Source organism: Melospiza georgiana, chromosome 5 (genome assembly GCF_028018845.1).
Source record: "Melospiza georgiana isolate bMelGeo1 chromosome 5, bMelGeo1.pri, whole genome shotgun sequence".
In the NCBI taxonomy this organism is placed as follows: Eukaryota; Metazoa; Chordata; class Aves; order Passeriformes; family Passerellidae; genus Melospiza; species Melospiza georgiana.
The window spans coordinates 58,077,216-58,221,394 of NC_080434.1; the positions used below are offsets into that span (position 1 = coordinate 58,077,216).

At 39.2% G+C, this 144,179-nt stretch overlaps 1 protein-coding gene across 3 annotated transcripts; it reads right to left on the minus strand.

Annotated features, from left to right (window-relative positions):
- Positions 1 to 30,930: 30,930 nt before the first annotated feature.
- Positions 30,931 to 109,403, minus strand: SLC2A9 (solute carrier family 2 member 9). Of its 3 annotated transcripts, XM_058024855.1 has the most exons (13): positions 107,368 to 107,440; positions 106,314 to 106,318; positions 103,865 to 103,963; positions 98,880 to 99,040; positions 94,996 to 95,120; positions 93,269 to 93,414; positions 78,476 to 78,608; positions 70,203 to 70,390; positions 66,762 to 66,872; positions 58,516 to 58,617; positions 55,880 to 55,955; positions 39,716 to 39,843; positions 30,931 to 31,188 (listed from the first exon to the last, which is right to left on the minus strand). In XM_058024855.1, exons 1-13 carry the CDS (start codon positions 107,438 to 107,440, stop codon positions 30,931 to 30,933), a joined length of 1,605 nt encoding a protein of 534 aa, XP_057880838.1. The 3 variants fall into 3 exon arrangements, with proteins under 3 accessions (XP_057880838.1, XP_057880837.1, XP_057880836.1); XM_058024854.1 differs by lacking the exons at positions 106,314 to 106,318; positions 107,368 to 107,440 and adding an exon at positions 109,341 to 109,403; XM_058024853.1 differs by lacking the exon at positions 106,314 to 106,318 and having other exon boundaries at positions 107,363 to 107,440.
- Between the last annotated feature and the right edge of the window lie 34,776 nt (positions 109,404 to 144,179).

Genomic DNA, 144,179 nt, shown 5'->3' on the forward strand with positions numbered 1-144,179 from the left:
CAATTCGTCCCCTTTGGTGAGCAGAAGCTCCTGGCATGGAGCTTGCTGCTCAGGTACCTTACTGTCACCAGATCTGGAACTACCTCAAGCTACACTTAAATTGCACTATTTCTCTGCCCAAAGGGAATCTTATAGCTCTTGTTGTTAGTTGTGTTTTTTCCCCAAGCAACCCCTCCTTTCTCAACACAAGATTATTCACCAAAACCATAATTTAGAGGACAAGAGTAAATGGATTTTTTTAAAAGCTCTTGGGGATTTTGCTTGAGAATACAAAGTGAGAACAGGTCAGTATTAGACAGAGAGGTAGTGGAGTTTTTTTCTAGAAAAGATTTAATTTTTTGGCTTTTCTAGAAATAAAGGCTGAATATTTTCATTGTGAAGAGTGTATGCATTTCATTTTTATATACTTGCATGTGTAGGTTCTTTTATATATATTTAAAAAACCCAATTCAACCATATTTATAAGGTAATTAAATATATTTTCCTCTTTATAAATGTAAAATGTACAAATTCATCCAGAAGAAGCAAGTCAGATCTTAGAATTTTATTATCTTTCATTACAAGAATAAAATACTAGTACACAGTCTTCCCAGATTAAACATCTCAGTGAAAATTTCTTTCAACTAATTTATATTCAAAGTTGTATAAAGTTTTGCTAATCAATCTTTATCTATAAGCATTCTGAGCCAACAAGAAAAGAAGTACCACCTCGAGGTCTCTCAACACTGGATATTAAACAAGGCTTTTGTCTTTCTGGATCGGTAAAACAAAGATGCAAACTCCTTCACAGCGTGCAAAGAATTTCTGCTTCATCAGAAGAGAAAATGTTTTGCCTAATTTCCAAACATCCAACTGAGGTAAGACTGTGTCTGAATGTTAAATGGCTTCTTAGGTAGAAACATTTTCTGAATTAAACAATTACTTTGGTAAGTTAAATAATGCCATTCTCTTAAAAAACAGTGTTTGCAGATAGGGTTTCATAGGTAAAATGAGATATTGAGATATGAGATATTGCCTTCCAGAAACTTTCTGAAGGTGCCTAATTGAAGTCTCAGGTAGAATGGCCCTCAGTATGTCAGTGCTATCACTTCTTTAATCTGTGCAATTAAGGTGCATAAGGAACATAGTTAAATTGTGGTGCTATATGTTAAATGCATATATTCATTGTGCACAGCTGATCTGTGGTGACTTGTAACACAATGATACAGAGGTGACTCTTAGTGACTCAAGCCTAAATCTGCCAACGTGTCAGTACAAGGGATGTGGGGGCTCTCCTTTCTGCTAAATGAAAGTATTAGCAACATTTTTTCTATATAGAGGTACAAAGTTCTGCTATTTTTGCCTATTGAATAAAGATAGTTTTGTACAGTGATAGGACAGCTGGAATGGGCCTAGGACAGAGAGCTTAACTTCATACATAAATATTTATATATCATGTAGCATCTAATAGGAAGATTTTAGTATATAAGGTAGCAATGCTCGTGCTGTTTTACATCTTTGCAGAATGTGTCTTCTTTTTTTTTTTTTTTTTTAATCTTTTAGCAGCTTCTTTCAGGATATCCAGGTGATGGTAACAATCTGCAGAGCAAACTCCAAAAAGTAAATGTTTTGCTTATGTAATGTTTGAAAGAGAGGTGATGATACCTTTACTTGAATAGGTTCCCATGTTAGCACAAAGACCTGCACCTCAAACCTGCACTCCTCCTGCATCTGTGCACCCCACAGTAGTGCCTCAGGTTTGAGAAGAGGAGATAATGCCCCTGCTCACCCTTCTGCTCAGCAGCTCTTTGGGGGTTGCAGAAGCTTGGTCTGTTTTCAGCAGGATCCCTTAACCACCAGAGTGTGATACACATTGCAAATAACTCTCCTTACTGGATGTTTCTCAGTTAAGCTAAATGTCAGGTTCTGAGTGTGCTCAGTAAATCAAGTGGGAGCAGTGCAGGAACACCTGGTCTGCAGGTGCCAGAGCTGGTGGGAAGATGTCTCAGCAAAAATGAAGAGCACTGGGGTGTATGTGATGGCACAGCTTAAGGCATATGGAGGCAATATTGCCTTAAAAATCATCTGGGTGTGGAAACAAAATTTTTTCAAGACTGTTGTCCTGCCCTTAGGCACCTAAATTCCATGTAAATGAAAATGTAAGAACTTTAATGCCTTCTAGATGACAGAGGTATTTGCCCAAGAATACCTGTAGATGTTGCAGATGAGTCTGGATCCCATCCGGTTAAGATTTTAAATGCAGCATAAGTGTGTATGTACAAAGGGAATGATGTTGTAAATTCAGATTGAGTAGGATCATTCCTTCTCACTTGTGAGCATCACCTGGTTCAGCACCTGCTTTAAATTCTCTCACAGTAAGCTGAAGCAAACCACTGCCTCCCACATACTGCTGCACTGAATCATGTACAGGGGTTATTAAAACGCCCTGGAGCAGGATTTTGCAGCACTGGGATGCAAAGGATGCAGCAAAGGATGTAAAATGAGGACCATTCTATATGATGTGCTCCCCAACTTGAGCTGGCCAAAGAACAGCTTGTGTTACATCAGTGCCTCTTTGCACAGCATTCAGGCTGCCTTGGGGAACCTAAGAGATGCCTTTAACTTCACATTTCTGGGCTGAGAGGTTTATTTTGTGACTCAAAGAGGCACAGCTGACTTCCAGTTGCTTTTTTGAAAGATAGTATGCTTCAGTGCCTTGTGTATAAAAGCAAATGGAATGAACACAGCGATGGCAGCAATACAAACTTTATAACTTTAATCTACTAGGACAGATCATTCAGTGGTGAAGCTGATTTAAAAGGGGTGGCTGCCATTCTAAATTTGTCTCTCCCTCTCCTTCTCCCTCTCCCTCTCCTCTCTTTACAAGCATATTAGCTGAAGCACTAGAGGCAGTTCTTTGGTACGGGAAGAAATATTTTTTCTACTTTATCTGATATGATTAATTGTTCTGAAAGTGTCAAATAATCTCCTTAGGGGCTGCTAATCAGTAGCTGGAAGAAACATACCTTCTAGATCTTTCCTCTAGTCAAGACGTCATCATTCTTCTTTCTGTGCTCCCTTCTTCTTTCCAAGATGACTTCTTTTTGGGAACTCTACTTTTTTGTACCACCTCTGCTTTCCAGAGCCCCAAGCACCACAGAAGCACATTGCATGAGCAGCCAATTGGTGACTCGTTTACACTTCTTTATTTCTGGAGGATTTGGAATGTAGCCCATTAGTTCAGTCCAGGTTTTACCAAAATTTATCTGTCTGTATTGTTTTCAGTAGCAGGCTTCTGCTTGAGAGTCAAAAGTTTGGATTCAGATACTAGCTCTCCATATCAGTTTTCTGCAGCCTATTGATGTTCAAACTGAATTTTCTTCTTTCAACTTCAACAGCTAGAAAGGATTCTCTGCTAGGAACTATTCTTCGCAAATTCATTTTCCTTGTGAAGAAACCCCAGATTCAGAGGAGACTTAATTCTGCATGTCTCATTCTGTGTCCAAGTCAGTAGCTTCCAGGTCACATGAGAACACCTCTGTGCATTCTTTCTGGCTGGCAAGCAGTGACAATCTTCAAGGTCCATCAGGGTTGTTTTGTTTAGTATTATATCCCTTTAGGAATCTGTTCTCCTTTGAGAAAAGAGGAGCACACTTTCTGAGCCCTTGGAGGTCTCATGTGTTCCTTCTCTCAGGTTATGAAGTTCCTGCTGCTCTCATCTATTCAGTGAAGTGACTCTGACTCTCTTGGAGGTGATGGGACCTGCACTGTGGACTCCAATTGTATCCATCAAGGCTCTGAACAGTGGAAATGTCATCTCATGTGCCCCTTTTTGCCTTCTCTACAGGATGAGCAGCATAGTGTGGCCAGTCGCCGTCTTTGTAAATTAGAATACATGCACAAAAAGATAATACAGGGAAGGAGGATGAAATATAAAACAAAGTTAATAGCTACACAAAGACTTAACAATTTGTGGTCCCAGCACCCCATGCTGGCTCTTCATGAGTTGGCCACACCTGTGTATCTCCTTCCTTCAAGGACAGGCTTGGGGCCAGCTCACACCCAGACTAACTTTGGCAGCAATTCTCTGTCCAGCTCTCCTCTCCCAGTGGGCAGAGCTCAGGAGGCCCTGGTGTAAATAATGTCTTTTGCAAGCTTAGCCCAGCTATGGTTCCCACCTGTTCAGAGGCCCAGCCCAGATCTAAAGTCCTTGATATAAATAGTTGTCTGGTATTCCCATGCCATAACTTCCACTCATTTTTGATTTTCCAAAACTGAGAGTTAAATGGAAATTGTAATGCTTTTTTACCCTCTTGACTTCTGTGCTGTGCAGTCTATGTTGTGCACACCAGTGGCTTAATTTCCTCCCTACTGGTAAGTCTCTGAACTTGATTAGAAGGAAAGATGAGATGTCCAGGCTGACAAACCTACGCTTAAAAAGTTAAAGGGGAAAAAAAATCCCAACAAAAAATATTCTAGGCTTAGCAAGCAGTAATTGGATTGCTTTCTGGCTTCATTTCAGCCTCAGCTGCTTCCTCCCACTCCCACCTCTTAGCCAATAATTCATACAGCAACACAAAATATCTAAGAAGGTGGATTATACAAAATATCTCTGTATTTGGCCTCTGGTTGAAATCCGGACATGGTTAGTGATTGCAGGATCAATGAAGTCCATTGAGTGACCTATATAAGATAAATCATTGTACTCCCACAGCATGAAGTTCTTCCTGTAGGGAGACGTGGAGGAAAAGCTCCAAAAAGGGACTTAAATGTCACTTGTCAAACTTTTAATAAGCCCTAACGTGGGTGTGGTGAAGTGTTAGTTTTAACTTCTTCCCAAGTTTAGTAAGTTTATGTCCTGTCTGCCAGTCTGGTATTGAAGGCATTGGAGAATGAGCCAATAATCCTTTCCTGGACTGGGGATGGAGGTTGCTGATGTCTTCAGGAAGATCTTGCACTGAAATCCCAGACAAAAGGAACTTTTGTTACCCTTGGTAAGTTGTGTGCATGGTTTGTCTAACACCTTCAAATAGTGTGACTCAAAATGAAGACATTTCCTTTTCTATATCTGCTCCTTGTTAAATTCTGCTTAAGACACTGGTGTCTGAGGCATGAAGTTTTATACTCCATCCATGATTTTTATTGCCATTATTTTAAATCCCTAAAAAGCTCTGATATGTTCTCTCTAACCAATATAATAACAGTCGAATTTCTGGGAACAAAAACCCTACTTCAAAAGGTCTAAAGTAGTATGCCTCTATATCTAGTGAAGCAACTTGTGTGTGCTTAAAAGTCTCTTGTCACAGAGGATACATGATATCATCACCTGCTACAAATAGTGCTGTGCTTGTAGCCCTGATGAGCAGTGATTCCTCTACACTTTTAACTATTGGTGAAGATTTTGTAAATACACATCTTGGTCTTAAAAGTTCACTAGTTTCCCTTTCAAATCTGAGGATATCAAACTGAAGAATTAGTTGCTGTCATCAGCTTTTGATTTACTGCCTTTCTGTTTCATCTTATGCTTCCCTATTTCTTATGTCACATGGCAAAAAGACCAAACCCTCCCAGTCTAGTGTATTGTGAGCTTCTGTGCTTGTTAAATGAATGGTTCCAAATTTTCAGTTACATTTTACCATGGAGTTGTTGATGACTCTCATAGTTCTTGTGCAGAAGCTGTGCCCTGCTACAGTTCTGCCTCCCTAGTTTATGTAAAGTATTTGTGCACACTGCAGGCCTAATTTGGAGGTGAATTATGGCACTTTTACACCATCTTAATGTGTAATGTGTAATCTCAGTAAAAAGACAGCTGTAAATTTGCAATAGATTACTAGGAATTGTTAGTTGATAATAAAGCTGCAGGAAGAGAAGTAAAACAAAAAAAAAGAGAAGCAGGGAATGTGGTTCAGAGTCTGACTCACTGATGCAACTCAGAGGCATTGAACAGAGAATTGTCTTCTTTTTCCATGTATTTTCAATCTTAGGGAAGTTTGGAGATGAACTACCTTGTCCTGTGCAGATCTGGGAAAACAAAACACTGAAGTTATTTTTTAAATTGTCCATCTAGGGGGTGAAAGGCTGGATAAAAGAAAACAGCAAGTTGTATTTAACATCCCAGACATCATTAACTATTTGAGTCAGTGCTGTGCAGATAACATGCCATTAAAAAACCTTCTGCCAGTGTTCTTCCCCTGCTTGGAGGATTATAGCTGCAGGGTTTAGAGGGAAAAGAAGAAGTGTTAGGCTGAGGAAGGAAATGAAATGTTTTCAATGGCAGAACTGTGTCCATGCTGCCACAAGGCCATGCAGGAGCCCCGTGTGGCACTGCTGGGTGTGTCAGTGGCAGCAGCCACATGTGTGTGGCTCCCTGCAAAGGCCACCTGTTGTTTGCCTTCCCACAGCTGAAATGTGGAAGACTGTTTATTTCAGTGTTAAAATTTGGAGGTAACTACAACAACAAAAGAGTAAGTGCAGCATCCTGCTCTAGTAGGAGTAACTGACTAGTTTTGTAACTGAGTGGGTTTTTAATTTCCATATCCTTCTTAGGACAGATCTGGTTCTAAAGCTAGTGACAGATGACAAAAGTGAACATGTCATGTATGCACAGATTTGGAGGTGCAGCTGACAGCTGAGATCTGATGAGTCTAGAAGGTCTCTTCCCCATTCCCAACCCAAATCATGATAACTCGGACTCCAAACAAGATATTGAAATGTGAGGATTCAAGTAAAAATATTTGACTCAGGTGCATCTAAAGTAATTTTTATTTTTCCAGTTGATTGCTAGATTGTCAGGAAATTCCATCAGCAGTATTATGTTTCCCCTAGCTCTGCTCCTCCCTCACAAAAACCCACAAGTTAAAGACAAGGCTGCTCGGTTGCAGCTGGGTAGGGTGGTCCCAAGCCCAGGGTTCTGTATGAAATGAGTGGGGCTTGCAGAACCCCCCATGCCCCCATCCTCAGGCACAGGCAGCTGTCCCTGGGGTGGGCAGGGCAGAGTCTCTTACCCTGAGCTTCTGGGACCTGTTCCATGCTGGTACTTTGTGGGCCCTGTCACTTTCCTGCTTGTACCACAGTGTATCTAATCTTAGCCCATCATCCTGCCAGAACTGGAAACTTGCCTTAAAAAAAAGAAAAAAGAGACTGAGAAAGGGAAGAACTGATGAGTGGTGTCTTTTGCAGGTGGGAAGAGCAAGATGAAGGAAGGCTGATTTAAAAAATTTGCTGTTTGCATGGATGATCTGATGAAATGCAAGTTTTTGAATATGCCCCAAATTTTTAGGTCATTATTATGCCTTTAGTGATGGAGACATTTGTCTGAGTATTACCTTCAATCATGCATTGAGAGATACTTAATGCCAGTGGAATTATCATTATGCTGCAAAAAGAAATCTTCTCTATTTCTTTCGCCAATTTGACTCACCATTCTGTTAAGCTACATTTGTTCTTATTTAGGAGCTATTTTTCAGGTACCCATTTCAAGTCCAAGTAAAAAATTATTTTCAAAATTTTCTTTCAAATTCAGATAAAAACGACACAGGCTGACAAAAGAAGACGCATTTCCAGGTAAAGCTTGTCTTTCTAATTTTACTAATCCCCTGATGATACCGTTGTTTTCCCCTTAGCTGTTGGTCACTCTGTAACCATCATTGTGAGTGAGTTTACTGAACAGTAGAGTAGGTAAAGCACTTGTTTTATTTAGTGCAGTACCAGGGGCAGAGGAGACTGGGTGAGTGAGAGCAGGCTTTGACATCTCGTGCAATCATGCAGCTTCACTGTGAAGTGCAAATAAAGAGTGGACTACACACCTCACACAGCTATATTATCTATATCTATATCTATATCTATATCTATATCTATATCTATATCTATATCTATATCTATATAATCTATCTCTATCTCTATCTATCTATCTGGTAAATCTCACACTGGTTCTAAAAAAAAAAAAAAAGCAGCAGCCGGGAGAGAAAAACTCATCATTTTTTTTATTCACATCTACTTTTTCAGGTTTCTACAGATAAAAAAAGTCATGTTCCGTGGCAGGATCTTCTGAAAAACTGAAGTGACTGCAGGATGCCACCCTAAAGTTGAGGCTTGTGAATAATCCCAAACATTGGTCATTTTACACGGGTGCCTTCACACTGACCTTGGTCCTGGGGCTGCAGGTACAGCTGCACCTTGGGACAACAAACAAAGGACTGGCTGAGGCTTGGGGGATCAGGGTGGTTCCTTTTCTCTTCAGTGTAATTAGGGATGTGTCCATGGCCAGTGAGGAGGTGAAGGAGGGAGGAAGAGGAGGGAGCAGAGCATGGCCCTCAGCTGAAGGATTTGCTGTTGGATTGGCATTGCCAGGGGGCTCACTTGCAGGCAAGGAAGAGTATGGAGGAAGACAGGGGGTAAGGCACATTGGAGCAAAGAAACTAAGAAGGAAACTAATCAAGTGAGTAATTGAAAAGTACTGTAATTTTCTTTTGAAGAGAATAAAAGTAAACTCGCCCTCTGTGCAATTAGCAAGGAAACACGTTAACAGTTATCACAGCTGTGTGGGAAAGGGAGGTGAACTAGAAAGGTAAAGAGACTAGTGATGAAATTTGATAATTTTTTTCACCATCCTAGCTTCCTCTAGACTAGAAGGGGATATTTCTGTCTCGTGATTGTCAGGTTTGAGTCATGATCTGAACTGACGAGCTGGCAACGCGGCAGTTCCTAGATAGGGCTAGAAAAACACATTTTTCCCCTTTAGTTTGGGGAGATAAAGATCAAGAAGACACCTGGGGCATGTCCCCAGAAGCCTAAGCAATGTTGTGGAAATGTTTGGCAGCTTTCTCCTGCAAAGCTGAAGTTTGAACATCCTGTCTTGCACAAAAGTAAAGCGATAAATCCAGGTCTTTGTGCTGTGCTTTAACCAGGTTTCTGTACGCCAGGTGAGAGACAGAGAAGGGAATGAGCTCACAGGAGCTCTTTGACATGTTCCCAGCACATCTCAGTCTCTGGATCCCAAAGCCTGAAAGCTCATCACCCATCCTACAGGTCAGAATTGAGGTCCAGGCTTCATTCCAAGAACATGGATTTAGCACCAGCTCTGGACAACTCTCTTCCACATCCTGTGGGCTCTTTGTGGGAGTCCTCCCACAATATGGAAGCCAGATACCTGTGGGAACCCAGGAGATTCCTCTGGCTGCCCTGGAGGGCTCAAGACCCTGCCTTTGATTTAACCCTTGTAAAAAACAATTACCAACCTTTATATGAAGGATAGTTTAAGTAGAATGATAGTGAATTTATCATGGGGTGAAAAAGTAGATTTTGGGGTTTTGGAATGGGGGTTCAGGGGGCAAGATGGAGGGAACTGGGTGTGTGCAGCCTTTCTCCTTCTTCTTCTTGGCCTCCATCTTCTGCTCTGATGGTGGCACTTTTGGATTGGTTTAGGGTAGAAGCTCAATGTCTAACATAGGTGATAGGTAGATGATGGGTATTGGAAAGTAATTGTAAATATTGTACATATAGTTTTTAGTATAAAAAGATGACAGCTCCCCAGAGACAGGTAGTGTGCCTCTGAGTGTCTTGCTGAGTGGACCTCGGCAGGGCAGGAGAAAGAATTTTATAGATAAGAGACAATAAACAACCTTGAGACCAAGAAATGAAGAGCTCTGACTCCTTCTTTGACCACCAGGCTGGGAAAAGAGATTTTCTAATGCTTTTCAGGGCCACTCTGACCAGCTAGAGACCCCGAGAGACACCTGTTGGTTTGTATTTCAGACTGGAGTCCAGGCTGTGTTCCCTCACCTGAAGGGACAAAGTCCTTCCATGGCCTTAGACCATAAGAGCTCAGGTGTATCTTCCCTGCCTGGATAATTTATACTCAGGTGCTGGCCATTAGGAAATCTTTCTATGATGCAAATTTTGTGTTTGGGATTTTTGATGTTCAGAATGAAGCAAGCCATGGCTAAGAAGTATGGAATTGTTGCTGAATTTATTCTTGATATCTGGTCTAGACCTACTCTCTTTTAGTTTGAAACCATTAAAATGCCCCTGCAGTATGTGCTGCTCTGCCAAGGAGGGAGAAAACATAAGCTCACGACTCACCTTACCAGGTAGGCCTGCTCCATAACAGGCAATTGACAGAAGACATATACCTCATAAATGGGTTTTGTTTCTCCATTGTTTTACAAAATGTCACTTGGCTGTGTACAACTGCATGAATTTTCAGCTTGGACTTGTGGAGATGGTAAAAGAAGAGCTCACTAGACTCCTGGTTGTGCACGTTTTGCTGGCCTTCCCTATATCACAGGGTTTTTTATGTATTTGGGAAAAGATTGCATCTGTGTATCTAGTTGTCATCATGTCATTCACTCACTTGCTCTGGAGCTGTTCTCATCCATGCCAAGCTTTCTTTAGTGAAGCTGTCTGCATGTTCCTTGTCCTTGGTCTCTTGCTCACTGCTGTGTCTGCAGGAGGAGGGGCTGTCCCTCAGCCTGACTTCCCCAGCTTGGGCAGGCACCTTAACCTGCAGGGAGCCTTCATGGGATGGTTCCTCTAATTTAGGATAAAATAAAAATATGCTAGTTCACAATGCTTCCACCTCATCAGCACGAAGCATCAACTATGGCAACAGCACTGCATTGCTAATGAACTTTGGGGAAGATGTTTTTTTTTGAGCTATTTACTTTGAAAGACACAGTGGCTCTTTGAAAGCTGCTGACATTTTGAAATGTTAACGATGGCTGCAATGGAAGATAGATTAGTAAGCGAAGGCAAAAATGCCCAGAGGGCTGGTAAACTATATTTATTACATAGTTCTAGTAACAAATTTTTACCTGTTAGCTTGTTTTAGGATGTTACAGATAACTTCCTATATTCTTCCACATTTTGTTCTTTTGGGTTTCTTGTGCAAGACAAAGTGCATTCCCACTGTACACAGACAAACTGATTGGTGCTGTGTTGCATTTCTCTTTTAAAGCTGTCTTGTTTCTGCCCAAAATGTGTTTTACTTTATTACACCTGAGCAGTAATGTAACCTCCCCCAGGAGTGCAAACATACCTTTCTAGAAAAGTTGATTTTTCTTTACCAGGGTGTTGAAATCAAAGCAGTAAATGTTCTTGGAAAGGTTATCATTCCATGCCATGGCTTTCAGAAATATATGAATGTAATAATTTGATTAAGGGCTTGAGAAGAAACCGCATCTTACAAGATGTAGAAAACTTCACTGTCACCAGACAGTACCTTCAGCTGGTGATAGTTTGCTTTTAAGTCTGTTTCCTCAGAATACCTTCTCCAGGAATGAAACTGGTTGCTGTGCATTGCTCTCAGCAAGACAGATGCCCATCTGAGAGATGAGTCATCTCATTTTGCTTTCAGGATTTTGATTTATGCACCATTGGAGATACTGTGGAGAATGGCAACAGCTTTACTCCCAGGGAGCAGACTGCATTGTGTACCATCCCTCTTTTATTTTGTTAAAAACAAAATCCTCATCTGTTTTTTTAGATTAATATGAAAATGATTCTGCTCTTTTTCTTCTGTGAATGCAAATGCCTTCCTTGTCAGTTCTTTGTTTTGCTCTCCATTGTGTTTTCCACTGGCCTGACCTGTGCTTTGCTGCTCCTGGGCTAAGCAGAGATGCAGTTCAAAGTCTGGTGAAGAGCTCTTTCCACTCATGCTTGTCAAATTCAAAGTAATTTTTGGAATGTTGAACTTGAGAACTTTGGCATTTTCTTTCTTGGTTTTTTTTTTTTTTTTTTTTGCTAGTTCAAAATGAGTCATCTCCTGCCACTAAACATCACAAAGAATTAAGGCAGTTGTCTTTTAGGGAGCTTCAGTACAGTAGGAAAAATGCAGAGAGCAGAAGGGCAGCTCTCCCCACCCTCTAACTGCAGTTCTGTGCTTGGACAACTGGCTTTACCCTGAGTCTGGTCACTGGGGCATCATCTGCTATTTCTGAAGGTACTTGGAATTGTCTAAGAAAAGCAATTTTCTTGTCAGCGAGCTTTGTGTCCTACAGGAATCTGGAGCCAGTGGAAAATTTTTAGGGACCAGCAAATAGGAAAACATTGGTGAGTGTGAACCTGGAAATTATTTTCTGTTTTCCTGCTCCATATTTAAAAAAACCCAACAAAAACCCCCAGAAAATTTTACATAACACTTTTCTGAGAGATGTGATGGTGTTACACACAAATATGTTCTCCAAACAGTAGGGAAATTTGACCTATTATCTAGATGCATGAACTCATCACACTGATCTCCTGTAAGGAATGACAGAGAAATGAGAAACTGTTTGTCAGGAATGGTTCTTGTCTTGTCCCAACTCCCAGACTCTGCCTGGGAAATTTTTGGGAGGCTGCTGGTTAGCATGGGCCAAAACTGAGCCAGCATGTCTGTAGTGATTCTGTGCTAGACAGCTGCAGATTTGGAGTGTGTCTGGGCATGTTCCCTTCCCACTTACAGGCCTGGGCTCAGCTGTCAGAGAACATAAGGAATATTATTTTTGGCCATCTCACTGAGATGAGTGCCATTCCTCTGTGCACCTGACCCCCGTGTGATGTGCATGGAGGCTGTGCAGCCAGGAGAGCCCCTGCTATGGACCAGGAGCATGGGCAGCAGGGGCAGAGGGTGCCACCAGCAGCTTTCCTGTCAGACTCTGTGGAGCAGCAGTCAGTGTGTAGCGAGCCATGGCAGGAGGGTTCCACTGGAGACCAGGCAGCTGGTGTGAACACCACCTATTAGAATTTCAGCTGAACCACAAATCCTGGCTCTGCAAGGAGGGTGTCACAGACATCTTTTGTCAAAAATCCTTTCTTTAGGATTTTTCCCCTTTCTGAGAAGCTGTGGCCTCAGCAACAAATGTAAACAATGGTTATCTGCTGCTGTGGAATGCAACAGGTGCATCCGTGATTGGTCTTGGGTGGATGTTTGGATTTACTGACCACTCACGGCAGAGCTGTTGTTGATTTCTGCCTGGACACAGAACTTTGTGGATTTATTCCTTTTCTATTCTTAGTGTAGCTAGCTTCTGAGAACTTTTCTCTCTATTTCTTTTTAGTATAGTTATAATGTAACATATAGCATAAAATAATAAATCAAGCCTTCTGAACATGAGGTCAACATTCTCGTCTCTCTCTCACCCTGAAAAACCCTTGCAAGCCCGGTAACAGGAGGGTGCAAGTTGGAGAGTTAAATGGGACTTGTGTGCAGACCTTTGTGAAAGTCAGGCTTTGGACTAGAGCCTAATAAATACTGACTTGTTTAGGAACAAATTTAGGGGCTAATATGTTTACCAGCAAGAGGGGCAAGGTGATGGTGTCCTCTAGAGTTTAAATATAACCTGCTACTCTACTGGAGTGAAAAGAGAGATATGCATTAAGGGAGACATTTATCTCCTTTTCTGGCACAACAGATTCATGTCCTCTCTGAAGTGATCTGAAAAGTAGCTTCCAATACACAATAAATTTTGCCTTTGTTTATTATTTTAGTAATGGACTGGGCCAAACCACAGCATTTACCATCTTTTACACTGTTTTTGTTTTGAAGCATGTGGGAAATTTACTAAGATAGAATTTAATCCTAAAGGACAGGAAAATTATTCCAGAAATTACTTGTGTTATATTGTATAGTAACAGTGTGTGCTTTGGGAGTTAAATTCAAGCCTTTGTAGGTAATAAATTGTGGACCATAGTGCACATTGATTACATTGTATGATACTTTGAGAAGTTATAGAAAAATATGTTTTTTTCCTGGCAGCTGTAATGTGACAATGAAATCAGTTCCAGATACCTGGCTATTATGTCTGAATTGGAAAAGCCAGGATGTCAGTTTATTCCAGGTGGTTCAAAGCCTGTATGTGCATTAATCCAATGCATATCTTAATTTAAAAAAATTCTCTAGCTCTGAAATATTTGAATGTTGGCTTTCCAGGAACAGCATGTAGGACCAGAGACCCAGAGTTTTGGGCAATGCTGTGTGGATGTCAGGACTTAGATTCACTTACTCCCAGGAACACCTTAAAATGGATTACAGATACAGTGATAGGACAAGGGGAATGATTTTAAACTGAAGGAGGTCATGTTTATATTAGATATTAGGAAGAAATTTACCTGAGGGTGGTGGTGGAGGGTACCCAGAAAATCTGTGGATTCCCCACCTCTGGGAGTGTTCAAGTCCAGGTTCGATGAGGTTTTGAGAAACCTGGAATAGTGAAAAGTGTCCCTGCACATGGCAGGGAGTTGGATATTGATTATCTTGAAGGTACTTTCCAACTCACACCATTCTATGTTTCTATGATTTTTTTCCAACTTTGGAGAGATGATTAGAAAAATCTTACAAGACTTATTCTGGTGGTGATGTTAGAAGAGGGAGGAAAAGGGACCAAACAACACAGGTTCATGAGGCCTGATCCCAAAAATTTCAACCCTATTAATAAAGATGTGTCCACATATTCAAACTTACATCACTCAAATATTTACTTATTTCATTCTTGCTTATTTATTGGTGCTCACTGAAAATCATGATAGCAGAAAAGGTATTTGATAGTTGTGCAAACAATACTAATTATTCCTTTGCCAAACTGTTTTAGAAGCACATTTAGATAAATGCCATAAGTAGATGGGGATGGTTTTTCCTGAAAACCAGAAATCTTGTGCACTGAATTCTTTGATCATCTGTGCTTGCAATGGAAGTAATTACCATTACACTTCAGTGTCTGCTTTCAACAGAATCAGCAGAACTTGATTAAGACTAAGAATCAACCAAAAGATCCAGGAAGAAAAAATGGCAACTATATAAATCTATACTTATTTGAAGAAAGAGTACATGGAAAAAAACCCCATAGAATCATAGAATGGCTTTGATTGGAAGGAACCTTAAAAATCATCTGGTTCCAACCCCACTCCCATGGGCAGGGACACCTTCCACCAGACCGGGTTGCTCAGGAGCACGGGAGGAGAGGCTGCGGTTGGGGTTCTCTCTCCCAGCCCATCTCCCTGGGGCTGGGCTGAGCTGTCAGGCCATGGGTAAATCAGGAGGGAATAGGGGTGCCTACAGGTCTGCTCAAGCACGGGCATGGCTGTAACCCATGCAAGACCAGGGGCTCATTAATCAGCTGCTCTGTGCAGCTCTGATCTTTTGACACCTGTTTCCTATGGATCACTGAAGAAGGGTTGCACTCTTTGGCTTTGTGGTGGGCTACACTTATCCCACTGAGTGTATCCCTTTGTGTGGCAGTTTTAGAAGAAAAAGGCTCACTTTCAGCTGTTGTGGCTCATTTCCTTGGCTGCCCTATAGCCCAGGGAGGGAAGGACTCCCTAGGACACAATCAGAGGCAGGCAGCCCCAGGACTGAGCGCAGCCTCTGTGGATGTGTCTCAGTGCCTTGGAAAGCCTCTAAGTCTTTCCCCCCCATGAAAATCCTTTGTCATTAGCAAAGTTTCAATTTTTCACATTTACCTTAGCATGAAATTTTCATTTCTTCTTGGGGGTGTAAAAGACCAGGACTTTATCACCGTTAGAGTGATGATATACTCTCAGGGCCAATATATGCAAACTTACACAGGCACAATAGCAGTTATGCTCTCACCACAATTTAGAGGATCATTTTTACTTCAGGAAAATACTATTTTAATTTTTTTTTCTTTTTGTTTTTAAATTATTGATCTAAAATTTCATTATGTAACTGTGGAAACAAAGCCCTGCATCCAGCCCTGGTTACAGCTGGGACAATACTTTTGGTGGGAAGCAATGTAATGCTGTCATTCACTTATCACCATGGCATCCAGGTAGTACTTATTTTTCTTAATCTTTTTGCAAACTGCACACATTTATCAGCTCTCCAGCCTGATATTCCTGGCACAAAGTGATTAAACATGTGACTCCAGCAACTCTGGTATCTCTGAAACCTAGGCAATGTCAAGGCGGACAGGGAAAGAATAATTTAGATAATTCTCAGGTTCATTTCTCTCCCTGTCTGTCATATCTTTCTATTTAAAAGTAATTTGTGTAACCTGTAAAATTGGAAGGTGATTATTAGATTACTGAGCAGCTGGGCAGAAATTTGAATGAGGCAGATATGATAACTGCAGGAACTACAAAAAGCTGGCACATGATTTTACTCCCTAAAGACCAACACAAACTATAACATTTAAAAACTATTTTGAATAATTTAGAAGAGACAGATTTCAAACCTATTTTGCTTGCAGACCTTTTCCCATAGCTCAGGTGCTGACAGAGTAGCCCTTTTTAAAGATGCTCATGGCCCAACTTGCCATACTAATTTCATGTCAAAATCTAGCCACCTCTGTTATTGCTCATATGCTTTTCAAGGTCTCTTGAAAAGCCTGTCCTTTATCACTAGTATTTTATAAAGAAAAAATCCAACTAATTAAATATTGCCAGTCACTAGTGTTCTTCTATGAACAATGGATGAACTGAGCACAAGAAGCGTCAGTCCAACAGTGGGATTTGGCCTTGGGTGGGAGGGAACAATTTTAATACTAGCCCTTGTTTTTCTTATACTGTTGGAAGAATGCTTTTAGACTTTGTGAGTGTAAAACTCAGGCCACTGCCCTGATTTTAGGTGTCTGTCTTTGTGCAATCAAAGCTGTTTCAGTTGGGTTTTTTTCCTGTAGTTTAGTCATTCAGGTGTTTTAGATAAGTTGTAACTGCTAAGAATGAGACATCAAGTGTGGATTTGCTACCGTTGCACTGCAAAATGCCTTTTATAGCAGTAATAGTGGAAAGACATGACAGAGAGAGAAGCCAGGCCCCTTCTACCCCAAGGGCCACTGGCACTGGAGGGGATTCTTGCTTTCAATGTAATTTACAATTCAACATATAATATATATACATATAATATATAACATATCATAATATATCTGCATCAGGGACTTGTAGAGCCTGAGAGATGATTATGGTGGAATTAACATGACAAAAAGTAAGCTGGGGATGATAGAGGTTTGGAGGTCCTGTAGCGGTGCTGTGCTCCCAGTTAAGAGTGGGGCCAGAGCCAGCCGAGTCCTCTCTGCCCCAAGCACTCCTGCCCCTGCAGTCTGCGCTGCTTTTGCTTTTATTCTGCTGCTCAGAGGCACTCTGGCTGTGGTAGGCATGGCCAGCTTCCCTGCCTCCTTTCAGGCTCATCCGACAGTCTTTACAAGGGGAAAACCCATCAGATGTCCCTGTGCCTCCAGATGCCCTCTGTGATGGGACACAATGACCCTGGGCAGCCGGGGGGAGATGCAGCAGCTCCTCAGGGTCCCGGGGCTCTGCTCTCAGGGGAGGAGCAGCAGCATCTGCAGGTGGGTTCCTGAGTGTTCCCAGCCTCCCTGCAGGCACATTTCACCCTTTACTGCTGCAGCAGCTCTTGCAGCAGCAGAACTTCAGTTCTTGGTGTGTGGTGTTGTTAGCCATCGCCACAGAGCCACCTGAGGAGGTGCTGGGGGAGTCATGGGGCACAGCTCACCCCGAGGCTGACATGGTGACCATGATCACATTGAAAGGTGATCCTTAAGATGTACTTCATGGGGTGTGTCTCTTCCAAGAGAGCTATTTAAGGTAAAGCATTATGTAACAACTGGAAATTGATAGTCAGCTATTCAAAGTTAATTACCTCTTCTGATGAAAGGACTAAGGTTCAGCAACTGTGCCATGTGTGTTTATTGTGGAGCAGATGTTGGGAAATTGGAGTATATATTGAAGACACTCCATTTTCTGTTTATTTTCAACATGTATGAGTGCATATTCTTGTGACTCGTTTGGGAAGATAAATTTGTGCCTCCCAAGTTCCAATGCCCAGCAAGGCGCCTGGGAAGTTTTCAATGGGTTTTGGTAGAGCTTTTTCATTTAACATTGCCTTAATTGAGAGCACATTTACACCACCCACTGGTTCCATCCAGATGACACAAACTGGAATCTCCTGCTCCAGAACATCAACACAAATCACTGCTTCCACTAAAGTTGAGCCAAGAGAATAAAACTATTTAGCAGCAACTTTATTTTTTTGCCACATGGCTTTAAAACACAGTGTAACTGAGTGTTGTGGCATTTCTATATTGTGATGCTCAGATGTGATCACTAGAGACTATCACATGTAGCATTTTGAATTTTAGATGTTAATTAAAACTTTTCCCCATTCCTATTGATTTCCTTTTTTGCTCTTTTTCCATCAGCCAGGGGGAGCGTAGTTAAACCCTGGCTCTGTGCATAATGTATGGATGAGAGAAGGCAGCCCCATTTTGCAGAGCTATTATCTAGAAGTGATACACTCAGTATGACTATGGCTTTTTCTCTGCTGCACTGTAAAAAAATTCAGGGTGAAATAAGTTCTGAGCAAATAAAAACCCTCTCATCTGTACAGCATGGTTCTGCTGGAGACGGAAATATATGGATTAATGGGAGAGAGGCCTTTCTGGGTGAAGTCACTCAAAGATTCAACAATTCTTTCTTGTTTTCTGTCAGCTAAGAAAATTGCACTGAAAGGCTTTGATTATGGTGTGGAAAAAGAGAAAAGGATGAAGAGAGCTGGAGCACAGATTATTCCACAAGGAGTTAGAAACACCTGTGTCTGCAAATTTCTCACTCCCAGCCAGGGCTGGGGGATTCAGGGCACCTATAGAGTAAGAGAAATTGTCATTGCATTTCTGCTCACTATGTGATTTCTGGCTGTTCATAGTCTTTTTGTGATAAAGATTTTATCTTGCCTTGTATCAGGTTGCCAATGATTTAATCCAGAAGTTTGAACCTGTGAGAACCAGAAAACTGCTGCAAAAGGCCATGGGAGAACCATGGACATAACCTAATGCCTTGTTAGAGAGGGATTAATTGGAACGAAGTCACCTTTGAGCAATTTGTTCCTTAGCACCACCAGACAAAAACCTTCCCCAGCTCCCACAGACATCTACTCTACCATCATGCTGACCTTGCTGGTATAAAAAAAAAAGAAATTGCAACTGAAACCCACTGGTTCTTGAGGAATCCAGCAAGAGCACAGTTTATATCTTCCATTTCTGCAGCAAGCTCTTCTGTATGTGGCTTTTCTCTGTGTTGTAGATTTCTTTATGCTGAGCCCTGGTTCTTTCATTCTTCAGAGGCTGATGTCTGTCAGCACCACAAAACCTTCTTTCTCAAAATCTCTGAGGTGAAACTCAGCCTCTTCCCTGGGCAGCCCCTTCCAAGGGGTTGTCAGGGAGGTGGCAGTCATCAGCCCTGGGGGTATTTAAAAGACATGTAGATGTTCCAGGTTTAGTGTTGAACCTGACACTGCTGGGTCAAGAGTGGGACTTGGTGGTCTTGGAGGTGTTTTCCAGTGTAAATGATTCCAGAACTGTTGGATTCTGTGGATTGGTTTCATTTCCCATCAGTGCGGATTTGTGACCTGCAGGGCTGAACTGCAGCTTTGGTTTGTGAACTGCAGCTCCTTATGAGCCCTGGGCTCTGCATAAATCACAATTCTCATCAAAAGCCTGCAGGATCACAGACCTGGAAAATGCTGTTTGCACTAGTAGAGGATAAGCTGGTAGAAGGCAGAAAATGGAATTGATGGGTAGTATGAGAAGTGGGCTGGCACTTTGTGTGGAGTGAAGGTGCTGTGGGAATTGTGCTTAAAAGAAGAAGCTGAGACTAGAAAAAAGGGTGTTCTCAATGTCTTGGTGTCATTTTGAGTCAACATGTAGGCTGAATAATGTGATTTTCCCCCTCTGTAACCTTAGCAGTGCCCTGAAAACACTCATCAGAAGCCAGGATTTTGACCTGGTCAGGCAGGGTGAGGGCACCCACTGAGCAGCTCTAAAGTTGTTTGGCAAACTCAAACAAGGCGAACAGTTCCAGTTTGTGCAAAAACAGTGGATTTTGCTTGGGAGGCTAAATTAAAAAATGTTTTACTGTACCTGAGCCATCTTGTCATGTATAAACCCAGGCTTTAGCTGTCAAGCCCCAAAAAACTCTGAACTACACATGTTATTTTCTACATACATTTTGCTGGAGTACATAAAAAGATGCAGGCTTCAATAGATTAATATAACTCCCCATTCTACTGCCAACATAAACTAAGCAATATAGAAAGGACTCCACTATTTCAGTATTAACAAGATCATAAAAATTCATGAGGCATTCAAAGCTGCTAGTTAAGCTGTGTGAGAATTTCTGAATATGCTCTGTGTAGGACTTGACTGAAAATAACTCACAAAAACTTAGTTTCATTGGCTTTTTAAGCTGCTCTAAGTTCTGCAAGAACTATGATTTGCCTGTTGTTATTTGTTATTGTTATTTGCCCCTGGATTTGCACAGACAGCTCTCACAGAATTACACAGATATTATAAATTTTGCATCAATAACTGGTCGTGAATGTAGAAAAAGCCAAAGCAGCAGGGACCTGGAATCCCTCTTCACTAATTGTGAACCATGTACATTCACTAATTGTACCCAGTTGTATTTCTGTTTGAAGGACTAGAACTATTCCAGTGATGATTTCTAGAACTTCTCCTTTCTAACTAAAGAGAGCAAATCACTAAACTCTTGACAGATACATAAATAATTTATAAATCTGTGAACTGGTCTGGAGAAGTGCTTCAGTTTGAGCAATTTAGTAAAGACATACATGATGCAAGGAGATACAGCTCACTGAACTACTGCCATTAGAAATAGAAAAAAATGTTTAATATTTTACAGCACATAAAGCTGTATTTTATATGTATTTTTGTGTGTGTGTATATGTATAAAATAATCTAAATATAAATAATTCTGCATGAAAATACATATATAATTATTTCCCTATGCTGCATATGATTTCCATTATTCTGGGAATGGATTTACTAACTGAATACAATTATTAAAATGAAAGGATATTTTTTTATACATTCCCTTGAATGTTTTGAATAAAAAGATCTCTGCACATGTAATTTTGGGAATGAATCACATAGCTGCACTGTTGACCCATAAACAAGACTCCCCTTGGGTCTGAGGTGCTTGTTTCTCTGTGCATAACTATTATTTGATTTTATTGCAGAAGAAACATTTGGAAAGAGCAATTATCTGAACATCATTATTTTATAAGATCAACTACCAACATGACAGAAGAGATATTTAAAGTCTGTGAGCATTCTTCATACTCTGCTGAATGTATACAAGGATAACTGACTAATATCTGGCTGTCTACTCTTAGTTTTTCCTTCTGTTTTGCTCTGGGATGCATCTGATGCAGAGTCATTATTCACCACAGTGACAGAACTCTAGTTGCTCCACCAAATCACAGTGAGGTCTAACCAAACTGGCCCATGACTGCAGTGCCATTGGCACTGGGCTACCATACCTGAAGAAAACCCAACTTTTGCGCGTTATGCATGATTTTTTTCCAAGCAGGGATTTTTCCTTGGGCTAGAAATGTTTGCAGGCACTTTTGCTGTGTGCTCGATCTAATGTGCCAAGGATGCAGCTTAGGTTGAGGGGTCAGCTGGCAGAGCCTGGCTGGGCAGAGCCTGCCCTTTAGCTGCTATTTCTGCTTCTCACAAGCCCTTCAGAATTTGCTTTTTGCCTGAGAAGCTGTTGGAAAGATAAGCAGAATGCAGCCATGGGGAGGGGTGCTGCTCCCTCAGGTGTGTGGTAGGAGCCTCCCATCCCCAGGGCTGCCCTGCAGGTGAGCTGGCTCCTTCCAGGACAGCAGCAGCCAGAGCTTCAGCACCTTTGTGAGCTTGTATGACATTTGCTATTCTTCCTTTTTCTGTGATAGCCCCTTCACTATTGTCCAGCTGACAAAAACATAGATTTTGAAGGGGGCTGTGAAAATGTTATTTGATGATTTATTAAATAAATACTGTGCAAGATTTTTTTGTTTTGTTTTCTTTTGCAAGAGAATCTGATCCCTCATGTTTCTAAATCTCGGGAAGAGGCAAGGGTGGGATTTTTTGCCTTGAAAAACACATATACAAATAAAGAGAACACCAAAAATTACAGAATAAAGCAACTATTGAGTTTCATAAATATGAAGCATAAAATGTCATAGAAGCAGATTAGGCATTTACCATGTATCATCTCAATAAATGGTAAGATTTTTGTCCTTTAAGTAACTGTGAAAGGACTAAACCAAGCACTGGTGCCAGGCTGAGGGAGGGGGTGGATCTGTGACCTGCTGTGACCTGCTGCCAGCAGTGACACTGTGTAGGAGCCTGGCCAAACCCAGCCAGCTGTAAGGAGGGCAGAGCCTGAGCTGGTCGAGTTGTGCATGTAGGTCAGATGAAATATTACAGATAAACACCCAGGGCAAATCTGGCCATTGTAATAATTCCTACTGAGCATATTCTCAATGCAGAAAGAAACTTGTAGAGATGATTTTGATTTCACTCTTAGGAGGCAGCAGTCATACCCTGCTTAGCTCCACAATAAATCTTTAGGACCACAGACTGGAGAGATTGGTAATAAATGCTGTTTACTGAACAAGGACTCAGTCCTGCTAGTTTTTAACCTTATGACTCAGACTCAGCTCTCATTTGTGTTGCTTATCAATCATTTTCTCACCACCAAAAGTATTTATGTGAATATTCAGTGCTGTGTAAAGGTTTCTGAAATCCTGGCCTGTGATGACAGGGAAGGGTAAAATGCCAAGCATTGCCTACCTCAGATCCCACCTGCAATAATTAAAGGTAAAACCTCTCTAAGAGCTACAGTGTAGGGCTCCAGAGGCAGTGGCTTTAATATTTTACTATTTTGGCATTTTTCGTTTGATTCTGAAGTCTGAGCGGCCTAAAAGACATTGCATTATCTACTGGAGCTGGAAAAGTTTTCTACTTTTCACCTAGTGAAGCTCTTCATGGTATAACTGATCAAAAGTGGCCATCATAAATGCCCATGATCTAATACTGTGTACAGAAGAAAGCATTGTCAATGTCTTTCATTTGAAAGATAAAAGAAATGTCTTTGCCTTCAAAATCTGATTTTTAAGTAGTATTGAGTAACTTAATGACAGTGAAAGCATGTATGATGTGTTACAATATTCTGTCACTTCTAAATTTAAACCAAAAATTGTCTTAGAGCTGAGAACAATTTTGAATTCCAGAGTGATCATCTCTTCAGCACCACCCACATCCTGAGTGCCAACGTCACCTACTCCATTTGGACTCCATCTCTTCAAGGCAGTACTTTGGAGTACAAAGCTGACCCTATTTAGTAAATAGTTTGAGAATATTTAGAAAACCTACTGATTAAATTTTTACAATTTTAAGTAATCAGAGCCAGCTGTCCTGGTTCATAGTGAACACACAAGCTTGCCAGACATGCTCATTCTCCTCCTACTCTTGCTGAATTGTTAGAATATTTTTTTTTGTCTTACTAACATTCATTTCTCATGCTGATTAGCCAAGGCTGTGAACAATGAGAAGAGGTTGAAACTTCTACCAAGTAACAGCTGTGAAAAATCTGAGTTAATAAAATGTAGCAAAGCTTTTAAAAGAGTTGAAAACGTTCAGAGCACAATCTCCCAATGGTTATCACTAGGCATAATTCAAATTTAATATGAAAGCTTCCTTATGTGGAAACAACTTGAGGCTTGGGTTTTGGGTGTTTTTGAAACAATGTGAGACTTATATGCTAATTTGCTTAAATTTATTTTGAAGCATCAAAGGAAAACATCAAAACTCTTTTCATCCAGCTAGAGAACAATTTACATTGAAGATCCTCAAGAAGCAGCATGTATTAGCATAGTGCTCAGGCTGGCCCAAGCTAAATATACTCTTCTGTGATCTAGAGATGCATTTTGTACACCACAATCTCTCAGCCTTTCAGTGGGGAGGCCCCATTGCCACCCCTCCCTTTTTTCCCTCCTCTATCCCCACCTTCCTCAAGTCTTATTTATTTATTTTTTGGGTAGTGCTGGGGTTTCCCCACTTCTATGGTCAGTGAACACTGCTCCCTGCAACCTGTAAGAATTGTGACAGCATGCCTGAATGGTGGTCCAGAAAAGCATCAGCTTGTGTCCATAATTTATCTGTGCATCTGAAAAGAAGATGGAATTGTGATCTAATGGCCAATTATAGGCAATTCGGCTCCCTAGAGAAATTTCTTAGCTGTTATTAGCTACAGCTGTTCTTTATTCCTAGTGCCTAACCTAAATATGAAAGTTATCATTAATTTAAATATCTACTCCTATAAAAATTCATTAATTCTAATTTGTGCTAATGAATTCTACAGCTTTGGTTATGCATTTCTGAACTTTTCTATTACCTTTAAATTAATTTTTAATTGCTCATTGAATAGGTGTCATGTACCAAAAAATAAGCCATCTGTCTTGCATCCTGTTTTTCTTGGCCATGTTTATTCTTAACTGATATTCCATTAGAAAACTTAATTTGTAATATTAGATTTTTCTTGTGATGTCCACTGTTGTCCCTTTGGCCTTTTGTTTTCTTGGATTACTATTGCAAAGTGAGCAGTGCTTTTACTGTGATCTCAGAGTGATACCACAGATGCCCATCTACATGTTTCATACTGATTAAATCCACAGCAGCAATGCCTAAGCCACTTGGATGATTTCTCAGACACAGATTTCATCTGTCAGCAGCTGCCCAGTCACAAACTCCTGAGTTTCTTCCACCTTCCTTGTGGTTGCATTGCTCATGGCCTATTTAAAGTCCATAAAAGAAGTTTAAAAGTGCAGCTGTACCTGTCTGCAGGAGAGCCATGGTTGCACCCCTTTCATCCCACTGAGAGGTGAGCCCTCCTTTCTGCCTCTTTATGTATTTTTTGGGTGGTGCTGGGGTTTCCCCACTTCTGTGATAGTCTGAGTCAGGAAATAATGCTCACTGCAACCTGTAAGAATTGTGACAGCATGCCTGCCTGAATGGTGGTCCAGAGAAGCATCAGCTTTTCTAATTCTTTCAGTTGATGAAAATGCTGTTTCTAAAGATGTGCTGGCACACCTAGAGGCAAAGCACAGCCCATGTCAGGGGAAGGTGGGGATAGAGGAGAGAAAAGAAGGGAGGGGTGGCAGTGAGGCCTCCCCACTGAAAGGCTGAGATTCTGGTGTACAAAATGCATCACCAGATCCTGGAAAAGTATATTTAGCCTAAGGGCTATTCTAATATGTGCTGCTTCTTGAGGGTCTTCAGTCTAGCTGGATGAAAAGAGTTTTGATGTTTTCCTTTGATGCCTCAAAATAAATTTAAGCGAATTAGCATCATAGTCTCTCCCTAGCAGTCTAGAAAAGTGAAAAATGACAAGTCCAAGGCTGGCCAAAAAGAGACAGCCTTGCTAGGCAACTTTTCCAAACCTTAGATGATACAAACTTTAGCTAAGTTTGTTAATGCAAGTGTCTGAATCCCAGAGTGTCTCACCTGTCCAGTTCACAACTTGATATAGTATCCAAATGGTCTAATTTATTTTATGTACAAGAATTAAAGCTGCTGAACTTTTTCCATGGGATAACATAAAAGTCTCTCTATATATACACATATACATGGACAGTAGAGTTTAATACAAAGACATGAAATTATATGAAATTTGGATTTAAGGGATTAAATCTTGAATTCATCTTTGAAAATGCCAGCCTGTAGAGAAAATTGTATTTATCACTTTTGTAATCTTTGGCATATTTGCTTTTCCTAAGTAACTATTGCTTTCTGATTTTCAAGCATGAACTGTAAAAGTTTTTATATAATTTGGTGGAACAAGTCAGAAACAAAAGGTGGAACAAATGTAGAGATGAGCATTTCATTTAGCTTGACTGACTTTTTTAACAGAGAGGACCAAGAGAAAATGAAGCAAAAATCAATGTCTCTGCATAGTACCTTACACAGCAGCAGACAAATTACCTCCTGCATTTGCAAGATCATGCTCTTAATGGATTGTGTTTCAAGGGTCTGACAGGGTCATATTTGTCTTTATACGTTTTGGGAATAATCTTAAGACAACCAACAACTCCAGCAGCCTCATTTTTGGTACTCTGCTTTGGTGTATGAGCCAGACTGAAAGTGATCTCTTAAAAAAACCTCAACCAACCAACCAACCAACCAACCAACCAACCAACCAACCAACCAACCAACCAAGTCTCTGCTCCCAAATTCAGAAAAAACGCCTCAGATTGGTGCTTTTGCAGCCTCTGAATTATGCCATTATTTTCCTAGACTGAGAAAACAAGCCACTGGTTTGCTATCTAAAGCAGATAAAAGCATGCCAAACTTAGCATTCCTGTACATATAGTGTGTCTTTCTTGGCTGCACTTGTGGAATTGAAACTGGAGAAGTTTGCTGTTGACTTCACCATTCACTGTGTAAATGTCTCCTAAAAGCTTTTCTTGTGTACTTTTTTTTAAAAACCAAAATCCAAGTTTAAAAGAGTTTAACTGTAGTGAAGCTTTAGCAGGAACATCTCAAAAACCAGCTCAATTATCCACTGCCCATGTTTGTCTTGGGTCATGGCAAAAGCAAGGTTAATGCAACTTAGCCTGCAAGGAGGAGGCTCCAGTGACTCAGGTTATTCATGATTGCTTACTGGGCTGTGATAATTTGATTAGGAGTCCAAGCTCAAGAAACTCACCTTTCCATAGGTCTCACTTTCAAATAAAATTACTTGTAAAGAGAATTAAGTATGGAGTCAAACCCGAATGTTTTAACTGCACAAATGTTCACCTTAACCAACCTACTTCAGTTTGGGCCTGTGTGTTTCAGGTTTTTAGATTTTATCTGAACTCTGTTTACTAGAATTAGACTGAAAGGAAAAGTCCACAGGCATTTCCTAAGAATGCTGTACTTGGATTTGTTCTTCCTGCTGTGTGAAGTGATGTGAGCTCCAGTAGTTTATATGGTGAAGTCTTTAAGGAAAAGCACATAAAAATAGTCAAATGAAAGAAAGCAAATTTCAAAGAGTTGATTTTGAAGTGGATATTTTTTTCACTTTTTTTTTTACTTTTTAAGATTTTACTCTGAAGATAAAAATTATCCCATATGGATTATTACTCACATCTTCCCTCACTAGAAAGCAGATCCTTGTGGAGCAAAAATTGGCTTCAAAATCTGAAGTATGAAATTCAACTTTTTATACATCTTTCAGATTTCAGTTTTTGCATATCCTTGTAGCAGAAATAGTCACTTGATTGAATTTCTCATCAAAAACTAGAGCTGTAGCAACTCAAATCCATCCATTGCTAATGACAACTTTCTGCAAAAAGCCTCACCAGTTTCAACAATTCTTATAAGCAGTTATTACTACCACTAGCCAGTTTTAATAATTTTCCTCACGCCGTTGTCTGCTTTTTTATTTCTGAAGCCCAGTATAAACATATGAAAGAATGAAGTGTGGAATCTGATTTGAGAATCAAAATATAAATAATACTTCAAAATAAAATATGCCACAAAAAATGCTTCAGGGACCATTTTCTTCCCATAATTCCCAACCAGCCAAATGTGGAGTTCACAATGACTTGGCTCATCCAGATATAGGACTGAACAGTCTTGTGCTGGGACATACAAAACCCCAGGAAATTGAAACATGTGCACATGGGGAGGTTCAGATTTACCCAGAACAAAATCCACATAATTTCAATTTTATTCCAAAGGTTTATTTTGCAATCACTGTTCATGGACATAGTGGATCACACAGACTTGGGTACCCATACAAACACCACCTCACAGTACCTCACCCCAATGTCAGACAGGAAAAGGGAATGTGGCACCACACAACACTTGCTGACAAACACACAGGCTATCGACAGTTAGATACATTCAACAAGAAAAAATAAACTGTAAGTTGCTGATATTTTCCATGTAGTCCTCTCCTTGCTGGAAAAATTATAGCAGCGTAACAATGGAAAAAACCTGTATGGAACAACTTCAAGAACAACACACTCGTTAGGGTCAGAGATGAGAAAGTTAATGAAGTACTGGCACAACTCCCACAGCCCAAGGCAGAGGACACTTCCCTGGCTAGTGAACAGAGCACTAGCTTGGCCTGGAATTGCTTTGACCATTGGATGGCAAGAAAAATCAGGTGAGATGAGGAACCCCCGTCCCACACCGTGCTCAGTCTGTAGCAGCTCTTTGCAGCCACACAGAAAGTGTGTGCCCATCTCAGGCAGGACAGGAGAGGGCAAATGGGATTGCAGAAATGAAAACATGACCCCTTGGTGCTAATGCTGTACAGGGCCCCCGAGCTGTGATAGGAAATTCTATCAGACATCTCTACCCATGCATTCAGAGCTGGGCTCCAAATGCAACTGTAGGCAAATGTAAGATGATTTTATCTTGTTGCAGAAGTCCTGATTTCTGATACAACTGCTGTATCAGGTCAGCATGATACTTAATTGAAGTTATCCAGTGGTAACATTTTCAACAGTGTCTATAATGTATGCTGATGAACAGCACTAAGTGCTAAATTCTGCTCATTCTAATAATATTGGTTTCCAATTTTCCACCATGGCTCAAAGCACATCTCATCATACCATGTTAGTAGCCCTAACTACAAAGTGAAGTAATTCCCAGTCTGAAGGAGAAGGTCTGAATTTGCCAGTCTTGCCCTGAAGGCAAAAAAGGAAGAAATTTTTCATAACATTTTCTTGAGGGCTGGCATTCACACTCAGTGTTTACATAACCACCACCTTGCAAGCCTCATGTAACCCTTGGAATAGGGAACTAAAGGCACTGAAAGGTAGTACTTTCATTTGCTGTATATATAATTTTACAAGTAGTTATTACAACAATATTTTTGTTCAGTTTTCTCCACAGTATTTGATTAACTTCCATTTATGACTATCTGTTGGAATAATCCCACTTTTCTCTCTTTCTTAATAGTAGCACCAAACCCATAAATTTTTTATTTTTCATTCTCAATTATCTTTCTCACATATATTTAATTTTCTTACTGCTGTACTTCTATCCCAGTGGAAAAAAACTCCATAAAGTCTGGCATAAAAGCACCCATCAATTTTTTGTCAATTACCTAGTAATGAAATTGCCCTATTAGGTCAGCTTACAATGTCTGTGGTAAATATGCCATATACAAATAAATCACAGTATAAAACTATATGCATAAATTAGTAGTAACAGCTGAACGTTAGGATCTCTGATTATAATTTACAGTGTAATTTACAGTGTAGAACAAAACAAAAATGAGCTTATTACTTGGAGAAATACAAACAACCCCCCCCTCCCCCTGCAGATACCAGAAAATAATCATCCACTGTGTGTGTATATACATGAATAAAAATCACAGAATCATAGAATAGCCTGGGTTGGAAGGCACCTTAAAGATCATCTTGTTCCAATCCCCCACCATGGGCAAGGACACCTTCCACTAGACCATATTGCTCAAAGCCCCATCCAATCTGGACTTGAACAATTCCAGGGATGGGGCAGCCACAGTTTCTTTGGGCAACCTGCTCCAGTACCTCATCACCCTCACAGAAAAGAATTTCCTCCTAATATCCAATCTCTATCTACCCTCTTTCACCTTAAAGGCACTAATATCAAGCCACTGAATATTAATATGCATCTATGCTTGGAATGTATATTCATGTATGCATACATATATGAATATATATGCAAATTTTCTTGCAAAAATGCTCCAAATTAATGAATTTCTAGATTAGTAAATACAACTTGTGGAAGCAGTTGACTCTACCTACATGCTGCACTTTCTTCTTGTGTCTTACTCCTAACTGAGAGCAGCTCAAAGACTTACTGACTTTCCATATAAAACAGCTATTTAATTTAAAAATTCTTTTTACATCAACATCCAGGTACCTAGAGGGATCAAGAAAAACTGTTATCAAAATTACAAACTGTAAACATGATGTTCATTAGGAAAAAAAATCCCATTAATTGGTGACTGAACCACTGAGAGCCTGCTGAGTCTTTCTCTCATGAAATCAAGCAGTTTTACAAAGCTTTAGATAGCTTAGAAACTTGGTAATAAGAGCTAGGCCTGGTGCTTCAGAATCTAATGCCCAAATAAAAATTAGTGTTTAAGAAATAGGGGTCTAAATTCCTATGCAGACATCTAGTATTACCCTTAGACCTGACAATTTAGTTCTTAATAGAACTAAATTGTCAGGTCTCAGGGAAATTTGGGCTCCTAAGACTTGTTTTAAAAGGAATTTGAAAAAAAAAGCAATAAACAAACAACAAAAAAAAAATTAAAAAACCCTAACCCTGGAACACTTCATGTTTGAATTTTTGTTTCAATACTATGCCCTACACATACCATAAGAGTTCTCTCACTTCCCCATGAGGTTTAGTTTTCCTTTCATATTAAACCTTTTAAGTTTAAAAATTAAAATTATGTAAATATATATATTCAGAGAAATGCAGTGCCAGCAAACCTAGGAACTAGAGACAACTCTTGTTGAGCATGATTTTTACAAACTCTATTACTAGTGAATCAGAATTTGCAAGTGAGACAAGGAAACTCATCAGGACCCAGAGCTGCCCATTTGTGGGAAGGTGGGAGATGTTCAAGCAATGCAGGTGAAAGTCAAAATAGCTAGAAAAGGAATGGGAGGTCAGGGAAGTGCCATGTCAGATCTCGTGGGGAGCTTGAATGACATCTTGGGAATCATGGAGGAATTCATTCTGGTGCCATTCCAGGTTTGCTTCTCAGCAGTCCCCACTGGGATCTCTTCCCTTGCCTCTGCCTCCTCCTCTTGCAGAGAGCATGCCCACCTCCCTGTGAGCACACAGGGGTGCTCAGCCAGCTGCTGCTCAACACCTGGCTCCCCACTGCCACTTCACATCTCCAAGTCTACATTCCCCATCCCACTCACCACTCACCTGCTTCACAGGTGCCAAGGAAACTCCATCTCATTTAATTTATCAATTGCCTCTCCTCCACCCCTCATTGTCTCAACTGTTACCCCAGCTGCTAATGAGTTCACCCATACTCACTTAGAACATTTTCAATGGAGAAGCATTTCATGATCTTCGTAAAATATACAAGTTGTGCACTGCTATAAATAAAAAGAGCACTCTCTCCCCCATCCCCTGAAAGAACATGCTGGGTTTACACAATCCCTTTTATGGTTTCCCCGTTGTCCACTGGAGATGTGAAGTTTGATTCTTGTTCTTCACTTGGTTTCCTCTCCCCTGGGTAGTGGTTCATCTCTTGCATTTCTAAAGTTACTTTATTCCTTTTGGCAAATGCTTGGCTGATCTCATGAAATGTCTTATTTTTTGTTTCAGGCAGGACAAAAAACAGGTAGGCTGCTCCTGCAAAGCAGACACCAGCAAACACTAGGAAGCAGTAGGTCTGCAAACCAGCCTGTGAATAGAAAACAGAGGAGATGGCCATTACAAAGGAGAAAAAAATTCAGAAGAAAGGCAGGAATGGTTTGAAAGAAAAAATGGGGAGTATGGAGCAATTTTAAACCAAGTACATTACTGGCATTCATTGCTAGTTAGAGCGCTGAGATGTTCAAAAAAATGCATGAAATTTTGGTTCTTCCAACACTGCCTGTGCCTGTCGACAGCAAAGCAGGTTCCTGGCACAGGCACACAGAGCTGCAATCTGGGCAGTGCTGGGAGACACCAGGCTGAGCTGGGGAGAGCAGGGGAGAGCAGGAATCCTGCACTGTGCTCAGCTGAGCCTGGCACTGCCTGGGGCTCCTGGAAATGGGGCAGATGTTTCACTGGGTGGTTCTGCACATTCCAGTCCCAGGTACAGGAACTGAGGCACGCCTCAGCAGTGCTGTGCACCTCTACAAACCCATGGAGAAGCTGCCATAGCCAGGGGCATCTTCATCACAGCAGTTACAGGCTTTGAGATTTGCAAAATAAATGAGGAAAAACCCCAAATAGCACACATTTGTTATCACTCTTACAGTTAGGGGAGTTCACAGCAGGAAAAAAAGTCCTAAAATGCATTTCTTTTCATGCTAGAAAGTGTAAGAGTTAGTTAAGGGAATGCAAAGCACAGATCATATTTGAATGTTATGGATTTTAGTTCACTGTAAAACCAAAGAGAGTAGATGTAAAGAAGTTCATTTATAAATTGATTATAAAGGCTCCCACCAGCCAGGAGGAGTTGTAGTTCACTGAAACATAACTATTTCTTTCCTGGTGATTATTGGATCATTTAGAAGCTACCAGTTACCTTTCAGCAGTACAGTTGTGAAAAACATTTGATAAATACCATATTGCCATCTGAGATTTGTTGAACTTGGAACAGGTTGGATACTATGGCTCCACAGAAGCCACTTGCAACATTTGCGGAAACCTCCCTTCCTCCTCTATTAATTTACACTCTCAAACACCTTATGTACCCACATCTTTCTAATTTCTTTTATTAACAAGGCTGAATTAAGCCAGAAGGAGTATCTCCAACTCCAAAAATAAGGTGACATATCTGTGATGCCTTGTCTGAGGTCATGAACAGCAAACCCAAGGAGAGCCAAACTCCTCACACATCACCTCAGGTGCTGCAAGGCTGAGGTCACCCCGGGGAAAGCCACTCAGGACAGAAGAAACAGACCTGTCTTCCTCAACACACATATTTATGGATGCCATTAAAGGTATGTAACTGAAACAAGTAAGACAGAGCCAGTAACCTTCATTTTACACATTTTTGTAACAGCCTCTCATCATGCCTCGTTAGTCACAGCAGTCCTGCACTGCAGGCTGGTTTAACTCCCTGCTTTGGGTGCTCAAGGTGTATGCAATTCTTGGCACTATTTTTATGTTTCACTTGCTCATTATGCATCATGCGTGGTGTGCAAGAAGAACATTAATTCCTGCGTGGAACAAGAAAATAAAAAATGGAACAAACCCTTTCCTGCAGCTGCTTTTTAATACCATGGCTGATTTCCAGCCTGCCTAGTCACAATGTTCTTTGTTTCTGTGGATAATTCATTACCTAGTTCAGTGCTTCCAATCCTGCCTGAAACAGGAAAAGCCAGCAAGTGCATTCTCTGATATAGTTTATGGACTCTAGAGATCACCAATACTTTTTCATTAAATCCTAGAAGCATGAAGTCCTCAGCAAGCTGACAATCAGAAGCCAAATGGCATGGATAACGTGGAGGGGGGGGGGAAATATTCTGGCATGTAACAGATAGAACTTAATAGAACAAATAGCTTATCCAGAGGCAGAAGCAAAAGGATATAGTAGACAGGTGAAAAAAATTTTGCAGTGCCTCATAAATCATCCTGTCATGCTAAGAATTGAAATTTTACATCTGGATCTTCTGCATTTGTAATTGCTCTTCAGCTGAATGGCAGAATTTCTACCCAGAATCATGTTTCTCACTTTTTAAAATTTCACTGAATTAAATATTCTCCATGATGAAAGTGAATCTTTAATACCCCATATAAATAAACATGGAAATCAATTGTAATAAATTAAAATAAATGTTTTTTGGTGGTGCAGCCACAACTTTGTGCCCCCTTTCTAATTCCTCTTGATTTCTTTGCTGTCCATGAGCTAAATAAATTAGTGCTTATTATCTTTGATTCATATCTAAGTAAACCTCTTCTAATTGAACTAAACACTCATGAGTGCATGTTTTATTTGCAATTATTTTACCTAATGTATTTATATTTATTTGTAATAATCATACTCTTCTTAATTTCTGCAATCCTTGAGGAAGCAGCCCTCAAGGACCTCCAACTGAAGTTTTACAGAGAATAAGTTAAAAATTAAATTTTGTTATAAATCCTACAAGTGGGTTTTGTAGGGTTTATTGCATCTTACAGGATTTGTCCAACAGGCCCATAATTCCCAGACAGGAGGAACACTGCAGGGGGACCATAAAAAGTCCTTTCATCACCAGCCATTCTTCAGTTATAATATTTTCTTAAAGCTGGTTATTATTTACCCTCACAGCAAAGGAAACCACTCATTCATAAACCTTTGATAAGTCATCCAGAGTTCAATTTATATCACCCAAACCTGCATTTGACACAGAACATCACATACTAATTAAATTACTCATTATAAACATGAAACCCTCTATATGCACTGCAGACTGATAAAGGTTGTAAGACAGAAATACAGGGTAAAGGGGGAGGAAAATGTTAAATCACAAATCCCAACTCAGTAAAAACCTTTAGAGGGACATAGGTAGGATACAGTTCAGCCTAGATGTTTAATTAATTTTTGTCTGTTTCTGATGTATTTTGAACTGCCTGGTGCTGGAGGAAAGATCTGAGGGATGGAACATGCAATATATTGGCCCAAACATGTCTGATGTGCCCATCAGGGAACCTAGAATGTGAAATAATGTGGTGAAGTGCAGTAAATGCTGAGATATTGAACAATGGATACTACAGAAAAGGTACTAACAGACAGATCTGTAAGGAAACAGGATCTTTGTTCCATGAGATAAGTGTACGTTCTTTTATTTGTATTGAATTTATTTATATTGGATATTGTTTATGTTATGTCCATGAAACCTGTGTTCCTCACTATTTGTAATCACCACAGTCTCCTAACTAACCTGTAGTTTCTCTGTTGTTTTACCCCTTCCAAGGTGCTAGAGGTGAGCCTGCTGCTGCTGCTGTAGAAGTAAAACCACAGAATATTGCTTATCCTGGGCTGGGGTGGGAGTAAAAAGTTGAGGAAGAACTTCAGTTAAAGTCTTTGGTGACAAAGCACAGATTCTCTGCAGCTCTGGGTATTTGAGCCTACAGACATGGATGGCCTCAAGATTCTTCACTGACATGTGCACTGCCAATGATACAAGAATAATGACAATATATAATAAAATTGAAAAGGTAAATCCTTTTTCTATGCTTTGTGACAGTATTTCACCTGCTAAATGGAGTAGAAGCCTCTCTGGTCAAAAATTTGAATACTCGTATCCATCAGAAGAGAAGCTTGACTCTTCTGGTGCATACAAGTATTCAATTTAGCAAAACATACCCCCTCTGAACAGTTGGAAAGGGCAGCTAAAAGAGGAAGGGAATGTCAGAGGAAGAAGTAAAAGCAAATCAATTCTGAATGGAAGTTCTAAGCAAATAGAGAAAAAATTCAAGGCAAGTGTGTGGTTTCTGTAGCTCTGCATTTCCTCACGTGAGGACAGGCTCCTGCCTCACCTCCTGCTCCAAGCAGGAGCAGCAGCAGCAGCCCTGGGCAGGCAGGAAGCTCCAGGGCAGCCCCATCCATGTCCCACTGACACCTCCACCCATGCTGCTCTCTCCACCCTGCCTGCACGAACTGCTCAGGCTCAGAACACAGTGCACCTTTCAGAACAAAGCTGCTCCTCCTCCCACACCCCCAGGCAGCCTTGCCAGAGCTGGGAACGTTTCCTCAGCAATACCTGAAGCCAGGCTTTCACCTGCAGGATTACAAACCCAAAGGTCAGAAGGAGGCCAGGACAAAGCTCTACAACAGCCTGTGCCTTGCAGCTGCTTTCCCTCAGCATTTCCTTAAGCAAAACCTCCTGCAGGAACACCCAAGGTTCAAAGGTGAGCAGAGCTTCAGGTGGATCCCCAAACAGCAGCAGTGCTGTCTCCTGGTGGATATCCATTCCATATCAAGGGCAGATGCACGCTGAGGATCCTTGAAGGACCAGGCTTTCTGGGGTTACTGAGGGTCACTGCCCTGTCAGGTCCATGGGAGGGCAGAAGAACAGCAGACACATTTATTGATGCAATCTCCTGAGGGAAGCACCTACTAGGTCAGCAGACTAATAAAACCTCTCCAAAGCAGGATTTGCATTGGATTTTTCAATGCTGGTTAGGGCTATTTCTATACAGGATAGTTAATAGTTAAGCATAAACTTTAAAATGCATCACCTTCTATTTTTAATACCAGCTTTCTAAGGAGGCCATTTGAAAAACAGCATTTCTGCAAATTCTGGCCAGCTGAATCCTGAATTACTCATTTTTGTCTTTTCTGCAGATGATCAAGGCTTTGTATTTGTGGGGAAAAAAAAAAAAAAAAAAAGAAAACCAAGAAATTATTTACCTAAGACACACATGCAATTACCACAAAAAAGAATTGAAGTTGAAGTACTCAGGCAATTCCCCCACATCAGATCCCAGCCATGGCAAGCAATCAGGGCTGACTTTGAGGATGAAATAGAGCTGCATAAGCAACGTGTGTGAATAAGCAGGTGCAGCTTCGCCACATTTTCTTAAGCAAAGGGATGAACAAACCTATCCCCAGCTTGTGAGGGGCTGCTATTCACTTTAGAGAGAATGTACAGGCATTTCCCCCATCTCCCTTTAAATACAATAGTAAAAAATACTTAATTTTTAGCATCACGAACTGACTTTGAGCGCCCAAAATGAATGAGAAAAAGAGCTCATTTTTTAAAGCTGAAAAGTAAACTGAAATAAAAAACCTAGCATTGAAATGACCAGAATTCTGGTTTTAATTAAAAAACCACACAATTTGCTACTTTTGAAGCAATCTAGCTGAGAACAGTCTTCCTGCTAATAGCTTGCATGCTGTGAACACCATGTTCTGGAGGAATATAAAAGTAGTTGAGAGGACCATTATGTGCTATTTAACAATGGTTGCTTACTGACTTAACACACCCTGTAGCAAAAGTTAAATTCTAAGCAGGGCTGTGATACTGGAAACAGGAAAACATATATTCTAGGGCAGGTACAGCAAAATAAATGAGCAAATGAAAAAAAATCTGAATTAATTTAACAAACATAACACATTAATATTTTTAAAACAAAACTTTTGGCTCTTCCCAGCAAATACTCCTTGCATTTGGAAGTTGCCATGAAGATTAGAGTCATGAGATGTGGGTCAAATTGGCTTTTGAGGTGCTGAGGTCAAGTGATAATGGTTCAATGTCTTACAAAATTGATCAGCAGAAAAACTGTTATTCATGTAGACATTTGACTTCACTTTGTTTCAAATTGATATAATGCAGTGAAACAAATGGATAGGAGCTTGTGTCCTTTCCCCTTTGTCCTTCTGTTCCAGACATAATTTAAGGTTCTGCTGAAAGTGTAGGACAATGAAGAAGGACTGAAGTATGCTCATGAAACGTAATTCCTAAGTAAAAAATAGCGACATTTTTAGACATGAACTGCAATTTCAACCACGACCTTCACACACACACACTATCTCTTCATAAAAATGTAGCAGATCCTTATATTGTATCTCTGAAGTGGGTTGCTTCCAATTAAGACAAGCACGTCTAACCCTCTGATAACCTACATTTCATTTTCTTATCTTTGAGGGGAACTTTAACTATTTCCCCTAACACAGGGACACTGTCATTACATGAAACATCCAACGTATTTGAACAACTTTGAAACACCTTGGCTCAGGGAGACTATGCATAACTTTCTGTGCACACCTGTTATTGAAATCCTTGTGCTGAGCAATAGAAAAAGTCAAGGGATGCTATCACACCGTAAGGAAATAATAAGGACAAGCAAAAGACAATCTTGCTGAGTAAATGAATCTTGAGAATGAATGAAAATCCCTGGTGTAAAACCAAGGAAGAAATAAAGTAGAAGTAAAAGAGAGCCTCCAGAAACCAGTGTAATGACTCAGAAGTACTACTTCACAGGCACAAATAAATTAGTTTCTGAAAGGAGGATGGGCAATCTGAACTAAGGCTTCCATGGTTTTAGCACCCTTATCCCATATGATACTGAGCTCCTCCTGGATCACAGATCCAAGCAGATCATTTATATAAACCCCAGTTAAGAGTCAAATCAGTTTTCCATATAGCAGCTCCCTAATCACAATGGGAGATTCCTCTGCATTCCCCAGTTATTGGAAACTTTTGTATTAGGAAGAAAGTCTGAAGATGAGCTGTTCTTGAAAATTAAAAATAAAAAATACGTAGCAATTTAAATATTTCTTGAATATGTACTGAATATACAATGTTACAATGTGACTTCGACATCAACAAAAGACTCTGCACAGTTTTCTAGAAAACGAAATTATTAGGACAGAAAACTTCTGGAGAAATCTGCCATGGTTTTCTACAGTGTATCACTAATTTACCATGGAGACTTTAAGTGCCTCATAACAATCTAATAGCACAACCTGAAATATGAAATAAAAATGCATTAACATGTAGTGAGAATAGCATGTTGGGAAATTATTTGGTAATTATTGATGTTTAGTAATTCTTTGTATTTACACAACACATTACAAAAAGTAAACAGAAACTTTTTCTAGATGACATGGAATCTAAGGTCCTGCTACACCACTGGATTGCTGAAGTCTATCCCTGCAAACGAATGAAGAGTATTTCTTTAACACAAGAAGCCTATCCTACTGCACCAGAAGTTTTTGGCCTTTTAGATTATACTTTTCTGCTGGTTTGTTTTTCCCTGTGCCTGCTTCAGCTCATTGCACCCATTTCCACATATATACATTCTAATTTCTGATTTACTGTGACCCTGTTCACATTTCAGCACCTCAAATAGGTAGTGATGAGGCCAGGAAGAGAAGCCACATCCAATTTCTTTTTAAATTTTGTCAAAAATTTATTTGTATACTAGATTTTCAATCTCATCCATATATTTTAATGTATGACTCAAGCCACTCTTTGATTACATTTATCTACAGATGGTTGAAGGGCAAAAATCTAGTCATTCAAATTAGTTAATTGGTGACATTTGGAAAACTAACTACTGGTTGATTTTTTTAGTAACCCTAAACTTAACAGATTTGTTTCCCAAATGTTTGGAATAATTTTGTAGAAGCATACCAAGGATCAAAAAAAGTGGCTGCTGTTTCTCAAGCAATCAGGTTAGTATTCAAATACACAGGCAGGATTATGCATTCATCCTGTGAAGGTACCTTAAAGATTTTTTCCCTGGTTAAGGTTTACAGAATGAGCTAAGAAGATATTGCCTCTATGTGAGGAAAGTGGTGACTCATAAACTGAATTTTGAGAATAAGGTTGACTGAAATAGGAAAAAAGTTAAAGCTTGGGAAAGAGGAGATGTTCTAGTTTGATCTTGTGAAAAAGCTTTAAAAATCAAAGTCTGAGTAACACTGCTTTCATCTTTAGGTACAAACTCTAAGCTTTTTCTCTTTTTATTTCTCTTTTCTTTAAAAGAAGAAAAAAATCCTCCCAAAAAAACCTTCAAGCTGGAAATAAAATTTATCCTCATTAAAACTAAACTGGATAATTTTCTAATCACACAGCTGGATATTTTTATGATACCTAATGATAAATTCCCCAAGGCTACAGCAAACTTCATATGGATGCATACTGAATCACTCAAAAAGCTTTAATATGTGTGTGGGAAATTATAAAATGCAGTTTGCCTTTTAATCTGAATTTATTGAGGGTCTTTTTAAGCATTTTCACCAGATGATCTGTCAGGTAGCATTAGCAGAACAAGTAGGGATTGTCATGAGTTCCATTAATTCAAATCTGACAGCTAAGCAGAACTCGGGGTTATCCCCAGTTTTGTGCAGGAGGCAGAAACTGCAGTTTTGAAGAAATGTGTCCGGATAATTTTTAAAAACCCCAAAAAACAGAACAAAAAAATACACCCCCCCCCCCAAAAAAAAAAAACCAAAACCAAAAAAAAACCAAAAACTAAACCCAAAAATTTACCTAAATGAAAGTATTCTGAGTAATTGTTCCTGGATTCATGATCTTGTTCTCTGTCCCTGCCCAGCTGCCATGGAGGCAGGTGGCAGAACCAGCTGGGCTGGAGCAGAGGGTCTAATGCTACCAAAACAGTCACTCCTCATCTTCTGGAAGAAAAACCTATTAAACCACACGGAAGCATCCATTTGCTGGATGAGCTGGGGCTGCCCCCTGGATCAGGTCATGTTTACAAAAGCTCAAGGGAATTGCCAGCAGCAGTGATGTCACAGCGTGTCAGTCAGCAGGGATGCTGAGTACCTGGATGAAGGGGAAGAGCAGTCCCACTGCGAAGTTGCAGAGCCAGTTGACTGTCCCAGCTATCATGAATGCAGCTGGCCTCTGTGACTGCTGGAAAAGCTCTCCAGTGAGGACAAAGGGAATCCCACCTGAAACAGGGTCCAACAAGAGTGGTTTTAGTAAAGTCCCATCAGCAGAGATGAACAAGCCTCGTGACGCACACCTCCATGAGTAGCAGAGCCTTCTGAAACACATCTGTGCAAATCATATTTCAGAGAAGTGGCCCTTCTTTCTTTCATGCCATCACATCTCCTGGTTGACATTCTTTTCAGGGATGACAAGCAGGTAACAGAGAAGAGAATCCACACAACAGCTTCCAGAGCATCATGTGATAAACTGTTTATTCAAAATAAGAATGATTGTTTCTACTACAATGCTTGAAATTCTGAAAATTCAGAGATACTCCAAAATACTTTTAGATCTTAGCAGTTGGAAAGATGGCTCCAAAGAGACTAACTCTTATTTTTTTATAATTATTACCCACTTTTTTTCAGCAATAAAAAAGGCCAAACTTTTGTTTCCCTGAGTACACTTGTCATTGATGCTTATTTAATACATTCCCTTATCAGACACTGCTGGCACTTCTGGCGAGGTCTATTTCTCCCATCAGCCAAGGACTCTGACCTCCATAATAACAATTGCAGTTGAATACCACATTTGTGACATTTGTTTCCTTCCACTTAGGCAGTGGACTATTTTGTACAGCACTGGCATATAGCAGTCACCCCCAGGGAGTAGCTGTCTAGTAGCTGAAAGTCTCAGTTTATGATCTTTGGCTTCCTTCATTCCCATCCGATATTTCCATAGAAGTATTTCTATTTTTAGAGAATAAAACCTGGATTTTACTTGTTGATCAGCTACATAATTCAGTTAATATTACACATTAGACTACTTGCAGAATTACACATATATCTACTTGCAGAATTATTTCAGTTTTGAAATAATTATTATTACAGTTTTGCAGAATTATTTCAGTTTTGAAATAATTATTATTACAGTTAGAAGAACTTTACAACTAGTAACATTCTGCTCTTACCAGTTTCTGCCTCTGGGTCCTCAAGTGTGCTGGTATTACCTGTCTCACCATTCAGCTTTGTAGGCAAGACCCATATACACTGTGTAAGACTATGTAAGTCCTTCCTCAGTTTTAAGCATTTTAATAAGATAGTATAAACAAACAAAACCATATTTATAAATATATTTACTTTCAAAAACCTCTATAGCAGTACTGACCTCCAAAAGATTTATAAATTAATAAGAAAACGCCACTACAGACTTATCCATCCCCTGGCTTTTCTCCTTGCACATCTTCCCTCGGTCTATGTGCTAACCTTTTGCACTGCCTTTACCCTTGGACATTTGGGAATTCATCTCTAAGTGCACTATGGGGCTGCATCCTTATGTAGCCCTGTGTGCTGGGGGGGGCCTGAGCTTAAACACATGCGCCAAGAGCTCCTGTGAGCAGCGTGAGATAGGGACTTGCAAACACAGAACACGACATGCAGATGACACGTGTTGTCAGACATCCTTCCAGATGCAGAGGCCATGAATATGTGCATAAATAAAGGCAATGTGATGCAGCAAAGAGCTGCTCTCCATCGTGAGCTTGTGTGGCTTTTTGTGAGAATATATCTGAAGTGGTAGCAAAGCCTTCAACTGAACTTTCTGTGCCAAAGAGTGTCAGTATAAATTATACCAAAAAATAGAGAATAAATAAATTTTTTTACTCCTCTTTTTATACATAGGAAACTGAGATATGGAGAGTTTGAGCCATCCAAACTGCTGCTTTGTATCTTTCTACAAGACATATGTAGTATCAGAATTCTGTGACTAAAAAAAAGTAATCCCTTCCAGCAGAAGTTTGAACATGTAGAATAAGTATCTGAACCCCCAAAACTTAACAAAATTCCAGCAACATGGGGTCTATCAATGCTTGATGGCTTCCAGTGGCCATTCTATCACACCCTTGGGATTTGGATTCAAATCACATCTGTTTTGTCAGCAACCACATCTGTTCTGTCAGCATCTGGTTTGGGTCTTAAATACCATATGAGGCATCAGCTTGCCAGGACACTTGCCCCTTGGAGAGAGGAACTGAAAGACTGGAAACACAGAAATTGTGTAAGATGACTTATTTATAATCATTTATTCTGTCATGCCTTTGCTGTAGGACAATCTACAGAGGTGTTGCTGTTCTTGTCAGTATAATAAAATATGCCGTTGGAAGCAGCATTTGGAAAAACAGCATTTGGAAAAATACATATTATACAAGAGAGAAAAAAGCCAGAGGCAAAAAAAAAAAAAGTACGAAAGGACAGAAAACTATCAGAAAACATAAGTGTAATAGAAATAAAAATGCATGGGCACTATCTCGGAAACAGGTTCCTTGAAATTCCAATTTAACTTCTAAGAACATATCAACTATCACTAACTTTCAAAAATTCTGTGGAGGAATGGGAAGGGTGGCACAGTCAGACCCTTCATCTTTCTCATGGTCTAGAGAAGTGTAGCCACAGCATCACAAAACAGAAAGTCAGCTTCTGTAGGGGGATGTCTATAAAGAATTGTTAGGAGGAACCAAGGAGCCTGAAAAGTGGTACATGAGTTATGTGAAAGTCAGGTTAGGTCTGGGAACACAAGAAATGGAATAAAGCCAGGTCACTGCTGTCTATTGCTGTGTGCCTGGAAGAGCACAGGCTTGACCTCATGAAGATGAAGAGGAGGGCTTGTGAATGCTTCCCAAGGGTCCCACCACTGTGAAAAACACACTCTGCAGCTGAGTGAAGGGAAAAAGAAATTTGGGAGAGCTGAAGGAGAACTGTAAAGCCTTAAAGTCACAGTCAGTGATGGCACCTGAGATGAGCTGAACTTACAGCCCCAGCATTCCATCCCCAGTCATTTCAAGATGCCAGGGATGTGCTCAAGGAGTGCCTTTCTCCTGGACCTCACTGTTCTTTGAGATACAAGTCTGAGTGCCTGGGGCTGAAGGAAGCTGTATTGTGCTTTGACTGCCCAAGCTGGATCTGAGCAGAGATCACAATACTGTGACATCTCACTCAAGAGTCAATCTCTGCAAGGTTCCCTACATAATCCCTAGGCCAGATGGGTCTGTAGTAGCCTGTGCTCAAACATGGAAGCTTGGAAACCACGGTCAAAAGCAATACAACCAAACAACTGTAATTTTGGGAAAGCCTTTAAGCACTCTGTCATGAGTTTTGCAGCTTTAACACGTATTTGTATGTGGGCGAAACAATTCACAAAAACACTACCTGATCTTTCTCATGGAGGATGAACCTGGCATTGTCTTTTCCCCTGGAAAGCTTTCCATATAATTTTCAGTGAAGCAGCTTTATTTTAGCTCAGATCATAAAACAAAAAAGGGTATATTAGGATTTCCCGTAGGAGTTTCTCAGCAAAGTAGCTTCCAAACATGAATTTAAATAGGTAATGCATTGACCACATAATTACAGTGATTAATTTCTAATGCTTTGTTCTTTTAGCATTGCCGTGAACATAATAAAAAAATTCTTAACATACTGCAGTGCTAGTAAAGAAAGATTGTTATACCTGTAGGATTCTACATCTGTTGGAAACTACAAATGTCTTACCGCAGGACTTGTATAAAAATAAGGTGTTTTATAAAACAAGATTAAACCCACATGGAACAATTAGACATGCATAAATACTGTTTCTGTGTTCTTTATCAATTTATCTCTGTAATTAGTCCAGTTACACACAGAATCAATGTCATGTGCTAGTGAAATTCCAGACTCTCAATCCTGTACTCTTTTATGCATGAAATTTGAATGTTAGAACAGAAAAAATATTCTTGTATCCATGCTCTAGATTTTCAAATATATATTTAAATTTATACAAATGTTTTCTCAGGAAAAATTAGGTGCTCATATTTACTGTTTTTTCAGCGAGCAATTATGAATAAATATTGCTTAGTAGAAGTCACATGAGTCAGTGCAAAAGCCTGAATACAGAAAACATGACAAAGGAAGGAAAATGCTGAACTCCTCATTCTGTTTTTATCCAGTACCTAACTGGGAATTTATGTTATGGCTGTGCATATGATTTATGAAATGAGACTGTTACAAGAATAAATGCCTAATACAAATCAGGGAGATTTGTCACAGTGGTAAATCACCTCTAAACGTGACAGAAACTTTGTGACCACCTGCAGGTCTCAGCTCTCCAAATTCTGCTCTACAGGGGGGAGCCTGGGAATCCCAAAAGGCTGATTAGGGCAAGAGCTCCCAGACTTCCCACTTCCTTGCTTTGAGACAAGGAGTTACTGAGAAAACTGTTTTGAGAAAACAGACAATTGCCTCGCAACAATGTTCTGGTTTTGGGGGGAAAAGAAGTCTGTGGAGCTCCAAATATGATCAAGCAAAATGGCTCTGTCTGCAAGGAAGGGCACGTAGGGAAGACTGATATACCCTAATAGGGTTGGCAGATAAAGCACTGTCCCAACCAAAGGTTTTGCTATTTGCAAGTCAAGGCACCTCTAGGGAGCAGCTTTGGGAGAGAAGCAGTGGAAGTGAGACAAAACTCCTGGAAGATGACTGCTGGAAAAACAGCCCAGTGCACTTCAATGGGAGAGCAAAAGCCTGTTAGTTTCTAACCAGACTTTAGTTATTTAAAAACAACAAACAAATAAACCAACAAACCCCAACCTAACCACCAATGAACAAAACCCCCAAAAATGTGCAACAAAACTCATGGGAAAATATATTTCAGGAATACTGCAAGGGAGGGATGCAATGCAGCTACTGAGTTTCTTCCATTTCTGTAGGTCTACAGATAGAATAAAAAATTTGCAAAATAGATATCTCAATCTTTATAAAGGTGTTCTGTCACCTGTTAGATGATTTTAACTTGCACTTTGTATTTGATTGAATAATACCCCACCAAATATGACATTACAGTCAGATATGACAGCTGTACTCCCAGCTAATCCTGCTAGAGAACTGGGAACAGAAGGTGTGACAGGGGTGTACTGAGTCACAGCTTCATGCTACAGACTTTTCTGGCTGTCTGCAGCTCTTCTCCACAGGAGAATTAAGTAAAATAGGCACTTTGTTTATAGAAAATGGTATATTTCATTAACCATATTAATTTGTACCATTTGAATGTTTTCTTAGATTAAAGAACACTTGAGTAAAAGACCTTTAAGGCAGTCAGTCTGTGGCAAACAAAAAGTGCAAATGATAAGACCAAACTAAAACACAAATAATACCTTGCAAACTCTGATATTATAATAAATAGTATTTATACTTATTAAGGACTAGTTTTTAATTCAGTATTGTGTGAAAGACTTTGCATTGATTAATTGGTTTTTGGTTTAGCATCTATATAAAACCTGCTATTCCAACAGCATTTAGAAAGCCATTTCTGGAGGTATTCTGAACTTTGTTGGTACAAGGCAACCCATATCAATCAGGGTAAATAAAACAAAACTAAGCAATGGTGCAGAACAAAAATATTGATTCACTCTGTTCTAACCTCAGTATTTAAAATATTATTTCTTGGTTCTCATCAGGTAATTTGTACTAAAATGGTTGACATACAACAACAAGGCTATTACATAAAACATAATAAATCACACAATATTCTTTCTAGGTCCATTTGAGTAATTAGTTCTACAGCAGATATTCTATGCAAAAAACTGCAATACCCTTACATGAACCACCTGATAATTTCCTCTTCAGTGAAATTCTCCCCCTCTTGAATATTAATTAGAGTACTTTCCTGGAATTTTTACTTCCATAAGTCAGTGCACTCAAGCAGAATTTTATGAGCAATCCTTTACTGACTGAATAATTTTTCTCTGAAAATTTTTTGACAAAATACTTATCATATAACTGACGAATCCAAATGTGTTCAGTACTTTAAAGACATTTTTCTTTAGATGAGTTATAAAAACTCCCTTTGAAGTATAATTGTTGGCTGTAAATGTGAGAAATGTATTTAATCTTGAATTTATTTTAATTCATTAATGTAATGCAATATTTAAATTTTTTGCCTCTTTTATTGTAAGACAAATCAGCGGTATGTAGGCCATTCTGAACAAAATAAATACATTGGTTTTTTGGTTTTTTTTGGTAACTATTTCAGTCTATTGGGATATTTGGGTTCTTTTTGTTATTATTATTGTTCTAGCTTTTTTGGTCTTGGCTTTTTGTAAAAACTGAACATCAACATCAAATTTCTCCTCTGGTTCTTGGCAACATTTCTTTTTGCTTCACAATTATAATGCTGCATAGCTACCAAAGAATAAAATGCAATTTAAAAAAATACACTCAACTTATTACCACGTAAACAGTTAATGATATTTTCAACATTTCCGCCATATATTCAGATCCACCATATAACATCACAAATCTAATTTTAGCCCAACTTTCTGTTCTATTTGAATGTGAAGAACATTTTTTCTACTGAGCTATGATTATGAGATTATATAATAGAATTAAATTTATAATTATTCTCAGTAACAATGATGATTAGGCACTTCTATTCATATTAAATTGTTAAAACCAATTATCTCAATTATGAGAACAATGATGAAAGAGTTTTTACTATAACAAAAGCACAGAAGTGTCCCTTGTATATTCATCCTCTATACAGATGGAAGTAGTGTGGAAATACCCAAATTAAAGACTCTTGTTCAGTCCTAGGTAAGAGAAATATTCATACAGTCACATCACTGTATGAGGACTGAAAAGAAGAAAAAACCCAACCCCAATGTATTCTAGGCTTATTACTTCTATGATAATCTTCTGAAAGAAATATAAAACCATAAGACATGATTTCCTGTTAGGAATTCAAGTTGACAGACCATTAGCACAAAATGCTGCTGGTTGTGAACCTGCAAGCTAAAGAAATCTTGTAAAGTCAGTATATTTTAACAAACAAATTATTCATGCTAGCAGGGCACAATTATGTAATTGTATAGCTGCATTCATCCTGAAGGATGCCAACAGTAAAAGAAGTGGGCCAAATTTTCAGAGAAGCTGGGACCGAAGAGTTCTCCCTGTCCTTCTCCTGCTTAAGATGGGTAACAGACCATGCCTTCACTGCTTATGATTTCTGGAAACTGCTGAAGTTTTCAGGACACATGGCCTCAAATGCTGGTAATTAAAGAAATTGGTTGCTGCTACAGGATGGTGCACAAGTTATGAGGAGCAGTAGTTGTAGAACTAAGATAATAACAAAAGAAAAAGATAAGATAATAATGTAAGATAATAATAACAAAAAAAAAATCCTTACTGTGACCAATAACCAAAACAAATGTAACAAATATAACAAATAGCAGTACTTGCTTGCTAACAAACAGAAAGGAAAAGGAAGAGAGATTCCGATGATCTCTGACTAGAAGCACCAGCTGAAGACAGTAACAGTCTTGCTGTGATGAACAGTATAAGCCTTCTTTCTGATGAAACTCAGAAAGAGGTCACATAAGCCATAACTCAGTGTTTCCAAAAAAGTGAAGTTTCATTTACATTAGGACAGATAACATCTGGAGATTTAAAGGAAACAACTGCTTTGACTGTTGGCTTGGTCAAACTGGCACTGAGTACCCCTGTCCAGGTAGTTCTCCTGACCTATTTTTTTCCTCTGAAAGTCTATTACTGGTGTTTATTCATCTTTCTATAACAGTGCATCGGCTACCAAGAAACACTGTCTGGACTCCAGAGCAGTGTTCATTGCAACATTGAGTTAATAAACTTTTGTATTTAGATCTTAGCATGGAAATTAGTCAGAAATAGATGAGATGAACAGAAAACTTTTCTTTGCTGTGCATTGAGCCTGAGAATAAGGGAAATAAAATATTTTAATTGCCTTACATTCATTAATTCCACATCTATTCTTCTTTATATTTATTAGTTTGCACCTTTGCAAGTATAACCATTTTATACGAACTCACAGAAAAAAAACCCTATGAATTCTGTGAAACTTTTTTTACTATTCCATATCAAATGCTTATTAATCTGAATAATGTACCTAGGTCACTTACACAGCTTTTGAATGGATGTTTTATTTCATGGTTACATGGACCTCTAAAACACATGGGCGCATTTTTGCACCAGTACATTTCTTCAGGATAGGGTTGTGAGCCATGAGCAACTAATTAATGATCATTCAGGAAAAGCTGCTTGTTCAGGTAGGAGGAGTGCTGTCAAGTGTCAAAGTATTCACATTTTGAAAGCTTCAATTAAGATAATTTTTTAATCTATTGTTAGCAGGATAAAGTTCATAAGTTTTCCTGCTGCTGAGAACTCCAGGTGTCACCTCCAGCAATTCCTTTATTCAACGGATACAATTGCCTTTCAAATACTAAGGGTTCATTTTTCTTTAGAACTGCCACTAATTATGAAGAATTTTAATCACTTTTGCTGCAGAACTGTTAAAAGCTGCACATTTTCTCTATGCTGCTCTTTAACAGAGAGGAATTCAAACAAAACGTAAAACAGGCATTAATCCTAAAATATACATTGAATGACACTGCATTTAATACATCCAAGGGACATATTATCCTCTACACCAATAAAAATTAAATGAATTTTGAAAGCAATTCTAGTCTTATTTCTTAACAACCTAAAAAAATCAGTTTGCCCACTCAAAGGTAATAAAAAGATAAATTCTCAACAACTTGACTTGATAGAAGTAGTTAATACTGCTGCCCCCAGGGGCAGGCAGGAGCTTTTCCATTGCTGGAGAGAAGCAGAGGAGGGAAGGAAAGTGAGCCTCCCATGGCTGTGCTGCACAGCCACAGCTGTTAAAGGGCATTGGCAGGGCAGGCTGCAGATGGGAGGGCAAAGCACCAACCCCAAGCACACCTGCTTTGGATGGATGGCACCTGAGAGCAAGGGAATGGGGCCAGGGCTCTCAGAAAATCTTCAGCTGGGACTGGTATGTACTGTCTGCAGGTTATTACAAATTTCTGAACAGAACCATAACTCACATTTGCAGTATTTAACTGATATTTATGCAGCAGATTTTAATTTTGCTGTTGTGCCCACAAAGGCCTTGCAACTATCAACAAACCAAGCCTTTTCCTAAATACCTGGGAAAACTAAAGGTTATTTCTGCACAAATACCCTCTATATCCAATGCAGGAACTGCTTGACATTGTCAAAAATGCCTATCTGCTGGGAAGACTGGAAATGCTTCTAGTTTCTAGAATTAAAACAAAAAATTGAAAATTAACCTAACCTACAACTTTTTAACTAAATATAGAACATGGCTTTATTTGTTTCTTTTTTACTGCATACACTTTTCTGCTACAGAGAGTGGGTTTTTTTTGCACTCAAGCAAGCTCAAAGTCTTTCTCAAAGTGGACTGGCATAATGCCTCTGTGGGAGCCCATGTGTGTTAGAAATTCTTACATCCCACTCTAAGTGGAGAAGCTAAAACATCACACAAAACAACTGTAAATGCCTGTTTCAGGCAATAATACTGATGCTGCCTTTCACTGCAGTACTTTTGTGTCTACATGTGTGCCATCACACCTTTGGTTGTTTCACATCTAAAAAAAGCTGATTTTTATCTTCTTCATGAACTCATGACATTTCAGGCTGAAGAAACCTCGTAACTTTCAAAGTGACCCTTTTAGGGCAACAGCTCTGCTGTCAATACAGTTGCACGCTGGCATTCAGAGTAAGAGCATGGACTGATTTAAACTTTAAATACCAAAGTATCTCTGAAATGCCTCAGGGCACAGCAGTGATTTCCTCTGAGTTTTCTTTTCTTTACCTTGCAATGTCAATTTAAAATGCTATTCAGTTGTATTCATTGTATTCAGCTGTGCTAGGGAAGACTTCACTCACCTTCCACAAGCCATGACAAATATTATAAAACTCTCAAAAAGAGACAAGCATAAGTGAAACATTTTCCTGGAATGGCCTGGTTCTTTGATATTTCTCAGTTGTGTTTGAAAATGCAATTACTGTAAAAAGTAACAACTGAAAACTGAAGATCTTGCTACCATAAAATTACTATTTTTTCCAAATTCATCTGAGTTTGAATTTGACTGATTTCTCCTTCCTGTAAGCACAGCATGACTGGAAAGATACCACTGATCTGATTTTGTAATCCTTATGCATACTAAATAGAAACTTATTTTAAAAGCAGAAATTTAAGTAAAATCACAGACTCCTGTTTGATCACACTAAATTCAGCCTTATCTGTGCTACACTGAACTCAGCAGGACTTGTCTGGGGAAATGCTACTTGTCCACAGAAATACTTAGAGGATTCAAGGCCAGAATAACTACTTCTAAGACATTACATAAGACAGTAAAGCCAAAATGCCTGAAGCCACTGTGTATGACTTAGCAAGAAACTCTTTCTTTCTTCTCTCTGGTGCCACTGATTTAAAAATAGCAGCTATTGACATAAATGAAGTCAGGGGCTGCATTTTGTTGCAGTGACCCACTATAAAATCCCTCTGGCCACATGTGTATCTTTGCAGACACCAAGGACTTTAGACAGGTAGAAACAAGGTGTGACTTTATACAGAGGGCTGAGCATCTCACTTAGAGATAAAAAAAGAACACAAGATTAGAAGATAAAAGAATCTAGGATCATATTAGATCATCTGGTTCAAATACAATCCTCAGTTATTTCAGGCACTATTTAATTCTCAGCCTTCTCTGTGAGACACCATGAAGTTATTCTTGATCTTTTCATATATAAATCTATTTTCTTCACCTTCATGGTTTCTTCACCTTTGCAGCCCTTCTTTGCTAACTGCTGCCTGAGCAGTTTTGTGCTCCAACATTCAGCTCTAAGTCATCTCAAAAATGATGACATGATGCCTGACAGCACAATGAGCATTTTTCACCTTACAATACAGTGAGACAATGCATGACAATATGATGTATTAGGTCTTTAAGAAAACATGTAAAAGAATGTGCATACAGAGTGTTCATATAAAACAATTTTTCAAATTACTGAGATAAAATATATGTGTAAGTCTTCCATGTGTTACTTAGAGATATTATATTTTTCCCTAGCTAACTGGCATTTTTCAGACGTCCTTAAATCCTCACCCTGTTCTGAGTTTCTAAGCATCTTTTTCTCTGCAGGTCATGCAGGCATATATGTCCCATTCTTAAAAATGGGACATATATGGGGCAAAATGCAAAAGATTTCAACACTAATCTCCAACTTGGAGTACCACCAAAATAACACAGATTTCTGGCACAAAAATGGCTCGAATTATCATGATCAGACAATTGATATACAATCAACTCCTCAGATTTTTGGAACGTCCATGAGTGTTACTGTTTGTTGTAATAAAAAGATAATTTTTCTTTTCTTTCCAAAGGACTCCAAGGAACTCTTTGGAAGAAGGGGCATTACCAAATGCTTTCCTGTGCACACATGTGGCTGATCTCCCTCCCAGTTACAGTGGTCAAAGGGTGGGCAACACACTTGTGCTACACAAAAGTTTTTACAGATCTTACTGCTACAAGTTATTTCTACGTATTTCCAGTGGTAAAATAACTCCAATGCTTCAGTGTACCATGTTTCCAGAGCCAGTAAATTTGCAGGGATTTGCAAATTGAAAGCAACAATACTTATTCAGTTACTGAAAGAAGGTGGTAAAAAAAATTATTTCAGAACTACATATTTTATCAAAACAATACACTCCTCCCACCTCCTCCCATCCTTCCATTTAGTTAAAGACAGGCACCATGCCTAACCTCAGCCACCCTGGTTTCCTGTCCCTTCTCTGCAGCAGCGCCTTCTCCACTTATCAAAACTGGATGGAAAGGTGTTAAACAGAATACACTTCTAAGGAAGAAATACCAAGAAACCTCTTCATCCAAAGATAATACATGGAAATATTTTATGCCAGGTTTCCAAGCTCTCAAGGTCTTGACTGTCTTTGTTACACTTATTTTCACTAGGAAGGTTGTCTGGAACTCATGGCAATGTTTCTGTAACCTCCAATTAATCAGTTGATAAGGTTTTTTCTCCACATGCTCCACCATCTGATACATCTTGACAGGTGGCAGAAAAGCCATTATTTGGTTCAGAGGATGAACATATAATTGTGTTATGTGAGTGGGAAAAACTTCAAAATCAAAACCTGCAAGCCCTTCATCTGAAAATGCACGACAGACTTACTGACAAATGGGATCAACATCCCTGCAGACAAATGAGGAAACGGAATGGAATACATTCTGTGTCAGTTTTTGAGTGTTCAGTTCTTTTTGAAAATATTTGGCTGGTGGGTGAAAGGGAACAATCTGTAGCAGGTTTTCCAAAACTACAATGCACAATTTTTCAATGTTCTCTGAAAAATCAAAAATCTCTTGCTGGCACAAGCAAGGTACAATTGTAAAGGTACAATGGGTGAATGGGGAGTTCAAGAAAGTAGCTAAAAATAATCAGAACCTTTTCTTTTTTCTGTTTAAGTCAGATTTTAGACCATCTTTACTTAAAGAGATTGATTCTGCAGGCACAGTTGAACATGAGTGCTCAGTCCATGAAGAGGCATCCACAGGTTTAACTGAGAAAGTGGGAATAAATCTTAGTTTTCCTTTTTTATTAAATATTAACTAAGGCAAAGTTAAAGAAGGAAGATGTTTCACATGTACCTAAACCTGTCTATCAATATTCAAATTTCAAAAAAACTGCACGTTATTTACCCATTCTGTAAAGGCATTACAAATCAATGTGTTTGCTCATGATGCATAACCCAAACAGCACAAATGCTCTCTGCAGATCCTGAAAATGTTCTTTTACTTTTCCCTTTGGTTTGTTTTCTCAGCTGCAATCCCCTCAATTTTTTCTATTTACTTTTTGCTGGATGACAATTCTTTGTTTGTATCCTATTCTTTGAAACAATTCTTTGAAATGTATCCTATATTTATTTCAGGTCCAGCAAATAACTTGAGTAAAATTAACCAAATAGGCACAATGAAACAACTGTCTGGGGCAGCATGGCTCCCTAATCTATGGAACAATAAATAATTTTCTCTCAGATCACACATTGACTGTATAAGGGGCCCTTTAATTTTTAGAAAGTGAAAACTTTCTGATGTTTGTCTTTTGACAAAAATGATGAAGTACCAAACCCCACACATGCCTGAACATACCTGTTGCTAGCATTACTGTTTCAGTCCTCAAAAATACCTGCAAGCTGAAAAGCTGAGTTCAGAAAAATGAAACCAATGAACACCATCCACAGTTTATAGTAACAGATGACCCTCACTGTAAAGCAGCAGATGGGACTCATGCATATGCTATCAGAAAATGGTACACAACATCTAAGCTATCAAAAAGGTATTAGATGTTCTAACAAGAGAGAAAATATTGTACCTTTAAAGGCAATTTTATGATCTAGAAAGTTAAAGCAGTATTTTTATAAACTCAATTCATCATGTTATTTGTTGTCTTTAGATGGGACAATTTTTCCAAGTACCAATAGCTCAATGAACATAAACTAAATTAGTCCTAGCTTAAGATTTGCACCTATGGAATGATCACAAATTGTTTTTGTAGTGTAACTACAGGAGGAATTAAGATACAGAGGATTAGTTGACAATTGTACCTGTTTAAGCACTACAAATGAATGGCAAGACCTCTACAAAAGGCTAGAAGTGTAAAAAATATTCAGCTTTATAATAAAGAATATATCTTAATTTTCATGGGGAAAACCCCTTTTACTACCAGAAAGGTGGGAAAGTTATTCTTGAACTTCAGTCTTGTCTCATTAAGCCATCAGAGTGCTACAAAACAACACCAAAATTTTCCTGCTAAAGGGGTGTCATAAAATATCACTGAGAAATGGTGGCAATAAGAAATAGCTGTTCATTCCAGAAAAAACTGTGTTGATAAGGTAAAAGTTTACAAGACCACAAGAATGTTGAAAAGGAGGAAGAGGATCAGTTGGTCTGTTTCTGCAAGACCTAGAGGGTATCACACAAAAACTAACAAAGGATGTATGTATGAAAGGTGGTAGACATGTGGTTTTCTTTGCCGAAGAATACTAAAATTCTGCTGTTTCAGACAGAGATTTAACAAATCCGCTGGAGCATATGAAAATGTTAGAAGCTATACATCAGAAAGTCTCTAAGCTGGAAAAAAAAAGTGCACTGGTTCTCTAAAAATGTCGCATCTACTTGCCCTGTTTTTACTGGGCTCTGGACACTTCCCTACAACCACTGCAATGGAGAAATAGAGAAGTACCAACTATTCAGTTTTGATCTTTGTGTAGTAATTAAGGACTCAGTATCCTTGGTAGCCTGCTCGACTGCCTAGAATCAAAAAGCTTTTCCTTACAGTCTGTATGCATCTTTTTTTTTTACACTTTCATTCTGCCTCTCAAGCAGCTCACCAACAGGGTGCCCTTGCAACACCCTTCTCACAGGTAGTGGCACTGCTCTTAGTCCCCAAAGCTGTCTCTTCTCAGGCTGGACAAGCCCAGCTCACCCAGTCCCTTCTCACGGGTCTCCTGACACTGACACGGTGACTTTTCAATGGACTTGTCACATGCTATTGATGCCTTTCCCATACAAGGAAAGGGGGACAAAACATGACACAGTAGTTGCTCTCAATTATTGAGTTGTGCCTTGTGGTACAAAAAGCAATGGATGCAAAGTGGACCTATTGGAAATAATTCCTTTGTTCAGAAAAAAAACTAATATATGCTCTCTTCATATTCAATCATCTCAAAACATTGCTAATAATGGAAGTTGCCCAGCTAAAAGGCAGTAAAGTAATTCAGATCTATTAAGATCTTCTAAGGAGAACAGAGAAGTCTCATTGAAGATAAATCAGGCCCCATCAAAGTCAGCTAAAATATTGCTATTGATTTGCAGAGATATCAGAATGTGACTCTTCATGGCTTCTTCTCAACAGCTGAAGAGTCAATTACCAAGATTTTCATTAAAAGCAATTCAATTTTAAGTGCTACCCAGATATTCCCTCTACTGTCAGATACGACATGTTTGAACACATAAGGAAAGGTGGAGAGGCCAACTAGGTAGTTGCTGGTACACTGTTAATGTTCTTTGGCTTTAACAGCACTGAGCACAGTGAAAAACACAATAGAAGCTTTAATTTTAATGAATTTCTGTAGAAAGCTAGCAAGTAATTTCTAACAATAGCTGTTTGTCCTGGATGTATCTGCAGACACTTTGGTCCAAAGAGATTGTGAAGTGCAGCACATATCATGTATAACATCAGTAAAGAATCTAAATGAAGAATTCTAGAACCTATTTTGAAGAATGGTAAGGTGAAGAAGAAAAGCAGAGGGTTAATCTTAATATGCTGGAAATATAACATTTAAGAACACATTGATTTGGAGGTTCTAAAAATTGGTGGAACATATCTGTAATGGAGAAAAAACTTCAGTGTGATTCAACCAAGATTTTAAAAAACCCTAATGGTGATACTGCAAGTAGCTGCACTTAAACCCTCTGAACCACATAAAACACCAGAAGTTTTAAAGAAGTTTTAAAGAAGTTTCAAGTCAACATTTGACATTCCTAAGGTATTTAAAATTCAAGAAAAGTTCTATTCCACAGAATTCTTTAACATCCACCCCCCTGATCTCAGTCTAAGAAACATATGTCAGCAGAACAGTGGACTTAGCTGAACCTGAGATTTGTCCTTACAGAAGGACAAAGGGATTGCTATTTTTTCCCCAATATTTTCACAGTATTTTGCACATAAATCATTGACAAACTTTTTTCCCAGAAACAAGGGTAAAGAACTATCTTGGTCTTCTCCCCATTTTTCTCTAAATTTTTTTCTCAGCTTTTCAAAAGAGGATCGATGGAATTACAGCAGTATTTCATTAGAGTCACATCAAATATCAGGAACTCTTCCACAAATAAACCACAATCAATCAATTAGACCACTTCAGTGGTGAAGATGTATAAACAGCTGATTAATGTTTAATGTCAAACTCCTTACAAAGAAAAAGAGGCAATAAATAGTGCATAAAGAAACCTCCAAAAGCTCAAGGGAACAAAAGTCTTACTTTCTGGTTTATTGCTAAAGTGAAGTTCTGTACAACTGATTTGCAAGCATAATGTCAGTGCAAAAATACCTGTCCTCAGATGTACAAAGAAATATGAAAAAATAGGTATAGACATACCTGGTCCAATGCAGAACGATGCAATGATTGCAAGGATACAAAATATACTGAGGTAAGGAAGCCAATACACAGTGTTCTGGGTGGATAAAAGACATAAATTTTAGATATATTGTACATCTCACAAATATTTCTTAAAACTTGCAGATAACAGATAGTGTTTTCCATGATTCTTGATCAGAATTTAGTCTGGGGTTACTTTAGAAAATCCCAGCATTTCTGTAGGACCTTATTAGATGATTTGTGTTTAAAGGCTTTGGTCTCTGTGAAATCCCTGAAGAGAAACACTAGACAAGCAATGTACCACAGTCAGAATTCTAAAAATCACAACATCTTGTGGTAAAGCTCAAGTCAACCTGGAACACTGAACACTTCAGCACCTCCATCCACCTCTTTTAAAACATTCAGTAATGTTTAAAAAGAGCATCTAGGGAGGCCCACAGAGCTTCACAGTTCACCAGTGAAAGGCTTGGCTGAAGACTATGGCTGACATTTGGTTGGACAATCAGGATCTGAACCTTGGCAAAGCGTGGGAAAGCCACAGTCCAGGGCTTTTCAGCTATAATCTGATTTTGCAGACAAGGAAGTCCATATATGCTATCTTTCCTCTATTTCTAAGTAGATTTTTCTCTACTGAGACCTCTAAATATCAGGAACTTGAAATACGAAGAGCAATTCCTCTGGAGCTTGCAGGACACTGTTTCTTAATAATGTATGTGAATATTTGATTCTAATACTAATAGATGAGGAAAAAAAACATGGCTACCCATTTCTTTCTCTCTCCAACAGGTATAGTTTTAATGCAGCAAAGTGTGAATGATATTTGTAATAGAATTTTGCTATTTTTGAAAAGTTTGTTACCATACATGTAAGTGTACTATCACTACCTTGAATGGCATTGTAAAAATATCCTTTCTAAAGAAAGTAATTATTTTTTCAGTGTTAAGGAAAGGCCCCCATTTTCTGATGTTTTTACTCTTCCAGTCTGGGTTATTTCCTTAGTTCTGGAAACCATGGTCTCTTGGACATTAACATTAACCAAAAGGGTTGTAGATCTATCAAAATTACACAATCTAGGGTTCTTGTCTGGAAGCAAATCCAAGGTCTCTGAGAAAAAGAAGGTGCAAATATGGAGTAGATATTTAACATGTCTGAAAGAACAAGTCAGTATGGTATCTTACCTAGGACCACTAAAAAAATGTTCATTGTTTGAATGGCTCACAAATTTCTCTGAGATTAAGCCTATTTGTACCGTGATGCTTTGTCCAAAGCAAATCTCTAATACTTTACAGTTTGAGACCCTTTTGAAAGGAGGCAAAACTGAAAGGCATTCAGACTTCAGGGATATTAAACAGCTGAAGGTCCTCACACCTCCAGCTTAGCTTTAAAAGATCTGGAAGGGAATTTTTCACTTAGCATACAAAATATGCAATAGCATCTCTCTTCAGGAGGAGAGCTGTCTTACAGCTGTCCTGGCAGGAGAGTGAAGTAAAGCTTTACTGTGATGTACATTCAGGTAAATCAAATAAAACTGCAGTGGTGTGGCACAGACCTGCCAGTCAACCTGACCTACTGACTCCCTTCAAAAAAGAAACAAGATTTGGAAGTCAGATTAATGGCACCACACAGGAATCAAAATCAGCAGGAAAACCCTTTGATGAAACACCACCCAAACCCATGCCATTGCAAATCTCAGTTTCATTTCTCCAAAGTCCTCAGAAACATAAACAAACCACACTATTACATAGATGGAAGCTAAATAAGAAAAAATATACAGGGCCAGAGTTTAAACTGGTTTAATAAATAAAATATGATAATTTGAAATATCTGGGGAATTGAGTGCTAATAACATCTGATAACTTAGAATCATATCATCATAGGAAGATATTGATTGAAAGAGACCTTTAAAGCTCATCTGCAATGAGCAGAGACATCTTCAACCAAATCAGTTTATTCAGGGCCTGTCAAACCTAGTCATGAGTGTTTCCAGAGATGGGGCACCAATCATTTCGCTGGACAGCCTGTTCCAACACTTCACCATCCTCATTGCAAAATACTTCTTCCTAATACCTAATCTAAATTGACCCTGGTTCAGTTTAAAATTATTGCCCCTTGTCCTATCACAAAAAGCCCTGCTAAAGAGTCTATTCTCATCTTTCTTCTAAGGCCAAATGTTCTCCAAAGGATAATATATTGCCTCTACAAATACCAGAAAAGTAACTTGAAAGAAACATCAAATGTGGAAATGTTTCACTAAAAAATTCCAAATGTAAAGTAGGAATGACATATAAAGCATGAAAGAAATCTCAGAGAGAGTGAATTACAAAGATACACCCACAGTCTATGGGTAAACTGTTTATTCAGCTATGGGTAAAACTGTCTTCATAATGGTTCATCATATGCATAAATCTTTGAGTTAAGGAGTCTGAATGTGAGAATGTGAGAAAGTCCCTATAGTTTTTTCAATGCAAAATCTTTGGAGCAAACAGATTCATAAATTAGTATATGAGACCTTTCCCTCCTCATGCCAGGCTGATTAAAAGGATTGGCATGTGCAGGAATGTCGAGAGAAACCAGTATTAAGCATCTTTAAAAGAGATAAATGAGAGAGCAAAAATCTGCAGTGCCCCTGGCGTTACCTGTAAGGTCAGGGAGACAGTGAGCACTGCGAAGAAGACGATCATCAGCCCAAAGCCTCCAATGAGGAGAGGCCTGCGCCCAAGCCGCTCAATAACCAAGCCCTGGAAAACAAAAGGTGGCACTTCACCTTTCTGAGGAAACACTGAAGAACTTGGATCATGAAATATGTTCTCTCATTAAATATGAAGATCAAAATTCAACCATGAATTGATTTTACACTGTTCATAAGCTATGACATTCATAATTGTGCTCACAGTTATATTTAGAATATTTAACATGTCTGAAAGAACAAGTCAGTATTGTATCCTTATCTAGGGCCACTGAAAAAATTGTTCATTGTTTGAATGGCTCACAGATATGCACTAAATTTCTATGATAATGTTCTTACAATACATAATTTTTAAATACCACTGCCTTTAAGTGAATTATAGTCTCTTGCTTTTGCATTTTGATTGTTTCCTTATTTCAACATCTCTCTGAATTTAAGCTTAAGACATTTAAAATTTGAGATTGAAATATTTTTAGCAGAAATTACATCTTAATTAAACAAAAAAGAAATATTTTTAGCAGAAATTACATCTTAATTAAACAAAAATTATTTTAAATTTCTTTCTTTCTCAAATGTAGAATAAGCATTTAGTTTTAATTTTGGATAATTAGAGTAATTAGAATATCCAAGCAAAAAAGTCCATGCAGCCGAAAATTTTGCTCAGAGAAGTGATTTTAACACGAATACTTGTGCAGTTACACCCATTTTCAATTTATATTTAACATCTGAATATAAATCACAAAATCTGAATACTTATCTGCTAGAGAAAAACACAATGGAAAATTTCTTAAAAAGCTGTAACTGGAAACTCTGCTAGTCTGACTCATTAAAATAGGCTAATACGTATTTTGTCATAACAGCTGATGTACTTTTCATGTTGGTGACTACTAAAATTACTAATTACACTTGGCTTTCTTATAAGAAAAATAAGAGGATTTTATGAAGAGTAAAATGTACCACTTCAAATAAGTTGAAGTCAGAATCACAAAACTATTTGCCATTTCATTATTGACTGGTAACTGAACGCCATCTTCTGCACATCCTTTGAGAAAAAAAAAATGGGCAACTAAAATGAAATTTGGAGTAATACTCTTAATTCTGGGAAACAACACACATCACTCCACTGCCAGCATCTAGAAGAAATGTGTTAAAGCAAAGTACAGAGACACCCACAGATGAAATGCCTTGAGAGGCAAGTGCTTCTCCCTCAGTCTGGAGCTCACCAGGGGATTTTAGGGCAGGCTTGTCTGTCCTAAATACACGTTGATGTTGCACCCTGAGCTGAACTTCCTCACCAGAGATATGCTCTGTGATGCTGCAGATCACTGAAAACAGCTCTGTGGCAAGATTTTTCATTCTTTATTTCTTTAAATGGTGAAATACATTTATTTGGACAATTTCCACGGCTTCCATAATAGAATTTTAGAATTTTAAAAAGACCTGCACTGATATTAAGAAGATCTTATGAGGTACAAATGTTTCAAAACTGCAACTTGCTTCACTGTCAAAACCTCTACAATATGGCAGCTATTTCCCATTATGATTAATAAATCCATCTTGCAAACACACATGACCACACAGACACCGAACCAAGAGACAACTTCAATGGCTTGGAGGGCTAAAAAAATATTTGATAGGTCTGTAAGACCCATCTTCTGCAATTTCTGCAAGAAACTTCTGCAACAGATGTTTCACATGTAATTTGGAGTGGATTATATGTTCAGCAATAAATGTTGCGCATGTAATTTGACATGCTGTGCAATTTCTGTTATTTTTTTCAATGCTGGATTGATGGTTATGATCAAGACATCTTGGTGTTACACAGCTGAGGGGTTTTGTATTAAAACAGGGCCAGGGATGATGCTTCTCTTAGAGGGAAAAAGTTCATAGATGCCTCTCATACAAAACATGGAAAAAATGTGATATATAGTTTTCACTTGTAAAACTCAAAGCAAAAAAAATTCCAGTAGGAAGGACAGTTTGGATTTGGTCTTCCATAACAGCAAGTTTTCCTGGTGAAAGAAATGCTGTTTTTGAGGGTGTAAACAGACAACAACAACTTAATTTTTTAGTTATGATTATACAAATCCAGAACTTGTTCACTTGCAGAACCCGCTAAGATACTTATGACTCATAAGAAGTAGAAGATGATTCACCATTTTCCAAGTATTTATAGTTCTGAATGCTCCACTGCTATGTACTGGTAACTGTTACCTATTGAAGATCTATAGCAAATCAAAATATGCTGTACAGAAGAGTAAATGAAATAACAAGAAATCCAGTGCATGCTCAAGTAGAGACAACAGAAGAGCATTAGAACTGTTTTCTGCGATAACACCTGAGTTATGTGCCAGGCTGTGTAGGTTGATACTTGTTTCTGTGTGATCATAAACATGTATTTGTAGAAACCTATACCCAGCCATGATGGTTAGCACAGATGAAATGATTGAAAATGTGTAAAAAATATTGCATCCAAAATTCTCACAACAAAAATGTTTTGTGATAAAAAGGCAACTGATATACAAACTACATTAACAGCTCACACAACTTACTTCTGTCTGTCAGGAAACACTTGTGAATAAAGTTAAAGAAGCAAATGTCAACCTTTTCACTTGAGTCAGCTGCAGATACCAGGGCTGACATAATGAAAGCAGAGTGCAGTAAAATAGGTCAGACAAGCTTCCTCGGATAAAATGAATGTGCAAGCAAGTCCTGCAGTCCAAATAGGAGGTTGCATACTATTCCCTACTTATATCCTGGCCCTATATTATACTAAGCAAACCCTGTCAGCGTTTCTTGATGTCTCAGCTCTGTGAAGAAGTTTGCTCTATAAGTTAATGTCAAGAATAGCCACACTCTCTTTCTCATATATTTTGGATAAAGGTCCGAGTAAGACTCTGTGACTGGACTCAGACTTAACATGGCAAGCTAACACTGTGTTATTTCCATTTTAAATATCAGGATTAAAATGGATAACCTCATTTATACCACTCTATGACACAATGTGTAGTATCTTGTACCCAGGAAAAAGAGAGGAACTGCAGACTGAGAATTATAAACTGAGGGGTTTTATTCATACTTTGATGTATATCCATTAGTCTACTATAAGAATTATTAATTTTAAAACACAAAAGGGGGTATTGTATTTAAGTACCTAAACTGGAATTTAAAGGCATAGCACCAACTTTGACCACATAAGCACAAGCCTTAAAGAAATATCTGTCTGCAAGGTTCTCACATCAATTTGCCTGTATCTGTATTAAAGCCACAATAGGATCTTATAAACTTCTGCAGATATCTGTCTAAAGATTACTCTCAGTAAAGCATGGAATTGATTGCTGCATTTCTAAGCTCAGTCTGAAGTATTTTGTAGTGAGGCATCCTTAATCAGCTTCACTTGGCAGTGAAATTTTCTGTTCCCTAAAGATGCTCTCCATACTCGATACCTGCCAAGACCAGCACAGCCAGGACATAGCCCATGCAAGGACCTATCTTAGCCAGCCACCTTTGCCTCAGCAGTGCTTGGCAACAGCCCTAGGGCAGCACAAAACCACTCATTTCCTTATCCCTATTCTGTCCCTTGAGTAAACTGTAGATATTTCTGAAGCAAAACTCCTTCTAGTGATGATTCAGTTGTTAAAAGTGTTGAGCTATCAAGTTTATGCTATAAAAGCCACACTAGATCTCAACCTTGATCTGTGACAACTTATTGTGGCTGGTGCTTTATTTTCTAATTATGGTATTTGGATGCCCTGTTGCAGATCATCCCGAATAGATTGATAAAAGAATTACTCAAATTCAATGCTTTTAATCCTCAGCAGCAAAAGATACATCTTTAAAACTTCCAATTTCTGAATTTATCCTACAAAAGAATCTGAACTACACAAATGCAGCCTTTAACCATGCACACCTTGGGTCTTGGGAGTGGTGTTGTCAGGCAGACCTTCTTGATGAAACTTTTTCTTTTGGAAGGCACTAAACAGATACTTCAACACATGCAGTCCTCATCTATTCAAAAGTCCATATGTATTAAAAAATTACAAAGGAATAATGTCTTTACCTAAAAAACATCCTAAACAATCTTTAACTAAAACCAAAATGTTGATCAGTTGTGGCCTAAGCCAGTGTGTATTAGCACAGTCTCTCTCTGCAGTCCATCCTGCAGAGAAAATATGTCCAAATGCCTCTGGCCTTTGACAAACACCAAGATCTGAGATGCTGCTTGCCCAATCTCTTTTCTACTGCTGTCTCTGTCTGGGCTACTACAGACCAAGATATCACCTTCAAATTCTGGCAATCCTTGGGCAACAGCTTGGCAGGGTGAGGGGAGAAATAGGGGGAAATGCCCTGTTTGCCCCATTCTTGCCCGCTCTACTTACATCCTACTGGAAATTGTGGGTATGTGAAGGCTGATTCTGAGTTGGTGGGAACAATGTCACATGGGACTGCATTAAAAGTCTTACTAAAAATCAGATTCTAACAGAACTTCCTAGGAACCCTTGAGATTCTGGTATTTGTCAGCTCATTTTTTTCACTTGCTAAGACTGGCTGTTACTTGGACATATCTCTTTCCCCTTTGACGGTGGACCCAGGGTTTCTGTGGAGATGTCTTGCATCATCCTGTGGAAACCATGAAGGAAATGTGTTGGAGATGAGAAAACCTCTGGAAGTATCTGGAATACCCTTTATTTAAGATGGGCCATGCCCTGAGCAGGGAATATTTCCTTCTATACCGAGATCTATTAGCAATAAAAGAAACAAAGAATGAGTCTAAGAGCCCTTTCTCGTGACATCCTAAAGCAGATTAGAATCATCTTGCTAAAGAAGGCTGGCTTCCCTGACTTCTGTGTGATACTGCAAAGGATTTCCTACATTCTCTTGTGGTCTAGTACTGCAATGTATTTTAACTCATTCCAGGCTTCACACAGCTTGTCTCTGTCACAGGCTTTTAGTAACACCTTCATGCATCATCCTATGGGAAATACTTGGGGCACAGTCTTCTCAATATAGTCACGTCTAGACTCTTTCTGTGAACACTGTAAGAAAACCAAATTTGGTGCCACAGATGGCAAAATTGGATGTGGGATGCTTAATTTGAATAATATTCTCTTTTATTCTAGGCTGGGCTTCGTGGAGGAGGGAAGGAATCTTTTCAGACATTTCCTTCTGTCTCCCATTCACCCTGCTGCTGTGCTAAAGAAAGGCACTGGAAAATTGTTTTCTTTGCCCACTGAGAGTAAGACAACAACTAAAATTAAACTGAATTACTAAAACTTAGAAAACAGCAACAGTAATCAATCTTACAGAAGAACAACTAAGTTTGTGGTACTTTAGAAGTTATAGAACAGACTTCTACTAAACACAGAGAATTATTTAGGGTATATTCCACCCTGCTTCAAAGAATTGCATCAGGTTAGATAACTTACTGATGTGACATGTCTATGAATAGTAAATCTACTCAGTATTTCGTTCCAGAGGATAAAAACCTTCAGAAACAAACTTAAATTATGAGCACCCCACTAAAAAGCAATTGTCTAGCAATTCCTCTAAATCAAATCTGGGTTAAGTACAATGGGTAGAATTCTCTATCATTAACCAAAAAATATACAGAAAATTTATATTGTCTCCCTTGAGAGAAGCCAGGGCATCAGGATGCAATGGTATACATATTTCATTAAGTAAATTAGGAAGAGTTGGTGCAAGTGGAAGTTGCGGCCAAGTTATGTGAATGAAAGGAAAATTATGATGAATGTTTCATCTTTCAATGTCTTGTTTATATGGCTTTTGCTGGAAAGGAGAGGGGATGGAGCTGTAGGCAAATAATGATACAAGTGGGCATATCAAAGGATCTGAGGCAATACAGAGCTATGAAAAGGATGGAATATTAATTGTCTTTCCTCATGGACCACATCAACATTATTATTGTTGTGCTGCTGCTGCTCCCAAGAGATGAATTAAAGGGAGACTTTCAGAAATTTTCACAGTTTCAGTATTTCATCTCCTAAATATTACTTTGTTTCTCCATGAAATACATCTCTATTTCACTATTTTCCTTTGGCATTCATAAGGGTCCCTTTAATGGAGGTCATCAACACCAAAATATTCTTACTGAGGCTCAATCTCATGACTACCTAATTTATATATAATGATCACAGACGGTGCATGATTTCTAGTGGACATTTCCAATGCTATTTCATTTAAGAGGACAGAAACCATACCTCTGTAACTGTTTACCTTTACTGAAATTGTGAAGTTTATTGGGAGTAAAATCTGTTTTCTGCCAGCAAACACAACATATTAAAAAATACCAGGAAAATGGAGTTTTCTTCTTGCTTTCTTCTGTATAATCTCTGAGTAATATAAAAGGCATACACCTGGCTTAACATTTAAGGCTGTGAAAGAGATTTTTTAAAAAATATCAAAAGGAGACATTGGGAGAGGTTGGGAGTGGGAGGAATCCTGTCCTCACCACTAGGCATGAAAACTTGATGGGAACTTACTCAAATAAAGAAGCTGCAAAATCTTCAGCTGAAAAATGAAATTCATGTTGCTGTTCCTTTAAACAACAGAAATGAAACATTTATGATGATTAAGGAAATAAAATTAAGGCTAAAAGGCAGTGTGTCCTGAACTGAGAAATTGGAAGGGAACAGGTGTATTGGTACATCAGCATTTCCAGAGGCACAGCAGGTAGCACTAACAAAAAAAAATTAAGAAAATCTCCTCTTGAGTACAGAAAGTTAAAACACATACCAGGAGCCAAGGAACACCCATCCACCTCGTTATGTGTGAGGAGTGTGCTCTGAAGAAACCCCACAAGTTGACAGCACAGAAGGAATTGAAAAATAACAGACCCTATTTATAGAATGGCTTTAATATCATGGAATGATCTCCATGTAATTATACTCTGTTTTCACATAAAAGAGGTGTATTCTTCACCTAAATCAGTGGTAGAATTATGATCATTATTTTTCCATATATCTTAAACAAAGAACCATGTGTGCAGTATCACAAAGAAATTGTAAGAGGTAGGCACTTTCATATTTCTCTATTTCTACCTATTGAAATGAATCATAAAATAAAAGTCTCTTTAATATAAAAAAAAAAAAACAGCGGAAACCAGATTTGTGGAAATTCACAAACATCCAAAGGTTAAATGTGATCCCGTAGAGTCCTTATGTTCTAGACTATAAGAAAACATACCTGATAGATGGATTTAGTTTAACATTTTGTAGGTCACAGGCAGTTACTCTGCCACTGAAAAGGACTCTTTTTCCAAAACCATTATTCTGACATTTAAAAATGCTTGCTGCTGTATTCAGTATTGTTCAGATGGAGTTGGTATAGAATATATGAAGAAAAAATTCTAACAAAGAAAGGTCTGCTGGCTTGTTTGCAGCTTTCCGTTCCAAAGACTTCTCCCATTGCTTCTTATCTATTGCAGTACAAACATAAATGTATTTCCTTTAGCAATTAATGATGTAATCACCTACTAAAACGTGAAGTTTTAGTTTGCTCATTTAGTGTATCATTTTCCCTAGTCCTTTCCTGTACATAGATGAGTTTGTCTGTGGACATCTCCCTCTACATTCAGAGCAGAGCAAAGGCCCTGCTCTGGAGCCCGTGGGTTAGGAAAGGATGCCTGTTTGTGCTGAGTGAGCAGCAGAACTGACACCACATGGGACTCTCTTGCTCCAGCAGGGTGGCTTCACTGTTCCACCTCCCTGGGTGGCTGTTCCTGCTGGCCACACTGAACATCTGTAGCTGTGCTGTGCCTCAGCCCTCTCCAAACAGCTCCACAGCTGCCCAGCAGGCTCATGAGAAGACTGAGATGTGAGTAAACCTCTGCCAGGTAAGGTTGTTCTACCAGGTGAACCAATTTATGAGTCATCACTAAATATACTTTGGCCCTTGCTGTTTCTGACTTATTTCTCTTTACACATACAGAGCGCTGCAAGACATACCAACTTTTTCTGTTCCTTTTGTGGATCTAAAATTAAAGAACATCTTAAAAAAATATTCCAAGAAAACAATTTGGTTTAGGATTAAAATTAGAAATAATATTTTGAATTGCATTATCAACCATTACACTTAATCAACATACTATTCTTTTTATATTTTTGGCTGTATAAGAAAATAAAATCGAATAATATTAAAATATCAAGCATGCTAATGGATTTTCATAACCATACTTACAGAAAAAACAGCAGCCAGAGTCTCAGCACCACCAGTACTTAGTGTAACATAAGGGATTGTTTCACGATTGATCCCAGACTCACTAAAGATGTTGTTTGTGTAGTACCAGATCTGCATCAGAGAGAATAAAATGAATTATTAATCATTAAAGGTTGAACTACAATATATTGGTATTCAGTCCAACCATTCAACCTGCTTGAGGTGAGACTTGTTAAAACTCTGAGCACTCCCAAGGCACCAAGGGCTGAACAGGACAACAGACGTAGGGAAAGTGCAAATTCCAGGTGGATTAGGCACAATGCTTCTGTAGTTCCACTTGCAGGCCCAGGCAGAATTACAAACAGCTTCAACTCAATTTAGCTTAATTCACTTTAGAAGTAAATCAAAGAAACTCACTTTAAGCTTGAGCAGAAGGATACAAACAGGTTTCATGCGGCTTACAAAGCAGGTTTGTGTAGCTTTATGGAATACTTCAATAGGATGCAACAACAGAGGAGAGAACAGGAAAGAGATGTTGTGAGGCAACAAGAGGCTGCTCATTTTTTGGACAGAAGGAGAGAGGTGTTATTTCTGCTTTAACCTTACTGGAGTGTGGATAGCTGCAGTCAAGCCATCCGCCCAATCTCTCTCTATTATCCACAGAAAGAAAAGATACTTTTAAGATTAGAGTTGCTTGGGGAAAAGTAATATGCTGTTTTAATCAGAGGCTTGAAGTAGCTGTCACTAAAGGATAGAAATACAGGTTGCATGACTTAGAGGAAGTCAGTCATATTTAGTCATTAAAACCATATTCAGGCAGAGAATATATAGTGGCAACATTCTAAAATACCAAGTCTGGTAAGCATCAGGGTCTCATTCACACCAACTTCCCACTTTGGGAAAGAGTGACTTATAGCAGTACGTCATACAGTGTATTATACCTCAATATGAAAAAGTATAACATTCACCAGTGAAACTTCACCCTAGTTTTGTAACTTATTTAGAACTGAGATAAAATGGTGGAGGATAAATAAGTTTATTATGGTTCATATGTATCAGGTAAATGTTAACAGAGTAGAAGAGAAGAATAGGAAATAATTTATGTAAATTTAGGTCAGGCTGTCTGGTATTTTGTTCTAATTGAAAACATTAACATGATTGGAGCTTCACCATGATTTCTGTTCCACGTTGAAATAAACAAATGTACAGTTTTAAGTAAAACAAAGTTTGATCTTAAGTAAAATCCTTAAAAAGAAGCAAGTGTTCTCAGGTACCAGCAGGGTGATTACATAAATCTGCCAGCTGGCTATTTCCCTGGAGAACAACCTGAGATTGTCGCCCAAAGGAATCCCAACTTTCCCATATGCCCTGTCCAGATGGTAGTTGTGGAAAAGACCAGACTGACTAACAGGGCACTACAGACAAAGCAAATGAGTTATAAGGAGCCTTCCCTGCCAGCAAAACCTGGCTGGTGCTGGCTCACACCCAGCAGGTTGGTTCAGAGGCACTCAGGCAAACCAAGACCCGGGTTCACCAGTATCTGTCACACCTGGACCTGTCCTCTCATCTTCGAGCTTTGGATGACTCGAGCAGCATCAGCCAGGAAAGCCAAGTGGTCCAGCTGTTTCTCTTGACCTCTCAATTTTCTTGGTTTTACTATTAACTGTTACTAACAACTGTTTAAATAATCCATTTCAGAACAAAATTTTTGTGTGAATAATTTTTTTTCATGTTTGGTGACATTGCATGAGAGGAGAAACAGAGTAATAATAATAAGGAAGGCTTGAAATAGCCAACTCAACACACAGGTTCCCTGACAAAGAAAGTTTTTCTGAGACATATTTTCAGAAAGTGGCCATCCAATGACACTCTTAAGTAACTCTGGCATCCATTTTGGATTGGAGATGCCTGACTATCTACCCACAACCTCACTGAAGCCATGAGAGTGTGATTTCATTCTGCCACAGAGTACTGGACAATTTCCATCAACTAGTAAGTATGCTCAAAGTCACAAAACTCCTTCATTTCCCCTGAAAATTTAGCTGTGATCTTTTCTTATAGGCAATGTGCTCCATTGAACAGTCTGTTTACTACTGTAAGTGTCATTTTTTCTCCATTATGTGTTGATAAATCTAAAAAGACTGGATGACAGGATAATTCTGGGGCTTTTTTCCTCAAAAATCTATCCATAATGAGGAATAAAATAACCTGCCATTAGCACTGAAATCCTACCATTAGAAGAAAACTCCACCTATGCAAACATTATTGTAGTTTACCCCACAGGATGAAAAAACTCTTTTAATTCCCTCCTAGTATTTTGCAAAAAGCTTTCAGATACAAGAGTTCCAATTGCATTAATCTTTTAAATAGTCTTAGACAAATTACTTATATTTGGAGTCTTAAAGCTATAGAGATACCTGAGATAAGCCTGAGCTAATATTCACAGATACAAAAGCACATAGATTTATTAGCCTTGGGGGGAAAATCTAGCTGGAGTGTGATGCAGAGCACAGTGAGAGTTCCTTGCATGAGCAAGAATATTGCTTATATATATAAGCAAGTAATGCCTTTGAACTATGGCAAAAAATCCCTTCCCTTTGAGGTGCTTCATGAGAAAATTTGTTTTGTGCAGCATAAAGCATCTAAGCCAGATGCCACAAGCTGCAGCAAGGATAGTTCTGGCTGGATGAAACGAACACACTTTCCACAGTGTAAGTGGTGTAAACACCTGGCAGAGGTTGCCCAGGAGGGTTATGATTCTTGACCCTTGAATATGTTTCAAACACAACTGCACAAGGCCCTCAGTGGCCTGAGACAACCCTGAAGTCATTCCTGCTCTAACTAAGGGCTTGGACCAGGTAGAGGGATCTTCTGGCCTTAACTGTCCTATGACCTTCTCATATGGGCTCAGATAGGTGCTGAAGGAGACTTCTGACATATTAATGGCCAATAGGATTCACTGTTTTATGTCTTTTCCCTCTTTTGCTTCACTTTCCAAGACAGGAATATTGAAGCAACAAAAAAAATCAAATATGCAGTGCAACCTTTTAAAATCCCTTATAGGAAGTTTTGAAGTACTTCCCTTATAAGAAGTACTTCTGTAAGTACTGAACTGAATGAATCCAAGCTGAAATGTCTACTGCAAAAACTCTGAATAAGCATGAGGCATGTTCAGAAACAGAGAATCTGAGCATCAGAAGTGAAAGCTGCATTCTCTTCTTTTGCTGATCTTTTCTACCTTTCCATGTATTCCTTCAAAGTTAACACAACATGGCTTTTCTCAAACATTTTTTGTTTTACAAGCCCCCAAGCAATACAGATCTCTGGATCTTCCCACACACTGCTGTCACAGAGTCACTGCTAAAGGGAATTCACAGAGGTTGGTAAATAGTGTAATCCAAAGCTCGTTATAAGGGAAAGGGGCTCCCCAGGAGGTGCCATGGCCCGAGGCAGGACACTTACAGCATTCAGCCCACAGAGCTGGTAGCAGCCCATGGTGACGACCACGGTCAGGATCTGCCATCGCACCGCGCGCGTTCGCAGCAGCTGAAGCACCGACACCAGCTTGGTGTTCCTCTGGGCCCGAGACTCTGCCAAGACTTCCTCTATCTCCTGAGACACATCACCTTTCCCAAGGAATCTCTGAAAGGCTGCAAAGACAGGACATGTACTTTAGGCCAGACACTTGGGACGGTGTGCATTTATAACTGTCTTGCATCTTTAAAATGGAAATGTTCGGCACAAACAGGAGGCATACATGGGCTACAACTCAATTATTCTTCTGCCAACAATATCATTCTGCTCCAGATGTGATCTGGTTCATCCCTGCTATTGGGCTCAAAAACTGAAACCCAGCTATAAATTGTCTCCCTATGAGATCTCTCTTATGTTATTTCATATATAATACAGCCTAAGGTCCAGTGAAGAGTGAAAACCCTGTGTGACTTGAAAATATTACCAGAGTGCCTCTGAACACTATTTGACTTAACTTTTGCAGCCTAACAGTATAGCTGTTCATTGTTGGAGATAGATTGGATAGAGAAGTAGCAAGATGTAAAGGAAATAGTAAGATGTAAAAATACATATAAGTCTGGTAAACCAAGAAAAGGCAGACATTGGAAAGGAATAGCTACTACTCTTCATACTTCCTCTTGTTTTTACTAGCATATAGACAAGAAATCACTTTGTCAAGGTAATTAATACTAGAAATAATTACCCAGAGCAGTTCAAGACTTAATATTTATCAATGCTGGAGTCATGGGAACAAATTTACATGGCCAATGTAAGGAACCAACCAACCTCATCTCCCCAGAAACACACCACACCATTTTGTATTGCACACTGATAGCTTCCTGAAATATCCCTCCACTAATAATACAGGCTTTACACCTCCCACCTCCTTCAAGACAGAGATACCTCCAACTGGATGTGATGTGTCTCCACCAACCTTGTTTGACAGATGTTGTCTATGCAGTCATAGATACTTTTGTCTCAATCTAATGAACACACCCCAGGGGCTGGCATTTTAAGAGATGTTTAAAATGCTCATCATCTCAGAGTCACTGCAGAGAAACAATGACATTACAAACACCCCTGCAACAAGGCTTTGCGACCCAGTAGGATGCTAACATTCAAAACAATCCTTTACACAGCAGGTCACCTGAAATTGTCATTTTTATTAAATGAATCAGTTCATTTAGCTCACCTAAGAGCAAAACCATTTTTTCTTATCCACAGCTTTGCATAACACTGCCTATAAACAAGTGACCACATATTTCGGTATGTTTAACACACCTTTGGATCAGAAAAATCACTTAGATGGTCAAGAAAACTATAGATACTGACCAGTCATGGTTAATACATCCAGAATTTATTTAGATTTTGAAGTTAAAAAATTTTATCTTTACCCAAGTGAAAAGGGCAATTTGTGGCACTTCATTGCTGTGATGGATAAGACACACAAAAGAACTGGTGACCTCCCAGAGCATCCCTCTCTGATACTTTGCTGAATGCACAAGGCTGCACATTCTGCCTTCTCCTGGTCTGGCAGTGGAGGGAGCTAACTTGAGCTCTGGGCCAAGCTTTTCTGAGGCACTCAGCACTTCTAATGCATTTTAATGGGCCCCACCTGATTCTGCTTAACAGAGATGATGATTTTTTTAAGTCATGAACGACCTCTGGGTGTTGAATCAATTCATAACATTCATATATTCTGATAACCAGTTTCTATCTTGTGAGAGGAGAGGTCAGAATTTTTAAATCTCCCACTAAAAGTAATTACACTTATCTTTTCAGACAGGCAGTACAATCAGAAATGAATGAACAAATTCAGACCTCAGAACTAAAATTAAGCTGCTCAGGTTTGTCCTTGGTTATTGTCCATTTTTTAATAAATAACGCTCATTGTAATGAGTGTGATCTATTTAAAGACAGTGATAAGAAATGTAAAATTAGAACAATGTGTGCCTACAGTATGTTTAAGTCCATGTCTCGTGCTGAAATTACACTTTCCTCAGTACTATTAGAATGTCGATTGAGAAAAATTCAAGTAAAGATGAGAACAACCAGACATATATCACCATGGTCTTCCATGAAAGGATTCTCTCAGATTTTTAAGCATCTGGTGTAAATTAGGTCAGTGCACAGCTTCCTTTATTTTTCCTGTTCTTAAAATCCTCAGCATTACTTTAGGTCACACAAGTCAAAAACATAGGTGCAATCAAGTAAAAAGATAGCAATCTGTCTTTTTTGCACAAGGGAGTTTGCTGTATTTCTAGAGGGATGAAGAACTAAAAAACTGCAATTACCAAAATTGTCAAGTACAAGGCAGGAAAAACATAGACACCTGATTCCTTTTCTTTCCTTCATGGCATTAAGTAAAAAGATGTAAATGCCACTAGGCAATGGTGATGGATATTAAAATTACCAACAAGCCAAGAAATACTAAGAAATTACTATGCTACCCATGCACAGTTTTGAATAGGCATCGCCCAACCTTCTTGGAAAAACATTTTCCTGCTACTCAATGTCTTTAATTTTCTTCCATTACCAGCTTTTCAGTACCATAAGAATCACAATTTTATATATAAATAATGTGGAAAGAAATTCTGCATTAGCAGAGAGATAGGGAAACTCAAAAGTCTCTCAATGTGTGATGTTCAATTTATTAGTTTTACAGTCTAAACCCTGGCATTGCTGGCACTGAGAAGCACAGAAGTCGTTCCTCTCCTCGCTGCAATGACTCATTTCCCTCCGTGACTGGCTGCCTCTCTCTGTAGGGAAGCTTTATTTTCATGTAACACTTTAAACATCTAAGGAGTTGCAGCTCTAGAAACTTTTAAAAATTTCCAGATTCCTATTTAATTCCTTTGGATCAGAAGGTTTTAGAAGCTCAGCCTCCAAAAGCTGGAATACTGCCTTCATAAAATAGGAAAAGAACTGGATGGTTCCAATCAAAGGCAAAGAAGTCAGGAAGCCCTTCCATTTACTCCACCAGTTTTTATTCATCTCACCTAAGTGAAGGTGAAGCACCTGAAAAAGGTTCAAATATCTGGAAAAAAAGTCAGTTGGTACCATCTCTAAAACAAATCAGGCCTTTAAATTAACTGAAGAGGGGCACTCAACATCTCAGCAACATAGGGAATTACTAATTCTTTTTCCACTATAGTACTTCCAGGACTTGGCAAAGAAAGCAGTTATTATCAACAGAATTAGCACATGAATTTTGAGATGAAATTTTAAAAGATCAAAATGCTATTGAGTGGTTTACAGTATAAAGCCAGCACCAGGCAAAGGGAGGCAGAAAATGAGAGAAGTAGTCAAAGTTTGTTTGGGCTTACTCTTTGAAAAGAAATGGAAAAAAACTAAAATAAGCTGCTGGAGTATTATGGTCATCTGTTTCCCATGGACACATTTGCTTCCCTGATGATCAATTATATTAAATCCAGTGTCACCCTGTCTCACATATCTTTGTCTAAGTTCTGCTTAAACAGCATCTTGTTTGGCCACTGTTGAAGATAGATAGTAGAAATTTCCCTGTAATAACTCCATGTTACCACAGAAATAATTCACAACATGAACTAAGAGTTATTTCATATAAACTAATGTTATTAGAGTACTGAATATCCAGAAGAATAACTCGGGTATATCTTCCTAGAAGAGATATAAGTATAATCTTCCTAGAAGAGATATAAGTATAATAATGCTATTTAAATCTAGAAAAATATAGATTATCTACTAGCATGCAGCATAGCAAAATTTAAGAGAAAAAAATCTCAGAAAATATAACTACAGACAAATGACTTCAGGCTTTTCGCATATGTCACCTCCCTCTTCTTCTAAGTAAAGAATACACAGATCTTTTTTGAATTATTATCCAGTTAAGGATTACATTTTTGCCTGCTTGTATTTGTGGTTTTACACACATCAATAAGCCTGTTCAGGTTCACCTGAAACTAGCCAATATGTACTGCTAAAACAAAACATATACATGCCACCCTAAAATAACACAAGAATTGGTAAACAGAGTTATATTAAAGGTCCAATGACATAATATCCTTTCTAAAAGACAGGAGGCTTAAGAAAAGTTTAAAGACAAATCAGACACACCACAATCACTCCAGCTTTTGGCAGGTAAAAGTCTGAGATGAAGCCATCATCAAAAGCCAGCAAGTGTAGTAGTCATGGCTGTCTCTTCCTTTCCAGTAAGAATAGTTTCTAATCCTTACAGACATACAAAACCCACAGAGAAACAAAAATAAATAATATGTGTGCTTGTTGTCAGTCATAACAACCAATTTAATCACCTGATTTGCAGCCACTTCTTCCTCCTTTAAAGTTTGGGTTTAACACCTCTCCAGTCCATGTGGGCCCCCTGAAGGCCTTCGTAAAAAATTGGCTGCCTGCTTTTTTAAATCAGGAGTGGCCTTGCTCTTTTGTCACATGAAAAGATATCAACCCCAATCCATCTTTCTGAAAATTTAAATCCATGCTTCTCATTATACCTATTGTAATGCTTTTTTCATAACCATGGGACTTTTAATGTATGACTGAACATACTGGATGAACAGATTTTGTATGTCACCAACAGATGTTGCTGTGACATTTTATCCAAGTTGTTTGACCCTTAAGACATAACAATATTCTTTTCTCTGGCAAGCTGGGATACCAGCTGAATTATTGATTTACGTGACCTGCTACTGTGGCTGCATAGAAAATGCAAGATTCCTCCCTGTAAGAGTGCACTTCAAAAAAGACACCTCAACTCTCCAACTGCAAGTATTAATAACCCATGTTTTTAGTTGTAACAAATGTTCCATTTTATCACTACTACTGATTTTATTTCTTTTACATTGTAGTGATACTCACAGATTAGGGGTGCACTTGGCATGCAACTAATAGAAAGCCAGTGTGAAATCCCTGTCTTAACTGTCCTAGAACTTGGATGTTAAACTGATGCAATTATAGCAGCAGGTTTTTCTTTTTCTTCCTGTTTCTATCCCTGTCACTTTTCATTTCCACAATCTCCTTCCAAAGTCCTTCTCTTCAACCACTTGAATATTCATTTTTCTTCTGCTGTCTGACCTTGATTGAGAAGGATCACACCAGTTAAATGCTAGGCAATTTCTTACCTTCTATTCCTATCAAATGAGAAGAATATTAGTTATGGGACCTGGGAGAGGAGCTGGGGTGGTTCTGCCCTTGCTTCATTACCAGATTTTTCTTCTTGAGCAAAACAGGTTTACAGATTATGCTGCTGTTCCAATGGACTGTTCTCTCCCCAAAACACATGGATCAGTTCTCCCACGCTCAGCAGTGAGAGACAGGAATATGAGAGATAGTTCAGATCCTTCGGGTCTCAGGGAGTAGGATATAGGCTGGTGACATGCAGGAAGATGAGCCAAGCTCATCTGTCAGTGCTGCTTTTGGCGGCAGAGAGCAGCAAGTCAGACAGGGTGTGTCGGCTCAGCCGCGCACCGCGCGCACGGCTGGAAAAGGGAAAGCAGGGCACTGGGCAAAGCCCTGCTGATGGGGCTCAGGAGACCTCACTCATCTGAGGAATCGCTGCCCCTGTGCCCCAAAGAACAGCTTCTCTCACGGTGCTGTGACTTAGGCTTGCACATGATGCCTCTCTAACCCTCCACCCTCATCCCTTCGTTTTTTCATTGTTCAGACATCACGTTTTGGTCCTTCCCCTTCTCTCATCTCTTATTTGCCCCTTAAAGACATCTGCCACAAAAGGGTTTGACACCATTTGTATTTTGGTAGCTAAAGACTGGTTGTCTCCTGCGACAGAGATGGAAAGGAGGGGATGAAAGCAAGGGCAAAACTTTGTGGAAACTCAATGACCTAAATTATCTCACTGGATTTTATTGCTCTGTAACAATTAGGAAGATTAATGTTGTCGGCTCCATTTTAGGAGCTTTGGCATACATGCATACTTTGGAGTATTTCATAAAGACTAACATAGTCATCTGCTTTAAATACAGCAGACCTTTTGCAAATAATAGTTTTATATTTCTCTGACAAGGTATAATCCACAGTGAAATATATATTTGCATGAATAGCCTTGATCCATTAAGGGAAAGAAAAGGGATTTAGTCAGTAGAAAGAGTTGCAATTTTCCAATATTAATATGCAGATTTAAGCTAAGAGGCAAATAATTTAAAAGCATTACTGTAGTCATCATTAAAATGAAGAATTCTGCTTTGTCATTATATGACTTACAAGCAGAAGGGCATTTTAATAAATCACAACTCCTCCAGTCTTCTTAATACTTAGACTTTTCCTCCCCCATTTCTGCTGATAATGCGAATATCCAGATGATTTGTCTCGATTGTTGATTCACTCTCCTATTTTTTGAATTCCACTGTAGACCACAGTCAAAAATTAGTTACACTGTGTATTACAACATATCTCAGAATTGAGTCTTTTCTTATAGAATTAATAAAATCCAAAAGCATATATTCATATGCAGTTACATTGAAAAGCTTTTTATATCAGCTGTCTCTTTTTTCTCTGAGTATCTAAATTTATAGTCCTTAGGGTGGCTCATGAAAGCCATCTTCTTTTAATCAGTAAACCAGTGGCTAAAGCTCATTTCCCCAGGCAACTGCTCTCCTCATGCTTTCTACTCCAAAACCTACCTCCAATGTGTCTGGATTAGATTTCAAATTATTTTCAGAACACGTATGCTGAAAACATCCCAGAGTGCAGTTGGCACATTACCAAGCAACAGTAAATGGTGTGAATTCCAAGGCAGGTGGTGTTATTTTACTGCCATGCTTTCTAATTTTTCAACTCTGCCTATGAGAGGTCCAGTTTCACTGTCAGTGCTGAGGTCTCCAGGTACTGTAGCAGGATTTTCAATGGTTCCTCATAGCAAGTGTAACATTATGCAATTGCATTGTAGATGCAGAGCCTTTGCCAGCCATAGCTCCAGAAATATATCTACAGTTTTATCAGGCAGAAACGAGCCAGTTTAAACTTGGCACCCAAAAGCCAAATTTCTTCCCTGCCCAGCCATGGTGCTGCAGAAGTTTCCACCTAACAGCCAACCTGAGCCAGGTCCTGCTCTGAGCACCACTGACAGGGCAGCCCTTTCCTTGGAAAAGCTGCTCTCTGGCTCCTCAAAACTCTGCTGACTCCTTAAGAACACTTTCCAAAACCTTGTTGCTTTTGTGCTCTTTTTTTTTTTAAGCATTGAACTGTATGTCTGAGGCTCCAACCTTTATAGAATTCTTCATTCAACACCAAATTGAGACAGCATGGGAGTCTCTTCATCAGTATGCTATTGCTTTTTCAGAGGGCTCTTCAGAATAAAAAAGGCCAATTGTTAGTTTCAAAATAAAAGAAACTAGATGGAGTTGCATTAATTTCATGCTAAAAGGTTATTAAATTTGTATTTCAGGTGTTGATACACACTTTATAAGTTTTTGCAAGCAACTGGTTCATGACTAAAAATGTTAAGGGTCATATTCAAACAAAGTTTTTAAGAATAATTTGTAAAGCATTTATGTTTGGTATTTTGGTATTATAATCAGACTCCTTTTTTATAGACTCCTGTTTTTCATATGTTGTTATAATAAGCTAAACCAAACTTTTTAACATTCTCTCACCTGTATTGGGACCCTAGTAAATTTACTGGGGTGGGGAATGCAGCAACTGTGATCACGCAAGCAAATTATAGTTTTATATCTGGAACCTAAGGTAAGGACGAAATATTCTGTGTCTGCAAAGGTGAAGCAATATGGAAGCACTGGAATTTTTCAGTTAAACAGATGTATGGGGTTTTTATTAGATCAACAAAGGTTATTGAATTACAGAACACAGCAACTACTGGGGGAAAAAAAGCAGCAACAGAATCTGTGTTTTTATTAGACAAAGTGCAAAGACTGTAGATAAGGGAGAGCCACGATGACTGAAAGCACCTTTTACTTTCAAATGAACCCTGCACAGAGCAGCTGGCACAAAACAGCAGGATGATTTGGTTAGTTCTGTATCACTGTGTGTATAATGTTATATAAGTTCCCTTGCTGGAGAATTTAATTTATAAAAATGTCAAAGCTACAGCTATATTTACGCATACATAGACAAATGAAAAAGTGAGAAAAATTATTGTCAAGAGATTGTCTCCTATGAGAATACTCTGCTTCTAGTGTGGTACCAGAATCAGGTGTCTCCAGCCTGAATTCCTACAATAAACACCCTTTGTTGCAAAAAGGAACATATCTTACCTTTTTCTGCCTTGCTCCTGTTATGCTTTTCGAGTAGGAGGTACCGAGGGCTTTCGGGAAGAAAAGGCAGAATCACAACTTGTATCAACGATGGAACAATGATGGCTCCAAATAAGAAAGGCCACCGAGATTCCTGCAAATGGATGCAAACAGGAGTCAGTAATACTCTCCCAAAGTGACACTTGGAAGAAAAATAGCTTTGATAGGAAACACTGTAATTTTTCATCATTCAAAGTATTGCGTCCACCACCAGTGACATGTTCCTCCTAAGCTCAGTAAGTGGTTTGAGCACTTCCCTCTCAAATCACCTTACTCAAGGGCCAAGTCCCCAAAGCACTTTCCATTGTCAGTTTTTATTTTACATTCTTTCATTTCAGCAAAGCCTAAAGTATGATCTGCATGGTATGGGATGTAATCCATGTCTCAAACCTGAAACAGGGCCCAAGATAACCAACTGAATAAATCCCAGAAATAATCGGTGGGGTATCTCCTAATCAAACTTTTCACCTGTCCTTTCAGGTGAGAGGAGTGTTTTTAAAAAATTCTCCTGGGATGGGAAAACAACTTGAGAAAGTGTTTTTTCCAACAATTTAAAGCTTGAGGTAATTGGTCATCCTAAGAGCCTGCATTACCATGAAGGCTTCAAGACCCTATTTCTTAATTCCTTTTTTTCTCTTTTTTTTTTTCCACTTGAGTGGAAAACTTTCTGTAATGTAGATGAACCAAAAGTGGTGAATATTATTTATGGACAAACAAGTATGGATCTTATTTTAAAAATTAGAAAACTAAGGTTCTGTCTTTAAAACCGGTCAATAATTATATAATCAAGTGGGTACTACTTTGTAAAGGATAACTTGGGAAAACAGGCAGTAAAACATTTCACCTTCATTCCATATCTGCCTGGAATAATTTCCTGCAATATAAACCTCTTTGCAATGTACCATATAAAAAAATTATAGGGTGTTATAATTTTTGACTGTACCTCCAGATAAAAATGTTACTCTTGATCAGCCCATCATATTTTCTGAAGGTTTTTTCCCACCATGTCAAGGACACTTCTTAAAGGAAAAAAAGTATTTTTTCTATACAGTTATTATCAGCATTCTTCCCTCCTACCTATGGAGATTTCCATGGAATAAACTTACACTCCTTTTAAAGTCTCCTATAGTGTATAGGAGACTTTCTATGTTGGTCACATTTATCTCAAATAACTCTTCTTGAAAGCATTATTTTGAAAAACTTATGAACAAGACTCTGAACTTACCCTCCACAAAAAATAGAAAACTAGAAAACTGTGCTACTATAATGAAAAGCCCTTTATTTTTGCCATATAACACACCGAGTTTCCTTTATTTCCTCTGTTAAAATTTCTGGTTTACTTCTTATCATGCTAACTTCTAAAACCTTAAGGTAAACTCATAAATACTCAGAAATGCTCATAAATATGCTCCCACTTGCCATTTTGGCATGAATTGATCAGAAAGTCACTGAAGCCAGTGGAAACTTCTCCATCCATTTCAAAATATTTCATGCCTATTCAACATTTTGGAGCGTGTGCTCTACTTGCTTTTCTCCTCATTTACATTATACAATCTTAACTCCTTCCTCCCAGTACAGAAAAGAAATAGTAGGAGTAATATAAGCTTAAAGGATCATCAAAATTGCTGGAAATCAGGTTGAACTAGAACCTCTAAAGAGAACTAAGAGAAGCAGGCAAAAGGAGGGTTTCATAACCCCTTTAAGAAGGAATAGAATGGGACATATAGAGGGACAGTGCTCAGAAGCAGTAATAAGCTAAAGGCAAAAGACAGTGTAGGTGACTGAGAAGACACTTAAAGCACTTTACCTCAATTGTCAGCAGTAAGAAGAAGCACACAGGCACTGCTGGGAGAAATGAAAACAACCACATCCCATTTTATTTCAGGAAAAATTTAAAAGAGCATGAAATGTTTTAATTACAGGGGACCTGATTTCATCACCCGCTCAGAATTGGTACAAATAACATGTCAAGATGGTAAAATTTTCATTTTAAACTGTCACATTATGGATATTTGCTTAGGCTGGAGCATGAAAAACCTGGCTTTGATGTATTTACAAAAGACAGTTAAACAGTAGAGCAAGTTTGACAACCACAGACTCATTCAAAGGTTGATGGAATAAAATGCAAAGCTGCAGAGACAGAAGATTGGGTGGAAGGGAGGGAGATAAAGTATGGCATGGATTTATCAGCTGCAAATGAAACAAGATTATGGTGCACTGAAATACAGTAAAGAAAATGTTGCCATGTCAGAAAATCATCAGCTAAAATGCAGAAGATGGAACTTATTGTAACCATCAAAAGGTGGAAAAGAAAGTGGCATGGAGAAATGTCAACAGGCACTGCTGACAGCTGAACTATCCCTATCTAATTCAATAATCTATTTAAGCACCAGTGACATTTAGTATTCTCAGCAATTAGGAAGATTTTGATGAAATGTGAAGACACTCTCAACACAGACCAGGTAAATAATATACACAGAAATATATTTTAAAGGGAGAACAGAATTGTTAACAAGGCCATGCAACAGAGGTTGGGAAGAAGTGCTGTAGTGCCCTGGACATGGGTACCCATGGGCCAATTAAATATCCCAGTATGAGATGAATAACAGGAGTAAAGGAAATATGCAACTGTGACAGGCTTCACTCTCTCTTTGTTTCCCTCTAAATAATTTCACAGAAACAGAGAAACAGAATGGGTTGGAAGGGACCTCTAAGATCACCTTGTTCCAGTACTCTGCATGGGCAGGGACACCTTCTACTGTCCCAGATTCCTCAGAAACCCATCCAGCCTGGCCTTGAACACCTCCAGGGCTAGAGCATCCACAGTTTCTCTGGGCAGCCTGGTCCAGTGTCTCACCACTCTCATAGTGAAGGATTTCTTCCTAGCACCTGTGCTAAACCTCTCCTCTTTTAGTTTAATAAATAGATTTAGTTATTTTTATGTATTTATTTTAAAAGCATAATCTGGACATATCTGGACATATAATCTGGAGAATCTCCCCTTCTCAACTCAGCCACTGTTGCACAGTCAGGGTTCTCATTTGCTCTCTGCCCAGAGTTTGGGTTTCTGTGCTGTGGAGATCCCCATGTCCCACTGAGCATCCTGACCCCAGCTGCTCCCAGGTAGGCTTCCCCCATTCTGTCTCCTGTCCATTCTAGAGCCAAGGGAAATGCTCACACCCCAGACAGCTTCTCCTAGGCTCAGGCTGGACATGGGGTAGCACAGGGCACTCCCCAGCCCTGCTCTGCATCCCTGTGCAGCCACCATGCTGCCTCACAGCACTGTCAAGGGCTTGGCTACCTCTAATGCTTGAAATGAGCAGGAGATGGTATCAAAATAAATGCTCTTTTCCCCTTTTTAGCACTCAGTGCACAGGATGATCTGTGATCTCAGTGAGCAAGTCTATTTACCAGTCACTATTAAATAATCACCATTTAAGTATTCTGGAATTAATTCCTTGGAGATGGGGTTATGATGAATTTACTACAGTGCTGAACAACTTATAAACAGAAATGACCTTTTTGTATAATGTTCTTCTGTAAAATGACATATTTTACCCATTTTGTATGTGGGGAACAAAGAGACAAAAGCCTCTGGCATCCAATGCAAGATACTGAAAATATCCAGGAAATAGTGATTTGGTAGTCTCTTCTTTTTCATTTTTTATAAAAAGCAAGAACACTTTTAAAATTTTAATTTTGCCAAATATAATCACACACAGAGACAGAAATAATTACATCTAGTCTAATTTTTAGATGCCCTGGAGCATCTTGCCTCAGCCTCCTGCTGCAGCTACAGGAGGATGCAGGTCTCTGTGATATTCTGTGTCACACTTGCCAGTCTCACAGGGACACCTAAGGTACCATAGGGCATCATGATGAAACTGTCTGCTCATATTCAAGCAATTCAATTTTGTCCTTTCTTGTACAGACTTGGCACAAAAATTGGATATCAGAAATATCCCATTTGGCCCACAAAAAAAAAAAAATGTATCCTTGCTCAGAACAGACTGGGAAAATTTACTTAGGCATGCAAATGCCAGAATACTGCACAAGTTCAGCATTTCTCTGTTAATCTGCTACCACACCACATAAAACACTCCTAAAAGTAAAGGACAACCATGCTGGCCTGGGGCCAAGGACTGAAAAAGCACTGAGATGGAACTAATTTCTTAGCTTTAGAACTAACTTTTCTTCCTTTAGTCAAGGCTATGGCACAGTGGTGATGATAATGTGGCAGCTGAGAAAAGAGAACTTCTGCATCTCAGGCTTCAGAGCAGCTGCTCAAGTATAAGGTGCAAAACAATTGCCTTCCTCTCACCTTCCTTGCACCACTCCAAACACTGCTCTGCAATCTCCTCTGGCTGCAGGGGATGCTAATCTCACAGTTATAGCCCTGCTGGACACAATTTTCTCTTTGCATGACCCTTTCTGTAACCCAATTTGCCAAAAAGAATTTCAATAACAGAGTTACAAATTGCTTACCTTCCTGTTTAAAACAGAGGCAACTCAGACAATATGTGTATTTCACCTCTGTTCTGTACCCAGATGTTTATTTTTACAGGTCCCTACTACAGCTATAACTCTGACAAGAAGATTACTCAGGTATCAGTATCTTCTCAGGTAATAATCTGTACAGAAAATCACAGACTCAAGGCTGTACAAGTCTGATATAAAATTCACAGAAATCAGCAGGAGATTTTTGTTACTGAGTAAATGGCCTTTGGATAAGAACTTAAAACAGCTTTGAAAGTGTCTGGTGTCTGAGTACCATGATTTTCTCTTCACTAAATGGCATGTTAGATCATGGAAGTATTGAGAGGGAGAATTAAAGTATCTGTTACAAGTTCCCCAGATGGTTTTTTGTCCAGCTTTTTATTGGAGTAACAGCTAACTTTTCACTGCATACTTATATGGCATAATTTGTCCCCATTTATTCATCTCCAAGAAAAGCAAAATTTTCAGAGAAAAAGCAATGGGAAATGGGAAGCTTTCACATGGGATTATTATCAGCAGCCAGCATATATATTTGAGCTTATTTAGGAAGAAATATTAGAGGTATGCTGGAGCTAGACAAAATTTCTGACAGAGCTTCCTTTCAGTGATGCATTTAGACTCAGGTTAGCATCCATAAATAACAAAATATAAAAATAGTAAATTAAAATAATTGAGTAGGATAAGACTCAGCTTTTTAAACATGAGAAGATACAATAATTCTGATGCCCTGGGGTACCTCAGACGTCCCTGTGGGACTGGCAGATGCAGCACATAGAAATCCAGAGACCTGCTTCCTTTTGGGACTGTAGTGGGAGATGAAGAGAAGCACTCCAGGGCATCTAGAAATTGCGTTGGATGCAAATGTTTTTTTATTTGATTATATTTTGCCAAAGTGAAGTTATGAAAGTTAGACTAAGGTATATTAAGGTTAAGAGAAAAACAAACATAAAAGCACCCAAAGCACATTTGCTCTTTTAAAAACAATGGAAATTATTGAATATTTCATCTTAACATTTTTTTACTGATAAAAAAATTTGGTTTGGATTTTAAAAAATCAAAACCAAATTAATTTTAACTTGACATTTACTTCAAGTTTAAAAAAATCCCTCAAAATACTAATCAATAATATACCTCCCATTTTTTTTTTTTTTGCCAGTAGTTTCAAAAGCAAAGGCACTCAAGAGTAGAAAACACACCCTCCTACTCAATATGATGACTGTATACTATCCTACAGTGTTTGACCAATCTACCATGGCATTAATACCCAATTTGTAGAAGATAAATTTACATATTAGGACATGAATTTGCAATAATAGATAGTTTTACAATGTATAATAGAAACTAAAACTGAAATGTTAATTTTGAAGGTTAAGAACCTTCAAAATTGTTCTAAGTGGGGGTTATCTCCCCAGTGTGTGAAACATACTTGGAAGGAAGTCACAGGTGAAAACAATTTAGATTTATTGCTTAATAACAGATTTGTAAGTATTATCAAATACTCAAGCACTAAGGAAACAGGAAAATCTGAAATATTCATCTGCTCCTAAACATTTGAAGCAGAGTCCAACTTACATAAGATGTGTTTTATAGACAAACACTACTATTATTAGGTCAGCTACAATAGGTGAAAAAAAAAATCTCCTTTTTAAGTCTGATCAAGTTGCAGAATGTCATATTTTAAATATCAGTATAAACAATGCTCTAAGTTTAGTTACATAGGTTAACTATGTTTCAGTGGATAAGGAGAAAATTATAAACAACTGCTGTCAGCCTCCACAGTGTTCTGATGTCATTCTTTCCTTCACATCTTTTGAAGGATATCTTTCCAGGTAAGCTTGTCTACTGCTTTTCCAACTGACCTAATTAAGCAGGGAACAGCTACATAGAAATCTTCTCAAGAGTCAGGTGAGCACTGTTTCACTGTCTATGAGCAGCAGTCCTCACTGATGATAAACTCTCATCCCAACATTAGATGCTCTGTAATTAAGTATTTTGTTCATTGTGGAGTGTAAATTATATATCTATCTCCATAGTGCTATTTCCATAACCACATTTCCACTTTCAGACAACTCCTCTCTTGTAAGATGTTCTCCTTCCCAAATGCAAAACTGCAACATTTCAATATTACAAATGGCCCATCAGCCATATGTTGTTACAACTTTGGGAATTGAAGCCTCACAGCACAACTTTAATGGACTGAAACTCATTTGCAAACATGAAGACACACAGCTGTTTTCCCATGCATTACTTAATGAGTTCTGTACAGAAAAAGGATGAATAAATACTGTTGTGTCTGTCTCAGGGAACCAATAAAAAGTTGATTTATAATCTCCAGTAAATACATAATCTCAGTTGATCCACAATAGATATAAACAGAGCACCTCATTTAATGTCTCCATTAGAAATTTATCAACTCTACCACATTCCCCCAGCAGGGCAGGTATGACAGAGTAGACCTCTTCCCATGGGTCCTACTGAACTGTGAATATGCAACAACCCAGAGGCTCCTGGCAGCATTTCTGCACTTCTATCAGACCCACCAAGGCTGTGCCTGGTGCCTGCACAGCATCTTTCCTTGTCTGGATCAATCAACCCTTGAGTCCCTTCATGTCCCTGATCAGCAACTCACAGCTTGTATTGAAGAGCTTGTGCCTTGATAAAAGACTTGGAAATTGCTTCAGCAGTAACGAACTTCATGCCTTATGTGCTACTGTGAAAAGAGGATGGAAACGTCCCATGGCTAGAAAAAGAAAAGAACTGAGAATATTTGAAAAAGGATATCCATCTTCAAAATCACTGCCTCAAGCAATTCTTAGTTGGTGTGTCTGGTAGCAGTTTGCAGGAAGTGCAGGCAGACATCAAACACATGCTGAAATTAGTGACTATCTGAATAAGCACTGAAATATGTCCTTCCTTCCTTCCTTCCTTCCTTCCTTCCTTCCTTCCTTCCTGAAATTCCTGAAATTCCTGAAATTCCTTCCTGAAATTCCTTCCTTCCTTCCTGAAATTTCTTCCTGAAATTCCTTCCTGAAATTCCTGAAATTCCTGAAATTCCTTCCTTCCTGAAATTCCTTCCTTCCTTCCTGAAATTCCTTCCTTCCTGAAATTCCTTCCTGAAATTCCTTCCTTCCTTCCTGAAATTCCTTCCTTCCTGAAACTCCTGAAATTCCTTCCTTCCTTCCTGAAATTCCTTCCTTCCTTCCTTCCTGAAATTCCTTCCTTCCTTCCTGAAATTCCTTCCTTCCTGAAATTCCTTTCTTTGTAAGGGTGTTTCTCTGAGTTATTCTTAGCATTATCATCCCCTTAAAGGATTTGAGCAGCCACTTACAAGCACCAATGTGTCTCCTGTATCCTTAGCAGAAGTTTTAAAACACTCTTCAGGGAAGGCTTTAGCTTTTCATTCAGTTTTGTATTTTAGTACATGAATATAAGGCAGTTTTGCTTCTGTGTTTTTAAGAAATACTGTAGAAGCTCAGCAGTCCAGTGGATTGGCAGGGACCAGGGTAACTTGGAGTCACCTTTTGCAAGCCTGGCTCAACAGCAGGGTGGTTCCCAGGAGTACTATGAGGCCACTTCCTCAAACACTTGCTCTAAACTTAGACAAATCCTGACCAAAAACCCCCACAACTGGGAACCAGAGCTGATGAGGAAAATTCCTGATATTTATCCCAAGTCCTACACTCACCTTTGCTCTTAGGAACTCATTAAGAACTAGCAATTCATATACTCAAATAGACTCCACAAAACAGCATGTTTCTACAGATACAAACAGCTCCACATTCATCCAGGTCATTATTGAAGGTCCTGAACAGGACTGGAACTCTGGGCCACACCACTAATTACTGGCTTCCAATCTTGACTTTGCTTCAGTTCACTAGACTTTCAGAATATAACTAGGCAGAGTAAAGATGTTATGGGATTTTTTATTCTAGCCAGATATTTGAAATTATTACAAAGAGGACACTTTAGGATTTCAAGTGATGCTGGAAAATGCTAAACTGGTGGAGGTATTTGTCCTACTCTAATGGAAAGTACAAACACCTTTTTATATTCTGTAGACAGCATAAGGATAAGCTACTTTAATTTCCAACATTCAGCATGAAGCTGCAAGAGTTCACTCGTCTCTTATTGCCACAAGAGCTCTCTGTTCTATACTCTGAAATTCTCACTTGTATTTTAAAGAATAATATCTTTAACGATAGTCACTATCATGGCTCAAGGAGAAGATAAACACACAGAACAAAAGAGCTCATAGAAAAATATTCAGAAAGTGGTTGATTCATACTTTGTGTTATCATGCTAATGTGTCAGATTCATTTCAAGAGCATCTCCAGCAGACCATTTTGCCATTAGTGTCCACCTGCAAGCTACAGGTCCCTAGAGCAATTTGGAATTGCTTTCTCTACTCATCTATAATTCACTGACAGTTTTTTAGGAATCCTTGAATCTGAGTCGAGAGTCTTAGGAAGAAGGATCAGTTAAAAAAAAAGAAAATAAAAGAAAAACAAAGCAAAATCATGCTGAAAATGAAGCTTTGACAAGTAAAAATCAAAGCTTATTTTCAGAACAGCCTTCAACTGCACAGGCTGTACAACCTATTCCATCACTGTCTGTTTTTGTGCAAGTGAAGGAGTACTTTTAAAAGACCTTGGTAGAGCAAAATGTAACACTCCTATATAAACTTTCCTAAATACACAGTTATCTGTTGCATCAAATAAATCATTTTAAGAAGTCTGGTAAAGAAAATGAGAGTGTAACACAGCATCTACAGAAGTTTTTAGTTTTATCACAACTATTCCTCAGCAAGGCTCACTTGTCTAAAAAACTAATTGGAAAGGGACTCACCACAAAGATGTTTCCTTACTGACATATTGTACAGTGTCTATGGAGTTAATTGGTCCTTTTCCAGATTTAGCTCAATTTGCTGCAGAAATTGATATTGATACTTATATCAGTAGCAGAATTTCTTTGCTAAAATAATGAATTATGAGGAGGACAATTTGGCCAGTGTCATTGTGTATCACAAACCTATTTCTTGCTAAATACCTTTTTAGCAACAGGTATTCTCTATCCAAATATGCATTAAAGTTGCTAAAAATCCTCAAAAAAGTTTAATTAGACTAATTAATATGTCTTCTCTGACAAAGATAGCATCCAATTCATAAAGTTTGTAACTCTAACCATGTACAAGATTTTTGCAATAAATTCCAAGTGCTTTTAACGAAAGATTGAGAAGAGTCTAGAAAAGACAGCATGTCATTTCAGAATAAATTCTAAACCTTCTCTGGCACACTTTGTTTCTGATGCACTCATGCTTTGAGTGTTTCCCCAGCATGGGGTTACCCACAAGAGTTGTTTAACCCCGATTTTTCTCCTCAAGAAGCCACTTTCCAAATCTGATCATTGTTGCTCACTCCTGTACCTTGTACTGCTTGATTACACTCTTTTCATAACAGAATGACTAAATCTATTCTACTAGCAACACTCAAGAGATGAACACATCAGGATCTTTACCTTGTTGTGTTTGTGGGGTTTTTTTTGCCTTGAAACACTACCACATCATATGGGTTCATTCAGGAAGGGAATGAACATGCTATCCACTAGGAAACAATGCAACCATGTAGTAAGGCAAGCTCCTGCCTGCATGACCTAGAAACACTTGAAGTTTTTAAAGTAGGGCTAGTGAAGTCAACAGACAAAAACCAAATTCTATTTGTCCATTGGTGTACCAATGGGAAGAGCAGCTGTCCAGTCAGAGAAGCAGCCAGAGCTGGCCAGGCACTGGGGCCAGCTCCAGGGAAAACAGCTGCAGCTTGGCAAAGCCTGGTACACCAAGAGCAGGGAAAAGGGGCTCAAAGACGAGGTCTGAGGAAAGCATGGCATGGCAAAGGCAACTGTTTCAGCTTTACCTGTCCTGAATCAATATATACACTGTGAAACATTTTTTTCTCTCTGGTATTGATACACAGAAAGAGATACTGAAGCCCAATGTATATTGAAAATAAGAATACTGTGACTACTGCAAATGGATTCAGAAATTAAATCCTCTATAATTTAGGGAAAGGTTAAAGTCCACCTTCATTAAACAACATGAAGCCATAGAATAGACAATCAGACAGTTTACAATGTTTAGGAGATGTTACCATGCTAAGGAAAACCTGTGGAGCAGGAGGAACTAGATGAGTTAGCCAGAGTGATACCTAAAGTTACATGGAATGTGTCAGAATCAGGCCAGACAATATTTCCCCAAGACAGTAAGTGTAAATTTGAACTTTCAAAACTGAAGCTGACAGTGTGCTGGCCTTTGCTTTGCAAGAGCAATCTGTCAGGAAAAATAGGCTGGGTGATTCAATTGCAGAATCACAGAAACAGAGAGAACAGAAATACCTGAAGGGCAGTGTTTGAAGACGTGACTGGTCTAAGATAGTTTGTCCTTATTATCTGTTTTTTTCCTTCAGTCAGATATATGGAAAGCTGCACATGTGTACAACCAAAAATGGCCTGAATTAAATAATCCTGTAGCCAGCAGCAATAGTTCAGTGCCCACATTACAGCAGATAACATCATTGCACACCCGTGGGCCTGCACCAAGTTGTCACCTACAGATGCCGTGGCTTCCTCAAGAGTTAAGGACTCTGGCTTACAGAACACAAGATGCCAGCAGGTGAAAAGAAGCACACAGCTTGTTGGGGCACTGGGGAGAAGCAGGTCACCAGCACATGAAGTCATCGTGCTCTGCACTCTGATCACCAGCCCCCTTTACCATGGTGCAATTTCCCAAGCCTAAGGAATTTTCCAGACCTATAAGAATCAGAATCTTGAATAAAAAGCATAGCTGCAATTTGTCGGATGGAAGGCAATTAGGACTGTGGAGAGCAAATAAGATTATCAAGTCACAGCAGCAGAGGACTGCTATCACAACTGGAACTTTTCTCACATAATCACTCTTGGTAAGCACTGCATACTGAAGAAACACATTCTAAAATTAGTACCTTTGGAGGCAAATACAATGAAATTCTATATATCCAGAATCAAAAATATTGCCTGTATTTAGGTATTACAGTCTTTATTAGATTGTAAATTTTTTGTTCCATTTGCTCTTTTATACTATAATTTAAAAATTGGACATAGCCATGTTTGTCTAGTTCATGTCAATATGGCAGGACACAGAAAAGAATTAAATTGTATTTAATTTGCATTAAAAATTGCATTTCTGCAGTACTTCAGACAAAATATTCCCAGGAAAACCAGTAAATATTTAATATAATTCTTTTTTTATAAAGTATTATTTCATCTGGGTTAGCTGTATAATCTTGTTCTCCTAGGTTCGAATTTAAACCAGGAACTATTGGAGACAACAGCTTACAGGGTGAGAAAGAGATTAAAGAGCTTGTGTTATTAGAGGAGGTGAAGTTTAATCTGAAACACAAAGATCACAGGTGATAGGGGGAGGAGAGAGGAAGCACACTGTAGAAGGTGGTGAAAAAAAATAAACAGAAAAGTACTAAGGAATAAATAACAGTTGATCAAAAGAATTATGTGAATAAGTTGACAGAACTGTCGTGAAAAGGTATTAGAAGGAAATGAGAAGATTGCCAATCCTCAGCTCTTTCAATAGAAAGCTTGGGAAAACTGAAGGAATGGGAAACAGCCAACCAGCCTTGAGCCAGTAACCCAGCCAGAGCTGACACTGCCCCTCAGCACTGCACCTGGGGCTGCCCACATCCCTCCTGCTGCACCTTGACCAATCTTGACAAAAGAAAGATTGCTAAAAAATCTGTTTAGGGCTCCTTAACATACTTGATACAAAAAGCAGTAAGGACCTTTGAGTTGCCTCAAGTAATACTCATTGCTTTAGAGCTGTTTTTATCACAATTTCACATTTTAAGAAACACTTTTGCATTTGATAACAGAGGAAATCATCACTTAGGTTGTTAATAAGTGCTTGTTAACACTATGCCCCACAGCCAACATAAACACTTTCCTTTTCTGCAGAGAGACTTCTACAGAACCACTTAAGGCAACAACCTCATGTAATTCACATAAATGCATCAAGCTCCAATTTAAAATTTTAATTTTCTGCTCAAGTTACTTCAGCCGGGAGTCTGTTCCAAACATCACTCTGACAAATTTCAGCATGCAATTATTCACACAATATTTATTTTAAAAAATCATTCTTGTAGCCATATTGTCTTTGAGATTAGGCCACTCTATTCCTTGTTCCTTGTGTTAACAAGGCGCAGTCAGTTCCTGTCCCTTCCCTCTGCTGACTTGACCACACAAGCAATATTGCTGTCACCTCCTCTTACAAGAAGGACCTCAGTCATGCCAACAGCCATTCTTATGTCCATCCCTTTTCCAAAGATTCTCTTCCAGCAAGACTCTCATCTCTGGTTTTGTCCCTCCTTTCTTCAATACCATCGATGCTTAGATACAATGTTTAACAACCTCTTAAATATTTGCTCAATTTACAAGTAATAGACATGACAGATCTCAGCAGAAACCTTATGAAACTATGACAGAAGACTAGTTTTTGTAAGTAGTATTATTTACAACAAATTCTGATAAGAAACAAACAACTACAGAGCAGCAAAATAAAAACCAACTCCCACTGAAGGAGTTTCAATAGGAACCCCACAAATCTAAGGAAAAAAAATCCTGGTTTGACTGAAACCAAGAGGAATGAAAAGAAAAAACCCCACCCACATACCCAACTAGAATATTCAAGCTGCCTCCAATAAATTGGTTGGAAATATTGTGATCCACATCAGCCAAAACTTTGTTTCTTTTACTTGCTGATGTTACCTGTCTTGACAAAACTAATTCTGTAGATAAAGCATATTTCTTCCTACATACTGTCTTTAATGGTGGGATATTAATTAACTTCACACTAAAGGAATTTGTAGAAACAGAAACACTACCTCCATAATTTGGTAGCAGCAACAACAGTGATGAAAGGAAGCCAAGAAGAGAAATAAAACTAGCAATAATGAGCTGAAATCAAGGAATAAGAATTTTCCTGACACCTCAACTTTAAAAGTGCATGCATGTATCAAAAACCCAAATTAAAAAAATCTCCTGCTACATAAGGGCTGCCATACTGTGATCAATCAAATTAGCCTCTTGACATTTCATACGCTTGTTTGTAATAAACTTGCTCCCAAGCTAATTGAAGGGACATCTGTTGAAGTGACACAATAAAAGCCATTTTAAGTTTTTCCCTAAAATCTATTGCTTTGGATGCGCAGGGGAGAAATCAATCCTTCAGTAAAAGGTAAATTGAATCAAATCATTTGCCTTTAGGAGAGCTGAACAGAATAAAGGGACAGAATAAGAAAGCTTGTCAGGCAAAAATATAAGTGTCAGGGAAGATGGCTTCATGTATTTACAAAGGAGTTGCCTTTGGATGGACAGAGAAGGAAAAGCTCCTCTCACTTTCCAACCCCTTACTACTTTCTCTGGCTGACAGAAGGGATTCTGTGTTCAAGTTTCACTGTGAGAGGATTGCTGCAGACCTTTCCTCCACACTGCCTTGAAGAATCATCTCTGAATGGAAAACACCTGGTCAGATCAGATGACCAGCATGGCTCCCTCCATCCTTACCCGTTGTGTGATTCTGTATTTCCAATTGCCAGCCTGAACAAAACTCGAGTTCATTTATTCAGAGTAATGATGACATCCAGTGGCCACCAAGTTAATCTCAGCCTATGACAACAAGACAACCTCTTATCTGAATAGTTAATCTTTCCCTAGCGGTGTGTGTTAACTCTGCTCTTATATCACTTAGTCTAAAAGCCGGGCAAGTAAGGATTGCACTACAAGGAACACTATCATCACTAAGCAAGCATCTTCCTATTCAGATTTTATAATAACTCTAACCAAGCCTTTTCAGCTCTATCTCACACTGAAAAATTAGAGATCAAAAATATAAAAACTCTTATGCATTTCCATGGTGTCCAAAGGAACTGGAAACTAAAAAAAAAATAGATGTACATCAAGAAAGGGGGAAAAGGAGATGTGCATATTGACACACACAAGCCACTCAAGCTGTTGAACCTGCTGGCCACATCTACCAAACTTAACCATGCTTTTAGTATATGCTTGTAGAAGACATGGAGGAAACTACTTTTCAAAGTGCTTCATAACAAAAATGAAATATTTCTGTTTTCCACTTTTGTGAATCCAGTCACAATATGAAACTATGACACTTAGAGCATGGTTGTGTTCTTTGATAGAAAAGGTCTGTTAAATACTTACTTGCCCAAATATTTCTGGCAGCCCCAAAACTTGACCAGTGAAAACACCAATGCAAATGAAAATGGCTGTGACCTGACCCAATGAACCACGGATTTCCTTAGGAGATATTTCACTCAAATACATGGGGAGGGCACTTAATGAAATGCCTACAAAAGAAGAACAAAACCCATATATTAAGTCAAAACATATTTATTATGCCAGGTATGCAACAATTTCTATTGAAAGGAGTCTGAGTGATAATCTGCTCACAAGGGTGGCATAAAAACATGCAAGGAACAGAATTATATCTATCCATACATAACATGAATTATTTTCCCTGCATGTCTAATTAGTCTCACACGATTTAATAGCAATGGGATTGATTATCTATTACAGATCTACAGCAACGTGTGTAGGCTGCTTTTTGATGTGGAGCACCAAAGGTTACTCAGAGATGAGAATCTCCAGGAGAATAGATTTTATATTTTAAATTTTCTCATCCCAAAGCAAGCAAAATCATGTTAACAAGGGTGTGGGTAAGGGAACAAAAGCCCAGTGCATCAGTCAGACAGAACAGACATTGTCAGATGGAGTATTTTTACTGTAAACAGTATTAGCAGATGTTCCTCTCAATACAGAGAGGAGTTGCTGCAATGAACTCTTCACAATAGGCATAAAATAAGAGTTGGAATGCTGTTTAAAGCCAGGAACAGAACAAAGAAATGCATGACCCTGTTCAGTGCAATGGCAATGTTTGCACAGTTCCAGAAGTTTGGCTGCTTGATGGTAATCTGGGATAAAAATTAGCAGGAGCCCTTCCTTCGAGCTGCCAGGTTATTCTGGTGCTGCAGTGCCTCCATGGTTTACTTTCAAACTGGGAACACCATATTGCTAGGAACAACTGATGAAGTGCCAACCTTCCCTAGTCCTGCAGGTATTAACATGGGATCCAACAACTGCTAAGCACAGCAAAAAGCAGTGTTAATAGCAGAAAGCACTCTCCTAGTCAAGGGGTTTTCATGGCATGGAAACAAATACACTCCACCATGGCTGGAAAAGGAAAGGTGGGGAAACAACAGCTTTGTTAGCAGTGGTGAGCATCCATCCCAGTGTCTCCTCCAAACATCAGATCCTCCAGCCCTTGGTGTGCCATTTTGTCCCAGTGAAATCAGTGTGGCTATTGCTAGTCCCTGGAACACCTCTTTGATGTAAAGCAAATTCTGGCAGGGGAAGAGGAGACAGTGTGTGCACAGCACAATCATTTCAGACATGTAGAGTGTGACCAAAGCTGACCTGCAGTGTGTGCACAGCACAATCATTTCAGACATGTGGAGTGTGACCAAAGCTAACCTGCAGTGTGTGCACAGCACAATCATTTCAGACATGTAGAGTGTGACCAAAGCTGACCTGCAAGTGTGTGCACAGCACAGGCATTTCAGACATGTAGAGTGTGGCCAAAGCTGACCTGCAGTGTGTGCCCAGCACAGGCACTTCAGACATGTAGAGTGTGACCAAAGCTGACCTGCAGTGTGTGCCCAGCACAGGCACTTCAGACATGTAGAGCAGGACAAAGCTTACCTGCAGTGTGTGCACAGCACAATCATTTCAGACATGTAGAGCAGGACCAAAGCTGACCTGCAGTGTGTGCACAGCACAATCATTTCAGACATGTAGAGCAGGACCAAAGCTGACCTGCAGTGTGTGCACAGCACAATCATTTCAGACATGTAGAGCAGGACAAAGCTTACCTGCATCCACTCCCATGATGATGCGGCCCAGGATGAGCATTTCAAACGATCCAGCCAGCAAGGACAGGGACATCAGCAGTGCAGCTGCCACTGCAAACACATTATTGAGCACCAATGTGCATTTCCTAAAAGGCAAAGATGGTTTAGGGAGAAACCAGCATCCTGGCTGCTAAATGTAGCTATATTAGAAGCACACTAAGCTATTATTCTTAAATATCTAAAAATAAAAAGTGCCTAACAAACACTGCCTCTTAGATGTGTGGAGTTCTGAAAAACAGCACTATACCCACGTGGGTACAGTTTCAAACCTACACCACAGTTTAAAAGAAAACATAACATAGGTAACTAAAGAGCTGTACTTCAACAGCACAGCAAGGAGCCAGCTTATGCATCCTAAAACCCAAGTGCCAGGTCTGAGGCTCTGTAGATGAATATAATTAAGCATATTCTGGATAGATGACTGTATGGAGAACCCAAAGAATATACTTCAAATAACAATAAGCTGATATAACTACAGGCACTTTAATGTGACATACAGTTTTTGACACTTCAAGAACTTCCCAACTGTGACATCACCTGTGTCATTATAATTCATCCTTAAATTCTCAATATTGAAACCATACATTGAGGAAAATTACTTCCTACTTGTAGAGTTAGGAAAAATGTTTGGATTCATTCAAGTAATATAAAGCAACGCTTTTCTAAAAATTATTTGAATTAATAAAAATACAGGTTTACATACTTCTTCCACATTTTAAAATTATTTCATTCTATAACAGTTAAATAAAATACTGGGGTTTTTTTCAAATAAAAGAAATACACTTTATGGCAAGTTATTACTTTGTTAAAAAGCATAAACCAAATCACAAAAATGCGTTTCGAAATTTTCAAAACATCTAAACTTTTGATTTGCCAATACCCTAATTCCTTTTAGTTTTCATCTCTCAGAACTTTCTGCTCAAGTTTGAGGGACAAATTAAAAAGGAGTGACCAGGAAAGCTGTCTACCCCTTTCCTGTCCCACCAGTTCTAATTTTTTTCAATGTGTAAGTATCAAGAGGAAATTTCACCCCCATTGAAAAAGTCACCCAACTTCTCACAACAGATGCATATGTTTTTGAAAGGAGCTATATTTAACACCTGTATTTTTAATCATGTTTCCTGCTTTCTAGTGAGTTTTGAACACTGAATGAATAGCATGGCTTGAAGATAGAAAAATTAGATACAATTCATTTGGTCTATACAGCACAGCCATCAGACTGATGACTGTAATTGTTTAGAACAGATTTTTCAGATGGATATACACTCTGAGATGGCTGAAGTGATACAAATAATGACAGAACTGGAAAGAAAATGTTCATTTGGGTCAAACGAGTCTTATTCATCTGAAGATACTGCTTTTTTCTCCTTTAATTTAAATAAAAACTATAAACTACATATTTTTGAGAAAAAGTTGGCCAGCAAACCCTTATACTATGCAGCTGAGAAGAGAAAAGCACAGCCTAACTAAGCATGATAAAAACAAAGACTTTGACAGAATGAAAAGGAAATGAAAAGAAGAGAACACTGCATTTAGGGTGTTGCTCTGGAAAGCAGTGTCTGTGGCAGGGTTTGGGGCTGTTGGGGCTGCAGGGGTGGCTTCTGTGGGGAGATGGAGTGAGGGTGTAACGAGGCCACTGGAGGAGAGGGTGATCCAGGCCTGAGCAAGGACTGTGGGCCGTGGGGACCCACGCTAGAGCACAGGGGAGTGAGGAGCAAGGAATGGCACAGAGGAATTTGTGCACACTGACCCTGAGCCCTTGCACTGCCCCTTCTCTCACTGAAGGCACTGAGTGTGACCAATGCCTGTGGTACCAAGAGCAAGGAGAGGAGCCTGGTGTGATGCTCAGGCTCTCCCTCCTTCGAGAGAGATCCTGGAAGTGACCTAAACAATCCCTTGAGCATATTGGTCTGGGTGTCTGGATAAACAGCAGCAGAACCTCTTTGTTAGAAGAGGAGAATTTAAGTTACAAAGAGCTAAAGCCACATCTGAACTTGGGAATTATGTTTATGTGGATGAAGGTTCCCTTTCAAAAAATTACTTTACATGTCTCTTGAAGTAAATAGGAATCCAGTAATTTGGAATTTATGTTTTTAACCTTATAGCAATATGATTCAAAAGTGTTCTTTTAAAGTCATGCATTATTTCTGACTAGTGCTTTTAATCCCCCTTAGCTCATTATTCTGTGTCAGTGTAAATGGAGCTCAGCTTCATCATAGATACAACCCTCCAACCTACACTTGAGCAATTTAACAGCAAAGTATTTTATTGTTCTGTCAACATTTCACTGTGTGCTCCTCAATTACCATAATGACGTGTCAGTCTGGGTTCCTAGACCAGACAAACACTCTGCAGGGTGAGCAGCAAACTCAAGAACCACTCTTTGGTGAACAGCCTTTATTCACAGCCCCTTCCCATCTCTGCTCCAGCACTCTGTGTCTGTAACAGAGCTGTTTTCATGGCATCATGGAGATAAACATAATAAACAGGGGCAGAGTCTGCAAGTGTAAAGATCTGCCCTGGAAACCCGAACAGCTCCAGTGGAAGTGTATCTACAGCAGAGATCAGCCACCATTTTAACTATTTTAACAATTTTATCAGTTTTGACAAACCTGCACACAAAGCTCTTCTACTCTTCACTGAAAATTCTAGACTTCTGTGAACCCATTTTTACTTCACTTTGTTTTAATAAAGATTCAGCTATTTATTGAGAATTAATCAGTCTGAGTCAGGCACAATTTCATATTTCTATCAAGTATGTTAAAACCAAATGCATGATTTGGCAGAAGAAATTGAAAACCTGAAAAAATAAATAATGTAACTAGGGAAAATATTTAAAAATTGGAAATCAAGTGCTGAAGTGACAAAAAAAATCATGAAGAATGGGTAACAGCTAAGAATACTGACTTGTTGTAAGCATGAAATGAAGGAACCTGAAAATACACCCTTTGAGATGAAATATGACATATGGACAGGTTGGGAGAATGAAAAATAGACCTAGGAAAGTACAATCTATTGGAAATAGTCAGAATGTGAAATAGGCAAGTAAGAACACTAAAGGTTTACACTTATATTTAAGCCTCAATGATGATGTTCTCCTGTGATTTAGCTGACTAAAAGATATCAAATAATATTGAATTTACAATTAAGAAAAATCCAAACGAGCAGTTATGATGAATGCTACAATGGTGAGGTTTTTTTCCCATGCTCTTCTAAATATAGATAAATGATAAATGACCTTTCAAATCCTATTTGAAAGACTGTATGACACAAAAATTTTACAGAAATACCTAGTTAGTACCTGCAGCAAAAATGCAAACACACACCAATACAAACATTCCTAAAATACTCATATTCTCTATGGTCAAGACTTGATAAAATACTGGATTGTACAGAATGCCCTACCCCCTTCTTGGGGAAGGCCATACAGGAACTTCATCCTAGTCCAGTTCTTCAAACTGTGCTTTGAGTTGACACAAGGATTGAAAAAAGAGTAAATTTTTATTACCATATGACAGCAAATGCTGTTAAGAAGCAAATTAGATATGATGATAGCTTTGCTTGTTTACAGTAAGATATTTAGTAAACTCATGAAACAAGATGCTGCCAGTCTTTTCTGAAATAATTTGTATTTAATGTATTTTCCTTTGGCATATTTGACAAGTCACACTCCTTGAGATCTCAACCCACTGCCCGTTCAAAGCAAATGGCTTCTGCAACTCAAATGATGCACAGTAAGTTTTCAGAATTTAAAGTTTTGTTTTGTTTTGTAATAAAAGTAAAACCTTCTAGAGAGACTAAGTGAGAAACTACTTTAGAAAATGCAAGTTTTCCAAAACACTTACCTCCCAAAGAACTTCACAATTGGGGTTACAATAATGGCACCCACAAGGCCACCGATGGCAAAAATGGAAACGGTTATCGACCAGAGGAGTGTCAGCGTGCCTTCATCCACTGAGAAGCCATATCTCCTCTCCCAAGTTTCATTGTAAAACTTCTTGATAAACTGAAAGAAAATAAATAATAAAAATATGTGCAAAAAAATATATCACACTTGAGGAATACAACTGAGAGAAACAGAATTAAAAACTCAGAAAACCCGCAGTAGCTTTCTTGCAGGAATCACTTCTGCTCTTCTGTCTCTCTCCTCCAAAAAATGGGGCTTCATTTATGGATAAAACTGCAATAAAACTAGGTGAGTCTGTCCAAGTATATATACATATAACTACAAGGCAGTACCGAACCTTGTATGGGGATGGGGAAAAATCTCCACAGATAGCCAAGAATGCCCAGGACAAGATCACCCTTTAGCCTTTAACTTGCCAAAGTTTACACTCTTCCTCTGCTTTCCTCACATGAGCACAACCACAGATTTTTGAAGGATGCCTTCTAACAACTTCCCTTCCCTGATGTTTAATTAGAATAAGTTTTTCATCTTTTTAAAAGGTAAAGGTGTCATAGCTCCAGGACAGTGTTTTAACACAGTCTCTGTTTGCCTGCAGAGACATCTCCTATTTACTTTCTCTTTAGTCAAGCTTCCTTGTTTTTGTGCTGCTCCTGTTTCCAAACCAATGAAATGCCACCCTGGTGCCTGATGCTCTGGTGAGGATGCAGTACCAAGAAGTTGCAGTCACTACAGCAGAAGGGCACAGCACACTTGCGAAAAGCTCTCAAGCTCTACGGTATCAAAAGTTTGATCTTGTATCTTTAATTACTTCTTCCCAGTTTCTTCTCAGCATAATGTTCCACCACATTTTCCCTTTTCAAACTAGGAATTTCAAACTTTGCCTAAAGTCTGGCCTTGGACACATGAAATATTCTATTTGAGGGCTTTCACCTCTCCATCGACAAAATACCTAAGAAAGGTGAAGGTGGAATATACAATTTCTTGTCTTCCATCCATCAAATTTCTATTAAACTTTTTTTTACCCTGAATTAAAAGGAGAACAGGCTTATTTCTCCCATCCTATCTTGAATGTTTCTAAACAGACAGGAAAAAACATTTAAAAATAATCTTAAAAATAAAAAAAGACAAGTCATTTTGGTGCTTGAATAATTTAGAAGTTTCAGAGTAAGATTCAAAATGAATCTGCCATTAAATCAAGTAGTAACATCTTAGTTCTTTAACACCAGTACTCAGATTATATTTCGATTCAGACATCTTCTTGTCTATTTGAAATTAATTTCTGATAGTAATGATTACTGAGAGAAAACACTTTTAGAACACTAATAGCATTTCTTGTTAATGATAATGGCTAAAAATAGTATGTAAATTACTCTCCCCTTGTATTATGACTAATTTTCTCAGCATAGCTTAGTTATTTACAAGGAGACATCAAATAACTGCAAATATTCAAGAAAAGAAAGTACAAACTAAAACACTCACTAGTGACAGATAGATGGATGTTCTGACATGTACTAACACCTCTCTCTGGATTCCCATTGCCAATAAATAGGAAGCTAATAAAACATAGAACTTTTCAGAAGATGCACATGAAAAAAAACAAACTTGGTAGAACAAATCCACTGGATTCAAATCCATTAAATTCTGTGTAAAACTCTCTTGGGAATTTTTGATCAGGTCTCTCAATAACACTAAAAGCATAAACTTGTATACAGAAATTTTAGCCTGTAAACAAAGCCTACAAAAAATGGTGGCTGACAGATATCAGTATCTTATTTTCTCAACTGCCTCACTTCATTATGGTAGTAGTGCTGGTATGAGAAAGAGAAGAGGAATATAAGGAATATATAAATTTTTATATATATGAATTTAATGGATATATTTTAAAAACAAGAGAAATCTTTTCCTTGTCTTACCCCTAGTTACAGAGGTCACTCACACACAGTGACAACGACAGAAGCAGCTGTCACAGCAGGCTGTGTGTTTGTGCCACAGGAACTCAGAGCTGCAGCCTCCTGCAGGAAGAGGGCAAGGGCTGCAGAGCAGAAAGTAGCAGGGACTTTGCTTCCCTCACAGAGCACAAAGCACATCATTGTTCCACAGGCATTGCCACAATCAGTCCATGAAATGAACTGGAGAAATCCAGCTCAGAAAAAGACAGCTTCATCTTATATTCAATTAAAGCTTTTGTCTTCCTGTTGCCAAATGCTCCCATATGTTTTTAATAAATTCTGGTGACTCTTTGAACAAGCCCATGGAAACTTGTAATTCTGGGTTTCTCAGGGAATCATACCTGTGATGGGCCATGCTCTTTCCCACAGAACCACAGGGAACTGAGTGGGAAGCAAGCTCAGCTCTGAACAGAGTATGTGCAGCTTATTTCCCCCTTGTAACAATCAGGAAGTCAGACTAACTCTGCCTCATGAGATGACCTGAAATAAAGCCCACCAGTGAGAACTGTAGGAGAATTCCCCTGTGGTTTGATGAGCTGACACAACTTGTGGCACTGAAAGGAAGTGGACACAAGAATTTACATATAGTTCTCCAACAATTCAGTCTTAAATTTACTCCCTTCACTCCATCAGCTCCTGCTGACATGCTCAGTTCTAGGATTCTGGAAACATTCTGTATTTTAGTCAACTGTCATAATCAAGCCTTTTTTCACTACTTCTCAAAGGGTTATACAGTCCTCCTCTAAGGCTGTAGGACTTCAGCATCAAGAGGAATTGTACTGAGGTAGACAGGGGCAGAAGATACCCAACATCCTATACAGAAAAGGACAATTTGACATTGTCAGCTGTGAGCTGCAGGTCACCACGAGAAATTATTATTCCTACCAAGTTTATAAAGGAAACACAGAGTACAACTTGTAGGAATTACTGCATTCCCAGTATAACTTGTTACAAGGCTGGTTTTCATACTGCTACAAGATGGTCAGCTGTGGTGTTTCTGTCATCTCACATCATTCCCAAAGGGTCACCTTGCAGCAGACTGATTGAGTCACATACAGGAGAAAACAGATGGGGCAAAGGTTCCTTTTGCTGTGGTGCAAGAAGCACAGCTCTGATGTGGCTCACTGCTGCCCACCATGGCCATGACCTCAGCCTTTGCTCTCACTTCAACCTGGTCACTGCAGCTGCAGGGACAGGGACAGGAAAGGGGTCTGCTGTAGGCAAATGGATGGCACACATCAATCCTGGAGAGAGGGCCAGAGGACAGAGTGGTATTTTCTTCTTGAACTACACAGCTTCCTTGTCAGTAGGACTGCTCCTTAGCCCTAGCTAATGTATGGCTTAACGTGAATAAGAGAGTTATGAAGTTCTCAATCAAACACTGAACACCAAGGGAGACTTCATCCATACCTGTAATGGTTTGACCAAAGCCATCAGCATAGTGCCCAGTTCCAGCACAAAAGCCACGCTAAAGATTGCAAACAGAACCAGACAATCCTGGAAGTGTTATTAAGTACAAAACCTGGAATTTAGCATTTTTCACAGGGCTGCATCTTCAACCTCCCTGCCCACACCACTGTAATCTATCACATGATTCAAAGAGAACTTTCTGAGTGCTGCCAAGGAGCACATCCCATCATCCTTTCTTTCCCTTACTCCTGCAGAAAGTGACAGAAAGCTCTGACTACCAGGACAGTCCATTTTTTAAATGGTACTTAAAAGTTTAGAAATTGGCTCATTCTCACTGCTCTGCTGACAGCCCCAAGGCAGTGCAGGAAGGATTTTTCCAGCAGGACAATCAATACCATTGCTCACAGAATTACAGCTTCTTGCTGATTTTTTCTAAGCTGTTTTTATCCTCTGATGACTGCAAGGTAAAGTGATGACTGGACATGTCATGCTAACATCCAGTTTATCCAGCCTTGAATAACTAGTATATAAAAGGAACTTGAAGAAAACTCCCAGAAGTTATTAAGCAAGCAATTAAAGATTTCTATAGGCTGAGTCTCTTCCTGCTCCTTTGGGTCAACAGTTTACCAAGTAAAATCCACATATACAACATAAATTTTAAAAAATGCTTCTTTTGTTATTTGCATAAATATTGCATCCAGCTTTAACATGAAAAACCTGCTTAGGTATAAATCTAGCAACATATTTTAATAGGAGATTTTCATAAAAGAAAGAGCTTAGCTTTGGAAGTGAACTATTTTGGAAAGGAACTAAATATTGGGCACAGTTTATTTCCAATATTTACGAGTTACTTTTCAAAATAGTGTTGCTTGCAACTCCCCTGAATTGCTTCCTGCTGTGCTTGACTGAATTGAGAGTCTCTAGACAGCCAGTGTAAAAACAAAATGTTCAGATTTCCATTTGCAATAACTGATATTTTAATGAAATGCCACAAATTTTGTATACTGATTTCACAGTGCTCTATTCATCGAATCTATCCCACATGTTGCAGCCAGTAGTTGAAGAAGTTTAGAATTCAGAACCAAACAAGACATCACAACAGAACAGGGGGCCCATTATTTAAGAGGAAACCAGAGGCATTATTTACAATATCAGTGCTGTGGGAATGAAATGTTGTGCAACCCTCTAGAATTGGATGACGTGAACAGAAGTTGCTGAACGTGTGCACGCAGCCACTGAATACTCACCAGTCCAATATTACAAATGCTTTATCACATAAAAGTGTGCAAGAAGAGTCATGATTAGCCTGGACCTGGGAGAATGAGAAGCAAACCATGTGCACCCATTCACCTCAACAGCAGCATTTAGCTCTCTGACACTGAATTTATGTGAAAACCTCACGGGAAGCAGAAAGAAGGTTTTGGGCAAACAATGTTGCTATACGAGATTTAATCCCCTTCTACTATGTAGTCAGGGGTACTTTAAAAGCGGGATGCTGAGGAGACAATAGTTGGACAAGGCTGCCCTCTACTGATGTTAAATTCCACTTTAGTCAGCCACTTACCCCTGCGGGAGCGTTCACCACCGACAGATTGTAGCCGTAAAGAAAAGACGACCCAAAAGCACCAGTTAAGGAGGCTACGACAAGACTCCCAGACCAATTCTGCAAAACAAAGAAAAGAAGCAGTCGTTGCTAATACACTCAGAATTAACATACCTCAGGTTTTAAACACCCTTTAGCTATCTTGCATAGCTCCTGCAGGCAGATGTCCTTGCTGCAGAATAATAGCCTGAAACACTTCCCCCTGCTCATTCTGAGAAATATTACATTTGAAGTGACAGCATGTCACTTAACATCTATGGAGGCATAAGTGAACATTTGAACTTCTTTCAACCTCACAGAGTTCTGCTGCAAGTGTTGTAGCAGCTCCCACATCAAAAAGCAGAATGCTGGGGAAGCATAATCTCAGCAAAGGAAACTGTTGACAGTATATCACTAACACAGTGAGGTGAGGTATAGCATATATGTGATACAACAGGTCTGTGGGTAGATCTGACTTGGCTGAAAATCCATGAGATGGTGTGTACACCACATCCCCCACTCGCCACAAACTCTCCAGTGCCCTTTTGCCAGTGGCACACCCGTACTTCTCCCTCCTCAGGGCTCCTCCCCTCATCCTCTTCATACTCTTTTCAGCCCAAATCTGCACTTTCTGCTTCCACATCAGATGTTGAATAAAAGGCAGAACTGCTTTGATTTGAGAGATTTTGCATTTGCATTCCTTTCCAACTTCCCCAGTGTTACTTTCTGCCATTCACTTCTCCTGCTGGATGACAGAATATGGCAGAAGAGACCATTCCCAGCCATTCCCAAGAGACATTGTAGTTAGCGTTTGGGTGGCTGGTCAATTGCAAATATCATTGTGTAGATAATGAAAGACAGCTCTGAATGTGCTAAAATGAATGTATTTTTAATGCGTTTTCAATTTAAAAACCAGCTATGATAAGAATATAGAATTTCAGGCACAGCTCACTGCCCAGCTTCCTCATTCACTGAAGCCCCGATCCTTTCAAAAGGAGGAAGACCTGCTTCAGCATGCCTAAAAGGAACTCAGCTTCAGTTCTATCACTGACCACACCACAGCAGGTTAAGGAGTGAATACGTTCTGTCAGCTGCACAAAGCTGTGTGTTCACTTTGGGAAAAGCAGGTCCTGAGCATGAAGGAGGGTTGTGTAGCTGGCACATGGCATGGCTGCAGTGACAGTGACTGGAACGAGCTCCACCAGCCCTGTGGGCACAGCAGGGCAGGTGAACACGCCGTGGCTATGGGCATGTGCCAGAGCTCCTGTGCCACACTGTTGTCACCGGCTCTGTCTCCTGTGGAGATGAAATGAGACACCCGGGTGCCAGGGTGGGGAGCACAGTGTACAGCCCAGCACTTGTGGGTCTGCCACGCTCATAGCTGCCAGCTCTGAGTGTTCAAAATGAACCCTGCAGGGTGGCTGAGTGCTTTTCACTTCATCCACATGGTGTGGGAACCTTTTAAGAGATTACACAGTTCATTAACCAGCCTGCTTTTGGCCAGGTCAGGAGGAAGTGTGCAGGGGGCCAAAAGCCTTGTGTACGAAATATATCCTGTTGAGATCATTACATAAGCCAAACACAATTTATTGTTATTAGCCAGCTTCTTAAAATGAGCCTGCCACACACACACACAGAGCTTGCACCATTACTTTGTCAACAAAATGCAGAAACTTGTCATAAGGCTTTATTTAACTTCTGATAATAACATCTCATATTGGGTGCTTATTATTTCTCTGCTATGCACAAACATTCCTGCACTTAGAAGGAATTGCTACTACTCTGAATGAATGCTGGGGAAAATATTTCTGGTGGTCTACCAGGCTGCTCCCAAAGGGTTCACAAGCAATAAGTGTGAGTTCCCAAGTGTTATGCAGTAATCTCAATGCAATATTTCTAAAGGGCTCTACTTCAACAACATTAGACACATCAGAAAATCTTGCAATCAAAATTATTTGGAACATATAGCCAAATGGTTATTAAAGCCATCAATGAATGCATAAAAATTTCAGTACAGGCAAATTATATGCACGTGAGGCTAAGTGGAAGATACTGCAGGGCAAATCACAGAGGTGCATAGAAAATTTCACACTGTGATAGCTGGGTTTAGAAACTTATTCAATACCATGGAGTTTTTAAGTATATAGGCAGCTGCAGAAAACTTCAGGCTCACTCAATTCAGAGGTTTTGGAACTTGGAACATGAACTTCAGCTTCTCCACAGCCTGTCTCCTCATTTACTATTTTAAATATTTGCTCAGGTTTCAGCAACACCAGATAAAGACAAAAGCACAATGAAGCAAGAATGCAAAAAAAAAACCCCAAAAATCAAACTGTTGCTCAAAAAAAAATTTGCCCTGTGGCAACATTAGTAGAAGATAAGCACAAGCCCCAGTGTCTTTTAAATGGCCAGGAAGCAAGAAGGCAGCCACGCCTCCTTCACAGGTGTTCCTTGGCTTCGCGGCCGGGAGTGTGTGTGCTCATGCGTCCCTGCTGTCAGCCCAGGGCAGGGACGTGTCACCGTCACCACAGCAATGAGAGTTCAGCCAGGAAAGCTGCATGTCAGCTCACAGCAAACACCTGCAGGTACCCGAGGATTGCTTACTTGTGAAAGCCCACGTTTTTGGTCTAATCACAGATCCTTGCCTTTTTTTTTTTTTTTTTTTTCATTTACTGCATGACAGTTCGCACCTCATTTTTCAAAACACAGTTTAGAGTGTTGTACTTTGGTTTGTTATAGCCCCCTCCTCAGACTAAAACTAGGCACAATCGTTAGCGGCAAAGATTGCATGCATGCATAAGGAAGTTTAATATTTTTAAATAGATATTGCTGATTGACACGGGAAGGCTGGACTCTGGAGCACCATACCGGGGAGCCGCAGCTCCGGCTGGGCCAGGCGCTCCCGGCAGGTGCCCGCGGTCCCGGCGCCCTCCGCCAGCTCTGCCCTCGGGGCTGCGGGCGAGCAATGGAAACCTCCGTCCCTCTCTCCGCCTCTGCCCTCGCCCTGAGAGCTTTGCAATAGGATGGTCCTGGGGAGCAGCGAGGGAGCAGCAGCGGCGCCCTGGCCTCGCTCAGCGCTGGCCGGCCGGCGCTTCACCCGCGGCAGCGGCGCCCCCGGCCCCGCGCTGACCCCGCGCATCCTCCGCGTCCCGGCTGGGCGGCTGCGGTGCTCTGAGCTCTGCCCAACACCGGCTCGGCTCCCCTGCACCGGCACCAACAACTTCCCGAGCGGGGACGGGCTGTGCAACCTGTGAGCTGCGCCCGGCTCTCGGGGCAGCCCCGGGCTGCTACTCCGGCTCCCGCAGCTTCCGCGCACCACCCTCCCCGTCACGCCAGAGAGGATGGGAATCACTCCCTCTCCCGTTAATCCTCCCCGAGGCGTGGGCATCGCAGGCCGAGCTTCCCCGCCCGCAGCGCCGGGCTCGCTCCCGCTCCGCGGTAAGGGCCGCGGGCATTCCCGCACCGCGGAAAGCGCCCCGCACTACTTACACCGCGGCCGCCGCTCCCCGCGCCGCGCTTCACCAGCGTGCGCGCCTCGGGCTCCGCCGCTCCGTCCATGGCTCCGTCCGCGCCGCCGCCGCACGGGCGCAACGGGCGCGCATCTCCGGGGGCAGCGGGGGCGCGGCCGCGGGGGGCGGCGGCGGCGGCGGGGGGGCCGCGCCGGGAGCTCGGGGCGTCCGGGGCCCTGCGGCCCTGCCCCTGTCCCGGTCCCTATCTCTGCCTCTGTTCCTGTCCCTGCCCCTGTCCCTGCCCCTATCCCTGCCCCTGTCCCTGCCCCTGTCCCTATCGCTGTCCCTGCCCCTGTCCCTGTCCGTATCCCTATCCCTGCCCCTGTCCCGGTCCCTGCCCCTGTCCCTGCCCCTGTCCCTATCGCTGTCCCTGCCCCTGTCCCTGCCCCTATCCCTGCCCCTGTCCCTATCGCTGTCCCTGCCCCTGCCCCTGTCCCTGTCCCTGCCCCTGTCCCTATCGCTGTCCCTGTCCCTGTCCCTGTCCCTGCCCCTATCCCTGCCCCTGTCCCTGCCCCTGTCCCTGTCCCTATCCCTGTCCCTGCCCCTGTCCCTGCCCCCGTCTCTGCCCCTGTCCCTGTCCCTGCCCCTGTCCCGCTCCCTGTCCCTATCCCTGTCCCTGCCCCTGTCCCTATCCCTGTCCCGGCCCCTGTCCCGGTCCCTGCTCCGGCCGTGGGAGGAGGCGGCTCTCGGGAGGGGACTGATCCGGTGCCCGGGGCTGCGGGCAGGACCCGAGCGATGGGGAGGGAGCCCGGGCTCGCTGCTGTTCGTGCTCGCACATAACTCAGGGGAATGTGCCCGCCCGCCGCCGTGCCCGGGGTGTCCCTCCGCGGGGACTGAGCCAGCAGAGCACGTAGGGCAGGGCAATGTCACCACTCGTGTCCATCGCGGCCCCGCCGCCGAGTGGCAGTGGGGCTGGGGGACCACGGCTTGCAGGGACCCCTGCCGCTGTCCTGACTGGAGATCCGGGCAGCCTTTCGGTGAGCAGGACTCTAGACTAAGGTGAGAAAGACTTCCCGTGTTGCCGAGGGTAGAAAGTGAAGGTACCACAAGACTTGTAGGCAATTAAGAAGTTAAGGATGTTTCCACAGCCTTAGGAGGTTTAGATCTGAAACGCCACACGACTGCTGTGTTAAGGATGGGGATTAGGCATGCCACCTGGGGAAGATAAAAGCTTTCAGCTATTATATTTGAAGGTACCTACTTGCAAACACGGAATTTTGAACTGCTAAGAGTCAAATGACACCTTCTAGTTGGCAATGATGTGCATCTGGGAATTGTCCCCAAGTGACTGTAGCTGATACTGGTGTAAATCTGAGCTGTTTTCACTTCTGATATGTACATACCTCAGAACTATCTCAGAGCTCTCAGAGACATAGTAAGTAATTCCACTAAGCAATGCAGGCTGGGAAACAGTTTATGATGCAGAAATTTCAAGATGTCATTGGCTCAGATCAAGGTGACTGGTGTTTGAACAGAAAGTCAGAGGATACTCATGAGTGTGTACAATTATTATACATGTTGATAGAAGATCTGGACAACATTTAGCATCCCTTTGAATTGTTGTAAGAGTCAAAAAAATAAGTCAAGTTAGGAGAATCAAGCCCCTGGAATATAGAGAGTGCATTTGAGATGAATCAGACACCTGTGTTTTGTTTTGTTTCATGTTAAATAGGTGCAAGTAGTTCAGTTCATACTCAAATACAAATACCATGGCTACATGTGATTAATATGTACATAACTTCTCACCTTAACATGCTCACAATTTTTGACTCTTTCCAATCACTGTTGGTTAGTTACAGAAACTAAACATATGCTACTCAAAAAAAGAGTAAGTATTCATATAGGTTCCAAATAATTATTTTATAATAATTATTTTATAATTATTTTCCACCTCCAGTCTCCAAATAGCAAACAAATGCCTTGAAAGAAGATTTGATTAATTCACTCACCACTTTTTTCTTTACTGCATTATTTTCTTTCATCATGCCGTTGCTTTGCTGTTTGTTCTCCATTCAGTTACCTTGTGAAATAATAGCTGAGAAAGAAAAGAAGGAAAGTTGTGCTACTGTTCAGAAGGGTAAAAGATGCAGGCTCTTTAGCAGATATGCTGTCACTGTTAGAGTAGGAACTTCAGACCCACAGCAACTACAAAAGAAGTTTAGTCAGTCAGGTGGAACTACATTACTATGGCTGGGCTCCAGCCAGGGCACTTGGATTAATTGTTGGTGTGATTCTAAAGATTGTTAGACCTATGCTAGCTAGGTCATTGCACATTTGCAAATTTGGAAGAGTCCATTTATTTACTCTTCTATCAAGCAAATTCTTGCCTGTACGTCACCATAAGTACTCAAATAATGTTAAAGGGCATTTTAATCTTAATATATGAAGATACTAAACTGGTTTCAGAGACAATCTGATATTTACATGGTGCTTCATTGTATGATCTTGGGCAGTCTGCCAGTTTGTTCAGTTAATTTGGAACAAGGATTACTGTATTATTCCGCTTCAACCTCTTGAGATGATAGTGCATTTCAAGACTTTTGCTTACGTGGCCATTGAGGTAATGATAGATCCAGTCCTGAATACAAGTTGTCTTCTGGACAGGAGTCTACAAGGCAGTGAGCCATGAGACATGGGGAGTAACAGGCAGTTTGGTGAAGCAGTTTGGTTGTTGAGGCCATCACATTTACAAGAGGGTTTTAGGATGGAGTCACCTCTATGAGACATTGACATTACTGAGGCCATTATATCAGATTGCTCCAAGCCAATCTGAGCTTCTAAGTGAGAGAAACCAGCGAGGTAACAACATCCTAGAAGCACCAAAAGAAAAGAAAAGTTTCCTTCTTCCCTCTCTACTTACCAGTGGAGTCAATACTAACAACCCACAAACAACTTCCTTTCCCTCTGCTTCAAGGGGCCTTAGTCAATTCCCGCTAAATTGTTCTTCAAAAAGGACTTTCATGAAAATGTATTTAACTTTATAGGAGAGAGTCTTAGTCTCATCAAACAGTTCTCCTGTCCCATGCCACTTTTAACAAGTATATGAAAAGTAATGTCATGACCTGTTCACTGAAGCTTCTCCATCCCATACAGATTTCATGTATGTGGATAATTTAGATAATTAAATTAATGAAGGTTCTGACAGAGCACAAACAAAGCATCATCAAACTGGAATTTAAGAGCTGACAAGATAAAGAATATATGGGTCATACCACTGAAACAGAAACAACAAAGTCAGAACCAATCTGCTAAACATCTTAGGAGGCATAACCTTACAGCTAAGCCACTAGCAGGAAAACTTGTGTCTGCCTTCCCTCACTCAACTTATTTTATGTGGCTGAATTTTTTTCAGAACACCTTTAAAACATTTTAAGATATGTCTGGAAAGTTTAATTGCTAGCAATGCACCATCAGTCTAAGTGTTAAGATTGAGCTATCCTTCCTGTATTTCAGGTAACCCTCTTTTACTTTCTTAAGGTATCAACTTGACTGTAGCAAAAGCAACATTACCATATCCAGAACGGACATTCTAGTTGATGCAAAAAATAAGAAATCTGGACTGGAGATGGAGTAGAAATCACTGAAATCCTGTATGGCTTTGTCAATGATATTTTTTGCATTTTATTGACTCCTGTGCAGGGAAGGGAGACAAAATTACAGCAAGCAGAAACCTGATCTTCAGATTGCAGAGTTTGACAAAATCTAAGGAAGGGTAATGAAAAGCTCATATTTGCTCTGACGCTGCTGTTTATCACTCACTGAAAAATTTTAGTAGATACTGTAGAAAAGTATTACTTCCCTCTGAAGTTCATATTGCTAGTACCAGGTAAAGTTTCTAAAGTTGTTGATCCAAAGATATTTATTCAATATTTTTTCTTTGACACACCAGATTAGATTTTTCTGTTCCATAGCATGTACAGTTAGTCAGGAGGTGACTCACAAATCAGGAAAGGCTCATCTATGTCAGGCCCAGGGCATCTTCAATTTCAGCTACAGTTTGCTTATCTATTTATCCAACAGTTTATTTGGTGATGTATGGGTTGAGTTCACTGGTAGGACATGGAATCCAGCTGAGTCCTATGAATTGTTAGCTTTGGCAAGGAAGGCTCAGCAGTTCACAAAAAAGGAACATTATGACTGGTGCAGCAAACTGACTTGGGAGAGGTATGAATAAACCAACTGTAATCCAGGTTTAATTCTGAACTTCTATTGAACATTCAACTTTCACTTACTGACTGCAAGTCAGGAAAAATAAAAGCTCTTGGAAAGCTGTTCAGAAAAAGCAAATATGCAAAGGGAGCAGTTCAGATGAACTAAGATTCTCACCAGCCATATTTGCTAAGTTAGATGATGAAATCACCAAGAAGATGACCACCTCAGAAAAGCTGAGTTAAAGGACACTGATGTTAAAAAAACCCAACAAGACCAAGCCAGAAATGCATAAAATGTGGACTGGATCAATTATTGTTGTCTGGTCTGAGCACAAGGCTCAGTAGCCACTGAAGGCCCATTTGCCATCTTCATCAGATGAGCTTGGACTAACACCAAGGCCCTGGTCACCCCACCCAATGCAAAACACAAACAAGCTTCAGGCACTTTATCTGTGATATAAAAGACTCTCCTGTCACAAATTCCTCGTGCTGGGCATGCAGAGCTTCCCTGTCTGTCTCCCAAGTACAAAATTATACCATCTCCATGGAAAAATAATGTCTGTGTCAACATTGCACTACTATGGACAGGAGAACTGTGGAAGAGCAGCCTCCAGCTGACAAAACTCACTTATAATTATAAACTGTTGTGGCCTCTTAGGGATGGAAAGGGCTTTATACCCCTCAGGACACATCTCTCTCAACTGTAGCACAGAATTGTTTCCTTTCTTTTAAAAGCAGGAAAAAGAAGCACCAAGAGAGACAGCACCACAATAAGGTGTGAACGGCAAAGCTTTGGAAAACACTGGTGTAAAAATAACCCAAATAGGCTCAGCAAGTCTTATTGTCCATGATAGATTGACATCTAATAATTTTTGCCTTTGGGATGCAAAATTGCCCAAATTAATTACTTTGGTTTGCTATGGTTAGGACTGGAAATAAGTCCATGTTTTAAAATATCTTTTTTTTTCTTTTTTTTTTCTTTATTTTTTTGATTCAGCTCCAAAACTCTGGCAAAAGGGCATGGAGAGAAAAGTTTTTCATCTCACTCTTATTCCATAGCTTGTGTGCTGCTATCTTCTTTCTACTCAGCCAGAGCAGAAGTTTTCTGTTGCTGACTGCTTGTGCTTTTCAAAAATGGAGCTGTTCTTGCAGTGTAAGACATGCAAGCAGAGGACTTGCCTGTGCTTCTAGACAGATACCTCTGTCCCTAGTTTGTGGTGTGTGCTACAATGAATGTGCTCCTCTCCCTGGTACCATAAAGCACACATACACACCCACACAGAAGAAATCCACCATTGATTAATTAAGAGATTGATTAATTAGAGCATCCAGTGTGAAGAACACATTCTGAATGTCTATGTCCCCAAAGCAGTAACAGTTTATGTATTAGATTCTGGTAAGTGACACAACTATCTGGTTATGTAAATAGGTACAATTGAACTCCATTGAAAACTGAAGGCATTATTTTCTTCTCAAGCAGTTTTGTTAATCTAGATCTATTCTGAGACTGTACAAGTCAATGTTTCCTATAGTGTTTATGAAAAATATCTAGGAGTTCCAGTATTAAAGTACCATTGATGGAATCAGATGGGGTATGACTTTAATTAGACACAGAGCATTCCTATGCTACTGAACTATTCAGAAAAAGTTATTCTCAAATGCTGTAGACACTCCATCCCAGAAATACATGTCTCATAAGTAATTGGTTATCTGAGTAGGAAAAAACCACATGTCTTTTTTTCCTGTACCTGTAGTATCTATCCTAAAGTGCCTTGCAAAATGATGAATTATTGTATTTGCATTTCAATATTTCGTACAAGTCATAATCTGATTTCTTATACTGAGAAGTGGAAAGACTGAGTTTCTATCTCAAAGTGAAATGTTCTGTTGTGGTTTGTTGTTGGGTTTTGGGTGGATTTTCTTCTAAAAAATTGTGATGAAAATTAAGGCTATTTTCAATAGAAATGTGTTACACTAGGAGAGGAAGACAGATTTCAGAGTTAATGACTAGTTACAAAGAAGCTGAGAACTTGGCTAGCACAGGAAATTATTTGTTTATGAACTTCAAAACATTGGTTTATACCAAGACAAATCTATTCTTCCCTCCCCAAGTCAACCCCTTGAGAACATTGTCAGATTTGCTGCAAAGTATCAAGTCCAACTTTTAAATGCTACTCACCCCTTATCTCAAGTATTCTTCTCTTCCAGTGAAGTTCAGTGCAGCTCAGAAGCAGCCCTCCTGAGAATTGCTGCTGCTGGCTTCTCTAAAATAGGGACGACGAAGTCATTGAGTTAAATGTAAAGCCAGATTTAACTCTTTTATACCATTTCAGAAGTAATAAATAATTAACAGTAGAAACAAAGCATAGCATGACGTTTCAGCTGGAATTCATGCAATGTCTCTTTTTTGCCCAATGGAAAAGAAACTGCCTTGTATGGCCGTGACACCCTACAAGAGGTCTTTGTTTCAGATACCACAAACGTGAAAAAGCCTTGCTTACCGAATTTGAACCATTAGATATTTGAAATGCATGTGCCTAAGGCTAGGACCTGCATTCTTATACTTTTACCTGATTACAAGTGACTACACTGAGGAACACCCACAGCATTCCACATGCTAAAAATAGATTTTAACAGTGGCCAGGAGCTCAGCATGAGAGCTGATGTGTGGTACTTGTGAGGATTCACCCCTTTGCAAGATGATAGGAGGTTGGAACAATACAGTACAGAACATAATGTACACCAATAAACCTCTCAGTAGTTAATAAAAAAGATTTACCTTGTCTATTGTTCTGGCTTTGTGCCATAGAGAGGTGTTCCATATTAGCACTAGTTTAAAAATTTAACAAAATATGGATCAGGACAAGGGTGTAGCAGTTGTGCTTTGTTATAAATTCCTTACATCCCAAAGCTAAGAGAGATAAGAACACTCCATTGTAAAAAGGTGCTATCTGCCTTGCCTTTTCCCTGATCCTACACATATTGTTCTCTTGGAAAATTCAAGGTATGTTAAATCAGTCTCATCAGCATTTTTCTAAGGACCTGATAGGTAATTTAGTTGGATTATTCCTAAATTTGCAGATGTTAAGGTATCCAAGATATGTTAGGTAAAGAAGCAGTTGTACAGAGGTGAGTTGGCTGAAACTGTAAACTCTGGCTGGGATTTGAAGTAACCTTGTTCTTTTGGGGAAAGTGGGATTATTGAGCATGTGGTACTTGGTTTGTATTTCAAGTTGTGATTGTTCTGGCAGCTCCTACGGATCACCTGTGACCCTGTTACATAAACCTTGCTGAGGTTCTCAAAAGATATTAGCATCAGTTTTTCTTCAGCTTAACATAGGCATCCTTCTCCCATTGCAAGATGATAATCAAAGAAAACACCACTTCTGAGCAACAGGAAAGAAGTTCTCCTTCAGATCCCCTAGCATATTTTATGTAAAAGTGTCTTTAGACTTTAATCCAATGTCTTACAATTAACAGGAAATACAGTCTTGTACTTTAGCTGTATGTAACATGGTGGCTAAAAGCAAATAGGAGATTCATTCTCTAGAGGGAGAATGAGGAAGCAGACAGGTGAGTTTCAAACAAATCTTATATCTCAGCTATCAATGAGAGATGAGGCCTTCCAGACTGATACACTTCTAATTTTCACTTCAAATAATCTACATTTGAACTGAAACTTTTACAACTTTAAAATTAAACCAAGGGGACTTGGTTATGAAAACTAAAACCAAGCTGCTCTACTTCTTAGCAGCATCTGTCACTACTGGAAAGGGCTTGTTGCTCTGTATGTCCCATGATTGGCATAAGGACAGGAAAATAAACAAGAAGGGCTATAAAGGTGGTGCTGCTACATTATAAAACAAGTTTCACATAGTTATGTATGCTTTGGACACACATGCATGTTCAAAGAGCATTAATTCAATGATCATTGAAGCTCATTTTGTGATAAAACTAATCCTTTCAAACTTAGCAGACTACATCTTTGATCCAAGTTATCCCAAACTGTAGATTCAGGTTTTTTAGTTTGCCCTGTTTCATCTTGATCAAGAATACAAAGAAACCATCTCAAGGGCAACTTACACAGACATAACCAAGAAATAGCACAATGAAAACATGAACTTCTATGTTAGAAGTCATACAAGAAAGAAATCACAAACAAAACAGAAAAATTATAATATTACAAGCAAGCCCATGTTAAAAGCTTACAAACTGATCATTCAAAGGCTGTGAAATTTTGCTGTTTGCAATGGTTCTTTTCATTGTTAGGAAGTTAGAAACGCAAATACTAGAGAAAATGTGATAACCAGAGTGTGTACAGTGTCTGTAACTACGGGTGTGAATGCTCATTCACACATAAAGATGGGTAGGTCCCTTTGGAAATGCAGGCTCAGACTGATGCTAAGATTTTAGGTCTACAAAAATGTTCTGATCTAGAAAAGGAGTAGCATACAGTTTAGTTTTAAGCTAATTCCATAGGAAAATTAACTATATCCATAAATACTTTTCTAGTGAAAGAGAGAATATATAGCTTCTCACTTAGTCAAACCACCAAAAGTGGAATTTGGTGTCTTTTTATGGCTGCATGTCATTGATGAAATGCACTGCTTCCTGCACTGCTAAAAGCACATTTTTGAGAGAAAGGCCAGGACACTGACCATTTTTATTTAGAAGTTCTTTAATCTTAAAAATCTCAAAGTTCCAAGTTGTTGTGCTTCTGTGAAAGGAGATCAAACAGATCTGGGGGGAACAGAACAAGAATACTGAATCTTTTAAAATAGTTTTTTGTTGATTTTATATGACAGTTCATAAGGTAAGCTACAACAAAGTGTTTTCCAGCTATTTTGCAAGAAAAAGTGGTTAATAATTACTCTTTGCTGTGTTGGCTATTAGTGTTGTTTTAACCATTTTTTCTTGTGTACACATGCAAGTCTGGTATGTCATCATTTAGGAAAAATCTTATGAGCCATGAGCTTAATGTTTTTTATTATGTTAGGGTTATTTCCAACATTACCCTCCATGCAGAATAAAGCTAGTTAAATCTTTGCAAAGTTATTACCAGTGAAATCAGCCTAACATCTATGTACCATTTAGTAAATGTTGAATTAAATATTGACAAGTGAAGGCTTTTATGTTGTGAGGTCATGCCCTGAGGTAAGACTGGAGCTGCTGCTTTGTACAGGTTCACTCCAGGTGGACAGGAAACACTTTTAAACTAATTTGTGTTATAAAGAAGGATGATGCCACAAAATGAAGCCCTCCTAGGATGGGAAATTTAGACTCAATCCTGAAGGCAGAATACCCAGCATCTAAGTTCCTTTTGTTTGAATGTCAAAGAATACTTCAACATTTCTGAGACCAATGCATTTGAGCAGAGTTATAACACTCAGGAATTGTTCATTACTTCTCAAAATCTTTAGAGAACTGGTGATCTTTTTGAAAGATCACTTGAATTGCTAACCCTACAGACCAGAGTCTGTCCTGACTCAAGGATCATCCTCACTTCTTCTAGCCTTAGACATCACTCTTGATCTCTGAGGAGAGGAAAGAATCAAAATGCCTTTGCATGCACTGCAACCTCAGTCAGTCATGTGCTTGCTCAAATCTTGAGTTGCAAGGCTCCAGTCCCCTGAGAGCAGCAAGCACTGCCTGAGCCTGGAGTACACACATTCCTCTCAAGGTTGAATGCGCCTAAAAAGGATGCAGAACAAGCCTAGGGTAGAAATATATACTCATGTTACTTTCTTCTGAAAGTCAGTCCTGGAAATCAAGCTAGGAAAATAAACTTTGCCAAACTTTGCCCTATCCAACCTGTCCAGCTATTTTAAATAACCCCAATCCCTGCTCTGCTTCAATCTAAGTCAAAGCCTTTTAGTTTGCCTAGCTGTAGTTTTAGGTTTGAAGTTTCATTTTTCTTCATCTAGGGACTAAAAATAATCAGGAATATTTGTGTAACAAGTTATTCTCCCATTCTCAGATTCATGAAACCTGGCAAGCAGTGGTTCACCATTTATTCTCTTGAAGGTTAAGAGATATTATCAAAGTATTCTCCTCTAAAAGTAAGGTAGGTAATGTAATATAAAAATAGGTTTCAATGTATGACTACCCTAATTTGTGTAATTAAATCTTGATATGTAAATATGGTAAAATCCTGCATGTTTCAGACGTGTGTTTTTCTCCCACTTTGAGGAACTGGGGAATAAAAGCAAAAGATAGTAAGGTAGGTCCTCCCTCCTCTCTCAAGCTTTAGCTGTGATTTCCAGAGGCATTTCAATGTCTTTTGTTGTAGTTTAAAAAATGGTACAAAAAATGCTTCGTCACACTCAGTAGGTTTCAATTACATGAACGTAAAGATACGAAACTCCCTTACATTGCCATGGCTTATGAAACACTGGAAATGCTGGTGGCTGAAGTGCCTGCTTTGCATTTCAAAGATATTGGGATCAAAGTCTGTTAGTTATTACCATTTTCAGCTGCTCATGGCAGCCAGCCATGAGGGGGACTCCCCTCCACCTCCCTCAGCAGAGCACCTCAGGGACGTTCTCAGCCCTGTCCTCAGTCCAGGTAAAACTGAACTCTACCCTGACTAACTCAGACCTGCCCTATCACTGTGGACTTGCCTGTGGGTGACAGGGCTGCATCTGCCCCTGACGTGGTGACTTCAGCTCACACCTGAGCCCCAGACCTGCCTCATCACCTGGGCAGGTCGTGCTTCTGGCTGAGCCTGATCACTGCTTCCAGGTGACTGGAAGTCAAAGAAATTGTCAAAGAAATAGTACCAAAGACACAACTATATCATAAATCCAGAAGCTGTGGAGTTGCAGGCAAAAAGAACCCCAGAACCAAAGGACTTGGAGGTGCAGGTGAGTTGCCATGACCCACCCCTCACCAGGGTGAAACCATCAGCCTTGGGAGGAGCAGGGCATGGATGAGTGTCATGCCAGGGAGAGGAGCAGGATCTGAGCAGTGTGGGGTAACATTGCTGACTCACTGTTGTTCTCTCTTTCGCTGTAATAAGTAGATCTGGACTAATAGCTAGACTCTTAAAATCTCAATTATAGAAACAGGCTCACAGTTAACAGTAAATTCTTAATAGATCTAAGGTGTGTTTCATCTTTGACAATAAACAATGCTTTGAGCAGTGTTTCTGTTCCATGTTTTTCTGCTCTGAAAGCCAGTCACTTGAAATGTGATGTCCAGACAAGGGGGTAGAAGATACTGAAAACGTTTAGTACAGTATCTTTATTTGTCAAAAGCAGAACTCTCTCAGCTGGTTAGCACTAGTGACAGAAAAAGGAATTCTCCATAAAAGATCACCTTTGCTTCAGTTGCAGTTGAATTGTAAAATCATTTTTCTGCAGTAAACTCCATTGTCAATCTTTGTTTAGGATGGTAAGTAATACTTTTTAACCACCTAATTATTTAGGTGGTCTAATCATTCATGGAAATAATTATGTAAGCAGAACAGCATATCCTAGGAAAATGTTAGAAATTAAATGTCACTGTAATTTTGAGCGAATAAGATATTTTTTATCTCATTTTATGAAATAAAAGGACACTGACAGAAAGTCATCATTTTGGGTCCAGATTTTCCTGTGGAGGGAAAGAGTAGGACTGGAGCAGGGATCATCCCCCTGTACTCAGCCCTGGGGAGGCCTCACATGGAATCCTGTGTTCAGTTCCAGGCCCCTCAGTCCAGGAAGCACATTGGGGTGCTGGAGCAAGTTCAGAGAAGGGCAAAGGAGCTGATGATGGGGCAGGAGCTCCTCTTATGAGGAGCACCTGAGGGAACAGGGGTTGTTTAGCCTGGAGAAAAGGAGGCTCAGGAGGGACCTTATCACTCTTAGGTCTTTTCCAAAGTAAATGATTCTATGATTCTTTGATTGCCTCCTCTGGAACAAGTATCCAGACAGATGCACAGCTTCTTAGGCAACACAAAATCCCCAGGTTATAAATTCGTACGACATCCTATATGGCCCAATATGCTCTGTTTGTGTTGCTACTGAGAGTTACTGCATTCCAGCTTTTCAGTTTCCCTTCACTGCAGCATTTCCCATTGCAGCAACCTTTTGGTCTCTTCAGTCTTAAGTACTGGTTTAAGGTTCAGTGGGAGTTGATTTCTGCCCACTCTTGTTATTAAAGTTTCAAAAATTGAACAAGCTACTGTAATTTCATGGTGTAGTGTGTGAAAGCAAGAACACTGATATAAGGCAAGTCACTAACAGTGAAATTGTTCCTAGTTTTATTGCCAATTATATGAACAGGGTGTGATAGTGACTGAATTATGTCCAAGTGCATGACTCATGCCATGTATGGCCAAAAAAAATCCTGTAACAACAGTATGTTACTGCATTCCACTTTGCTGTTGGTTCAAGGGGCATTACTTTCATGCTAAGATTTATGTTGTCAACTAATAAAACATTAACCTGAGAACAAAAACTGGAATCTATAGGTAGTGCACACAAAGCCATTGAGAAGAATATTCAAAGTAGTCATCTTATTCCACAAGCCATTATTGGAATTACTGAGAGCAGCACAGAAGAGTTCTGTTTATAGGTCCCCTTATCTCCCATTTATGGTTGTCATGAAAATCAGGTTTTTAAATACTTCCTGTGGCTTTGTTGTTTGAAAGGTCATTTGCTGTTCCAGACCACTATAGGATGCAAGTAAATGCTATCCAAGCACACAAACAAGTTATGAAAGAGCTAAAGCACCATGCTAAACCTGGCCTTGGTAATACTGCTGAATTGAGCTGCTTCTGTATCAAATCAATTCCAGTAAATGAAAGAACAACACACAATAATATGGCTATCTGAGAATTGTATTGCTCAATTTATCATTGAGTTATTTTGAAAAAAAGGGCAAATGTAAGGAGAAAGTTCACATAAAAGTGAACTAGGGACACTCAAATCTAAGGCTGATTACAAAGAGCTGCAGAAAGTCACTTTGTACATCAAGTGGCAGATAAAATTAGTCGCTATATATGCATATTAATGTAGAAAAACTCTTAATAAATACACAGAAATGGACTCACATGTAGCTATTTTTTGAAATATCCTGAAACCATTGTGAGTAGTCTTGGAAAGCTGACAGTTGAGTACTCTGAGACAGAAAAAAACCAAGAAAAACAGTAAAATTAATCTTATGAGAAACAAAGAAAGTTTATGTGTCCAGATTCTTGTAATAGGTTCCTTAAAAACTTCTTAAATTAAAGTATTGGGATCCACTTTCCATTCTTCTGTGTTGCTTGCTCAATTTACTTATATTGCTTGTTCCAGCTTCCTGTGGCAATGACTTTGACAGGGTTCATACATAGGTTGTCAGTTTTAACTTCTTTTCTGATTACTTATCTGGAATTTCCCTAATTCTTGTGTTGTGAGATTTACCAGCCATACCCGTCCTGAGTGAAGCTGTGCAGGTTTGCCTCCACATCCTTGCATTGGTTCCCTTGGCACACTCCCATTGTGCTACATTAAGCAATTACTTCTCACAGGCTGTACATATATTAGTCACTAAAATTGTTCTCATTTTCCTAAATTTTACCAGATATTTAGTTCACATGTTTCAAGACTACTCTGCCTTACAAGCCAGAGCATGTCTTGGTTTACTGAAATTTAAACAAAAACACCATTGTGGTCTCACCATAATCTCCCCAATGTGCCCAAGGAATCTCCCTTCATGTAATGCTGTAACAGGCAACATCAGCCTTGGGTTTCTCCTCTGCCCAGAGTGTTGTGGTGGGTTTATTTTCAAAAGGAATTGCTATGGACAGGAAATGACTGCTTTGGCAAAATTCTTCACTTCTTTTTCTGAGCTGCTGCAGTAGTGTCAGGAACTGGTGCAAGAGATCACTCAGAGCACAGGCAAACCTGAGCTGGAGCCAGATGCTCCAGAACAGGGAAAAGCAGGGCATCAGAAGCAGCAAAGCAGAATTACCAACAAAATGGAGCACTACAGCCTACAGAGGCAGAGTTCTCAGTGTAAATACTCTCTTAGGGCAAGAGGCTGAGAATGAGAAGTAAAGAGCAGAGGCAATCAATCACACCTTGATTGAAGACTGGACTACTCTGAGTTATTAGTTTGCCTTTGGGACAACATTTAATTAATATTTTTTTCTCCATATTTTTCATCCTCTCAAGATTCCTGAAAAAATTCCTTGCTCAGTTGTTTATTTCCTTTTCAGAAAAGGTTTAATTAAAGTTCTCGCCCCTTCACTCCCATCTTATTAGATGAATCCTTATGCTCTTTCTACTTCAGTTATGGTACAACAGGTTTGTAGTGTCTTTGGAGGAGAGGGGCACAGGTTTCTGACCATCTATTCCTAAAGTCCTGGAAAAAGAAATATTGTAGTTAAGCAAAAATATAGAGATTCTTGTACTTGCATACAAGTTTTGTGGCTCAGGAATACAACCCATCAGGGTGTTGCATACCACCAATGCCTGGCATGCCTGCTTCTTTTTTCCCCCTGCCCAACCCCTCTCCAAGAGGAGAGTGTGCACATCAGGCTTTCACAGTGGTTTTTGTTCACTGACATTGCACAGCAAAGGTTTGTGCATGTTGTGGGTGTTGAGTGTTCTCTGGAGCCCTGCAAACTGCTGCAATACCATGACTCACAAATCTCACCATAGAGGGGCACAAAGCAATTAGGCAAACTCATTAACCTTTTCCCTCTCATTTATTTTGCAAAAGAGAGTGGATTCTCTATTAGTGAGACTAGGTCTGGTCAAAAACAAGGGGACAGCCAGGCAGGTAACTGAGACAGCAGAAACAGACGTGTCTTATAGGAATTGTTGAGAGCTTTTAGCAATAGGTATAGTAAAATCCTTCTCTTTTGCACATTTGCTCTACTTCTTCTCCTCAGTCTCATGACAGCTGAACTGTGGACATAAAACTGTCTGAAATGCCACTGTGAGCTCTGCTTCATGGATGGTTAATTCTAAAACAGTTTGTTGATGTTCCATAATACGTCATGTATCAATTAGCGAGATGCAGACAACATAATTAATCCTGTCCCTGAAAGAATCTTCTGAGTGGCATTTAAGCTTCAGATGAAACAGTTCAATAGGCATAATATGGTGTTCTGCAGAAGTAGTGAGAGCAAATATCCACCCTGTAGTTTAATAACTCATTATCAACAAATGGTATGACATTTAAATAGAACTGTTACTGTTTTATAAGCTGCATGAGAGCAAGACAATAATTTGCAAGCAAACATGATTATAATGCCACAGCATTCAGGTTTTCCAACTTTGTACTCAAGATTTTAATAGACATTGAGAGAAGAATCACCATGGAAGAGGGAAACACCATGCATTTGTATAAACTGTAACTCATGATGGTGTTTCCCAAGTTATTACAGACTCTGTTTGATATTTCCCCTTCTTCAAAAAAACCAATTCACATGCAGTTAACTAACAGCTGGAAACTTGCCTGATTGTTTCCTTGGACTGCAAAAAACATAACCCAGGGAGGCAGGAGTCCTAAAAAACTGACTTGTATTATTGTTGTTGCAAAAGATCTTGCAGCTTCTATGCAGCCTGGGAGAAACAGCTGGTGTGCTGATGTGCTACATTTAATGTAGTCTCTCTTACTCCTGCATGAATTACTGTCTCAAAGGAAGGAAAATGATGACATACCATAGTAACTTTTCTCTCTGTGGGATCTGCCACCAAAGCTGCATTGGGTAGACACATAAGCTCATACTTATAAACATATAATCTCTTTTCATGGAACACCCAGAATATATCTAAGTGCTTGAAGGGATTAAATGCTGGTGTCAGCTGTAGTTTGATATGCTCCCAACAGTCCTCAGGGCAGCAAGTTATGATAAATGCTATATTCTTCAGATGAAAGAGGTTTTGCATTTCTCTTGAAACAGAAATTTGGAAAATTTTTATGATCTTCTCCATTCATTCTCCAGTTCTTCTCTTACTATAATTTCCTGTTTACCCCTCAAATTATTTAGTTAAAGCATGAAATTCATTCATGAAACTCCTTAAGCTCTCCCCATCTTGCCTTTCCTCCTATCTCTGCAGGATCATAATGTCGTGTTATCTGAGGCTCAGTACTGCCACATGGCCCCCCCCCCGTCCTTGATCATTTTGATTAATATTTTTTTCCCTCTAGGTGCAAAGCACTGCCCCAATATCCTGCTGTCTGCAATTATCACAGCTTCAATTTTGTTTGAAACCCTAGCTTTAACTCTTCAACTCCTTTCTCTGTGTATAAGTAATTTAATTCCTGCTGGAATTAGTACACATTATGCTGTTCCTGCTCTCTTTATGGGGACATAACCGCATGATCATTCTTTACCCAAAAATCCACAACAGATAAAACAGACTGTGTACCATACCTATGGCATTCAGACCTCATTGGTGACCTCTGTCCTGACCTACATCAGCTGATTAAGGTCTAGTATCCTTTGTGGGTGGGATATATCAAGGACAAGATAATCTCCCACACCAGAGGTTAGATTGCATCACCTTGCCATGCACATCTTTGCTCTGATTCATGTCTGTACACATAGTTACACAGAAGCCACAGCCCTCTCTGGCCTAATCAAGACTTGTTTGTGTCTTGTTTCTCGGTCTCTGACTGACCACAGATTTTAGAGACAACAGATTACATGTGATGTTACTTCTCAGGTCTTGGATCTACACTTCTGTTGTGGTAAACTTTAGGTGAAAGCAAACATGCAGAAGATTCCAACTGCATTTGGACACCAACCATCCAAAGCTCTCCTAATTCACTGTTGCCTCTAAGCTGAAGTTATCTGAACTACTGATACAGATTTTTCTACCTAAATTCCCAAGGAAACTCTTGGACTTCAAAGTGAGGGATTTTATAGATATGAAAGCACTGAAAGTGATAATGTGGCAACTGCAAGCAACTGTGGAGACTGAGAAGCTCTCACAGCTTTAGATCACATGTAACTTAACTTTTTTTTCAAAAATCCAAGGAGAGAGGAATCTGGCTTTAACTTTCTTTCAAGCTGCCCTCTTCTCTACATGTTCTTTCATGTTTGCAAGTATTGCCTTGAAATACTAACAGCTTGGCAGAAAAAACATTATGTTAACTACAGTTTCTCCTCTTCAAGGTTACTGTTATGTGTTTTAGCATGAAATTAAATGATTTGGTTTCTGTAGCAATGTAGACTCCAAGTCCTTTGTGCAAGTCTAAGAGTTGATACCATTCCCTTCAAATTTTCCAGTCCCTGTGTTATGATCTTGTTCTATCTGCTTCACTTGCCCAAGAGCTCAAATTGGGAATTTTTTTTTTAATCCTTTTAAAAACAGTTTGCAATCAAAAAGATTTTTACTGGAATACCTTCCTATTGAAAAATCTGAAGGGGTTTTTTCCAGCTGGAAATTCTGGTAGCTTCCAATATTACCAATTTGTTCTTCCTTTTAAACTTAAATTAACATGTATCATTGTTGTATGACCACAAAAGACTCCTGCCAACTTGTAAACTAAGAAGCAGCAATAAAGTAATGGAACAGTAATAAACATCTTCCCCAAACTTTGTGGCACACCTCAAAATCATTTTGAAATTAGAGAAACCTGATTTGAAACTCTTTGTAAACAAATCTCTACTACTTCTCCTTCTACCCATTGTCTATGATGTTTGTTCATAAAATTCCTTCCTAGTAAAATTCTGTTAAGAGTCAAAAGCTTCATTGCCCTCTCCACTGTAACACACAGTTTAGGAATGAGGAACAACTTCTGTCTGCTAAAACAAAGTAATGAGAATATAATCCTATCATATCCCTTGGTAGGATTCCTCTGTTTCAGTGCAGTGTGGAAAAGAAGGAAAACCCCTTGTTCCATTACTTGTCCATTTTCTTCCTTCTCATTCATGAACTAGTTTTGTTTGACTGGAAATCCAGAAATAGAGATTAACTGTCTTTAAGCAGTTGGGGTTATAGATTAGTGTCAGAAATAAGTAGTTAATTTCTATTTCTTATCAGCTCCTTTTTTTCCTGTGAAGAAAGACTGAAGATTATTCTTCAGTGATTTGCTGTACCTACATATATGTAAAAATTATAGAACTTATATTTGACTTTTTGTTTCCATAACATGAGACTCACTGGGAAACTCACATCCCTGAAGCACAGAGAGATAACCAGGTTTTTTGGATGTGGCAATGGATAGGGAGGGCTACTCTATGTTTCAGCATTGCATTATTTAGAAGGGTTTGTTTTGAAAAACAAGACAGGACAGAACAAACCCACTAAACCACCACCACCACACATACTCCAGGTTATGAGAACTGAGAAGCAGATATTTTCCCATTTTTTGTTTTCTCCATACAGCCATTAGCTTCCTCCTCTTCTACCCCTGCGCTCTCAGCACTGTGACTGAGCAAAAAAGAGCAAATCTCACCTACAGGCAGAGGAACAAAACCCTTCCTCACATGAGGAGCAGAGGAAGGGAAGAATGAGAAATATGAGGTTAGTGAGACTGGAGCAGGGGCTTATAGGGAGAGAAGCAACCCTGTCTGGACTAGGAGCCTGGAGGTATCAGGCTGCTTCAGGAGCAAACAGGGCAGCGTGCAGAGCCTGCCATCAGCTGGCTCTCCAGCTCCCTGACAACTGAGTCTGACCAACCATCACAGCTATTTGAGACTAAGATATTAGGATTTCATACACATTTTGTATTCGTTTTGATTCATCCTCTTGTGATTAGCATTAAATACATTCACTGGGAGAGTCTACCAGTAGGAGAGGGAGGTACCCACTGTCAAACTAGGTTCTTGACATGCCTAACTTGCAGTTTTTCAGCCTTAGAGTTTTCAACTCTATGACTTAGTGGAAGTGGAATTTCCAAGTAAAGAATTTTGGTGATTTAGCCATAATGTTGCACTCAAAAAGACTGGGGACAACCCATTAGACCATAGAGCATTAGAACCATTGGAACAGAAACACAGAAACAAAATTCAAAGCAAGCAACTAAAAGAGTCTGTGGTATTGCCAGTTTTTGCCTCCTACCTCTGAGGATAGATGATCCAAAAAGTGCTTGCAGGAAGAAAGAATTTTACAGGTGTTGGGTATTGTTCTTCTCAAAAATCATGAAGTGAAAATTTACTCCAAATCAGGTAATACTGAAGGTTATTAAAAAGAGATGGGTCTGTTCTTTTGATGTTCTTGACAGACTTGAGGCGGTCTGTGATCTTTGCTTGCCTTTCACACTGTGTGGCTAAGCAAAGGGTGCTTTCTGTGAATTAATTTTTTCTACCTTTGGACTCAAAAAGATAATGGATAAAAAAAGATAAAAAATCACAACCTCAGTACTGTACAATACTTTCCAGTGTTTTCAGGAGATCAATGTAAATCTTTGCCCCTGAATTGCCTCACCATAAATAACATATGTAAAACAGAATTAGGACCCTTGGCTGAGTAAGGAATGTCTTAACTTGTTTTGTAAAGGATATGGTGCAAGGAAGATTTCCTTCACAGTTCTCAAAATGTATTTGGACTCAGAGTAGATCCCACAAGATTGAGTGAAAAAAGTCACATTCACATAAATATTTGATCCCTCTTAAATACAAACAAACAAGGATACAAGAGTGCCCATCTATCTGTTATGAGTTTCCACATAAATTACTGCACACTCTAAGAAACCACCATACCTTTCCTTAGGATCTTATTGTTGCAAGATTGTTCCCTTGTATATTGGTTAGAATACCTATGTCAGACCCCAAGTTCACAACTCACAATTTGTGCCATGGAGCTGAAACTCCCCATGAATTTTTGTTTCCTTTTTATAATGAGCTTTTTACTATTTTGTTATAATAAGCTGTACTGCTTGAAGACAGAAGTTAGTTCTAATAAAGCCACTTGCCAAGTTAGCATATGATTAATCTATACTTACATCAATTAAAGAAAGCACTAAAGATTTTTTTGCCTCCAAGGAATGCCATAGTTACAGAACAGTTCCTCCAGAAGATAAAAGCTGGGACATTACATGCACAGACTCCTCTCAGACAGAAGATTCCCCATAAAAACAAACCTTTTTTGAATCAGTAAAGAGATGGGGTGCTGCTGGGCATCCTCTGCCGTGCTGGCACTCAAGAGAAAGGATGACAAAGAGAAGAAGCTCTTCCTTCCCTCCCAGAGAGCAGAAAAGGCTCTGGACGGCCAAGCCCTCTGCCCACGAGTGGAATTTCACTCAGAGCACGGCTGATGGGGGCGGGGGAGGCGTCGCTGCCCTCCCCATGGGGCAGAGACTGCTCAGGGCTCCCTCTGCCCCTCTGGTGCACAGTAACCAAAGGCACCACAAGACACACCTCTGCTCCCCAAGAAAGCTCCTAACATGTCCCACATATTCCCTGCATATTCCCTGCCCGCATTGGCTTGGTAAGTACTCAGCCTTAGGTCCCTCAGGAGGGAAGAAACTGAATAGCATGTAAGGAACAAAGTCAGCTGGTGGGGGAAGAAACACAGGGCAGATAAGATAATCTGTTGCCTTAATATTAAGTCATTAATTGTACTAGAATAAAGTTGAAAAAAAAAAAAAAAAACAGTGAGGTAATTCCTCAGAGAAAACAAGCATGTTTTTCCTTCATTTCATTGGTTTTCATGCAGTCTGTTTCACTGCAACAGAAACCTTAGAAAGACAATAACACCTGTCTTAGGAAGCCTTTGAGCTAAGAAAAAAAAGGAACAGGAATTTTAAATTAAGCATTAATACAATAATACAAAATTATTATTCATTGTAGTACCCAGTTCTGTACTTGCTGTTTTTCATTCAATCTTACATATAGAGCGTTCTGAAGAACACACAAGCTGAATTTTTAAAGAACTGACGCATCTTAGAAATTCTGCATTTTTCAGCTTTAGTCACATGGATGCTAATAAATTTAGTAAATTGGAAGCTGACTCCAGAATCTAGTTGTTTTTCTCAAAACTCTTTTCAAACCAGTATCTTTCTCTGCTTGAACTTTATATAAGAATTCAGCCTTGGGTTCACAATTATCACAGCAACTTTCTCAGACTCAGCACTGTTCAGTCAAAGGGACCACACAGTGCTTGAATAGGCACTGACAGGGGACACACTGTTGTATTTACATTAGTGCCTCACTTAAGGGTCTGAGTGTGCTTCCACCAGCATCTGCCAGACGTCCTGGCTTGGATCCAGGAGACTGTAATAGCAATGCCAGTAACAATTATTGGTGATACACCCTTCATTCCCAAAGAACCATTATCGTTGGTATTAAATATTTACACAGTAGTGACTACAAACCCCAGGTTTGGCATTTTGTTTCAATATCCAGCAGATAAAGAGCTTCTTTGTAGGGAGTTCACCGCACTTGGGGTGAAGAAAATAATATGAGAAAAACAAACAAAAGAAGAAAGGGCAAGTCCCAGTAAGTCAGTCATGCTGTACACTTTTATCTTACTCTGCTGGAACTTTCTGACCAGCATAGTACAGGATCATTCTAAAACATCAGTGAGGTATTTAAGAAAGTAATGAAAAGTTGGTAGTTTTCAAGACTGTGGTTGGGCCATGAGGAGTTTGCTGAGGTGTTTTCATCTCAGGACCATGCAAATGGTGTAAAGACAAACGTATACCATGGACAATGAGTCACAGAGTGTGCTGCTGAGTTTGTCTCTCATAGCCATGACATATGTATAGTTTCAGAGATTTACAGCTCAGAAACCTGCTGGGAGGACAATACCAGCAGCCATTCTCTGTGGGAACAGACTAACACCCACTGCCTGTTTGTTTTTCCCCTAAAAACTTTGGGCGTTAACGTTTCTAGCAATGCCACTATAATCCCCTGGAACGGCATCAGCAAGTGGGGAACTTTGCTTCAGTCTCATGCCCAGCATAAGGAGAGCCATTTCTCTTCCTCCAGTTCCCATAGATCAGGCTTGGACTAGTGGAGACCTGGAATGGCACTGCCATGACCTGTCCTGGAAAAAATGGTACTGAGTGTGCAGCAATGAGGAGGAGGTTCACTAGGGAAAAAAAATACAGCCAAAGAAAAGCTTGAGGCTGTGGTATAGCTATTCATGGTACTCCAATACAGAGCCTTGGAGTCACTGTCACCACACACAGTTAAAGAAATACTGCTTTTGGTGTGACTTTTGCAGATTGATACAGCCCTAATCCCTCCAGCCACTCAAGAGCAGCCAACAGTCTGTGTCTTGGGGTGAGCAAGCCTTTGAAAGGCACTGGAATGGAGAGGTCACTGAAGCTGCTCCTCCAGCTCATGTCCATGGCTGCCTCTTTTTGTCAGGCCTGCTCCTAGCTGCTGCATTGAGGCATGCAGTAAAAGCACCTGGTTAGAGAGCTTTTCAGTGTGCTCAGAGCAGATTCCTACTTGATATGATTTCTATCATCTCACCCCAAACTGAGCACTATGGCTACTGCCGAAACAGCAAACAACTACAGAGTTTTTTACTATGTTTATGGCTATCCAGTTCACACAACTGAGTTTAAAATTAAATTTAGCTTGACTTTATAAAGTCAGTTTTGAATCTTCCAATTCCATCCAAGTCCTGCTTTGAATTTAACCTAATATGCCAAATAAATCCCCATGTAATCTTGTTAATCTGCAGTCACTAAGTGATCATCATTCCACCGTGGAGCAGGATTTACAGGAGATTAGAGTGGAGAGTCTCCAAGCTGGCTCAGGGACAAAAGGCAGTGTTAGGCACAGCAGCCCATGTCCACAGAGCTGCACGTGGGGCAAGGCACAGGACAGAACCAGATCTGGGACCTCACCTCCGAGTCACACTGGCTGGGGGTGTGTACCAGCTCACTCCTGGGTGCAGGAGTCTCTGTGCTCCTACAGTCACTGCAGAAGTAGCTGCAGACTGGAAAAAATAGGCTATGAACAGACTGCACTGAAATAAACCTTAAGGAGTTTTCCTATTGACAAGACAATATGGTGAAAATGTTGAGCTGCTAGGGTAAGGATCAAGGCCTGCTAAACCCACATTGGTCAAGTTAAACTGAGCTTAGACATATCCTGGAAGGACACAAGCCACAGCTAAAAAATATCAGGTATTTAACCCAGTGATTAATCTCTGATCTCGAGAGACAGCTCCTGTACTTGATGACTGCTGTACCAGAATGACTCCTCTGAGGAAATGCACAAGAACTTAATCCAGAGGAAAAAACATTGATGAAATGAAGAAATGTCATGGACATCAATATTCCCTCAAATATATTTGCAGTCCAGACACATGTTCTTATTTTCCACAGGGAATCTTTTTCTGTAGATATCTGAACAGTAGGCTGAACCTTACTTAATTCTTAATTCTATACTTAATTCTAGAGCACAGACCAAGGAGAAGAAGATAACTAGAAACCCTGGAAGATAAGTAAAAACCCAAACTTGTTTTCCTTGTATAATATTTATACTTTGAACAATTGAAGAACCTGGCCTTTAAAATTAACTTGGTTTCTGTTTCAACAATCATATGAACTATGCACAAATACTTAATTGAAAATATACAAAGGACAAGCTCCATTATTTCATAACACTATATCAGTTTAACAGATACTTCTGCTCCTATCAGTATTTGTATTGTTTGTTGCTTTTTTCTTCTTCTTAGGAAACATATCTACCCCTAAAGCAGAGTTTAGTCTTGCATGAGAAATTCCTTTCTAGCAGTCCTGTCTGATCCCAGTAAATACATGCTAATGTGAGAGGTAGCAGTACTAGACTAGGCTATGCTAGTAAATATGCTCCATTGTGCACCATGTGATGAACTAAGGCTTTGTAAAATACAAATATGCCTCTGGGATTTTGTGGCAAATGTTAAGTTTTATTCAAGAATAAATTGTGGTAAATTATCTGTCCCAAAGGATGGCAGTTCTGGGGTTCTTATGGCTAATTCAAACAATTGTAATATCAGTTATTCAGCAGTGATAGTAATTAGAAAGATTTCCAAAGGAAAAAATCCCTTCTGGAAGTTTTCCAAGTTCTGTAGGCAGGTCAAGGAACATAAACTTTTCACAGTTCTAAGGTACTTTATAAGTAAAATTTTAAAAATAAAATAAAGTAAGAAAATAAATTTACCATCACTTAACATTCTTTTTTTGACCTAGAAGCTATATCCTGAGTCATTTGAACACAGGAACATTAATCCATTGAATGGAACATTAATCCATTGAACAATGGATTAATGGTTGTGAAGATGGAAATACAAATGGAAGAACGACCTGGAATCTGATGTGTGCCAAGATAATTGTAGTAGATATGTTATAAAAATATGCAAATCAAATAAATTAACCCAATAAAATTAAAGACAAAAATATATATGTGGAGAAAACCAAGTGATTATAAGAAGACAGTATTAGTCAGCTCGTAAGGAGTCTGGTCATATGAGCTTTTAACAGATCACAATCTATGCAACATATATATATATACACACACATATATATATACTATATTTATATACAGGTGAAGAGAGCCCAAAATTAAGATGGTACAAACCACCCACCTTCCCCTGGCACATCTACACTCTTCTTTTAACTAGTTCAGAACTCCCCAGTTCAACATCCCAGCTTGTAAAATACACAAATATATGTGTAAAAAGAAATGGGTTGTTTAGATATATTATTCTACTTACTAAGGTCTTAATTCAGGCTGAAATTTATTCTCTCACTCATTCTTTCAAGAAAAAGTCTTCAGTTTTTCCTTTTCATCATTGCCAAACCTCTTTTATACTGTTTGTTCTAAGAGTGTTAGTCCATCCTTAATTCAGAAAAACTGACTAATTAAACAAAGCTGTTCAGCTGCATTCCTCTGCTCAATTGTTCCTGGAAGGGAAAGAACTCAACCCCACTCTGAGAGAAATGCTCACACTTTTGTGGCTGTTGGGAAAAATGGAACAATTTCCTTGAGCATTTTCCTTTGAATATTGCTCTTGAAAAAAAAAATTTAAATATCATATGAATTGTATTCAATTTAAAGAAAAAAAGAACCTAAGATTCTGCCTTTTGTTCAGTATTTTCAGAAGTTCTCTGATTTCAAACAAAGGAAAATTACATAAGAAAGTCCTATAAGAAATTGTGATTTCTTTAGAAACATGATAAGTTAATGCTGGCTTCTTTCATGCTACCTCTTATATTTTAGTAAAAGTCTAGGGTAGGGATTCAGCTACTCTGAGATATAAATACAGATCCTTAAACTCACACAATCTCGAAAGATTCCCAAACCAGACTTTCAAAGAAAAATTATATCTCTGAGATCTTTTCAATAATATGTCAGTTTAATTCTTTAGTATTCAAAGAGATTTCTGTATGAGCGAGTGTTGGTTCTAAAAAAGTGCTGACAGGACTAATGGCAGCCTCAGCAGTAAGTCAAAGGGACATGATAATGGATGATTTGGCATTTGCAGTGCTGCAATACCCTGTCAAGCTCTGGGTCCCTGGGGATGAGAGAGGGATGTGCAGATGGATGGAAGCTGCTCGGGGTATTGGAACATCCAACACAGAGACAGAGTCTGAAGGAGTTCAGTCTGGAGAAGCAGAAGCTTAGGAGTGAGTTTAATTACTGTCTTCCACTTCATGAGGCAGGGGGAGGCGAGAAAGGACATGAACAAGCTCTTCTTTGAAGCAGAAAGGGAAATTCTGGTTGTACATTCAAAAAGATAATGTTCACAATGGACCATTTAAAGAGGCACCCAGGGCAACTTCTGAGAAAAATGTTTTAGCATTGAAGTTACTTCCACACTGCTACTCCAGAAATCTGGCCTAGGTGAAGCCCAGAGGTCACTTCCAATCTAAATTATTTTATGATTGTATGACAAAATAATTTTAATAGACATAGCTTTTGACAACATAAATTATACAAATTCCCTTAAGGAAATAAATTATACAAATTCCCTTAAGGAAATAAATTATACTACCAATAGCGCTCTCTAATTGGTGCACTTCACTTTATTTTTAGATCTTTCTTGTATATAAAGACCAAAAAGGCAGTCAGACTAATAAAACCAATGAAAACATTGTCATACTGACAATTGCCTCCTGCAGTTCCAGTCCAAATCCCTAGTCAATGGTCAGCATGAAGATAGCACATGTGCAAATCTTAACTATTTCTGATTAAGTGTAATAATCAAATCCAGTATTGAGGAATATTGTGGCTGTTATTGTGGCACATTAACAGCCACAGAATATTTCAGGCTATTTGTCATTCCCCACGGGACTTTGAGCTGTTGGATTTCTGGGTAAAGCTCACTGTCATAAGATCTTTATGGATTTGCAAGAAATGGTTAATTTGTTGTCAATTCAAAGATTTCATTCTTCAAACATATTCTGCCTATTGTATTTTTTGTGGGTTTTTTTCTGTCAGACATGATATGCCTAAAACAGTCTTCCACTGATATTTTCTCTTATCTTGAACTTTGCCGAGGCAAAGTGAAAATTTTAGAACCCTTTTTTTTAGCCATCATAGCCATCATCAAGTCTGTAGTTTGAGGAGTTAGTTCTAGGCAACTCACAAAATTATTCTAGAAGTAATTGATTCAATCATGTACGTAAATTACAAAGCTCTTTAAAATGTAGGAGATGAAGGATCAGGATGCATATTCCAAGTTGATCCTTAAATTACTTTCCATATCATTTAGTAATCTAAAATACAGAACTGTCTGTTCATCTATTAGACAGACCACAAAAATATTATTCTCTGTCAACAAACTTTGGCTTAATTAGGTTTGGGCAAAAGGGGACTGGAGATTACAGCTACCTCTTCCTATACATTTGACTGTGATTGACATGTCTTTGATAAATTTTAAGCACAACATGGATTTCATGACTTTAAGTAATGTTTTGTTTCTGCTCCATTTTGTAGCTTTCCTGCACTGCAGATAAAGCCAGCTATTAGTACAGTCTGTAAATGTAGCCTGTGATAAAGGTTTGGAAATAGTCTGAATGTTGGAGTTAGATAACAATTATTAACACTTTTCATATCAAAAGATATTTTGACTATATAGATGACATGCTGGAGCAGCTCACAAAAAGAAAGTGAAGATCTTTTCTACCCTAATACTAGCCTATTTATAGTTTACTCTCTCGGGATTATTTAGCTTACTGAATTGGAGAGTTATTTATCATTATCTCTCTTTCCTGCTATTTGTGTTTTTAGTCTTCTCTGTCTGCTCCAGCTACATTTAATACAGCTTTCATGCATTCACTTCCATCCTTCCATGGAGCTGGATGCCAATATCTCACACATGCTTAGGAAGAGCTCTATCCACTGAGCTCCTGACCTTTCTGATACAGTGTTAGCCAGCTGTCCTTGCCCCCAGTGGTCCTAAGGGTCTTTTCCAACCTACCCGATTCTGTGATGAGCAAGAAGCTGGGATGATGGGATGATGGGATGATGGCCCTCTTGGCTGCCCACTGCCCTCTGCCCATGAGGACTCTCACAGCTCTTTAATCTTTCTCACTTGTTTCTTAATTACCCATCTCCCCCTTCCTTCTCTCTTTTCCCACAGGCAGATTTCTTGCCTTCAAAAGTTCAGTTCCTTCTATTGCCATTCCCAAACTGCTCTGGAATTTGCAAATGCACATTTCTACTCTGTAGTGCGCAGCAGCTGAGGTCCCTGGTGTCTCAGCTACCATCCAGCACTGTGCTGTTCAAACAGCAGCTTGCCAGCAGCAATATTTTGATTTTGTGTATAACGATGTAGAATTGAGGGGAGACTTCTCCCTCTGATAGAAATGAACCTATAGGGGACCCTCAAGTACCTTTTAAATCCAGGAAATCTTCAAGCTGAGAGATTAAACACATATTAGATGCCTGGTTTACATATAATTTAAGTACATGGATAATTTTACCCTTATCAACAAACCTTATTTAGAGATGAGGAAAATGAGGCATAGCAATTGTAAAGTCCACAATTCTGATATTCACTATCATGACATACTGCACAAAGATTAACTGGACTGAGGTTTAAAGGCTATGAGCATTTACTGGCCTCTTCTGCCTTTCTAGTGTCGAAGTGTCTCTTTTGGGCGCATAAAAAAAGAAATTTAAGTTCAAAATCAAAACCAGAGTTTCTCTCTCAAAAAAAAAAAAAAAAAATTGTAAGATACAGTATGTGAAGAAAAAAATCAAATTGAAGGCCAAAGGTGGAAATATGACCGTTGGATTAAGAAATAGGCTTTTGTTCAAATTTGAAGCATAAGCCAGAATAAATGCCTACTATTCATTAAAGACCATCCCAACACCTCTCTCTTGAGAAGAGTGTCACATGGAGCTATAACAGCATGCCAAGAACTCTTAAAATGTGAAAAAAGAAACAACAGGTTCTGAGTCCAAATTTGGGCTCCTTTCAAATCCTGCTCCTCTGGTTTGTGTATGTTGGATTTCTTCTGGTTTGTCAGAAAATATCTTGGGAGGGTCACTGAAAGGCTCAGAGTATTGGTGTCTCCACAAACCAGGGCTTCTAGAGAAATCCTTGGAGTCCTTCCTCAGCCTCTTGTGAACACACATTTTCTCTGGTGCTGTCAGTGCCCATATGCTATTTTTTTTTCCTTTGTTTTCCTCTCAGAAAAGGGTGTCTCTATTTCATGAAGATCTGTTTTCTCTCCAGGGAGAGCTCCCCCAGGGCACTGTACCCTCTCACACAGCATGCAGAGTAGCTGATTTTTCCCTTAAGCACAGAGGCAGAGTAGGAAATCTGTGGAAGATTATGCCAGGAAACAATGTCTAGACTTCACACACCTCTGTTTTCAGTCTGTGCAGCCTGCTTCCATCTATGAGTAAATCACAGTCATCCTTCAACTTACTTCAGCGTCTTGCTTACATATGGAGCTTCTTCATTCTTTAAATTCACTTCTCATCCATACAGGCCAAGTGACCTATTTTTTGGGTTTAACAACCACGATTGAGAAGTGATAACTTCCCTTGATTACCTGCAGATGTGACTCACTGGATATTAGGCACTTTGTAAGCACATCTGTCATGGTATAGACTTCCTTCTAGAACTCAGACTGCTTAGTCAGACTTAGCATTTGTAAAGACAGAAAAAAAACATGTTTATTAGAAATTGAACAGTCCTTATGCTGTTCTTAATCTTAGACATGTCTAAGAAAATATGGGCACAAGTTAATGTGATTATCAGGCTGGAAACACCTGCAATTCCCCAAAACCCAGGTGCTGTGGCTGATGGCTGGCTGGGCTGCTCACCTGGTGAAATCAGAGCTGACAGTGTTAGTGGTGCATTCACTCACTTTAATGTCCAAAGTGCACAGGAGGACAAGGGCCAAGGAAACCATTCTCTCCCTTTTCCCTTCACTGGAAGATAAAAGTACAGATTTGGAAGAAATTGCCCATACAGAAGAGGCATTGATGTAGAAGAATAAGGACTCCATGCTCTCCCTCACCTCACCTCTACCTTTTAATTGCATGGTAAAATACTCAATTTCTCAGACTCAGAAGTTAATGTTGAATGCACCACTTACACTCCCGGGTGATCTTTTTCTATATGTACTATAATTTAGTCTTTAAATGTAAAATCATCTACTGCTTCAATTTTACAGTACAGATATTGAGTCTCCCACCATTCTTGACCTTGTATTGGTGGTGTTAATATGTCCTTATTCGTAGGGCCTTTTGGATTATGAATCCCTGATCTTCTAGCCTGTTACATTTTTTTAAACAACAATTTTGGAAATAAAAATGCCTGTAGATACACATCATTTACCCATATTGCCCAGGAACTTTCAAACACATTCAAAATTCAATTGTTGAACACCAGGAGGGTTTTTTTAACAAAACTTTTGGAGAATCACAGAACAGCTCAGGTTGGAAGGGACATCAGAAAATTGTCTGATTCAGCCTTTCATGAGAATGGGAGCCCAGGTGAGACTGTCTAGGATCCTGTTCATTTGCACCTTGAAAACTTCCAATGATGGGAACTCTACTGGATGGGGAGGTTGCTCCCATAATTGATTGTGCTCACTATGAAAGATTTCTTTCTTATATGGAAACCTCCCCTGAAACAACTGGTATCCCTTGCCCCTTCTCTTTGTGGCTCCTTCAGAAGGAGAGAAAGAGCCTCTGCCCTCTTTGTAGCCATGCTTCAAAACCTGAAATTCTGTGGTGAAGCTCTTCCCCAAATCTTCTCTTTTCCAGGGAGAAAAGACCTAACTCCTTCAGTCTTTCCTCACAGAGCAGATTTTCCAGCCCTTTGATCATCAAATGTATCAGAATTATATATTTCAGAATTATAGTCACCATGCAAGTGAAACACAACCCATTTTGAGTCAAGGCTTGCTTGCTGTTGTTGCGTAACAAGTGTAACACAGATCTGTTTTGTATAAAGCTGGACTTCTCTATTATCCATTGTTCTTCTGGTAGCAGTTTTCCAAACACAGCTATTAGTAGATGAAATATTCTAGATTACAGGTTAAGATACAAGGTGTATGACTGATTGTTGCTTGTTGTGAGATCAACAAATATTGCCAGAAAATAAAACAAAATTAATATTATAAATTGCCCAATAGAACAGTCATGTAATAGACCTCAAGGAGAGAAAAGTAGGAAATTACATTTCTACATTGAAATATATACAAAAAGAGTTACTGTTTTGTTTTTATATAAATATTTCAGACACATTTATAGATAATAAAACCATAAACTTTGCTTGCAGTGTCATGACTTTCTTTTATATGAAATTCTTCCCTTTGACATGAACAACTATACACTCAAATTACACCAGAGTTTTACTTCATAAAAAGTGATTCCTCATTTGTACTTTTCCATGAGATCATAAATGCAGATTGCAAACCAATTTCATCTCCTATTTCCAGATTAAAACTAAGCACAGTCCTTCAGCTTTGGTGGAAGATACCAGGACTTTGTCTGGGAGTGTTTTGGAACTGGAACTTCATGGATGCCAGAGTTATCATCAAGGTCATACTAAATAACAACACTAACTAACATACAACAATACTAACATACTAAATAACTAAATAACAATAAATAGACTTTCTCACTAGATTTTGCAAATTACTGGTTAATAAAGTATCTAATTCATACCCACTGCGTTTTTATCAATTAAGGTCTGAAAAGGTCATTTGTGGAATAGCCTGCAAGTTGTGAAAGTTGGGTAGAGCATTTTAGCATGTCAGATTCTCTAGACTTATAATTTTCTATGGCTTAATACATTCCTATATTTTGTGTATGGCAAAAATTGACATATTTTAATATATAACTGTAATCATGTGTTGCAAGGCCAAACAATATTAAAATATATAATTCACTTATATATGACATTATATAGGTATATTTTATATATGTGTTGTATTGTATTGTAGATATATGCACGTATTATATATAAATGTAAATATATATACATGTATACATGTAAATATACATGTAAATTATATACATGCAAATATATGTATTTTATATATATAAAATTTTATATATATATATAAAATTTTATAAATATACATGTGCATTATATACATGTAAATATATGTATTTTATACATTTTTATATCGCAGCTCCCAGGCTGCAAGCACTTGTTTTACCAAATAATAGTCCTGTCTCCAGTTTCTACCTGAGACACAGGAGTCCTTGAGCCAATTACCCATCCAAAGGTCTAGTAATTACCCCTCAAACCAACATAGTCCTCTTTAAAATTTTAATTCTCTCATTTACTGATGCTCTTGGGTTCAGAGATGACTGACGTAAACAAGCAGATGAACAGACAGTCTTTGGATGGGGTTTTTAAGATTCTATTATTTTTATTCTAGGATAGGAACAAGAAAGTAAAGATCATTTAGAAATGGTCCCCTTTCAAAAATGCAATGATCTTTCTGTTCACCTTTCACATCTGATTCCTTTTTAGAAGCCCAGAAAAGCCAGACCCCACTCCTTTATCAGGTTGCTGTAAGCACAGCTTAATTCTCTGCTGAACTTTTGTCTGGCTGAGAACCAAGCCCTCTTTATTATTTTTATTCTCTCAGCAAATTCTTCCTCTGCAAGATATACTCCTTTCTTTGTTAACATCTACTTTCTTTGTCCATATCTTGTTCTATTGCACTAAGGCCTCTTCCAAGGGGAAAAATAATTTTGTTTCTGATTTATGCCAACTCGTGAAAATTCAGGTACTTTGTTTGTCGTGATGCAATTGTTAGTAATTTTCTTCCTGTAGTAGGAGTACTGTTTCACTGTGACTGAGGCAGTATCACTGAATGGGGCTGTTATGGGGCTTGGGTCTGAAGGAGAACTCGGGGAGCAGGGGAAAGTACAAATGTAAACAGATATTACTGCAAACCAGGTGGCAACACTAGACTGCTCTGGGGACCAAGACAGCAGCAATCTGTGAGGTGCTTTGCCTGGCTCTGTATTCAAGCTCAGGTAGGAATATCCTTCCTAAGAGCTGCTCTTCTTTTTCCCCAAATCCAACTTCTAGGCAAGGGAATGCAAAAGTTTTCCTAGCATATTCAGCTCCCAGTTAATGGAGCAGGCCACAGCACAAGAGCTATCACTGGAGAATGGAGTTGCCATTTCTATCACTTTTTACTGCATGCAGACCCATGGACTTTTGTTGAGGAGCTGTCATCGACTCAGATCACAATCTTTTAAAAGCAGGTTCAGAAATGTGATCATTTAACACTGTGGGAAGAAAATAATGTGGTGTGAATTCTCATAGCCCACCTTAAATTAATATATATGTAAAATTAAGTGCTTCTTAGTTGTAGAGTAACTCCTTATAGAGTTTCTAGGAGAGAAACTGTACTGTAAATAGGAGAGAAACCACTCACATTGCTACTTGTTCAGCTTTTAATAGGTTTCAATGTTCAAGTGTATTCCTGAAGATTTGTGGCAATAAACTACCAAATAAATTATTTAAGGAAAAAAGGGAACACAGCCCTTTACTCTATCTGCATTAAAAATACACTTTCAGAGATTCTGCAGTCAGCAAAGTGCTCACAGGTGCACGCCTGACACTGAACAAATAGGATCAAGTGTAAAAGTTTATCTGCCTTAATAAAAAAATTCTTCATCCTCTGTTTCAGCTGCTGAGTCTTCTATTAGTCAGAATGATAATGTCAAGAATGTTTTACTGCATTGTTTTTGGAAGAAAGCCCAGGTTAAGAGATTAGAGCTTTGTACAAGCCTTGGCCACACAATTTCTCCCTGAAATGAAATTCTCCCCATTAATATATCTTCTTATCTCCTGCCCTTCTTATACTAACAAGAAACCACTTCAGTGGTTTCTGATATCCTAAAGAACACTTCAGTGACTGTGTTGTGGTCTGTCCTCTGCAAGCAAGGCAGGGAGAGTTACCTTCCTAATTTTCTCCTGATTCTCAATGAAAGTTTAGTCCAAATGAACATATTTTCAGAAATTTTCAATTTAAAGAAAATCTATCAGAGTGTTCCTGCCAAATACTACCAAGCAAATGAAGTAATTCAGAAAATTAAAATAAGCAATATTTTTGGTAGTTAATAGAGGGGTAACATATACCTGTGGTGAACAGGTAGAATGAATCTGAATATCAGAAAATGAGGAAGAACTTTACTGTGAGGGCAGCTGAGCCCTCGTGGGAACAGGCTGCCCAGAGTGATTGTGGAGTCTCCTTCCCTGGAGATGTTAAAAAGCTGTTTCAACACAATTTTGGGCAAAATTCCCCCTTCTTGAGCAGGGAGGTTGGACAAGTGGTCCCTTCCAACCTTACCTATTCTGTGACTCAGATCTACATCCATGTCTGCTACTTTCCTTGGGGCATTTCCATCACGTTACATGTCTTGAATTTCCTTCTCACACAGAGCAAATGGCACAAAATAGCAAATACAAACATCAAGGAAACAGAAATACCCTCTCCTTTTTCCAAGGAGTAATACAAAGACTACGTATTAGTTTCAGGAAGCAACTGCCTGGAGAAGACCTTTCTTTTACCTTATACAACTCTGAAACTCTTGTGGCTTTATAGCATGATGTCAAAATCCTCTGAGTGGCTTTGATCTATGAATTCTAATCCTACCAGTAAACAGATCTCATTTCATTCTCTTCTCTTGTTAAAGAGAAATCTGCTGATGCCAAAATGTCTGTGACAGCCAAGGGGCAGAGGCAGCAGGTCCCTGTCTAAATTATTACCCTTTTTGACCATTAGAATATTTCAAAAATGCCAGAAAACACTGGAAACAAATAAAGTTAGTGAAATTGTCTTAATCAGGTCTGAGACAGTCTTTTCCTACTAAGTATTTAGTATATATTATAGTTAAAATCCACTTCAAGCTGTCTTATAAGGATAAACATTTTGAATGAAAGTGAAGAACACAGAATTACAATAAAGAGACCCGGCAAAAATATAAAATTAGATATTTTTTATTTATGAACAGGAAATACAAATCTTCTGAATTGCTCAAATGCTGCTGTTCAACAAGGAGAAATTTCCATGAGTTCACATTTGGTTGATATTTGCGTGCTTCACTAGGTCTAATTTGTATAAATGAAAATTGCTCTTGAAATAGCAACAGTAAGGTTAAAAGAGGACAAGTTTCAACATAATAACATGTTGGTGTAGGGCTGTCCATATACTCTGTCAAGATGAGGAATATTCTCTCTCCAGGTGCACGAAGTGACTGCTGTGACAGACACAGCATCAAAGAGGCTGAGCAGCAACAGGAGTAGGAAATTTCCACAGAATTGGCAGGTCAGATTCAATCACAAGACCTCAAAAAGTGAGTGTTGCTGGATAGAAAGTGTGGATTAGTGAAGCTGGGAATAAAATAATTCCACATACAGCCTTCTAGTGAAGCCCCTGTCGATTCATTAGTAAGGATTAAATCAAATTCTCTCTGATGGGTTTTCCTGACTTTTCTCCAAGTGCCCTAAGACTCAGATCTGCAAGGAAATATCCATGTCACAACATCTGGCAGCTCAAAGGCTGAGTCTGGTTTTATGTCTCTTGTTAATTAATTGGAACAATTTTCTAGAAAATGAGGGCTTTAGATATGTTTTACATTTCAAATTTACCCCTTAGAACAAGCTTTCTGTGGAGCATCACAGAATCATAGAATACCCTGATTTGGAAGTGACACACAAATATCATCAAATCCAGCTCCTCGCCCTGCACAGGAAAACCTTGAAGCTTGATGTAACTTTCTTTTTTACAAGAGAGAATATGGACAAAATGGTTGCATGTGGTGTGTGGCACTGACGCCTCCCTGGGTACTCCTGCCACACAAAGCACACAAATGATTAACTTTCAGCCTGCTTCTCCACCTTAGGGCAGCACTGAGCCATCGTGGCCTTTTTCCTTTTGGCACCTCAGGCAGCTCAGCTGTCCACGTTTGGCACTGCAATGCTCTGGGCAGATCTGCATCAAGGCACAAGAAGAACAGCATTTTATTTGTTACACACAGACTGCAGAGCAACTGGGGGTGGAGCCCATTTTTTACCTTGAATGAATTTGTGAGCGTTGTTAGCTACCCTGTAAATTTCCTAACAACAAAGAATTTACCTGGCTATAAACATGGCCCCATCTGTCTCTTACAACTGAGTCGCAGGAAATGAGTTCTCTTTTAAGTAGATTTGTACCTTACATATAATTATGAAGTGCAGCTCTGGAGAGAGACAAAAGTGAACAGATCTTTTGCATTTGTACAACATTGAAAACAGCAGGGCCTTGGGTTTGTGAGTCTGTGATTTATGATTAATAATGAAATACCTACAAACAAAAATCAGACCACATATGAATCCTGGGCCTATTGAAACCAATGGATATTTTGGTACTGGCATCAGTTACATAATGTCTTCTGCATCTTGTCTCACATTTCAAACAAAATGCAATCTTTCAGCTCAGTTTAAGAAGCGGTGGGAAAAGAACTCAATAAGCTGCCAATTTGGAGATTTCTTTATCTGGTTCTTTGTTAAAGCCAGTTAAGTGGAACCTACTAAATTCAGGATGGTATAAACAATGATGAAAACATTACCAGTGAGTTTTTCTAATTAGGATTAGGAACAAAAAGTTCAAAATACTTGGTGTTTGCCCTCTTGTCTCAAAAGGCTTAGCATTTGTGATGACTTGTGCTGATTTTTGTTTAAAACGGAAAACAGAAAATGGAGTAGGTATCCTTTAGTCAGCCTCAGCAGGATCTAGCAACAGTTAAGTTTTTGAAGCAAAAACTCTGCAGTGTCTGTGATTCATGTGCACAGTGAAGTGGCCTGTCCCAAACCTTTACAACTTGTCATGTAGCCTACTAGGGACAATCCTGGGTGGAACTCGGCAATAAGGAAAAATGTTATAACATATTAATTTACTAAAAAATGCACAAGAATCCTAATTCTTGCTTACTGATAGAAAGTCCAATTATTTATAAATGTAATTCTTATTCATATTTTCAGTTTAAAGGTTCACTACTGTTATGAGGAAAGCCACAATACTGAATCAAGTGGCTGATGGGTTAAGGCTAACATGTGACCTACACCCAAAGAGTACTTTTGTTGCAAAATCAATGACCCTTTTTAACCCATAACCTGGCTTGGCATTGCCAACACATATTTCACCTCAATACTTGTCTTAACCTTGCTCTGCCATGGTTGCACAAACATGCTGCAGCTTTCCCTCACATCAGATTTCTGTTGCTGCTTGTTCACAGGTAAGACCTCAAAGTTGTGCTCAGCTGCTAAGTTTTTGAAGCAGCTGAAA

Excerpts from the sequence above, each read along its gene's own strand:
- SLC2A9 (XM_058024855.1), bottom strand. The coding sequence starts at position 107,440 with ATGGACGGAGCGGCGGAGCCCGAGGCGCGCACGCTGGTGAAGCGCGGC. Across the intron at positions 99,041-103,864 it reads TGGTGAACGCTCCCGCAGGG|TTTATCAAGAAGTTTTACAA; the intron begins GTAAGTGGCTGA and ends ATTTTCTTTCAG. Across the intron at positions 55,956-58,515 it reads CTGTCTCCCTGACCTTACAG|AACACTGTGTATTGGCTTCC; the intron begins GTAACGCCAGGG and ends TTATCCACCCAG.